The sequence below is a fragment of the Clupea harengus genome, chromosome 23 (assembly GCF_900700415.2).
Source record: "Clupea harengus chromosome 23, Ch_v2.0.2, whole genome shotgun sequence".
NCBI classification, from domain to species: Eukaryota; Metazoa; Chordata; class Actinopteri; order Clupeiformes; family Clupeidae; genus Clupea; species Clupea harengus.
Window position 1 is genome coordinate 12,891,753 of NC_045174.1, and position 121,083 is coordinate 13,012,835.

Here is a 121,083-nt window from a genome sequence, read left to right on the forward strand (position 1 = left end):
TGTTGGCAAGCACAGACGTCAGACTTTTCTTGTAGTTGGTCACCAGGTTAACACACATCTCAGGAGGGATTTTGGTCCACTCCTCTTTGCAGATCCTCTCCAAATCCTTAAGGTTGTGTTTTCAATGGGAGGGAATGAGGTTCAAGCCCAATATTCCACGTTACATGGGCCCATCCATAGTCCCCTCGATGCAGTGGAGTCGTCCTGTACCCTTGGCAGAGAAACAGCCCCAAAACATAATGTTTCCACCTCCATGCTTGACGGTGGGGATGGTGTTCTTGGGGTCATATTCAGCATTCTTCCCCCTCCAAACGCGGCAAGTCGAGTTGATGCCAAAGAGCTTGATTTTGGTCTCATCTGACCACATCCTGTCTTCCAATCCTCCTTAGAATCATTCAAGTGTTCATTGGCAAACTTCAGACGGCCCTGTACATGTGCTTCCTTGAGCAGGGGGACCTTGCAAGTGCTGCAGTACTTCAAACCACTATGGCGTAGTGTGTTGCCAATGGTTTTCTTGGTGACTGTGGTCCCAGCTGCCTTGAGATCATTCACAAGCTCCCCCTGTGTAGTTCTGGGGTTATTCTGCACCTTTCGGATGATCACCGATACCGCACGAGGGGATATCTTGCATGGAGCCCCAGACCTAGAGTGATTGACAGTTGTTTGGTGTTGTTTTCATTTACGAATAATCGCACCAATAGTTGTCTGCTTCTCACCAAGCTGCTTGCCGATGGTTTTGTAACCCATTACAGCCTTGTGCAGGTCTACAATCTTATCGCTGACGTCCTTGGTCAACTCTTTGGTCTTGCCCATGGTGGTGAGGTTAAAGGTGTGAAGTATGATTCTTTGGACAGGTTTCTTTTATACACGTCACCAGTTGACATCAGGTGTACCTTGTTAGGCCTAATGAGGACTGATCTGTGTGCTTCTTGGGCACATAACTGGTCTTTGGGAGCCAGAATTCTTGCTGTTTGCTTGGGGGTTCAAATACTTATTTTCTGCATCAAATACAAATAAAGTCATAAATGTTATAAAATGCAGTTTTCTGGATTTGTTTGTTGATATTCTATTTCTCACTGTTAAAATACACCTACCATTACAATTATAGATCACACATTTCTTTGCAAGTGGCCAAACTTGCGAAATCGGCAGGGGTTCAAATACTTATTTTCCCTACTGTATATGTAAATATTAAAATAAATGAATACAAATTTGAATAAAAAATACAAATACAAATAAATACAATAAATAAGATACAACTCCACTGGTGTAAATTACATAAAAGTTATGTTCGGTTATGGAGTCTGATGGCTACTGGCACAAAAGACTGGCCAAGGCGCTTTGTGGTGTGCCGAGGAGGGATGAGTCTGTGGCTGAACGTGCTCCCCATCTGCGTTAACTCGTCATAGAGGGGATGGGAGGGGTTCTTCAGGATAGCATCCAGCTTCCTCCTCGTCCTCTCCTCCGCAACTGCCTCCAGATTGTCCGGTTCTATTCCCACCACGGAGCCAGCCTTCCTCACCAGCTTGTTCATTTCTCGGAGAAGTGGTGCATTATCTGACAGAAGTGCAGGGGTGCCAATATTTTTGTCCATGACTGTATAGGCTGTTCTTTACACTTACACTACATTACACAACTTAAAACTTCAGCAAAATGTTAAAGTCAAAGTTTTGGCTGGAACAGTCTTTCAAACAACCATAAAGTAGACTAAGTTATATAAAATAATGTTCAAATCAACCAATTGACACACTGTCCCATGCTCCAGGCACTTGCATTCACTTCTGTTTATGTCAATGGATGATTTCCATGATGGCTTAGGCGAAAGTTATACCAGGAACAGTCTACGTCATTCTTTCATCTATTGCCATTAACCAATAGGAGGCTTACCCTTGTCTTCAAACTGTCACATTTCGAGGTTTTTGAGCCTGTTGCACACCTTCCCCTCACCGGATCAGTTCCACAAGACCTCTGACCGCCAGATGGCTATGGCAAGGTCCTTGAAGAACCGGACGACAGTTGTGGCTCCTTTGAACAGGTCCAGATGGCTATGGCAAGGTCCTTGAAGAACCGGACGACAGTTGTGGCTCCTTTGAACAGGTCCAGATGGCTATGGCAAGGTCCTTGAAGAACCGGACGACAGTTGTGGCTCCTTTGAACAGGTCCAGATGGCTATGGCAAGGTCCTTGAAGAACCGGACGACAGTTGTGGCTCCTTTGAACAGGTCCAGATGGCTATGGCAAGGTCCTTGAAGAACCGGGAGACAGTTGTGGCTCCTTTGAACAGGTCCAGATGGCTATGGCAATGTCCTTGAAGAACCGGACGACAGTTGTGGCTCATTTGAACAGGTCCAGATGGCTATGGCAAGGTCCTTGAAGAACCGGACGACAGTTGTGGCTCCTTTGAACAGGTCCAGATGGCTATGGCAAGGTCCTTGAAGAACCGGGAGACAGTTGTGGCTCCTTTGAACAGGTCCCTGCAGAAATGTAGGCTCCACCCCAATATGGATCTAAGAGAAAATTGCTAGGAAAATTAAGCAATAGTACAAGAGAGACTGTGGTATATAGAAAATATAGTGAGGTGATAACCAGAGGAAATTATGTTTGAAAGGATGAGGATGATAAAAGATTATATAAAAAAAAACATTTATTTCTATCTCTGTCCCACAAGACTCCAATGTCTGCAGGCATCTTCGCTTCAAAGTACCCTCATGCAGCTGTAAGCCACATTTATCTTTTAAAAAGACTAGCAACATCCATTCCATTCACCATCAAGAACGTCAAACTATAGGACCAGATGCATTTGACAAATACACCATCAACAGTGGTGCTAGATAGTTTATGAACCTCTTAGAGATTCCTGAAAATCTGCATAAATATTGAGTAAAATGTGATCAGATCTTTGTCATCAAAATTGATAAAACTGAAGCAATATTTATTCACAAAAACATCTATAAAGGGGTTAACAAACTTTCTAGCATCACTGTTTATCTAGAAGAAACATGTGCTCTGTAACTTTGGGTGCCCTACTGACCAGCTGATGTGACAGTTTTCCCATATTTGTGAAGATGCTTTTGTCTGCATCGGTCTGGCAGGCTCTCTTCATCTCCTCTATACACAACAACACAAGAGAGTTTTGGTCTAATGCTACCAAGCTAACTATCGAATAATTATGCAAATGATCTGTCTTTTCTTCTGGGCTCTGACGTAGCAAACTATTCAATGCCTGTAGTCAATTACTTCTTTGGTAAACTTTAGACTACAGGCACTGAATGGAGTGCTACGTCAGAGACCAGAACTTGAGTAAGAAGAAATAAACATTCTCTACAGTTTCTTTACAGTTATTGAGGTAAACAGACACAGGTCTATCTCTGTAGGGTTCCTTTTCATGTTGCCAGACCCTTTTAACAACATTTATGAGCCTGCCACTGACAAAAACAAGCTGTCATTTTTACATATATCTTTCAGTCCTCTTTGGAACAGCAAAAGGTATCCAGACTGTGGAAGGAATCTACTGCGGTTCAAGTGCAGACCTGCCAACCTTGAAGAAAGTTTTTGAGTACCAGGGGAGTTTCAGTTTGGCAGGGGGCTTTGCATACGGTCAATTCCCCACTCACCGCCATATCATCCAGTTATTCAACATAATAAATCAGCGGCGAAGAAAACAATACAATCATATTTTCTTGACAAGAATTCCATAAATGAAAAGAGATCTTTACATTTTGCATTTTTTAAAGCTCCTATTAAAGTATCCATCTATCTACTTCCAATGGCACTTGCTCTTGACTGCTTTGCCTCATAGCTTGGCGACTTGGCCTTTTTGAGCAGAGCATCACTGAAGCCTTCCATGTGACAGACAGTACCCTTTGCATTCATGCTCACCTTTCTTGTCACCAAAGCGCTTATCATGTCAGTGCTCAGGGTGTCTCTGGTCTTGTTTTTGGTAACGAGACTGAAAATCGTCATCTGACGTCATGATTATTTTATACCTGAAAGGCTGGTCGGTTGACTGGCTGCAATAGTAGGAATTATTTGTTACGTTAGCAGTCAAACACCTTTGCAATGGTCACTTTGCCCCAAAAGAGCGATTCAAAGTTAGAACAGTCTCCGTGGCGTTTGGGTTAACGTTACTGCAGCTAAATTAGCCTACTCCATCAGTTATTCACACCGTAGCCGCCTCGTAACCAAGCGAATCACATCGTATGCTAGCTACTACGGCTAACTTTTTATACAAATTTATCTGAAGGATATACCCCTTGAAATGCATCATCTCGTTAAGTTACCGAACACATGTTTTAACGTTTTATATGCTAACATTACGGTCACATTTATGTGCTTGATTATTACTCCCCCACTTCCCATTGTACCTTAGCAATGCATTACGCCTCGGTGTGGATAATAAAGTAGCAGTGTAGGCTAGTAGTATCAGTGGATGTTGAGTGAGTGAGAGTATTATTGCGGGTCGTGGAGGGTTACAGAACCACAGGCACAAGGTCGTAGCATCTTGTCCAATCTGAGGGATGTAGTTCATATAAATGTACGGTATAGGTTTGTATTGATTGATTTTTTTTGCGTAGTTTCAGCTGGCATTTCGTACTTGCGTATTTTGACTAAGAATTGCGTGGTTGGTACACAAAATGCGTGCAGGTTGGCAAGCCTGCAAGTGGCCAAACTCACATCACCATTAAATTACTATCAACTCATAGTCCAGGCAAAGTAACCCATTTTTGAGCCAAAAATAGAATTAATTGTAAAAGATTTTTTTTCAGCATAGATCATTTCTATGAGGTGTCCAGAACAACATACTAAAAGTCCTAAGAAATCCTAGTTGAGGAAATATGTTTAATTCTCATCAATCCGAGATGTGTGCTAATAATGCCAGACGAACTTAGCCACGCCCACAAAAATTTAGGTCGGGAAGTTCGGTCTGGTGTCGCTCCGTTGGGGAGAAACTATCTCCTCACAAAAATCTGTGAGGAGATAGATAGACCAATCAAATTGTCAGGGCGGGCTATATACGATGATGGACAGATGATCAACCCTAACGTAATCAACCACGTCACCAAAGAGCTTTTGGGGTGAATTCGTTTTCAACAAACATGGCTGCCGTTGGAGAGCTGAAATGTGGAAATTCGAGTCTGTTTTAGAAGACATTGACCGCACATTCATTTTGAAAGAGGAACAGATAAACGCGATCAAGGCATTTGTCGATCGAAAAGATGTTTTTGCCGTCCTTCCTACGGGATCCGGTAAAAGTTTAATGTATCAGCTGGCCCCATGGTCTACGTTATGGTCATACTACATTGCTCTGATTGGTTCTAGATATATCAATTGAGCGAAGAGGCATTTTTTTTCCTGGTTCGGTTGAAACACGCCCCATAATCACAGCCCAACGGAGCGGTATCAGACTCATATTCTGACTAGAATTATGAGTATGACATCGTCAGGCTACCAGGCAACAATACACCCCAAAAATGTCATTTTTTTCCTTTACTCCTATCAAAATAAAACTTTAGGCCGCGTTCACATTTTACTTCTTTTTTTAGAAAAAAGCGCTGCCTTCAGCGCCTTTTGAGCGCCTTTTGGGCGCTTCAGAATTCATGGATACCATGTGACGTCACTGTGTTTAAGCGCCGCCATATTTGTGTCCGACACAGACACATTACGGTCACAACCTATGGTCACAACCCTCAGAAAGTTCAAAACGCTAGGGGATATGTTGTGCTGTTGAATGCGCCAACCCAGATATACAATTGTATTCTATTCCTAAAGATTTAGGGAATGACTGACCTGTTAAGTGAAATGCAGCACGTTGATACAATCGTGAATAATTGCTGTGTCTTAGCACTCTACTGAGCAAGCTAGAGTGCTAATAGCTAGCGAGCTGTTTAGCCCTTTAGCTAGGGCTTTAGCTACAACGCGTTAGCCCATATTGGCACTCTTGCCTGCTCAGGAGTTTCTGTACTCTTGAAATCTCCGGTTTATGGGGATGGATTATGTACAAGATAAATGTAAATGTCGGGAAAAGAAAGTTGGGGCAGATGCTTTGCAAAAACACAGAGGAATTGCTAATCACTAACGGCTAGTAGCATGCTAACATTAGCTAGGTAGCTCAGACACCTCGCAAATCCTCTTACACTTAGTTTTCAGTTACAATAATGTGGTTTTTATATTGTACGGTGTCTATTTCTCGGTAACTTTCTAAAAATCTAAGCAAAAAAAAGTAAAACTAAAAACTTCTAGGTACAAATACGATGAACTACGGAGTTTGGTCCGCCATTTTTTTTTTAACTAAGGCAGTAGGTTACTAGGGAAGGTACGCTGGTACCTACTCTCCTCGTCCTGATTGGTCAGCTGTCAAAAAGGCGCTTGACGTCACCCAGCGCTTTTCTGAAAAGTTGAGAAAATTGATCTCAAAAAGGCGTCGGGAGTTGCGCTTTTTTAGAAGTTTTTAAAAGGCGGCCGCTTTTTAAAAAGGTGTCCGCCTTTTGCCTTTTCCCATAGGGTTGCATGTAAAAAAGGCGTTGGCAGCTGAAAAAAGAAGTCAAGTGTGAACGCGGCCTTACACAATGAAAGTACCAATGAAAAGTAAAACATTTTGTATTACAAGTTTCTTTGAAAATGAATTTTAATATGCAAACGAGCTATACACTAATGGAATCTGCCCAAAATACACCCAAATAGGCCTATGTCCCAAAATGTCCTAATTTGCATAGGCAGAAGCACCATACCCCTGGCAGGTACTACCAAGCCAGGCAGTTTTCAGGTTAGAGGCCAGTCTAAAAGCATTGTCATACATATGAATGGTGTTTCTGCCTATGCAAAGTAGGACATATTCAATAAGTGTGGAGCTCATGTGCATATTACATAGCTCATTTGCATATTCAAATTAATTTTCAAAGAAACTTGTAATACAAAAAATTGTACTTTTCATGGGTACTTTCATTGTGTAAAGTTTCATTTTGATTGGAGAAAAGGGAAAAAAATACATTTTTGGGGTGTATTGTTTGATTGATGAGAATTAAACATATCTCCTCAACAAGGATTTCTTAGGACTTTTAGTATGTTGTTCTGGACACCTCATAGAAATGATCTATGCTGAAAAAAATTATTTTACAATTAGTCTGTCGTAAAACGCTACTTTGCCTGGACTATCATGGCTTTTTAAATGTTAGACATGATACACTAGACCCCCTACAGTTTGCTTATAAGGCAAGGAGGGGTTGAATATGCTATTGCAACCCTGTTATTCTTGTTTGGGGGCATCTGGAAGGGAACATAAAACACAGAACATCCATTGATTTCTCTTCAGCTTTTAATTGTATTAATTTTAAGGGAGCTTGTAACTAGTCCAGCAGTACACATACTTAGGAACCATCCTGGATGATAAACTTACCCACGATGCCAACACTGATTTTATTTGTAAAAAGGCAAAGCTCAGACGTTTTAAAGTGGCATTATGTAGGAATTGCTAATCGCTACCGAGATGCTAGCGGCTAAATCTAGCGAAACCTCTTGAAATTTGCTTACTTTGACACTATGACAAACTAGTGAGTCAACAACTTTCCTAACACAGTCAAACATCAAGCAAGTGTAACACAGAACAAAGCAAGACGGCAAATAAGCTACTTACTAGTTCGGCAGACAGTAGTAACCGGGCGGCTTCAGTCAATCCTACATAACGCAGTAATATACGGACCCTGGTATGGCAATGGCACGGAGGCGATTCTCCATATTAAATGTCATTGTAGCGGCCCAATTTTTTTAAGCTGTTATTTTAGGGTAAAACTGCTAATCCTAACCCTGAAGTACAATTCCTACATACTGCCACTTTAATGTTGACAAGTTGTTGTTGAAAGTCTTCTATACTTTGTGTATGGAGTCAGTTTTAACTTTTGCTATGATCTGTTGGTTTGGTAATCTCAGTGTGCCGTCACTGGTGTAAATGTAAATTATCTTTTGCCACCTGTACCAAGTCAGAGCAACACAGAAAACTCAGGTCATCTTATTGGACTCCCAACACCCTTTACACAGTGAGTTTAATTTCCTCCCATCAAGGAGGTTTAACCACCCAAGATGAAATACTAACAGATATATGAGGTGTTTTATACCATCAGCTTTTGGCTTTTTAATTGGGATTCAAATTAAACACTGGTGAGATCAATTCAAAACACTTCCGTAAAAACCTGTTTCTGCAATGATTAATGGCTCTTATGCTTTTCTGCCAACACAACCTCTTTTATATGATGAATACAATTTAAAGACACAGCACATGTATACATTTTTTCAAAAAATGTAATTCCTCAATGTACTGCAGTAAAATAAACTGAAATTCAGTGAAAAAGTAAAAATATACAACTGATACGTAAAGAATATAAAATACAGTAAAATAATTTCCATGTATTTACTTATATAAACAGTTTGTACATAAAGAAAGGCCTGATTGGTGTGTGACTTATTTTGACTATTTGTGTTTCCACCTGGGTAATTGTGTGTTAGTTGAGTTTGAGCTGTGGTGACTTTACTTAATGATATTGGATGACAGTGCTTACCAAATAAGCACATGGTGCAGCCAGTGATGTATAAAGGGATTTGTGTGCAGAGTTGCGCACAAAAGGTTCAACAAATCTGAATCAGGTGTGTAAACAGGGGAAAGGTGTTCTTAGTTTTAGGAAATGGGTTTGTCTTTTGGTAGACAGCGTCATGGTTTGAGATGTTTAGTTAATAGGCCCAGTTATAATGTGTTAGCGATCAAGAAAAATTGTAATGATAGCAGATTATAATAAAAATAACAAATATCACAACAGCAGCAACAATAATTCTAACAGTAAGTTATAAATCCCTGAAATGAACATAATGGGGTGTGTCATCCCACTGAGAAACCACAAATAAAAAGCATAGCATCAAATATCATAAGCATCATCAACCACACCATCAGGAGTGTACAATTGACTTGTGCTACAGATCCTAAGTGGCATTAGTCGGATAATCAGTGTCAACAGGACAAAAGCCCATGAAATCGGATTTCCATATGCAATCAATGTCATACTCATATTTGAGGTTACCCATACAGTGTAATGATGGGCGGTATTGGACAAGGTGAGCATCATCCCTCATTTGTACTCTGTTTGCCAAAACCTCCAGTCAAGAACCTTAAGAGCCACTTCATTGAGCATGTAGTAACGTTTCCTAGTTATGTCAGTGAAGCCTGGATACCCATAGTGAACAAAATGTTTATGTGTGCTGGGCAAACTGTAAATCATTTTATTCAATCTATGATGCAAATGCACATGCAAAAACCTACAGAATATCTATATTTACATATCTGACTTTACATTGTATTTTAGTCACATTGAATATACGTAGATTTCATGACGGTCCCAGAGTGAATATCATGATTTTCCCATATGTGGAAAAAGACAGTCAGTCAGGCATGGTGTGCTGAATAACTTATTAGACATTAAAGAATTTTACCTCAATGATTTTCAACAAATCAGTAAAGCATGAGGGCAAGTGACTTGGCACTGCTCCACAGGGGACTCCTTTCATTCCTTCACTGGTTGCAGGGCTGCTGGATGATTTCTTTCAGTTCTCCATCAAATCTGACCACTGTATGACCCACAGCTCTCTCAATATCCATGGACTCGTCAGGACTGATGGCGAAGCCACGGTGAAGATCCTTACGCAGGTCTTGGAGCAGTCGGGTTTTAGACTTGTTTAATTCCTTAGCTAATGATTGCAGGGTTTCTGGAGAGATACTTTTTTCTGTAGGTTAAAAAAGACAAAGAATTCTGTAGGTGCTTTGGACTAAGATCACACAGTAGACGAGATGATAATGATCCTTATAGAGGGAACCTGGGCTTACCTCTAGCAGTCAGCATGGCTTGGGACACTAAGCGCCTGCAGGCCTGATCAGCCTGGTGCACCACACTATTGGCACAACTCTGTCGGTCCATATCCTACAGAAGTACACAATATGAAGTCCATTATTAGGACACTTTATTTACCATGCCATTCAGTCAATGAGAAATAATTGTTTCAAATTAATGTAAATATTTGAACAACTACATACCCTCTTTTCAGTATCATCTTGGAAAGGACTCAAAGGGTTGTCAAATGCAGAAGCAATCAAGGTGGTCAGACTCTGACTGAGAAAGACTGGCATTAATTGTGAAGCATTAAAATGAAAGGTATGTTAAGCCACAACCCAAAAACAGATTTAATACCACTGCAACAGGGTGTTCCAGCAAAACGAATTGTCTGGCAATCGAAGGAATTGTCTTACAGATCTTGATTTGTGAGCTCCTTGCAGCTGTTGAGTGTTAGACTGTTCTGTTCCCATGAATTCTTCAAAGGGTTTGGTGGTTCCATGCGCTTAACCATATCCAGAATGACCTCTTCAGACAATGGCACTGTCCTGCTTCTGTTTCCTGCTGACACACAACTCTGTTGGACACTGGAGATAAACTTGACAGAACCCAACAGCATCTGAAAAAACATAACAAAACCACTGCGTAGGTAAATGCCGTTTTGAACAGACATATTTCTAGAATATCATGTTAGATGGAACATCTAAATTGTTCAATTGCTTTCAAACTGATCTACTGTTCCATGAAGACACAAGAAAAGACCCAAAGCTCCCAACCCCTAATAAAGAAGTGTTCATATTTAGTTGACATGTCATCTACATTTCATTCTCCTAGTTAATGGTCATACCACCCTTCGTATCTAAACAAAATGTACACCATCACTTGTATCTTTTCTACTTTTCCACAGCTCCAAATTGGAATATATTTATAAAAAAAATCTTTGGGAAGGAGCACTTCCTGGACTCAAATCGAGTTTGTTTGAGATGCACTTGGGATGGTTTATGTATAGACATTCAAATCTAAAAACTTCCAAGGCAAGAAAATAGGGGAAATGGTTTACAGATTATGCTTGGCTTCATTCCAGCCCTCCTTAAGGGGGTCCTTTGTTTCTATTGCCCCAAATTCTTTTCAACACAAAAGTCTAAACTTTAGCGGATTCAGCTCTTGCCACGACTGGCTTCTGAAACGGGAAGAAAGCACTGGAGACATTTAGTGCATAAAGACAGCCAGCATCACAAATTAGATGCGACTTGGACTCAGGAGCCAAAACTTGTTAATGTGCAACTTTCACGTGTAACTAATTAAATAGAATAAAGTTACATTTTGTGACACTGAAATACACACTTATTACAATACAAAAGGGCAGTCAAATGATGGGGCATTTTGTGCCTTGATTCAGCAGAATGTATGTAATGTACTGTGCAACATTATTTGGTACAACAGCTTTAGGTTACTCCGTGATCACTCATAATGTTGCACAGTACAGTACATACATTCTACTGCTGAATAAAGGCACAAAATACTGTTTTCTTCGACTAGGCTTTTTAGCAGTTTTAGATCAATAGAAAATCTACAACTTGCTGTAATTTCGTAAAAACAGTTACTAATATTTTTTGAGAATGAGGGAGTATTGAGCTGACCAAAACTTTTGGTCACCTGTCACCACCTCTCAAAAGGACAGACTACCTACAGCAACAATTGGCACTGAAATCACGTACACTTCCTTGCAAGTTGGTAGACTTCATATCTCATGCTTTGATAGTAGAAGTTGTCATCAAGCAGGAAGAGAAGTTTTGTCTGGGCATGGGAAGGGGAGGATCGCAGTGTTGTTGGTAAATGCTGCTTCTGAAATGTCATGCAGAGCTGAGACCAGACTTCTGGGTCACTCCTGCAGGAACTGGGATCCTGTGAAGGATTCTGCAGGAACTGTGCCAGCCAGGACAGAATGGCTTGTCTGCTGTTCTTCCATTTGGTTTGCTGAGTAACAGGGAATAAAGTGTTGAAGTAAACCCACAACGGAAAGATATCAGGGTTGACGCAAAATAATCATACCAACAGGGTTTCTAACAAACAAACAGCAAAACCATCCTGAGAGTTCTGCAAATACGTATCTTCGATTGAAAAATGGATGACAAAATTACCGTTTGAAGTGGTTGACTGTCACTTTCCATATAAACTTTACTAAAAGCCTCCTGTGGTATCAATTCGTCGTAAATCAACGACAATGTTTTCCATCCTCTCAGCGCTGTGTGGTTCGACAGCGCCTGTACAAGTGTCGTCTTTCCAGCGGCAGGTAAACCGCAGAGAAGACACAGGCATATTCGTCGACAAGGTGGCGCTTCATCCCGCTCGGCATGCATTTAACCCACAATAAACGAACATCAATTGGAATTTGCATTGGCAGGGCGAAATTATACTGACGGTACTTTAGCAGCGTGTAGCCAGCGAAAATAACGAACATTCCAATATGGCCGTCATTCGTGATTTTTTTCAAAATAAAAGTGGAAATGTATTTATAATTTAAAATTATACAAGGTCGAAATGCTCATTTAACAAACTGTATGTGCTATCAAAGGTAAAATAAACGTGAAGGTGGGAACGAAACTTGAAATGCCTTTTTTACATACTACAGAGCCTACTAGTGTTGTTCAGCTGGAAAAAGTCATCCCAGAATTGTCTGTAACCATGGATATCACTAGAGTCCCTCCTGTTGCCCGAGGCAAGTGACAAGATGTATTCCAATTTTTTTCTGCTTTAGCAATTGGTAGCAAAATCTTTTTTTTTAAGAGATAAGACCGATACGTCTTTACAAAAGACAGACTGATAACTACATTTTAACTCGCCAAACAGTTTGCCTTGGTTTTCTCCTACTGTCGTTTCACTCACACCTTATTTTCGCAGATATTGCGAAAAGCCATTAATTTTCCTTATGGATTTTTTCTCTGGAACCAGGAAGTATTGCTAACACTAAAAACTACAAACTTCTGGTCAACTCCCATACTCCAGCTCAATAGGTGGCGGTATGCACAACGCTGGTTCGCCAAATGTCTTGCAAAACAAGTAAACAGGTTCACAATGGCATCTCCCTTGACAAGGATCTCTGGGAAGGTAAAGTGTTTATGTTGTCAGGATTAAGAGATAACTTTTGGGGAAATACATTGGCTTAAGGTTTAACTGATTATGTGATGCTTTAAGGAAAATATAACGTTGTTCTTTAGGCAATATAGTAGTTATTCTGGTCATAGCCGTAACATGATGTAACTACTAGCTAGCGAGCTAAAGCCCGTGACACACCAACTATCAAGCCCTATTTAATATTGCCTGCGTTGCGTGTGCCTGGCTTCTCGGTTGCGTGTGGGTCTTCATATCACCAACGTTTCTCCTGTGTCGCTGCTACTGCTAACCCCATCTTTCTGCATTGACCTTGATAATGGCCATCAATACACGATCAGTGTGGCATCATCCATCCCTAATGAGTGCTCCTAAAAGTGAAGACCAGAAAGTTGAGTAGTTGTAACCACGCTGGCAGTCGCAGCTCTGTCTGTATCTGTGCATCTCTATGATCCTTCAATTCAGGAGCATAGGGATTCCCAGATGGCACAGAGGTAGATTACTACAACAGTTGTATAAACGTGTGTGGTTAACTAACGTTACTTGCCTGATGGAGACCTGTTTTTGACTGTGCCAAAACGTTTTTTTCCTGGTGAAAGAACACTGTACCATAATGCAGTTGACACCGTCTTGTCTTACCAGTGTATGGAGGAAGATGCAGTGATAAATTCAGGGTTTGTCATCAAAGATGTCCTCTAAAACTACCAACAAGGAAGACTACACTAGATGCATTGCCAGTGTATGTGTCCACATTGAACTGTTCACATGTCAGAATAATTTATCAGTCCCAATTGACCTTTCCCCTTATTTTGAGAAGATTCTGAGAGTTTGTGCAGCCCTGTATAACCCTCCTGGTGATCTAATTCATGACTCAGATTATGAACAGCAAGGCCCTGCTGGTGAGCAAAGTCAAAGTCAAAGTAGCTTTATTGTCAATTTCTTTGCATGTCAAGACATACAAAGGAATCGATAGGACGTTTCCCATTCTCCCACGGTGAAACATAAAGTGCACAGGCACAACAATAGATAAGACAAGACATGTCCTACATATAGATATACATACAGATACACGTACAGCAGCATACGTTTTCTTTAAAGTGAGGTTATGGTAGTGCAAAAAAGGCAATTTGGTAATGGCAGCAAAAAGACATCCTGTAAGATGTATTTGTTACATTAGCAGTGCAAGTATAACAGTAAGTGGTTATGGTAAACGTAAGTGATAAAAGTGCAAGAGACAGTTTTGTTGCAGAGTCCTGAGTTATTTTAGGGGGGGGGGGGATTTCTGCCTCATGTCAGACTGACGGATATGGCTGGGGGGAGTGAGGGGAGAGAATTTAGCTTCCTGACAGCTTGGTGTATGAAGCTATTTCTGAGTCTGGTGGTGCGGCAACGGAGGCTCCTATACCTTCTTCCAGAGGGTAGGAGGCTGAACACTTGTTGCACTTCAAATTTCCATTATCAATAGTTCTTTCAATTAGTCCAACTAGTTTCAGTCAGTATGTACATGTTCTGGTCTTATTGTTCATTCTTAAAAATCTGTACAGGACCATTCATTTTCAGTCTCTACTTGTAGATATTTGTATCTATCTGAAACTTTGAACTGATATATATATATATATATTGTTTGTTTTAGCCTCCATTTTCTACAAATGTATAGGGTCTATTGTTCATTTTTACAAATATATACAACTAGTATATATAGTTTAAAAGTTCACATATTTGGGTCATATCAATTCTGTGGATATCGTATTGATACATAGAAAAAAAAACACAATTTCAACATGTTCAAAAACAAATAATTCTTTGTTTAAGCAATATAGTACGAGTGCGAGTGGGGTAGGTAAGGGATATTCCCGCAGGCAACAACACCCGTGGGAATATCCCTTACCTACCCCACTCGCACGAGTACTATATTGCTTTTATAAAACAATTTTATAGTCAACCACGTTGTCAACACGAAGTTATTGATTAAAAAATGTTTTATTTCGCCATTGTTTCTCGGCAACAATTTTTTTTTTTCCATTGTCAACGTTTTTTGGAATTATAAGAACTTTGAATTAACGGTTATCGCTTAATTGTATCAACGTGCTATAGAATGTTTCATCGCGGAGTGATTTATTATTAGCTGTGAAAAGTCCGAGTTGGGATATCCTGGGATATTTCAACTCATGGAACGTCTCTCGTCCAATCAGAAACAGCTAAATAATTCAATAGAACCCAATTGTTTTATAATTTATTTTATACAACAATAACAAATGATTGTTCAAAAGTTGCTGATTGGCAATTTCATATTCTGGGGAACATACATAAAACATGCAAAACCAATTGTGTGATTTCTGTTCTGTGTTCTTGCAAATATCAAAGTGCTATTTGGCTACTGATTAAGTAGCCTGTTTCCTTACAGAAAAAAAAACAAATGCAAATAAACAATAAACAATTATAAACAACAGGTGGCCACAAATATTCAATAAAACAGCTGAGTGTATCTATCACAAAGCAACAGGCGGCCTGCGTGATACTCATCTGACACATGAGGAAGCGTATACTCAAAGTAAAAGGCTCCAAGTTTAGCCATAGTCTTGGCACAGAATGCCTCATCGTATGGGACATGGAGCAAAGCTTGTGATGAGCACATATGAGCAGCTTACATGCCCGATGCAGAACATTCAATGCACTACATTTCCTAGGCCGACCACTGCGTCTACGATCCTCAACGTTGCCCATTTCTTTGTGCTTCTTCAAAAGAGCTTGAACAGCACATCTGGAAACCCCTGTCTTCTTTGAAATCTTTGTCTGGGAGAGACCTTGCTGATGCAGTATAACTACCATATGTCTTGATTTGATTTAGACTTTTCTTTTGTTCGCTCACTTTGCATTTTGTAAATTGATAAAAAATAAACAAAATTTACAGCATTTTTTCACACCTGCCTAAAACGTTTGCACAGTACTGTATATTTATTTACTGAATGGTTATTGATTATTCAAATTCAACTGTAAACTTACTGTACTTCAGCAACAGATTCGTCAGGAATTGAAATTCTAGTATAAAACAATACAACAAAATGTAAACATTAAATCACAATTAAATCACAAACTAGTGCACAGAAACTTAACAATTCACACAAATAATATAAACAAGTAACTTGGTTAAAAACAAAACATTCAAAATAAACAGATCAAAATTCAACAAATAGGAATTTAAATTCCAATATCAAATAACACAGCTTCATATCCATAAGAGAGTGTACGAGCGACCTGTTGTTGCTCAGAATTCTCACTTCAGCTGCAATGGCAGGTTCTTTCTCATGTAAACAAGCAGTTCCATGTTATGATCCACAACACTGTTGGCTCAAATTAACACAATATGTATGGATGTTTAATTACCGTCAAATTCAGATTGGAAGGAACAAAATGTTAGCCCACACAAGTCACTGCTGTCTGAGCCATGTTATGAATAACCTCTCATCAACATTTTCTATTTCTATTTTCTCTTGATCAATGAATTGTTAATGAATTTGCTCAACTACTACCAATTATAATTCATGGTTAGAAATTAAGCTTGCACCGTATTACAAACATGAAGCAGATATATGCTATAAAAAGGGTGCGATTATAACAGTGTGTAATATATTTATATTATATATATATATATATTTTTTAAACGTATTCGGTTGTAGGTAATAGGTGCGTGGCATTATTACTTATTGCATGATATCTCAATTTGATCTTCCCACTGACTTGTGAAATGGGTGGATTGATGATGTTTAACCAAATGGCATGTTATGGGCGGGTTTTAGGGCAATGCTGCGTGGCCCGATAGTGGAAACGTAAATGTTTTTTGTTCTTAGGCCTTAGGCCATTAGTCTCGGTTGGCCACAATATAGCCCTAGCTCACACTGGCCCGATAGTGGAATCAAAGCTAATGCAGGGGGACAAGAGAAAAAAACGAGAAGATAGATTATCATGCTTAAAATATGACACCATTACAAGAATATTATATTTGAAGACAGTCTTATTAATAAATGTGATCTGGAAGACATCTGACATCTGTTGGTGTTTTATATAAATAATGTTGTGGGACCAGCAGGCCCACAAACAACCTGTGTATAACAAAAATATTAACACCACAGGTGGGATAAATCATATCTGTAACCTCGGAAGTTCTTTTCTTACAGTTTTGTAGACACCTGTCCCGACCATGGAGCATATTTCAACTGGGCTTGCGAAACCAGTCTTCGCCGTCCGCTTTTGAGCAGTCTAGTGAAAATGAGGCTGGCTCTGGGCCCATGTGCCCTCCACTGCAGTCCTACTCTGAAGAAGAGACTATGATGAAGGAAGCAGGTAAGTCCAATCATCCAAGCTTTGCGAATACATATCAAATGCACGCTTTAAGTTATCATCTGTGAATGTTAAAGATATCCTAAGTAGCTTTTGTCCACGCAGTGTAATGCTGTTTGGAAACAGAAATATTTTGCTCTGTTGTGTTGGTACTGATGTTGATGATGACACCTATACAGTAAAGCTCAGTTGATATGATGCTTTTTATGTTATTTATAAAAGAAGGTGACGTAGTCTGTACACTGCAAACATTTTAAAAACAAGAAAAAAAAGTAATTAAATGGGGGATGTTAGGGATGCACCGATACCACTTTTTTACGAACCGATACGAGTACGAGTATTTTTATTTGTGTACTTGCCGATACCGAGTACCGATACCGATACTTCTTAGATTTGGTCTCCATGAAAGTGCAATTAATTTGGAGGCAGATTTTATTTTATCCTCTGCAGATTATGTCAAGCCTATAGTACAAAATTAACAGAAGGCTATCCCAAGCCAAAAATAAACAGAGCTTTCTGGTTTTAACACACAAAAAAGCCTTCAAACAGACAATATCATCACATGAGACAAAATGCAAATATAACCAGATAAAGGCAATTCAATTTGCTGCATAGTTAACAACACAGTCTGCTTAACAAAAAGTGAACAGAACTATTACTAGATTAGCACAAGAGCACATTTCAGTTAAAAAAGGATCAGAATAATCTCCTGCTCAAGTACACAAACAATCACTTAACCTATGTGGCACAGTCTTTCTCTCTACCTCTCTCTCTGTGTGTGCGTGCGCGTTTTTTTCTTTTGCAAGACGTCAGTTAAGATTGGTTGCTTCGGTCTTGTGCCACTAGCATCAGTGAACGCTGTGTACTAAGCACTATGGTGTGTCTTCAGATGTTTAATCAAATTGCTTGTGTTAAACAAAGTACTTTCCTTTCCGCCCCTCCACACCGTAGCAGTAGCAGTGCAGATATTACACTGTGCCTTACTCCTGTCGTCTTCATTTATCGTAAAATGAGCCCAAATCGCCGTTAAGGCAGCTCAACGGAATTGCTAATCGCTAACGAGATGCTAGCAGCTAAATTTAGCGAAACCTGACAAATGACACACTATGACAAACTTTCCTAACACAGTCAAACATCAAGCAAATGCAACACAAGACGGCAAATAAGCTACTTACTAGTCTGGCAGAGAGTGGTAGGACAGGTAGGACAATAAATCACATTTTGTGTCAGCATAGCCCAGCCAGTTTGATGCAGTGAAATACTGATGAGTGGTATCGGTGCTTGGTATCGGCCATTCAAAACGAGTACGAGTACGAGTACGAGTATTTTAACGAAGTATCGGCACCGATACCGATACTGGTATCGGTATCGGTGCATCCCTAGGGGATGTATTACTTAAAATAAGCAAAATGATCTGCCAACAAAATAGGAAAATTTGAATTACCAAGATAAAACAAATAAAAAAGAACCCAAATATATCTTAAAACTAGTGTAGCCAGACTAAAAACAAGTACATTTGTCTTGATTCTGACTTTGACAAAGCAATTTTGTACTTGTCAGTGGTGATCAAACTAGTTTCACGCATTAACCAGTAATAAAATCTCAGTAACAAGTTATTAAACCTTATTAAGATAATTAAGGACTAAAACGCTAAAAGAAACATAAAAAAATGCCTGGCAAGAAGAAATATCTTGCCAGACAGAAAACAAGCATATATTGTCTTGTTACGCCCCAACTTTAGTGGCCCTATGGGGCGAACAAACATTCCACCACTGACCCAAAACAACTACGAAAAACACCTTTTAAAAGTACCAAATCCATAGGATTTATTAATACCAGTGATGGGCAGTAGCGTCGCTACTTGTAGCGACGCTACTAGCTTAACTACATTTGCCAGTAGCTTGACTGTAACGTCGCTATTTACAAAACCAAGTAACTTTTCAGTAGCTAAGCTCTTTTATTGATCAAGTAGCGCAGTAGCGTCCTCGAAAGCTAATTTCTCCTGGACATTTCTGATGTTTTTTGTCATTTGGTGGATTATTGTGTTGACAAAGCACTGAAAAAGCATCTCACATATCCCTTTCTGCAGTTCACGTTACAACCGATCTCACGAGAGCTGAGTACAGCGAGGGCTGTCATCGTCTCATCTCCACTCACACTTCGCGGCCAGTCTGACTAGATAACAGCAAAATATTAAAACTTTGTATTTGCGGGCAAAATATCAGAACTTTGTATTCGCGCACAAATGTTACCTCTCTCAGAATTGCATATTGTGCGTCATGCGTCATCTAACGACTTCTGGCGATTTTTGGGAGAGCTAGTTTCCTCACAGAGGAGTTGGCAACACGGACACACACACACACACACATAAGGCTGTATGATGGTAGTGGTAGTCACGATTGTTTTCCTAAACAGAGGTCGGAGACAGTTCTTAGCAAAGTCTAATTTGTAAACTCATGTGATGTTAATTTGTAAACTCATGCATTTGTTTTTTGTGTATTGGGCTATTGTTCAATACATAAATCTAAACATATTTTAGCCTTTATCTGACTGACAGTTGTGTTGATCACTAAAATTGCATTGACTTGGCATGCAGTTTGTTTAACTGAAAGTAGCTACTAATGTATCAAGCTACTTTTGACAGGTTTTTGTAACTTAGCTTGCTACATTTTTATGAGTGGTAGCTTCTGTGTAGTGAAGCTGAATTTATTGTAGAGTAGCTTGTAGCTTAGCTCACTACACATATCAAGTAGCTTGCCCATCACTGATTAATACAACAACTACATGACAACCACATCAAAACATAGCTGTACAGCAAAATCCCAGGTTGCGAGGCAGCAAGACCAGCAGTCCCCTAGTTAGAAGCCTTTCTCTGCAGCAGGAAACTGGAGTCTTTTAGTGCTGCTTGATCACCTGGCCAGGTGCAACTCATCTGGCAATCAGGGGGAACACAACCTGGGCGGAGCTACAGAAAAGGGAAGGAAAGTGACAAAGAACACAACACATGTGGTCGTAACAGTCTTGATTTTAAGATATATCATCTTACTAAGATTTACATTTTTGCAGTGTAACCTTATCAGTGTCATCCCTGTCTCACGCCAAATAAGCCTTGGAAGTTTGCAATCTCGAAAACCTACCTCAGTTACCTTGTAATATATTACACCAAGGGTGCCCAATGCGTCGGTCGATCGCGATCGACCAGTCGATCGCAAAGCTTATGGTGGTAGATCGTGTCATTAAAAAAAAAAAATAAATACAAAAAATACAAAAAAAAAATTAAATAAAGTTTTTTTTAAAAAAATTTTTATATAAATCGCCAGATCACAACGGAAGTCATTTAAGGTTACCTTTCTTATAGAACAGATAAAGCTTTTTTGTGTATTAAACAAAATAAAAAGCCTTATGTTATTTAGCTGTGAATAATGAAGGAAGCAATAAATCCGATTATTATCCAAACCCTTGAGAGCTGTTGCCATGGAGATTTAACGTTACTTTCTGTTTGAAGATAAGGTAGCAGCGAGTGTTGAAGAATGGATGACTTGAAATTGGATGACTTGAAATAATATATGAAATTGAACAACATCAACAACTTTACGGATAAAATAAATAAACAAGGATAGCAAAACAGATTGATAGGCATAGAATGAGAACGGCAGAAACGCAGGCAGGACGTCAGATGACGAGACAGATCACAGTGACACAGGCTGTTTTTTTCCCCTCATATGTGAAGGCTGAGACATTCATAACATTGTATTCAGTCTTACTGATGGTCCTTCTGTAATGCCAACAGGTGCACTGTGTTGTGGATAAGTTTTGTAGTCCTGGTAATCTTTTGTTTAGCATATTGGCAAGGTTATTTATTTTTGTTCTTGATGAATGAATGTTTGTTTATTATTTTTCAACAAATAACTCAATTATGATTACAAAGAGGAACAAACACCTAAAAACACAGCAACTTTCATCTGAACTTTTTGGATAGCTCCCTCAAAATCAAGAATTTTAGGCCGCAACTATCTCAAATAATGTCACCCCCCCCCAATCCCATAGTCTATTTATGAACATGTTTTGTGGTAGATCATTTTTAGTTGGTCATTTTAAAAGTAGATCACAAGCCAAAAAAGTGTGGGCACCCCTGTATTACACTGTCCAATGTATATTATGCACAATATCATGTTGCATCAACAATATTTTATTAGATTACACAAACTCCACATTCAAACGCTTAGAAAACAATGTATATAGGCTGTAAATGTGAGCAGTATTTCAGCAAAACTAAAATGATACGGTTTTTGTTTTGTTATTCTTTTGGTTATGTTCGTGTTAATCTCCGATGACACAATAAATAAAACTATGCAGTCATATTTGTGTAAAATCTTATAATGCTCTACCTTGTCAGTCGACATGCTTCTTTGGCTTCTACCATTGTCTTTGCTGGTTCCATATCCTTCAGCTTGTCAACAAATACACGTGTACCACTGTCCATTAGGGGGTCTCAAAGTGTGATTTGTATTTATGACAGTGGTGTAAAAGTGAATTACACTCATAATGGAAGGGCCGCAGAGGTGTGTCAGCTTAGACTAAATGAATGTTCCATATAAATATCAGTTGATCATATAAATGCTTTTGTGCATGTAGCCTTCAGCCTCCCTCACATTGGCCAAACGTTTTGTTTACTTCTGCAAAGGGAGAGGCGGTAGGGGTGTACAAACATGGTGTTACACTGCCCCCAACCTGCTTGAAGTGGGAAGTATGAAATCCTTTAGCTAGCTAGCCGATAGATAGTTAATCTTACATATAGCCCCTTTAAGGATTGTTTTGTCGTCAACAGTTGTATGACAATATGGATGTTATTACAAGCAACATTTATTTAACATTTTTTTTTCAATATTTCCAGAAGAACATTAAATGCAGTGTTCCCAATTATTATGCAGAATGCAGTTTTAAAACATTCTGAATGAACTGAAAACTGAATTCTGTTGTAGTCATTGAATTAATAAAAGCAATATATTACAAAAAACTATTTACAAATAGCTAAATATTTATATTTACATCAGATACATATTCTTGTATGAGCTCTTCTTGGGTATTACATTTACAACTCCCTCTTCCAACTTGTGCGTTCATGTATGGTTTTGGCCTGTAGCTCATCTAAGTGTGCCAGTTTGGACACCCACATCTGCTGGTATACTAGGTATACTGCCTCTCACTTTTATAGATCTTACTTTTAAGGTTGCTTAAGGAAGTTTCTTAATGGGGTTTGCAAAGGGGATGGTTGTGGCCATCCCATGATTTTTAGCTACCAAAGACTGAATGGTGTTTTTGCATGGCATGAAGTGTTGCCCTGCAATGAGATTTGATGAGGGTTTGGACAGAAGCCATGTATGTATGTTGAGTATGAAAGTAAATTAATTTGATGAAAGATAACCAGTGTTTTGTGGTAGTGGTGAAAATGTAAATATGTACATTGTGACAAACTCTTAATTTCATTGTTCGCTTATTTCATGTTCACACACATCAGTGAAGAAGTTTGCCCAAGAACAGATTGCACCGTTTGTGTCCGAAATGGATGAAAACAACAAAATGGATGAGAGGGTCATCAAAGGTCTCTTTGAGCAAGGGGTTTGTGCTGTGTATTCTTTTAAATACCTGACAAAAATGTGAACAATCAAATATATCCTACTTGCTTGGATGAATAAATGATTTTGTACATGTCTTTCATTGAATCACAGTTGATGGGCATTGAAATTGACCCCCAGTATGGTGGTACTGGATCCAGCTTTTTTGCATCCATCCTGGTGATTGAAGAATTAGCCAAAGTGGACCCATCTGTTGCAGTTCTATGTGACATCCAGAACACACTTATTAACAGATTGCTATCCAAACTGGGGAATGAAGCGCAAAAAGAGCATTATCTCACTCGTCTCTCCACAGATATGGTAAGATTGAAACATTTGTTGTTTTTCCCTTCCCATGTTTTCTGTATCAGCAAGCCATGACGAGTCCTACACTATAAGTAGATAGTCCGAAACTCCGTACTGCATGTTGCTCGTATATTGACTGATGGAAAAGTAGAAGTATGCGGTACATGAAAAATAAAATGTTTGCAGTACTTGACCGTTACCTAGATGATGTGATACTGATATTTCCAGTATACAGCCAGAGCACACTCTGTTGGTTACTGCATCCCATGATGCAACGGGTGATTTTCAAATAACCCCCCCCCCCCCAAAAAAAAAAACACATTAGTGGCTTACTTTAGCTCCAGCAAAACATTTAAATGTAAGTATATGTAGCATAATTGTTGCATAATATGTTTTCATTGGAATGTTGTAGAGATATATTTGACAAATGTTTCTTATTGTGGGTTGTTCCCTTGTAACAGAACAAATTGCTCTAGTGGCGTTGGCGAGGTAGTTAGCTAGCATTCGCTATTCTTTCATAACTATAAGCGGAGTTCTAAGCTGTCATGCCAAGCAATAGATGTGTTTTCCAGCATTTAGCTCCATCTAGTTCAAAGAGGGCAACACCAGCTAGCTACATTGTTAAATTATTCAGACAACTTTTACAAAATGCAGACCTGAGGAGAGGAGTGTTATTAGTATGACCTAGCTGCCAAGCAACTGTCAAGCTTTGTGATATGCACCATATATTATAACTTGCAGTGATATTAGAGGGAGCAATAAATGCACCAAGACCCAGGACTGGTTGTGGCGTCACGTTATTTATCATCAAAACACAACTCAGAGAGGGAGAGTACACTCTCGTTACATGGTGAGCAAGTCAACACCAAGAATCAAGTCTTTTGTGTTCTCTATTTAAGCAGTTGGAGAAATAATGTTCATACCGTTTGTTAGTTTAAATGTGGGTTCACGTGTACTTTTAATGTCTGTTTGACCATCCTATGTGGAGTTATGGAGTTATGGGTCTCTCCCCATTCATTTAGATAGGTGCCTGATCTCTCCTCATTAATTTAGATAGGTGCCTGATCTCTCCCCATTCATTTAGATAAGGTGCCTGGAAACATTGCCAAGATGGCAGTGGTGATACTTGCTTCTGAGGAGTTTGCTAGTGTTCAGTACACAGTGTATTCTGGACCGGTATATAGTACACCAGTATAGGATTTTGAATAGCCAGTGAAACTGGTCAGCTGCGATTTGAATTGCGACCTTTTGAAAAACAGTGTCCAGTGACCATTTTTTTCACACTGTGCCCTTTTGATGTGGAGCGATCATGAATGTTTTGGGCTGTAGTTGGATGTTAGGTCTCTATGGAGCTAAAACAGAACATTGGCATTGAAAAACTGAAATTAAAGCAACACTATGCAACAATTTGACACTTTTTGAGGTATGGTTTTATAGGCAACTAGTTTGGTACCATCCTCAAATTAATTTTGATCGCATATGGTCATGTGAAGGACAGATAAAACACCTGTGTCTTTCCTACTAGCCACTACCACTATGTAGTTCTAGTCCAAAAGACACCAGTTAGGGTGTTGGCAAGATTCTATCAGTGCCAACTGGGCTGTTGGTGTTTGCAAGGTTTATACATGCCTTTTAGGTAGTTAGCTTGCTAGTTTTGGAACAGAACTACTTATTGCTGAGTACAAACGGGTTAATTAACATTCATTTAAGGACTTTCCATCTCTATTGGCTAGAAAAACACCATGCGCCGTTGACTTCCTTGTTTGGGTTTTCGGCGCTCAACGCTGTATTTTTTAAATAGAGGAAATAGAGGAAAGGCTAGCGGAGCTAGTGAGAAAATATCCCCACCTGTACAACGCCTCCCTGCCGTATTATAAAGATGCCCAAATCATACAAAGTTCATGGGGGGAAATTGCAGAGAGTATCGGCTTGACTGTAGTTGAGTGCAAAGCTCGATGGTAACGTTAAATTCCTCCTGGTGGCTATTGAACGTCAGTATGTCGAGTGTCACGTTACCGTTGAGCGGAGGAGACTGTTCACTGAAGCATAAATGCAGCAACATGAGCGACACTCTCTTTTTTTGTCCTCGACCATATGCTGAGTGACACTTTCCAATAAGTATAAATGAAGCTTTACTGTCTCTGTTTTGGCATGGAAGGGGATGAGTTTGAAGGGAGGGACATTATTTGTATAGATCCAGTCACCCCTCCATCCAGCTAGCTAATCTAATGATAGCAGACTGACGTTACATTTTTAGAGACTGGCTTTAGAGACTAGTTTACAAGGTAACACTAGCCTTGTTTACTGGAGTGTTTCTGATATGGTGCCTGGTGAGCTGCAACAGTATCTTCTGCTTAATTTCACATGAAATTTGGTGAAATCTACATGGCTATGAATCAGATATCCTCGCCATTACAGTTGGCAACAATAGAGATGCCTGAGTTTAGAACAGGCAGCGCCCACTGGCAGTGTCTGACATGCGTTGACACCATAACACAGTTCTATTTCTTGAGTATCAGGCCCATAGAAGTGGCTTGGTTTTCAATTAAAACCACATATTTTTACTATGCTCAATGATTTGAGCCAACTTCTATGTCACTGTGGGTTAAGAGCATGACTTATTTCCTTAGCAACAGTTGCCATGAGTAAACTATCTAAAGTTAGCTAATAAAGATGATGACTTAATGGTGTAGTTATATCGATCTAGCCATTGCAAATTAAAGGGCACTGAAACATTGTGTTTCTGTCATTGATATGCTTTAAACTATCGCTAGACTGCATGTTTGTGATTTGACTGCATATATGTATTAACCACATTTGTTTTACATTTTATTTATGTGCATTACCATCACCTTCTGCTGGTACCGGGTTACTTAATATCGCCTTAAAAACATGGAGAAATATAAAACATATTTAATGACTGCTTGAAAATTTAGGAAATTTTGACCCATCCCTGGTATGAAGTGAATAAAAGTGTTATTAAGCTGTGTCTGATCTGTGTGTGTGTGTGTGTGTGTGTTTGTGTGTGTGTGTGTTTTTTTGTTATTAAGCTGTTAACCTTTTTTCATTATATCATTTCTTCTCACATTTGAATGCTTCATGAAGTTAAAGTGCAAAATAATAGTTTTTTAACTGCTTTATTGAAGCCAACAAATATAGTTACAAATGAAAGACCAGATAACTATTACTATTTCTTTCAACTCAGTTTGATGAAAAGAATATTTTATATTGAGTGGTAGCCTAATAGGAAAACTTGAAAAGTTAAAACAAAAAGGCAAGTTGCAACTCTTAATTAACCTAGTAACCACTATATTTTTAATATAAGTCCTTACAGGCTGTCACACTCTAAAAATCCTTCAAATTCTGATGTCTCGGTCTAAGTGGAAAAGACTAAGCATATCCTTGTTAGACAACTTGTTGTCTCCTGCTTCCTCTTGTTCACACACATCAGTGTCATCGTTGTCAGCTTTATTACTTCCAGGGGCAAACAGCGTCTCCTTAAAACTGTTGACTATGGTATATTTTGTTATTTTGCCCCAAGCAGTCCCCTGGTATTATTGCGAAGTTTGTTTGTTCGTTTTTTTAAGTGTTCTTTCACTCCAGATGTCAGATGGGCAGACATACTGTCCATAACAAGGGCTCCATCTGGATTAAAAAAGGCACTGGGACGGCCTCGCCACTCAATCATGAGTCTTCTGTCATCCAACCCTTTTTGTTACATTGTACAACAATCCCTCGATCAAAAAATAGCCACTGTTTGTGTTTTGTTTGTTTGTTTTTGTCCGTGTAGCCTACAATGTTTTTTATAGCTTGCAGAAATCCAAATGGCTAAATCCAAACTATTTTTAAAGATGTAACTGAACACACTCCTCTTCATAGTGGTCAGTGATGTTGTGGCATTGTAGGCGAAATATTTCAAACACCAATACTCAAAGCAGATACATAATGCTGTACACAAACAAGACCTCATAAAGTTTCAGTGTTAATGTTTGTTGAACCCACTGTCCGTAATATCAGCGACTACATCTCTTAGGCTAGTGCTGCTGCAAGTGAGAAATGTCCTGTCATCTTTAATAGAAAGAAGTTGTTTTGAAAATAGTTCCACACAAACACAGCAGACACACTTTTTCTGTCCCAAACTCAACTTGGACACTTTCTTCCCTTTCTGCACCTGCCTTTTCTTTTTCTACCCACATTAGAGGAATTTCCAAATACTGTGCCACTGTGCGATGAACTAAATAAAGGTCTGCTGACCTAGTGATGTACCTTACCAGTGGCATCTCCAATTCAGAGGAGGAATTCTGCCAGGGCTTTGAATAGTCAACATGTGACAACTGGCCTTATGGTCACTGTGACACCTCTAATCAAAGTTAAGAATGTAAATACCCATTGTTAAAAAATTGTACATGAAAGTACATGAAACGTTGCCATAGTATTACTTTATGAGAAAAGTTTTTTCACCTCAGATTAGGGTGACCTTGACTGCGGCAGTCTGGCCTGCTGTCCCCTACCTCTCCTAGTCACGATATGACTGATTGGAGCATATCTTTGTACCTTTGTTTGGAATTAGAACTCTGCCCTAGTTTATTTATTCTTATTAGCCACCCCCTCTAATTATCTTGAATCCCTTCCATGTTGAGCTTGAGTGTGTGCCCCCCATGCCTGCAGCTGTTTTGTTCTCTAAACAGACTCCCACATCACGCTAATGAATTTCTGACACAAACTTACTTTGGGAAACTGCAAGTAGTTTAAAAGGACGATGGAATTTTGAGCAACGAGAATTGGAGAATGTTGTCCTTGTAAATAAATCATGACTCAAATGGTTCTTTAAACTTCCTGTCAATTAAATGTCTGTGTAACTGACAGCATTCTTGTCCCGTTGGAATCACTTTTCATGCACTGTATGATTGTGATGCTTTTTTTCTTTAATCAGTTATTCCTTTAACTAATTAATTCGTATTTGGTGTTTATGTCAATTCTGTCATCAAAGTTTCCAGCAGATACTGTTTGTGTATAAGATGATTACATTAGAGCTTTGTTTAAGGCATGTTTTTTCATGTTTCACATATCATAACATCAGAACAGACAAACCAATGTAAATACTGTTAACAAATACAGCCTTCTAACCTGCAGGTGGGTAGCTTCTGTTTATCAGAAGCAGAATCTGGAAGTGATGCTTTCTCCCTCAAGACTCGTGCAGAAAAGCACAAAGACTATTACATTATTAATGGCTCAAAGATGTGGATCAGTAATGCAGAGCACGCTGGGGTGTTTCTGGTGATGGCCAATGTAGATCCCTCTGTTGTAAGTATCTTTATCTTTTCTGAAAGTAGAAACTAACTGAATTATCCATCTAAGAGGATACAGGAGCAATAAATTATAACACTAAATCTAATGAAAAAAAGTCTTTCCAAGCATCTGTCAGAAACCTTGAGGTAAAATAATTGCTTGGTTTTGAGCAGCAGAGTTACAAATGGATAATAAACAAAATTGTGCTTTGAGTGTGCTTTGATCATGTTAGTGTGGCCTATCGTTATCACAGTTCTAAGTTACACAAGTAATGTAATAACTAATCAGACCAGATATGCCAGAGAAGCTGTTTTATGTACCCATCAGACCTTTCTGTGATCTACAGGGTTATAAGGGCATTACTTGTTTCATAGTGGACCGGGACACAGAGGGGCTTCACATCGGCAAGAAGGAGAACAAGCTTGGTCTACGTGCCTCCTCCACATGCCCACTAAACTTTGATAATGTCAAGGTAGGTCTGCAATTGTATGCGTACGCTTGGTTAGCAGCATTGTTTAATGTTACTTTCAGGAGGAAAAAAGTAACTAGTTAATTTCAAGGTTTCAAATTGGATTTTTTTTTTATGAATTGTTAGGAGCAAAACTACTATTTTGTACATGTGTACATGAGCGAGAGAGAAACGGTATGGAGTGTGAGACTGGTAAGGTGATAAGGTGAGACAGGGTGTGAAAGAGCAAGAGAGGATATACAGTTTAGATACAAATAAACTTAAGAGATGGTTAAGTTTGATACAAACATAGAGAGAAAGAAAAAGTGAGATCCTCTTGATAGGTCTTGAAAGGGTAGTTGATGTTGTTATAAGAGTGATTGCTAGGATGTCACTATGGTAGTCAATGTGGTTGCTGTGGTATTGCTATCATAGTTGGGGTTGTTGCTATGGTGGTTGCTAGGGTGGTTGGTTGGGGTTGTTGCTATGGTGGTTGCTATGGTGTCACTAGGATAGTTCCGGTTGTTGCTATAGTGCTGCTATGGTGGTTGGTGGATTAGGTGGTTACTAGGTTGGGGCTATGGTAATCAGGATGGTTGCTAATGTCTTCGTATTGTAGTTGAGTAGAGCTGTTACAACTCCCTCTCATCATTTGTTAAATTCTTAAACCATTCTTTCACAGCTTTTAGATCTGTCATCTTTGTGTAGGCTAAACCGAGTGAGAAGAGAGACCCGTCATAAAAGTGTTACAATGTCGCATGTTCTCCCCTCATAGTAGTAGCCTACAGTGATCCAATGATTGAACAGAAAAAAAAAAACATATTTTCTCGTTTTGTCAGGTAAAGTGAACATTCTCGAATGGCCCAGTCAAAGCCCTGATCAAAATCCTACTGAGAATCTGTGGTACAACATTCCATGACACATTATCACGTCAACCTTTCTACGTAATTATACCAGGAAGAATGGGGGAAAACACTGCAGAACAATATGCAAGACTGGTACTGTTTCAACTTCAAAAGACTTGAATGGGTTCTCTACCAAGTATTAGTGTGTAGGTGTTGAATACTTATGCAAGGATGTTTTAAATGTGCATAAAAAAAAGCTGCTGTACTTTTTCGCATTTCCCCCCTTCTTTGGTCTAATCACCTCTCACAAAAACTTAAAGAAAAGAGAAAAACTTATTACAGGTTATTCGGTGATGTGGTCTCCAGTACTCATTGTCAATCACTATAATGTAAATATAGTAATACACCTGTATTGGTTGATATGTTCTGTGTGTGTAGGTTCCTGAGAAGAACATACTGGGACACGTTGGCCATGGTTATAAGTATGCCATTGGAATGCTTAATGAAGGGAGGATTGGCATTGCTGCTCAGGTAGAGTGATGCATTTACTTCCAATACAGGCTGTTCTTTGAGCTGTCAGTGTTTCACAATCACTCACTTATTTCTTTTCCTAATTCATGTATAACGCTCTAGAAAAACTATGTCACTTTTATCCAATAGAGTGCAGTATTACACAAGATATAATGTGTGTGTAAATATTTGCCCTTGTGTATTTGTGTCTGTACTGGTATCCTTGCAAGTTAAGGTAAGAGTGTAGGTAACTACTAGCTAACTACCTACCTGTTATACATTTTTAGTAGCTCTAAAAAACACCCATAGTAAATTGAAGCTAACAAATCTTTATTTACATGCAGGTGTCAACACCAAAATGACAGAATTCTTCCTTTGTGCTACAGTAGGAATAATTAAAGAGGCAGAATTCCATCAGAGGTCATTGTGCCACTAACAAAAGTTGAATTCGGTTTTAGATGCTGGGATTGGCTCAAGGCTGCTTTGATCAGGCTGTGCCCTACACCAGACAAAGGATACAATTCCAGAAGCGCATCTTTGACTTCCAGGTAAATGTCCTCCATTTCTTACAATGTGCTGGTCAGCAAATTGGGCATGCCTTGGTATCTTGAAGTTTACATGTACGTGCATGTCCATAGCCGTACACATGGAAGCATAACATTGGCAGATGAAAACAACCTGGTGAAGATATTGCCATTCCCATTCCTTTTTGGGACTTTCGCAGATGTAGTGTGTTCATACATCACCGTATGTTCCTGAACAAATACTGAGTGCAAACTCCAGTCAGGCATGTACAATGTGTGAGACAGCCAGCGAGGACTTTTCATGACCAAAATGAACAGTGAACTCGGGACAGTTGAAGGTCCTGTCCGTAATTCTAATCCAGTACAAATTTTGTCAAATTCAGCCAATTGCTCTAAATTCTAGCTGTCCATTCAGTGTCCCGGCTTTGAAAATCGGAAACGAAACAGACCAACTCGTTGCACAGAAGGGAAGGGGAGAGTTGTAACTTGATTAGCTGTTGATCTCAAATATAAGCAAACTTTTCACCAGGATCGTGGACTCTAGCTTTATGTGTTAAGACAAGCTTGGAGATGATTTAGTCAGTGTCTAAGGATCCAGTGGTCAACAACACTGCTCTGATGGTAAAAACACGGAAGAGGTGGAATCCACGAGAAGCAGTTCAACATGCACAAGGCACATTACAGCATAGGGATATCATTGAGCAGGTATAGAGTGGAAGAGCAGGGTTTGGTTTAGTTGTCAGTTGGAAGGAATGGGTATGATGGGTATTGCTGGAGACAAGGCAGATGGTAAACAGCAGCAGCTTCTCAAGCGAAGGAAGGGCAATGTATAAACTGGCATAATGTTGAGAAGAGGAAGATCAGCTGGAGAGAATTCTGGGCTGTGGATGCTTGAACCTCAGTGGGTGGGTGAAGACCGTGTTGGATCATTAAAACATATTCTGTCTGGCTTCACCCATGTTTGTTAGATGTGGATGATCAAGTTTAAAAATAAATCAAATCCAGTATGGCTGCCACATCAATTAGGTTGACATGACAAGTTGCCATATCTCTGCTTTAGGACCTCCCACAGTATTACCAAATGAGAATAATTTAAACTAACACATCAACAGTAATTAGCCAAAACACAGTATTGCTCAATGCACCCCTAGTGGTTAAATTATGCATTTGTTCTTCTGCTTTCGTAAAATTGGTCCATGTACCAAGTTTGGTTTGGATACATCAAAGCGTTGCTGTGATATGACCTCATGTACTGTTTGGCTATGACGGGTGAACGTTTTTGAAAATCTGTGCCAGTTTTAGTGATGGTTGAAATTTTTTTAGCCTTTCATGAAATCCAATATGGCAGATAATCCAGTATGGTGGAAATTGTGTCCCCAGTCAGTTAGCCAAATCAAAAAAACGTTTACCGTATGTTTCTCTGGGCTGCCATAGACGCCAATGGCAGAGGAGAAAGAGGAGGAAAAGGTAGAAACACAAAGGCATCAGGCAGCATAAATACCCACCCTTTCATTTACAGTTCTAGTCACATGTTGTTACCCGTGAGGCCGTAACATAAAAGTGGAGATGGACAACAATTCAATGTGGGAACAAAGAAAGTAGAAAGGAGCACTTTTTGAGTTTGATTGAGGTGCTCTTTGGAAAGGATACAACAACAATTGAAGATGACTCCTCAGTATTCTGTTTAAGCAGAAGTAAGGAGTTTTTGTTTAAAACTAGCGAGCTAGCTACCTAAATGGCAGGCAAAAACATACATTCCAAACCATTGTGACAAGTGCTGTTTGCTGCTTGCTGCATAGACGTATAGACATTTATATGATGATAATAATAATAACAACACTGTATTTGTATAGCACTTTTCATACATAGGATGCAGAAGTGCTTTTACATCAGAAGTCAAAACAAAACAAAACAAAAACAGTGTAAAAACAAATTTATGACAATTTAAAGAATTAAAAGATAAAACGCTTAGATAAAGAGAATAAAAAAACAAATTCTAAGTGTTAATTAGGTACATTTTCAATTGTTGTTTAAAACTGTCCACAGAGTCCACCTCAACCCTAACCAAACAGCTCTTTGGTACAAGGCTGCAAGATTAAACTTGGCTAAGGAACAGGAAAGAAGCCTGATGAATATTGGGAGCACAGATGGGACATCTTCTACTCGCCAAATGCTATCGCGCTATGTTACACATTATCAAATATGTTCTAGGTGTGTATTTGTATTTATGATGGTTGGTCTAAATGTGAACTACACCCCAAAACGCTAAGTTCTGGTAACTGTACTATGTTATTGATTTATTTTTCAAAATATTCCAATTTTTCTCAGATCTTTGAATCATGACCGTTCTAGTGTTTGAGTTTTACAGTTCTGTTTTATTCTCAAACATTTAAAAATTATTACCTCTGCAAAGAAAGTGGAATGCCATACATCAGTGTATTCCGTGCAGAATAGCTAATCTCTCACAGGTCTATCTCTGTAGGGATCCTGTCCATGTTGTCAGACACTTATAATAACACTATAGCAGTTTACTTTGACGCAGATGCTTGCACTCAATACTAGACCAATTTTTATCGTTAATTGTCCTTGATTAAAGTTTGGACCCAAAAATACCTCAAAATAAGTTTCTTTTAAGTTAGTAAATCTGTCTCTGATATTTTCCACATATCTCCACATGTACGTAGCCCATACTTTCAATCAGTGCCATTAAGTCTGTATTGGTAGCGCACAACTTTCCCTCTGTATCTTCCCATCTGTGGAAGTTGGTTGAAACATGATTCAAGGTACCCCCACTGTTTCTCTAGCACAGACTCTGCGATGGCTTCCACTTGCACAGTCCATTTTAGAAAGCACTGTAGCTAACTAGCTAAATGAGAGAGGGAAGAGCTCTCAACATAAATGGTCAACAAAATTAGGAATACTCGGTCAAGAAGATGCTATGCTGCATATCTTGTTCAACTGATCACCAGATGTGTTTTCAAGTAGGCTGACACATGTTTTGTTAATTATCTGATGCTCCTACACCACTTATGCTTCTTACTCACAGTGTGTCACTTGACTTTAGATTTTCTCATTAATAATCTGACATACTCTGACTAATCTGCCTACTCCCATTTTATTTTTTTTAAAGATTTATTTTTGGGCTTTTGTGCCTTTAATCGATAGTGCAGTGAAGAGTGGGACAGGAAATGAGAGGGAGAAGAGCTGGGGAGTGGACAGGAGAAATGACATCGGGCCGGATTTGAACCCGTGTCCTCCATGGGCCTCATAGTCCATGGGCCAGACTACATATTGGTACCATCTGAGGGGGCAAAACTTCACCTATACTAAGTTGTTTGTAGGACTGATATAAGTATTTTAATATATGATAACCCTTGCACAAAAGCAGCTTTTCATATTTTTGGGCTATATTACCGTTTTCACTGATAATCGCTTTAGCGAAATTTCCCCAAATCGCACATGTGCTAATATCATCTTAACAGTGATGTAATTTTGGTCATCAACTAAATTATTTGTAAATGATTTGTATAGGTCAAATGTTGCAACTATTGGAAATAATAAAGTTTGATTTTGCCTTAGGTTAAACTGTACAGCCATTTAAGCCTTTGTCCAGCGTCACACATATTAGGATAATGTCCCGCTTTTTCATCGGTCATTGAAAAACACGAATGCAATCTACTTCATTTGCCTGGTACGTACACTCTTAGAAAAAAGGGTTCATGGGGGTGCTATATAGAACCATGGGGGTTCTTTGCCAAGTAGATAGACCTTTTCCCTAAAAGGTAAAACGACTTGCCACCTCTTTTGGTAGTGACTTGGTCTTTCCCGTCACTGCTGGCAAGGTAAAAACATTCTTCTTCCGTTCGCCGTAAAATCTCTAATTGGGAACACTGAACTCGTCCACTCCCTCAACCGGCTTGGACATAGCATTTCATACTCACAGGCAGGGACGTGCACAGGAGGGGGCTAAGGTTGCTTGGGCAACTGCCCGTTTGCCCTCCTCGACTGAAGTTGCCCCTCCGAAGGATATATATATTTTTAAATAGTATTACGGCTGCAGAACTTCATGTAGGCCTAGATAAAATAATCTCGGAATAAGCGTCCAGGGGACGGGGGCGTCGCGGCGGAGGTGACAAAAATGAACGTGTTGGCCCTTTTTTCCAGGGCAGAGCAACTGCCCTACAAAATTCCCAGCTCACAGGTCCAAGAGGTTGATACAGCGGTGTGTCTCCAGAAGATGGATCTTGCCAAGGATGACGTCGCACTTCCAGTAAACATTCATCCATGTATGTTGTATTACTGTTCAGAATGCAAAGGCAAATAACCTTGTCTGGCTACTCACTCAATGTCTGCCCCGAGGTACAAATCATCAACAGCTGGACTGGATTCAATATTCAGATCCGCGACAATGTCACAGTGGTCCAGGAGCTACTTGCCAACAATCAATGCTCCCGCTACTGAGTTGGCTACAGTGCACAAAGTGTTAAACCGGACATTTAGCATCAAGGAATCTCTGCAGTTGAACAGCATCATCTGCATGTTCCACCAAGCACTCTACGCCAAGGCTGCAGAGATAGTGTGGAAGCATGAGAAGTTCAAAAACATCATCATTAGGATGGGGATATTTCACACAATCTGCAATTTGCTCTCAATTCTGGGAAAACGATTCCAGGATGCAGGTCTGAAGGATCTCTGTGTGCAGTCAGGTGTGATTGTTAAAGGGTCGGTAACAGGTGTGATGGAAGGACGGAAGTACAACCGTGCAGTCAGACTCTACAAGCTTGTCTATGAAGCAATGATGAGGTTTGCCTGGAAAGCCTTCCTTCCATGGCTAGAAGCCTAATATCCCGAGAGGTTCACCACTTGGAAGCAGCCCTTGAGAGCATTGGCAGCTTCCATGACAATGTGGCTCAGGCATCACTTTCAGAGCTCATGGAGAATGCATTGTGCAACCGCATCATGGAGCTGTTTCAAACCTACCTGGAATCTCTCAGAGGTGGGCACATCTCAATCACCCAGATCTACAGTTGCCTAGTATCAGAAGAGATGAGGCTGATGTCCAGTCCCTTGTTGAGCTCATGGATATCTGTTGGTTGAATCCGTTTAGTCAAGACCACTCAGATGTTGTCAGCTTTTGAACTGCAATTGTTGCACCACCAGATATAGCAGCAGATCTCCTTGGTGCTCATCCCCTGGGCCTTCTGCCATGGGCCCTCGCCACTGACTATGCATCTCTGCCGAGACCAATAAAGCTGCTCTAGCGAGAGAGCTGGAGAAAAGCGTTGCCCCTGCAGAAGTTATCCCAGAACCATCAGCAACCATCATCGATGGGATGAGCTTGGTGCAGCAGATGAAAGGGGATGACAAGACTTTCGCACAGCTGGCAGAATCAGCCCTAGCCAAGGCCTCCATAAAGGAGCCAAGAGCCAACAAATTGATGTTGTCTTTGATGTCTACAAGGAGACGCGGAAAGAGCCAACAGAGGTACAGACCGAGGCATTCAGTTCAAGAACAAGAACCCGGTCACATCATCCAACAATGGAGGAAACTGCTCTGCAGTTCATCCAACAAAGCATTTCTAATCAAATTATTGGTCGATGAATGGAAGGGACCCAAACACAGAGAAAAACTCCAAAACAAGATGTTGTATGTCACATGTGATGAAGTCTGCTACAAACTCGACAAAGAACAATTGGAGGAGGTAACTTATTGGATATGTCCTAATTTGCATAGGCAGAAACACCATTCCCCTGGCAGGTACTACCAAGCCAGGCAGTTTTCAGGTTAGAGGCCAGTCTAAAAGCAGCATTGCCATCACCCATTGGCAGTCGGATGATTGGATGAAGATTGGGCCGATGTATTTGTCATACATATGAATGGTGTTTCTGCCTATGCAAATTAGGACATATTCAATAAGAGTGGAGCTCATGTGCATATTCAAATTAATTATTGAATAATTGAATAATAATTATTGAGTTACTTTTCATGTATACTTTTACTATGTAAAGTTTTATTGTGGTAGGAGTAAAGGAAAAAATTAAGCCCATTTGGGTGTATTTTGGGCATATTCAATTAGTGTATAGCTAATTTGCATATTCAAATTCATTTTCAAAGAAACTTGTAATACAACTAATTTTACTTTTCATGGGTACTTTCATTGTGTAAAGTTTCATTTTGATAGGAGTAAAGGAAATAAATTAAATTTTTGGGGTGTATTGTTGCCTGGCATTATTAGCACACATCTCAGATTGATGAGAATTAAACATATTTCCTCAACTAGGATTTCTTAGGATGTTTAGTATGTTGTTCTGGACACCTCATAGAAATGATCTATGCTGAAAAAAATTATTTTACAATTCGTCTGTCGTAAAACGCTACTTTGCCTGGACTAATAGGGGTCTCTCTGTTCAAGAGGTGAAAACCACTAATAAGCTGCCACTCTGAAAGGGTTATCACATCAATACATAATCTAGGGATGTATAACAATTGAAAAATGGCAACTACAATTTGCCCACCCATATGGTACCGATATGTGAAATTTCAGGTTCGGGCCCATGGACTATCAAGCCCGAATGTGGTCAGGGCTACTGCTTGCACCACAGTGCCCCCCAACCTACTCCCATTTTTGAGGATAGGTAGGTAACACACTCTGTTTGATTTTCAGAGCATGCAACATCAGATTGCTCATGTGGCCACCCAGCTGGAGGCTGCCAGGCTGCTGACATATAATGCTGCCCGTCTGAAGGAGGCCGGGAGGCCATTCATCAAAGAAGCCTGTATGGCTAAGTACTTCACAGCTGAGGTCAGCCTCTGATTATAATAATATAATATAATAACAGTTGCACTATACAACGTGAATTCAGTTTCAGATTGTCAATACATATTCTCTGAAGATGTTTAGATCCCAATACTTGAAAGCACAGAGAGAAAGTACTTTTGCAATGATGGCAAGGAGAATCACTCTCAACTCAGACACTTTTTTGTAGAACCCAGCTCTGAAAGGGGCGTTGTCTGCTTGGGTGTAGTCTGGGAAGGAGATAGATACCCCCTAAAGCACGCTCTTTCATCTGTTAGGATTTGTTCTGTTTACTCCAGCCCCATCTGATTTTTGATCAACATGTCTTTTACTTATAAACACAAAGCATGTCTGTGTAAAACATTGTTCATTATTGATTGAATGAACAGAATGTAAAGTAATGTAATCTAATCAGTCTTCTACCAGTATCTGTATCTTTTTATTTGTAAAAGGAATATAACTATGGAATGTTTGAGCAATTCCTCTCCACCATGGAATTGTGACCTTACAGGTCACTGACTGTCTTGGTGGATGACTTTTTGTTCTGTAAAGCAAACTCTTGAGCTACTGGCATGAGATTGCTTAGATATATTTTTGCTGAGCTACCGATTATACATTATGGTACAATATGTGTAATAGTGTACTTCATATATCATTTCTGTGTCTTTGTGAAAGACTGAAAGTGAGAGATGCTCAAGTTTACTCTGAACCACCAAACCAATGAGTTGATGTAATAATAATACATTTGATTTGAAAGCACCTTTCATGACACCAAAGGTGTTACAAATACAACAAAAATACAATATGATGAAATGATCACCTTGGTAAACAGTCATTGAGTAATGGATTGATACATGATGTAATACCAGAACAATCTAACTAAATACTTGAACTAATGTTTGTAATAGAATCTTGACATTAAATTGCTCAAACTATTTGATGTATACATCACAGGTTGCAACTCTGACTACATCCAAAAGCATTGAATGGATGGGAGGGGTAGGCTTCACTAAAGACTACCCTGTGGAGAAGTTCTACAGAGACTGTAAGATAGGTAAGTTGTCGTATCAGATGATGTTTGTATTTAAACTACATTCAAATGCTGTTATCCAGCTTGACCGTATCTACTTTGGAAGGGTGTATATACACAGATCCCTGTCCCAATCCCTGTTATACGTTTTCTATTAGCATCATCATCCTCAGTGACTGAGCAGCTTCTGCTGCACTTGTAATTAGAGTGTGCTAACATATTCAATTAATGATTACTTGTGAGGTTGGTATGTCTGCAGGATGACAATGTTATGACATTTTAAATGTGTTCATGTTTCCTTGATCATGCAGGTACGATCTATGAGGGAACAACTAACATCCAGCTCACTACCATAGCCAAGTTTATTGATCAGGAATATGACCAGTGAGACGACTATGCATATACCTTCAAAACAAAGTTTGGGGATTTATTGTGTAGTTGCTACAGTGTCAGTGTTATACTATAATAATATTCATTACTGGGATAGGTGAACAGGTTTTGTTTTGTTTTGTTTTTGTTTCAATTATGTAGCTACAAGTTTTGTATATCGGATTTGCACTTTACTAAATAATGTACGGAGCCTTACTATGTTTGGTGGTCTCAGTTTTGTTGCCTGAAATAAAAAATAAAATAAAACTGATATATTAGCATACTTGAGTGACCTGATTCATGCAACACAAATATTATTTTTAAGTATTCTATTATTCATTTTCAAATCCTCCCCAATTCTCTAGCAACATGTAGCTATGTGTTATTCATGGGACTGTAGTATTAAGACATATATAACATGACATTAAGACATGGCTATAACTTAAGCTTGCTATGTGAAAGCTTTGGTGTAATATACAGCATTCAGTGTGACTGCAAACACCCAAAATGTAATTGTAATTGCAAATCCTGTCTGTTAAATACAATTGTATGTGTTTTAGCCCAAGAAGAATGAAGCTAATTAAGGTAAAACTCCTTAGGCTATAATGAAAGATCCATATTTATGAACAAACTGCAACAATTCAGAACAAGCTTCAGTACTGAGATGTTGTGAATTGGATCTGGTCACGCTCCACTGGGGTTTGTTCCACGTGTTGCACCATGATGGACATTGACCCTGGGTTCATTTTGGAGCAATTGGACCAGCCTTTAACCAGTGGAAGTTTTTACACTTGGATGTGACTCTACATTTCATTTTTGGGAAAGTAAATGAACAGATTCTTCAGCATCAGTTCACAGCTCCATGCTAGGTAGAGCCAGTATTATACTGCCATTCTGCTGCTGCCAAGCAAAGTTGTACCACAGCAAGCCATAAGAAAATTATGCTCTACCTTCTACTTTCAAATATCCCAAGGAGTTCCATGGGAATTCAATTGGATTAAAGCTAGGGGGCATACTTGGGCTGAATATAGTTTTCATTTTTTTTTTCTTCAAAAAACTTGCAGTGTGATTGGGCAAAATTGGAAAAATCTTCTTGGAGGAGTTCAATTATTTGGGTATACAGACTTTCATTCATAGTGCCATCTACATACTGTATGTGATCTCAATACACATTTGGCAATCATGCAGCCCCCACCTCATGGACTCAGTGCTCAGATGCTGCAGGAGGTTGTCTGTGTGCAATGTCTTTTGTGCAGTCTGAATGGTCACTGAAACACCAGTGCTCACGGATACGCCTTGTGTGAAGTCAGAATCATGTACTGATTGTTTTTCAAAGTAAGGTTCTATAAATATTGGATTGTGCATGGTGTCATTTTCATGTACAACCACTGCATCTTCTGTTACTTCTGGTACTATGACTGTAAAGAAAATTAAACTTAAACTACAGAAACTGTCGAAACATTTTCGACAGTTTCTTTACAATTATTTATATTTAACAGACACAGGTCTCTCCCTTGTTGTCAGGTACTTATTTGATACTTTTTATGAGTCAGTGGCGAAAACAAGCAGTTTACTTTGACGCAGATGCTTGCCCTGTGGAATTACTTTGTATTGCCGTCTCTCAGTTGCCAGTTATAGCGTTTATAACTCAATACTTGAACGATTTTGATCGTTTTGTCCTTAGTAAAAAATGTAGACAATAGGGAAAATAAGATAAAGTCAGGTGCAGTATTTTTGAAAAAATGTATGTTACCTTTTAACATGAACTGAACCTTTTATAGATATTACACTTAAACATCTCTTTAAAAATTGCTGTGCGTAAAATTGTATATAAGAGAGATAAATGCAATTCCCAAAATCTTGAAGCTCTGTTCAGTTGTTCAAGGAGAAGAAAATACATTTTAGATGGTGTGAGGAAATCATCCACAGTACCAGTACCACAGTACCAGTAACTATCTCTGATGGAGATAATTTCCAAGCACTGTTAATGACTTAAGAATATATGAATCAAGTGCCTTGTATAAATATATTCCTTGTATAAATCATGTGCTTATGAAAGCAGGACCATGGCTTTTCTGTGTTTCTGTGTGTGTGTGTGTGTGTGTGTGTGTGTGTAACTTAGATTATTAGGTGCCACTTAGTCTGCATATGTACAAGAGCATGTTTAGACCAGAGGTGATAAGAAGGGTCGAACTGTGCTTCTTCCGACCTTGTGCAAAACTTCCATCCTTTCCTCGGACGTCAGAAATCCACCACGTGGTTATCCCTGTTGAACGCTCAACTTCTGTCTATATAAACTTTGTGCAATGTGTTTAATATTGCTTCACTTTCAGCCTTGTGCTGGGAGTGAGCCTGATTGTTGTTGTTGTTTGTCTAATAAATATACTTACCGGTATATGCAGCTCCGGGGTCCTGAGGTAACACGAGGTAACAATCTAATTTGAAATCATCCACAGTACCATACCACAGTACCAGTAACTACCTCATTTGAACCCTAACCATAAGTAAGTTTTATCAAATCAACCAGAACAACCAAATGACACATGTACATGTAATATGAAATCATTTAAATATTGTTTTATATTTTCCATATTTTGTTAAAGGGCTGTACCTCAGTAAGTATTTTGTACCAGCTACCACAGGTGAGACCTAGTCAGTAATTACCTTTTTGTTGATCAAGAGAGACTGCAGTTATTGTGCATGTGACTATTAGTATACACAAGCATAGTTATATTCCATTGATGATTTTGTTTGGAGTGCCTTATTGTAGTTGATATATGTTTTGTCAGAGAGAGCGTTTCTTTTTTTTCTCTTGCCCTTGCCAAAACTCAGCTCTCAGGAAACATCTGTTTAACCTGTCGCTCACTAATGTGCAAATTATAGGCCCGCGGTCACAAAATTGGGGGCCTGAGAAAGTGATGCACATCTTCCCTTAATCTGCTTAATTGATCTTTAATACATATTTTGCCAAGTAGTTTATTTTTAATTCCCACAAGATGTACATTCTGAAGTAATGTGAAAATATACCATACAAATCCACCTAACCTTCCATCAACCTTCTGTCTTTCTCTTTGTAAAGAAACCTACTTGTACTCTATTATACAATTCTACTCTTCTGTGAAACAAAACCATGGACAGAGTAGTTCTAGTTGCCAGCAAGTATGACAAGAAAATGTAATTCATTCAAATTAATTAACTTAATAATTTATAAACTGAATTAATTAATGTCCTTTCCATGTAGTTGATCGAAAATTGCTGTAGTCGATTTCAATACTATGTTGAATGCATTATTTTGAATGTTTGCACCTGCCAATACGTATATCCAAAAGAAAAAGTTTTCTCTCCCTGTATCTATCTTTCTACCTCTCCCCCAATAACTTCTCTCTTTGTCTTTTCTGCCCTCCCTCCTTTTTTATTCTCCCTCCCACTTGTTTTCCCAAGCAAGAATTTGCTTAGACCTTCTGGCTCTGTGGCTTTCGACAGGGACTTGGAACGTCTGGAAGTATGTAGACTTGGTAAAGACAGGACAAACGGGGTAGACTGAGAGAAGTAACAGAACAAAGTGAGAGAGAAAGTGAGCAGTTTTATGGGAAACAGCTTTTGACAGCCCACTAAATGCTGTAGCCTTCTCATTATGTCCGCTTTGTTCCTGAAAGGATGGTGTAACTGGTCCCTGACTTTGTCTATGCTGGCAGTCTTGCGGTCTCTTTCTTATGGCTATCCGGTTGAGGGTAGGGATTACTATCGGGAGGACCAGCTAAATCGTGAGCACGATCTCCACATACCTGAATCCGCCCAGCATGCTCTTGAGAGACACCAGCTGCAGGGCAGCAATCGAAGTGGAAAGTCTGTTTTCAGGAAAGCACCTAAAACCAGCACAGAGAGAAGTAAGCAAGACACAGAGGGATCAGAGACTAAAGCAGGTACATTTCAGTGTTCCTCTGCTTTGCTTCAATTGAGCTTTTTTGTTTTTTTCAAAATATCTATCAGAAAGATGTTCTGGTTTTCAGTAACCCTCACTGGCCATTTTGCCAAAGGTAATCTGAAACATTGTTTTGTAAAACATTGATAGAGCAGCTACATCTCTGAGGCTCCTTGGTAGGACAGATGTAGGGATAATGAATGACAACAGATGTAGGGATAATGAATGACAGCATCCAGAGGGAATGTTCTCCAGCGATGACACCAGGGATAATAGCAGCACATTTTCCCATTTCTATTCTATTTTGAAACCCCATTGTGGGCATGCATGTGTTCTTGTGCAGTTGTGGGTGGGCCACATATATTTTGCCAACAATGTGTGAGTTTAAATACAAACAGGGAAAGGAAAGGAACAGGCTAAAATCACTCTTGACGTCCATACTAAATATTTGTCATAATTTTTTCTACAGCTCTTGCTCATTATTATTCATTTTGTGCTCATATTGTGTTTTTTAATGTGTAGGGTTTTTGCTATTCAAGTTGGAATACAACAGTGGAAATGCTTGAAATACACATAAAATCTTCTGATTCCAATAAGAAAATGAATTCTCTAGAGGGGGGTGTATTAACTCCTGATTTGCATAGGGTAAAATGCGAGTAAGGTTGATGGAAATGGGTTTAATTGTGTCAAATGACCTTTGTTGAGCTTTTATTGCGTGTTTCCATTGAAGTTGCCCTGACCCCCCTCAGGTTCTGAACTCATAGCTGTTCACAACTCCTCCCTGGAATAGGAAGGTGTCCAATTTTGTATTCAAATGCAGCGGATGAACATTCTTTTAGATTAATTTTTATAAATGTACTTAAAGTATGCGAATCGGATGGAAACCAAGCTATAGAGCGTATATCTTATGTCTAACACCTTTTATTGGTAAGTCACATATAGTGCAAGTCCATCATGACAATATAGAGAGCTGTGAAGTTAAGCAAATATTCGTATGCAAAAGTCTGAGGCCAAAACATTTGGTGTGCTGTGTAAACCTGGAAAAGTTTGAGGATTTACAAACATGAAAAAAGGAAAAGTTCTAGGTCACTGATCAAATTGGGCATTAAGTATGTTAACTCCTTTGTACAACAGCTCAGAGTTTTATCCTTTCCATTGAATCACACATGCAGATGACTTGTTTAAGTAGATCAACTTGCAGCCATTGTTCACCTCTCTGGCTCAACTCTCCAATACAACATAGCTTTTTAAGTAGAATTGTGAAGGTGTAAGACATCAGAACTAAGTGAAAGTGTCGGAAGTCAAATTCTTAGCAAAGAGGGGCTTTCTCAGCATCATTCCATGGCTAGACTGAGGGCTTTTAAGGGGGCAGTTCATGTCAGTAACACTTTGCAGTCAGTTGTATGAAGAGTACAATCAGGCAGACCAAAAGAGACACATCACAATATTAGCACATCAAGCTTCACTGAAATACAGTCAAAGTAACTCCCATCACACAGGATATGATTTTCACAATATTTTGCAATATATTGTTTCAATATTAACCAAGGGTACAAAAGTGAGGGTAAATCAACATCAGAGGTCGACATTAATTCAATGAAATGAATGATGACAGCAGAATGTTGATTTACCAGTTTACGTAAATGCTTTGAATGGTTGGTTCTCTGGGAGTAACTGCCTGTAAGGAGGCAGTGACAATTTAGTTGATCAACATCATACCTGGTTGGTGAATTTTGATAGGGTCATCATTTCACAACAATCCGAGAAAACTGCGAGCGGAAGTTGTGCATGCAGTTTGAGTGCGAGGAGGACTCAAATGGAGGCACAGGATATGTGCAAGTAACAGTATATCTGAGTGGAGACAAGAGCAGAGCAAATTTACACATCAGCAGGGGCTATTTGCGAGAGAGGGGGCAGGTTTAGAGGTAAAACATCACACAATCGGAACGTGAAATGATTAAACAATGCTCTCAAATTGAAAGACCACACTCTTGAATAAAGATAAGAAAAAAATCCATATTCTCATAGAAAGGATGTATATTGAGAGCCAGAGTCAGTGCTTCGAAAATACTAAGGAATCTTTAGTACGGGAAATAATCTGGATTAGGTTAGTTTTTCATATCATTTTGTTTTTGTTTTAGTTTTTTTTTACAATGTTGAATGAATAATATTAGCTGTTTTGCTAAACATTTTGGCGTACAACTACAAGCTCACTAAAGACATTATAGATCAGATTAATGTCTGCTAAAGTCAGTGGCACGCCTTTACCGAGGGGAAAAAACATTTGTGAGCTGCGTTTCAGCTGTCACTGACTTGAGGGATGATGACCTCTTTTATGCCTCTCAGGGCCTCATTTACTAACATTGCGACCGCAGCTTAATCTGCGCCTTTGCCAACTCGCATGTAGCGCACAGTATTTTGCATCGTATTTATCAAACAAGAACCTCATCTGAATGTGTCGACGCCTTACTACGCGTAATCAGCGCCTAACCCCGCCCATTAGTGTTATTTAGCGCGCAGCTAAAATAGGGAAGAAAGAGCCTGCGTGTTCTTTCCACCATGGATGATGAGTTAAAATTAGAATTAGAACTTTTGGTATATGAGGTTACAGCAAACTAACCCGGGTAAATATAGAAACTCATAAATATTTCTCCATTTAGCCCTTCCGTCCACACTTAAAGTTGTGATCACTTTGAATTCAAGACTGTCTTTTATTGGTGAGCTGATTTTGGGAAATTAAACTTTTCAGCGAACATTGAGTTTCTGGGTTACTATGGTTACCCCTCAGGGTGCCTGTGCAGCTTCATATTAACGAGTTTATGTTCACAAGTTCATATTCACACATGAGTTAATCACACACAGGCAACTGCAAACTGTTAAGATGGTTCCCTAAGCTAGAGATAGCTAGGATAGTTAATAGCCAGGTTAACTGCCCCATAGCATCCTGTTAAATAGTCTGGTAGGAATACACGACATGAACGTACATGGTTCATGTATCCTAGGCGGATACATTTGAAAACTGGAGTTGTAGCGTGGACAGGGGAAACTGACGTTTTCAGTCGTTCGGTTGCCATGGCTTGCGCTTGAGAGGCTATAACGTCAAAATAAACATGGAAGGTGAAATTAATATGCTGCTGTCTCTCCCGAACAGCTAGCTGGTGGGACAGTTTGTAATTATATTTGTTTGTATGCCTATTAAATGATATATCAAATATAAACATAAAAAAAAAAACACAATATTTCTGATGTTCGTATTTTTCAAATTTCTCGCAGGCACATAGTTTTCATTTAGCAGCTGATATGTCATGCTAAAACACCTCTTGTTTCGTTACTAATACATAATTAGGCGCACTCTACGCATCTCCTCCCATCTCTTTGCGATGAACACCCACATTTCTCACACCCACTTCCCAGCAGCGGTAATCTGCGCTTTTACTCAGGTGCGCCTCCTTTGGAAATACGGTTTTATGTCTTTACACGCTATTTTACGCCTGAAATGGGCGCAATCCTGTTAGTAAATGAGGCCCTCAATGTTTAGTTATGGAAAATATCTTGGCACATCCCCTATCAAAAACGTTCCTCCTGTTGTCTGCCATTACAATTAGGTTGCTAGCTATTCTTACTGTGAAGCAATTCAATCCAATTCAATTAGGGGTGTAAAAAATAACCGATACATATCGATATCCGTTTTCAGCATGTAAGATACGACTACACCAATGCTATTTTTTTCTTTAGATTAGATTCAACTTTATTGTCATTGCACAGAGTACAAGTACTGAGACAACGAAATGCAGTTTAGCATCCAACCAGAAGTGCAAAATAGCAAAAAGTGCAGAGTATGTGCATATGTAAAGTGGTATAAATAAATGTAAGTGAATAAATAAATATATATGTACAGTAAGAAATAGATATGTAATATGAACAGAATTGGGACTAGCAGCAGTTGAGGTAAGAAGTGTAGATATGATAAGTATATAAAAAGTGCAGGTGTAAGTATTAGTGGTGGTAATAAGTGAAATGAAATGAAGTGAATGAGGTAGTAGTAATACAATGTTTAAGAAGTATTGTATGGTGTAAGTACGATTAATACAGTTATTACAGTAATAAGTGGGATGTACAGTAGTAAAAAAAGACATTCTGGTGCAAATGTTCATTGGCTGGAGGGGGGTGTGTGGCAGTCAAGCCAGGGTGGAGGGGGGGGGAGTACAGTGCAAATGTGTGTGGCAGTCAAGCCAGGGGTGAGGTACAGTCACAGGGGGAGGTGTGTGTGTGGGGGTGGGGGGGGGCTATCGGCGTGGTGCAGAGTTCAGTAGGGTGACAGCCGCAGGGATGAAGCTGTTCCTGAACCTGCTGGTCCGGGAACGAAGGACCCTGTAGCGCCTACCAGAGAGGAGGAGGGCAAACAGTCTGTGGCTGGGATGTGAGCTGTCCTTGACGATGCTGCACGCCCTCCGCAGACATCTCTTGCTCTGGACAGCCTCAATGGTGGGGAGTGAGGAACCTGTGATGCGTTGGGCAGTTTTCACCACCCTCTGCAGTCTTTTTCGATCGGCAACAGAGCAGCTGCCATACCATACTGAGATGCAGTTTGTAAGGATGCTCTCGATGGTACAGCGGTAGAAATTCTCCAGAATCTGAGGAGACAGATGGGCCTTCTTCAGTCTCCTCAGGAAAAAGAGACGCTGGTGTGCCTATGCTAGCTACTTCAGTCGTTGTTGATTGCGTGATTCTACAGACATCCTCGGATTTAAATAATTATAATAATAATAAATAGGAGAATATTTGTGTCATTAACAATTATGTTTAACATTTATAGTAATGATTACGAGACCGAGCCATCGTGATGTCCTAACATAAATAAAAGCACTATACGAACACTGCAAATGGCAGTGAATAAATAAATAAGCACTAAACTCAATCGGTGGATATAGCCATAGTGGAATAGAATGGACACACCTACATTCTGCAACAGTACCTCCACCTCTGCACCGGTGAAATTTACCGGTGCTCGCATTGACATGATTTTGATCAGTCTGAAGTTGCTTTCGCATTGCCTGTGGAGTGTGCACACATTGCAATAGCATGCCCTTATAAGGAGCGGGCGGGGCGTTTCTGTATGCAAGTTCAGGTGCATGAGAAAGGGCGTTCAATTAAAGAATCAGTGCACAGCTTCCAGGTGTTCATGAATCCGGCAGAGATCTTTTGTTGTTGGGAAGAAGATATTTAAGAAGACACTTAAGAAAATGTTCGAGAATGAGGTCCATTGTTTTCCTCACAACGCAGTGTTTTCAATTATTGAACTGCATCGAATCGCATCGAATCGCACTGAATCGTACTGAATCGTTTTTTATCAACATGCATCTTTTCTTGTATCGTGCCAATGTATCGAGATACGAATCGGATCGTCTTTTTCATGAGAGATTCACACCCCTAAATTCAATATTAATTATGAGATCAGTTTTATGTGTAAGTCAAGTAGGAGGTCTTGTTTGATAATTACACTGTGATGTTTGGTGCTAGTGTCATTCTCAATTGTTTAAGGCCTACATGCATAACCTCAGTTTTATTTTAGTTAGGAGCAGGAAGTTGTTTGTCATCCAAGCTTTTACATCTTGCAGGCAAGCTTCTATCTTGGGTAGCTGTACAATCTCATCAGGTTTCATGAATAGGTAAAGTTGGGTGTCATCAGCATAGCAATGGACATGAATGCCATGCTTCCTTATGACCGCTCCTAAGGGTAGCATGTACAAGGAGAAGAGCAAGGGTCCAAGCACAGAGCCTTGGGGAACACCATAACTTACTCTGGTGTGATTGGATGACTTATTATCACTGAATTCACTAAAGGATACTAGATTACTAACTAAGAGACTGAGAGAACACCTGTGACTTGCATGTCATAACCTTTACTGTGATATTTCTATCTGTTGACTTATTTCGTGACCCTTCTAAAGTATTTATCAGGCTCTGGTTCAGAGTGGTAAGTTGATAAACTTCCCTTCAAAATGACAAGCATGAACTTCAGAAAAGATCTGCAACACAATGACGGTATTTTCAAAACTTCCTATTTTTCAAAATTCTAAATGTCTCAGTGTAATGTCTCTCAGTATGTCTGTTTGGGGAAAAAATTCAAATAAGATTGACATGTTTTTTTTTTGTTTCAGATGGATGTTGGGAAGGCCTTCACATACCTGACAGACAGGTCGAAGAAGATTCAGCTGACTGCTGATAAGCTTCAGCGGAACATAAGTGGTGGTGAATATAAGTGGTGGTGAATAGAGGGTATTATCTTAGTTGTTCAATCACACTTGTGCAATTACATGACTGTACAATTTCCATACTGTAAATTATTCTGCTGATGTAAGTAGAAGAAGTGATTGTTTTAGACAGAACGTTTATATCTCAGCCTGTTGTGATTTATTGTTATCATAAGTACATGGGATAATTTATGTCAAGTACATCTACAACTCTAAAAAAAATATTCTTCCACATTATGGACATTTTTGTCATCAGTAGTTTATTACTTCAGTACCGTAACGGTAATGCTTAATCTGATGTTTAGCCTAGGTATTCATAATGTATGATTTCCTTATACAATTAAAAAGTGAAGTGAAACTGAAAACGTTTTGGTCCAAGTCTGTCTTGATTTTAAACTTGTTTGCATACTTTTAATTAACACCCATAACTAAATGAGTCATAACTGTTAATAATATACCCATTCTAATTGATAATTAACCAAAATATTTCATACGCTCTACATTTTTCTCCATGTTGTGTCTTATGCAGACAAATGAGATTGCTAATGAAGGAAATTAAATGTTTATGATTTTAGAGACATGCTTTGCAGTAAGACTTAACATATGCATGATAAGTACCTTATAAATGTTCATCAATGTACATTATTTCATAGAACTGGTTCTTCTGATTTAAATTATATGTTTGTTATTTGTGTCCATGTAATCTGTTACATGGACACAAACAACAAACATATAATTTAAATTACTCTCTCTCTGGCGTGTACTTTGGGCTTTGTAACTTTGCAGACCGTTTACGTGCACAAAAAGCTATATAACACACTAAAAGAAAGGGAAAAAGTGGAAAAGCATAATAAGTCCTCTTTAACATATTAGTTATAGTACTAAATTAATTTGTAGAAACATTTAATGAGTCTAATTCTAAAACCCTGTAATAGACAATTTGAAGACAATGTGTTGGTCAAAATGTGTATGACCATTGCTGATCTTAATGCACAGCAATTTTAGTTTTTACTTGCTAGTCAAGTAACAAGAGTGCAGTAGGTTGCATAAATAGACTAATTTCAGTATTCACCTTATTACATATCAAATAAATGTCATCTTTTGTTCTATAGAATGCCCACCAATGGGACTGGAGACCCTTAAAATTGACGACGTTCAGCTCCATGCCTCTACTATGAAACGTTATGGACTAGGACCTCACCGGGGACGTCTAAACATTCAGGTTTGTACATTCCCTGGAGACCCTGGAGAAAAACACAAACCCTGTCTGACAAACACAAATGGATGAGTGCAAAAGTGCTGCACTTACAGGAGGACATCAAAGCAAATCTCAAATGTTTACTTAGAAATAGGGGATTGCTTGTTAAAAATCACTTAGAAAAAAAGATAACAGTCTATACCCTATGTTTTGACAAAGCACAACATTTTGATTTGAAAAATGTTTGGAAAGTAGTCATTAACCCTTAGACACAATGGACAATGTCATTAGCCCTTAGACACAATGGACACAACTTGCATTCAAATTCACATCCCCTCTTCTGAGTTGAATATCTAGCTGCTAACCAGTGCTAAGCTCACACAACCCGTGCTATACTCACACAACCAGTGCTAAGCTCACACAACCCGTGCTATACTCACACAACCAGTGCTAAGCTCACACAACCCGTGCTATACTCACACAACCAGTGCTAAGCTCACACAACCCGTGCTATACTCACACAACCAGTGCTAAGCTCACACAACCCGTGCCACGTGCAGTTTTTGTCCTATATTTCTGGCACACTGGTTGTTGCCGAGGTAGTAAACAGCTGCGGCCCGTTGCTTCTTCGATGTGACTGGAAACGGTATATTAACACATGTTAGCATGGCAGTGTTAGCCTGCTCTACTTGGGATCACTTCACCAGTTGTCTCAAATACTCACTGCCTTGATAACACAGCTACACACGTGTATTGAATGTGAGTACTGTAATGTTGAAATTACTTAATGCCAACCCCTACTAATAGCCATGTTAAATGAATTAAGGTGATCTAACCTTAGCTGAAGTGCAATGCTTACCTTTTCAGGAGAAAATGAGCTAACCCGGCATGTCTTAAAATCCTCCTGGGTTTTTAGCTGTCGCCATCTTTCAAATGCATCTCCAATGTTTTCCATCATTGCTAGTTATGGAGCTTTTTAGAAGGATGCCAAGGCTTTTTTAGTCGGGCAGAATCGAACATCTCTGTTGGTCCAGTTTGTTTGCTGATTTCCATGGTGGTCACATGCTGTGTTTGCACTCTTATCTGGCAACCCGGGGTGTTGAAATGGGCAGTGGGCAAAATCACACAGGCCAAAACAAAAACAGATGTTCTGCTCCGGAACGAACATTTTGAATGGAGAATATACTGACCGTAGCATTGTTGTCGGGGAAGCCAGTATTTTAGAATGTTTCCGTAATCTGGGATGCCATATCATGGTCATGGTAGCTGACATAGCTGGTGACCGGTCAGCTTTACACATATTTGGCTGTTTATCAGAGATTTTCCCAAACCATTTTCTTACATTGCACCTAACATTTTAACCCACTTCAAGTAAAGGAAGAAACCACAAACGCAGTGGATTATTTGCAGCCTACATTCCAGCTGATTTTCTGCTTATGTAACATTAAATTCAAAGTGATGAGGTAATGTCTGAAATAAAGGATTTCTTAAGAAGTAACTTTTTCAATCTAGGCAAAATTGAGAGGATTAATGCATGGGAAATATGCTGGATTGTTTCATAAACTTGCACTCTATTCTTTCTCAATCTTTCAACAAGAGGGGCCTGCACTTTTCCATTTTTTTTCATTGTGTTTAAACATGCTATTTTGTGCAATGTATGCAATTAGTATATACATTAGTACATATTTTAAGAAACAGCCACTAAAAGAAAAGCATGTTATACAGGCCTTTTGCCTAATAAAGACTGGATCTATATATTATAGCTATATATATATCAAAATGGAAACTGCATTATATTTCTGAAACAAGTATAGAGGTCCAGAGGGACAATAGATATTATGATTCATCCTGGAATATGCAAAGCACCAAAGCTAACATTACCATCTGCCAGGAATGGTATTTCCTTTAAATGGTATTTCCTGTAAGGGATGAGAAACAGAGTTTAGTCTGCAATCTGTCTCATTACCAGGGCCCAAGATATTGGCCTTAGTTCCCGAAATGTAATGACTTCAGCATGTCTGCATGTGAACACACACCCACACACACAATGTCTGTTACAGGACCAACCCAAATACTCCAAGAAACATATTAAGACTAAGACAGACTCGTCCCTTCTTTGAGTTAGGAAAGGAAACATACTCAAAACAGTTAAAAATGCAGTAAATGCTAAATACACTAAAGATGAATTTACCTTCTCCTGAATTAGCTTAATCTCACAATGAACTTGTAACAAAATACATTCAATTGAAGATGAACTATTTTTTCAAATAAAAACAACCACGATCAAAAAAGGATTTTTAATGAAGCCACACACCACAATACTTGGCATCCTGAGAAGTCCTGAACAAAATTGACAATTGTATGGAACAGTTTGGCTACCTCTGTGAAAATAAAGAAATTATTATTTTTGAAGTGAAAAGAAGTAAACAGAACCAAATCCGTTGCATCTATGGGGCCTAAGTTTCTCAAGGGGTTGTTTTTTTATCAAATGCTGCTCTTTTATTTCTCCATACCTTTAGTGATTGTGGACAAATTATAGAATTAGGATTTTGCTGGACTTTCTGCCCAGCAGATATGTAGACATCTGAAAAATTCCTTGGTTCCTTATCGCAGTTCACTGCGATATAACAGTATGGTACATGACACTAGTCATGGGCCTAAATCGAAGCATTTATCCATTCACGCCTGAAAGGCCGCGAGATCTGTCAACGCGCACCTCTACGCTACCAAAAGTCAAAGAGTTTTGTGTGCTTTTGCTCTATACAGGTTGGTGAGTTATTCGGGTTCTTTAACCCTCACTAGCTCAGGGCGCTGCAAAATTCGTTGGCTCAACTTAATTTTGGAAGTAGTAGCTGCTATCCTAGCTGCCTAGCTGGCTACATTTCTGACTAGCCTGATAGCTTGCTAACAACGTGTTCGTTGCTGATAGTGTGCTTGTGTATTAATACTTTCTTCTACTTTCAGATTTAAAAGATGTACAGACACTACCCCGACTGCGGGCACACCCGGGTTAAGGTTGACCGCCACCATCGGTGCGTGACCTGCCTCGGCAGGAACCACGCGGAGGTCGCGCTCTCGGGCGCTGACCCTGTCTGTGCCATCTGTGCTAGCCTCACGCTAGTTAAGGCTACCAGGCGCCTTGCGCTATGGGAGCGCAAGGACGCCGAGGGGGCTGCACCGGCTCCATCCGGGGCTAACGCCTCTGTAGGACCGAGTGCGCCTCCAGCCGTGGGCTCTGTGAGTGTGAGCAGCCGCTTTGCAGCCGCAGCTCCACTCTTTGGCCTCTCCCTGTCACCGCCACCTGCTAGCCCAAGGGCCGCGGGCAGCGAGGCGGAGGAGCTACCACTGGGCGGTGTCCTGCCCGAACTGGAGCTGGACATCGGCCTGGATGATGATAGTCTGCTGGACTACTCCGATGAGCACAGCTCAATCGCAGAGGCAATGCAGACTAGCCAGGACGTTAAGCCGCGGGTGGAGACACCCCCGACTACGTCACGGATCCTGGGCCAGCAACTCCACGAGGTTGCACTGAGAGTGTGCGGTCCTCGCTGCTGGACGGGGAGTTTTATGCTGGCCCCGCCGCACCAGTTCCCAGCTGCATCCCCTTCTTCGAGGAGGTGCACGAGGAACTGCAGGCGACATGGGCGACCCCCTACTCGGGCCGTGCCCCGGTGCCGGGGTTCGCTCCCTACATGCAGCTCCACAGGGCTAGCGAGAGTGGCTATCTCTCCTTCCCTCAGGTGGAGGATGCAGTAGCGGGCTACCTCTCGCCCGCCTCCCCCACGATGCGCCTCGGCCAGAAGCCTCTCCTGCCCACGCGGGTGGCCAGGCACCAGGCTCAGCTGGCAGAGAAAGCCTACTTGGCTGCAGGGCAGGCTGCCTGCACAACCAACACGGCTGCGCTACTACAGCGTTATCAGGCGAAGCTCCTGACTGAGCTAGCCTTGTCGCTGGGGGAGGATCACCCGTCGGTGGCAGAGCTCCGTCGCGCGACGGATCTGTCACTCCGACTGACCCGGTGCACCTCACAGGCACTGGGGAGGGTGATGGGTACCGCGGTGGCTACCCAGAGGTCTCTGTGGCTTTCACTGGCTAAGCTCTCAGACAGAGAGAAAGCACCACTCCTCGACGCCCCGGTCTCTGTCCAGGGCGTCTTCGGTGAAGCCGTGGTCACGATGGCTGCCAGGTTCGAGGAGCAACAGAAGAGCAGGGAGGTATTCCAGCACTGGATGCCTCGCTCTAGCGGCCCGGGTGAGACGTCCTCCTCAGGACACACCACACCCACACAGGGCCAGAAACGAAGCGGGTTCCGCTCGCCAGCTCCTCCAGCGAAGGTGCCCACCAGGCGAGGCTGGCAGAGACACCCCTTCCGCCCTCCAGATCAGCCTGCAGCACAGCAGCAGCCAGCTGCGCGCCCTGCCCAGGGTGCAGCCCAGGCCCCGCGACAGCACTCCGCTCGCCGCGGGCGGGGCAGAGGTAAGCCTCAGGCTTCCTGATGCTGACAGTCAGCCAGTGACCACACAGGGGGGAGCGGTGGAGCCCACACCGCCTCCACAGAAATCAGCCCGTCGCTCACATGTGAAAATCATGTCCAGCACGGTAAGCAGGTTCTCACAAGCACCACACTCATATGTCCTAACTCCTGTCCCAGATGGCGCAGTGCCCAGACATGCTTGTGCGACAACCCCCGCGATGCACACAGTGCAATCGCACCCCCCATTTTTTTTTCAAAACCATGAGGGGGCAACCCCAGATCTCGTCCCCCTCCCTAGGCGGAGTGGGTGCAGATCTAGGTTTAGACTCATTGACCATGAGCGGGTTAGTTCCCGACAAATTCAACTCAAAGCACAACCTGGCTGGTTGTGCAGCGAGTTGGCGCGCATGTTAATAGCTGCTCATTCAGAGGCTGCAGCGGTGCAGGTCGGCCATCTAGTGGTGGCGCACCTGTATCGACTGGGCTTTGTGATAAACAGGGAAAAAAGCGTTCTATGCCCAAAGCAAATTACGCATTTCCTAGGCATGGTTCTAGACTCCACCTCCATGGAGGTCAGGCTGTCTCAAGAACGAATAAATGCCATCAAAACATGCGTGCGCCAATTCCGACTGGGACAGTCAGTCTCGTCGCTGTGCTGCCAACACCTGTTAGGAATGATGGCGTCAGCCGCTATCGCACTCCCGCTGGGGATGTTGCGTATGCGGCCGTTCCAAATATGGTACCTGTCTATGAGGCTCAACGCAGTCACAGACAGGCACCGCAGAATAATGGTGTCCTCCAGATGCAGGAAAGCCCTGGCAATCTGGAGAACCCCCTGGTTTCTCGCTGCGTCGGGCACTATGGGCATAGTGTCGCGTCGCGTAGTAGTGCCCACAGGCGCCTCCACCATAGGGTTGGGGGGCGGTCTGTGAGGGGAGAGGCGTGAACGGTCTCTGGTCTGTGACACAGGCCGCGTCTCATATAAATGTGTTAGAACTGCGGACAGTAGTCCTGGCTCTACGACACTTTCTGCCCAGACTGAGTGGTCAGCATGTGTTAGTGAGGACGGACAACACTGCGGCCTTGGCGTATATAAACCGTCAAGGCGGAGTGCACTCCCAGTCACTGCACCATTGGGCGACTCGCCTGCTCCTATGGGCAGCGAGGCACGTCCTTTCCCTCAGGGCAGTTCATATACCAGGTCACCACAACTACGGTGCGGACCTGTTATCGAAGGGCGATCCTCGAGCAGCAGATTGGTGTCTACACCCACAGGTGATAGAACAGATCTGGGTGCGTTTTTTCAGGGCGCAGGTGGACCTGTTCGCAAACAGGCAGAACACCTGCTGTCCGCTCTGGTTCTCGCTAGGGGGCGACAACCCCCCACTGGGCATAGACGCGCTGGGCCACCAGTGGCCAGATCTACACCTATATGCTCTTCCCCCGATCCCGCTCCTCCAGCAAGTGCTGTGCAGAGTAGCGGACGAGGGCAGAGAATTGATATTGATAGCCCCCCACTGGCCCAATCAGCCGTGGGCGGCAGATCTAGTCAATATGTCAGTGCAGCAGCCTTGGGAGCTGCCTCTGCGGAGAGACCTCCTAACGCAGGCGCACAGGACAGTGTGGCACCCCCATCCGGAGTGGTGGCGTCTCAGAGCCTGGCACCTGAGAGGTGCAGGCTCATAGCGTCAGGCTTGTCGGATGCGGTGGTGGCTACAATACAGAGTGCCCGAGCGGTGTCGACACGGGCTCTGTATACGCTGAAGTGGCGCAGTTTTGAACGATGGTGTGCTGCGCGTCAGCATGACCCCATTAACTGCGCGCTGGGCGTTATTCTAGAATTCCTACAGCAGTTGTTTGATGAGGGGAAGGCGGCTTCCACTCTCAAAGTGTACATGGCTGCCATTTCAGCCTGCCACGCAGGCATTAATGGCAGTTCTCCTGGCAGTCACCTGCGCTAGCGTCACGCTTTATGGCGGGGGTGAGATGGCTCAGGGTACCAGAGAGACACCTCATACCCTCTTGGGATCTGCTAGTGGTGTTACGTGCTCTCACAGGGCCTCCGTTCGAGCCCCTGGAGACAGTGGACATAAAGTTTGTCTCTTTAAAGACTGCGCTGCTACTGGCGTTAACGTCAGCAAAGCGCATTGGTGACATGCAAGCCCTGTCAGTCAGCCCATCGTGCCTTCAGTTCTCGATCGCTGGTGACAGAGTGGTTATGCGACCTAATGCTGCTTACACACCTAAAGTGGTGGTAACCCCATTCCGCAATCAGGTGATTGAATTAGCAGTTTTCTCGCCTCCTCCTTTTGCGTCAGCAGTGGAGGAACGTTTGAATAAGCTCTGTCCAGTGCGCGCTCTCCGCTGTTACGTAGAGCGCACTAGAGCTTTCAGACAGTCAGATCAGCTATTTGTGTGCTTTGGTGCACGTGCAAAAGGCAGACCTCTATCAGAACCGAGCCTCTCCCGTTGGATAGTAGAGGCTATCGTGTTGTCTTATAAGAGCTTGTCTTTAGATCCCCCGGAGAAGTTGCATGCGCACTCTACGCGGGGGGTCTCGTCTTCCTGGGCCTTACTAAAGGGCGTTTCAGTGGAAGATATTTGCAAAGCTGCAAGCTGGAGTTCTCGCCACACTTTCATTAGATTCTATATGTTAGATGTGGCTGAACCTAGTTTTCTACATGGCGTTCTGCAGGCGAGCGATCTCTGAATCCCCTGGCCTGAGAAAGATATATATGATAAGTGTGTTCATTGGTGTCTACATGTTATGTTGCACATGAAACATTCCAGGGTGTTTTCCTACAGGCGCAGGATCACGGATCCATGCCGCCTATGATAAAGGTTGCCCTGTTAATATGTTCACCGCCAGCGGCCGTATGAACCTCTATGAGGGCAAAGGCTTCATTAAAGCTGGTGTGTGTGATTGGCTGCCACTGTATTATCAAGCGGGAATGTATAGGGTTCCATACTGTTATATCGCAGTGAACTGCGATAAGGAACGTCTCGTTTACTTACGTAACCTCGGTTCCTTAAGCAGGAACCAGATATAACAAAGTTGGCGTGTACAGTGTTACCTTGGTTTGATATTCTTGCTCAGTTTTCTTTCCAAGACAGAGATCTGGTGCGCGATTCAAGATATAGACTCCTGAGGGGGCGGGCTCAGGAGTGCGCGTTGACAGATCTCGCGGCCTTTCAGGCGTGAATGGATAAATGCTTCGATTTAGGCCCATGACTAGTGTCATGTACCATACTGTTATATCTGGTTCCTGCTTAAGGAACCGAGGTTACGTAAGTAACCGAGACGTTTTCCAAGTTTCATCTTGACTTCTCCTTAACAGTAATTTTGTAATAACATTTTGGTCACTGTAAACCACAAGTTGGAAATGCTATTTAAACCTGCTGCTATGTGGGCATCAAATATCTTCATTCAGATCCTGTCAGGTGCTTAGAGGAGCTCATGTGTGTTGAGTGTCACCACAACATAGTGCTGTGCCCCCAGGACAAGCGAGGCAAGCTTGACCAGTTCAATCTAGAAATAGACGTGAATTAGAGCAATGCAGAAGTGGAAAGCAATATCTCTCACACCCCATAAACTAAATGATCTGATATTGCCTGTTGGCATTCATCTTGTAATTTACTGCCCTCTTATGGCCGCAGTAGGCTATTGGAAGCCTGGTTGATTATCCATAATGTGCATGTGCCAACGTCTGAATAATATTATCTGCTTGATAAGTCCCAGCTGTTTCTATAATTTCAGTTTTTTTCATGGGTGCCGCTGTGACCTTTTGACAAGGGCACAATCCCAAATTCACACTCAGAATACTCACAGAGAATACTTTTGACATCACACAGTGTAAACAATTCTGTAATATGGGCTGGAGGCCAGCGACCCACATTGGCCTTCAGTTCAAGATGGAGTCCTCCTCATTGAACATCAAATCTGCTTGTGCTGTCCCCCACAGGGTAGTCTCTTCCTCTGATTGTAGAACACGTGCATCTGCAAAGCATAAAGGCAAGACAAATATGACCACTAAAAACATCAAATAGGGAAACTGCCTAAGAATTACTGGGGAGAATATCTTAATGCTTTTATAGTAGGTATTGAGAGAGCGAGAGAAACATTTAATTTATTATGCAACCTAAAACAGTAAATTGAACAAAGTATGGTTTAAGTTTAGGACATTAGACCATTCACAAACCAGGATGGACCTGAAACTCAACTTTCATAACTTCAGCATACACTTTCTCAAATGCCATCAACACGCCAACACTCTAACTGCCACTTGAAGATGGCTCAGTCTTGTTTGTGTTAGCAAATAGAGATTACACTCCTCTGGGTAAAGACATACTATAAATGTATATTGTATTTACAGTACCAGTAATACAAAACATTTGATAAACAGTAAATTACTTTATTGTGCCCTGTTTTACTGATATTGAGGGTGCCAATTCTTCAAGTTTGTATGTTTACCTGTTTTATCTACTTTTCAAAGGACATTCATCTTGGTTTAGGATTAAGTTTCTGTACAGTGCCTTAAGATAAAAGAATAGAATTTAGAAATTAATTTAAAAAGATTCCCTGTGTGTTTGTTTGACTGACTGTACCAGGCTGGACTGAATGATGATGAGTTCTATGATGGAGGCTGGTGTGCAGGAAGAAATGATCCTCTGCAGTGGCTTGAGGTGGACGCCCGCAGGCTTACCAAGTTCACCGCTGTTATAACGCAAGGCCGGAGTTCACTTTGGTCGTGAGTCTTCATTCACAATAATCTGACTTGGGCTCCTAATATCATATGAATTGATATAATATTCTTGATTTTGGCTCTACAACACTTTTTAACTTGTTTGACACTTCTGGTTATCTTGTGAAATTTTCAGACTATTTATTTTCCCGACTATTAACTGCACCGTATATAAACTGCATTACAGTATGTTATGTCTTTTTTTTTTAAACAAACCAGTGTATTGACCACACCCGTGTATTAACCACAGTTTATTCAATGTTACCTCATGCCATGTAGTTGTTTTGCGAGCGCTACTAGCCATTCAAAAGTTTCGTGAAGTAGGGATGGGCATTTCAAGCAAAAATGCTACAACTAAACCCCCTACTCACATGCACACATGTGCGCACACACAAAATTCCCACTCACAGTGAAAACATTTCTTGAGTGTTTATTTAGTGTTATGGTGTGTGGGAATGAACGCTAACTACCAGGCGAAAAAAATCATGGCATAATAATGAACTTCACAGCGTTTGGGTAGCAGAACATTATTCGTTTTACTTTGTGTCATGGTCACATTACATCCATTGTCATCCATTATGAACCAATCCAACAATGAATACCATTATGACTACATTGCATGCCCACCAGACATTTACTTTACACTGACAAGGTTAGTACTGTCAACAGTCTCAGTATGTGGTGGATAATGTACTTAGAGTACACACGCATACAAAATGTAAACCAAACAACATTAACTATTTTTATTATTTGACCACAAATCTGACTTTAGGATGAGAGAAGGGCTAATTACACAAAACATAAACCGCTTCAAATGGGGAAAGGGGTGAAGCACTTTAAAATGCAATATTTTCAGAAACCTGAGTACGGCATAACCAACACGCTTCAAATGCAACTTAAAGCCAGTGTAGTCTCATTGGACACAGTAGTGTAAACAAATAATGAACCATCCACTCCATTCAAGTGAACTGACAAAATAGTATCAAGTTAACAGACAACTTAGTCTCAACTCGAAAAAGTTATATGCTTTCAACATCAGGCTCAAAGGCATTGTCTTTCCTACATAAAGAAGGGCACACTTGATTTATCAAAAATAAAAGATTTCAATGGTAGCCAGCAGAGGACATATGTGTGGAGAATGAAGGTCATGAGACAGCCCATAGAGGAGGCAAACCATAAGAGACAAGTGGAATCCCTCCAAAGTCAATCTTAGCCCCGTTAAAATATCACGTTTTAATACATGACTTTTTGTTTGGGTTAACGTTACTCTCCATTTTCTCCAAACTTGATTTTTTTGTTAAGATGATACTTTGAACATTTGTACTATTTTGTCCGGATTGGCTCCACCATATTTAACAAATAACTCCTTATTTTAAAGACAATTAAATGTAGATATATAATGTCCAATTAACATTTCATCTTTTGCAACACCGGACTGATGTGTCTGACATGCCTGAGATACTAACTGAGTTACAGTACTAGAGAAATAAATATTCATTTGAAATTACTGACATAAAAAAAACCACTGCACTGAAAAAGCTGACATGAAGAAACAAAGAAAAGATTATCATTGAAAAAGCGCATCAGAATAAGCAAAAAAACATCAAAACATCTTTTCAAGTCAAGTCAAGTGTTTCAATGCCGATTTAGTTTTTTTAAATACCAAACTTAGTCTCTGTTTGAGCTCCATAAATCAACATCTCTCCAAATTAGTTCAAACAAATAGTGAATGTTGTAACCTTCATGTAGCTAATATTTATTGCAGGACTAGTGCATTAGGGTTAGCTCAGTTTTCCTAATACAAGTGTTACGGGCAAAGTGTTACGGGCAACTGTGGTCTTTTGCTTAGAAGAAGAATGTGTAGGATGCTCCGGCTTCCACGCTTATAGGTCATATATTCATATATATATACAGTGGGGAAAATAAGTATTTGATCCCCTGCCGATTTCGCAAGTTTGGCCACTTGCAAAGAAATGTGTGATCTATAATTATAATATTAGGTGTATTTTAACAGTGAGAAACAGAATATCAACAAAAAAAATCCAGAAAACTGCATTTTATAACATTTATGACTTAATTTGCATTTGATGCCGAAAATAAGTATTTGAACCCCTAGCAAAACATGACTTAATACTTGGTGGAATAACCCTTGTTGGCAAGCACAGACGTCAGACTTTTCTTGTAGTTGGTCACCAGGTTTACACACATCTCAGGAGGGATTTTGGTCCACTCCTCTTTGCAGATCCTCTCTAAATCCTTAAGGTTGCGTTTTCAATGGGAGGGAATGAGGGAATGAGGTTCAAGCCCAATGTTCCACGTTACATGGCCCCATCCATATTCCCCTCGATGCAGTGGAGTCGTCCTGTACCCTTGGCAGAGAAACAGCCCCAAAGCATAATGTTTCCACCTCCATGCTTGACAGTGGAGATGGTGTTCTTGGGGTCATATTCAGCATTCTTCCCCCTCCAAACGCGGCAAGTCGAGTTGATGCCAAAGAGCTTGATTTTGGTCTCATCTGACCACATCCTGTCTCCCAATCCTCCTTAGAATCATTCAAGTGTTCATTGGCAAACTTCAGACGGCCCTGTACATGTGCTTCCTTGAGCAGGGGGACCTTGCGAGTGCTGCAGTACTTCAAACCATTACGGCGTAGTGTGTTGCCAATGGTTTTCTTGGTGACTGTGGTCCCAGCTGCCTTGAGATCATTCACAAGCTCCCCCTGAGTAGTTCTGGGGTTATTCTGCACCTTTCGGAGGATCACCGATACCGCACGAGGTGATATCTTGCATGGAGCCCCAGACCTAGAGCGATTGACCGTTGTTTGGTGTTGCTTCCATTTACGAATAATCGCACCAATAGTTGTCTGCTTCTCACCAAGCTGCTTGCCGATGGTTTTGTAACCCATTCCAGCCTTCTGACGTCCTTGGTCAACTCTTTGGTCTTGCCCATGGTGGTGAGGTTGAAGGTGTGAAGTATGATTCTTTGGACAGGTTTCTTTTATACACGTCACCAGTTGAGATCAGGTGTACTTTGTTAGGCCTAATGAGGACTAATCTGTGTGCTTCTTGGGCACATAACTGGTCATTGGGAGCCAGAATTCTTGCTGTTTGCTTGGGGGTTCAAATACTTATTTTCTGCATCAAATACAAATAAAGTCATAAATGTTATAAAATGCAGTTTTCTGGATTTGTTTGTTGATATTCTATTTCTCACTGTTAAAATACACCTACCATTACAATTATAGATCACACATTTCTTTGCAAGTGGCCAAACTTGCGAAATCGGCAGGGGTTCAAATACTTATTTTCCCCACTGTATATGCTTCCACGCTTATAGGTCATATATTCTTCATTGTTGATTAAACATTCATACAGATTGTCTTCATTTGAGCCAGCAGTGTTGAAATCCGAAATCAATACGATAACTGTCTAGAAGCACTATAGCCAAGATCCCAAGAGAAAAGACACTCTTTCTGTCTAGGAGCACTATAGCCAAGATCCCAAGAGAAAAGACACTCTTTCTGTTGACAGATGATGGCGCTACACCAGAAAGTACTTTGAGCATGTGAATATTATCATAACTATCATTATAACCATAACCTGCACATTTTGAGTTGTATCAAGGGATGCATGGTGAAGTTGTGACACATGTCCTGCTTGCGTGACGGGACATACACATTCATCATTTCACCATTTAAACACCTTGTAAGACATCACAAATCCCTTGCCGATTCAAAATCAGCTACATCTTGACATCATGTACACCACACCTAACATGAATCTGATGAACCGTCTAACCGTCAATATGTAACACATTTGTGTGAAAACACCCAAAATCCAAAATAACTCGTTAGCTGTTGGGCGTAATGCAATTTATATACAAAAGTTGTTCATCTTGGGGAGCCTCACATTCCTATTCGATTTGGTGAGTGTAGGGGAAACTATATGACAGCCACACGACTCTCTGCAAATGGGGGAGCTATTTTGGCCAAGTCTTTAAGAAAAAGAAGAATCCTCCTGACACAATAGGGCCTTGGCCTCCAGGGACACCGTAGGCACCGCACTTTTGGTGCTTGGGCCCTAAAAAAGGAAAAAACTAAAATGGAGCACCCAAGGCAAATACAATAAACATAAAAGATAAAAGGAATAAGAATAATAATTAAAAAGCAAAAACTAAAATGAAAACATATAAGACAAATAAAATGAACATGATAGATGATCAAACAACATCTAGAATAAAGACCAAATGGGTAGGAAGGGAAAGGAATAAAACCACCAATCAACAAACTTGACCAAAAACATAGAACAACCTCAGACTGAACTAAAATGCAACTGAAAGGGACACATAGTTCAAACCCATGGAAAGCCATATATATAGAACTATAAAAGTATGTATACTGTCTGATTTTAGACCAATAATAGAGAAAGCTTTGATTTAATTAGACAGTAAAGTCTTAAAATATATCCTTAACCTCACTGAGAGCCAATGTAATGCAGCTTAAACAGGTGTGATGTGCTCAAACTTCTTGCTGATCATTCATTCATCAAGTCATTCATTCAGAATTTCATCATTCTTGTTTCTCTGCCTTATATTTATTTACTCATTGGTTTGTTTTCAGGAGTGATTGGGTGACATCTTACAAAGTGCTGTTTAGCAATGACAGCCATACATGGGTCACCCTAAAAAATGGATCTCGGGACCTGGTGAGTGGCTAAAGGAATCAATGATCAATTTTTCAAGATCAAGATTTCATTTTATAATGCACCCTAAGCTAGACAAACACAGCGCAGGCTTAATATTTTATTGCCAACAGGAGACACCATACATCTCTGCACCTTTTGAACTGTAAACAAAACTGTCAAAAATAATAATTTACATTTTTTATTTTTTTATTTGTATCATCTTTACTAGAATCCCCCATGAGTCCCACAAATGTAGTTCTACTAAATGTTTGAAGCAATATGACACAAGTGAGAGTGAGGTTAGTAAAGGGTCTCCTTACGGGGTCGATTCGGCTGAGCCCCACAGGAGTGTCATATTGCTTTTATACAACAGTTCTACTAGCTACTAAGTTTGATAACACCAGATTTAGATTTATTTCATTTATTTTGATTTTGATTTAGAGTGTTCAGCATCAAGCTAATATTTATAGCAGGACTAGTGCATTAGGGTTATGGCAATGGCAATGGCAAGGTGCTTGCACTCTCACCTCACAGCAAGAAGGTCATGGGTTCGATTCCCGCATGGGGCGCTGTTGGCTCTGGGGGGCAGGTCCTCCCCAGACCTTCAGAGCTCAGGTGGGCTATCTCCCGGGCCTTTCTGTGTGGAGTTTGCATGTTCTGACCGTGTTCACAAGGGGTTTCCTCCACTAAGAACCCCAACAGAAAAACATGCAAAAGAACAGAACACTTTCCTGTCCATCCAAGACCATCACTTGGTCCCCGGGCGCTTACAAGCTGCCCACTGCTCCTGGGGGGTCCTAGAGGAAGGACGGTCCAGGATCGGAAAAACGCAGAGAATAAATTCACAGCGACTTCAGGCCTGCCTGTGCGTGTGTGTGTGTGTGTCCTGTGTCGCCTCCATATATGCACGTGTGTGTTGCAGTGTGTCGTGTGTGCCAATCAAATCTGACAATTATATTATTATTATTATGTTAGCTCAGTTTTCCTAATACACTGGCAAGCGTTTTAAGTGTTACCGGCGGCAACTGTGGTCTTTTGCACCGCCGTGTCAGTCTCCAGCATCCATATTTCTCCCAAGGTACCCCCTCAACAGTTTCTATGGTAGCTCCAAACAATACTTGGGAGAGCACACCCCATAGATCTATATATGTCTATGGCACACCCCACGGAGGAGGGGGAAGGGGTTATGCCTCCATCGGCATTTAAAGGAACAGGCACTCAAAACAGGTCGCTCTGAGCAGGGCTGTTTTTAGACAGGGTAAAAAGGGTGCTGCTTTAAATTATCCTTGTGGTATTTTGACCAAAGTATGTTACAGACATTTCATTAAGACCCCAAGAAGCCATATCAGCTTGTGGTATAATGGGCATACAACATCTCCTTTAAATATGATTAAAGAGGGCAAGCTTCCTAATTTAGGGGGCTAACACCTTTTCTGAAAGCTCACCTGATGTTACGCATTATCTACGACTCCTTCCAAACTTTAATGAAGTATCCAAACATTTTCACTTTGTTTCACTTTTCACTATGCTGAGATTATGAGATTATGCCTGAGACCTACCAGCAACCGTTTTAGGTCCTGTAAAAAGGAGAATGCACAGATGCACTTAGAGTTTATGAGAGATCTTAAGTGAAACACTTAACCCACTGATCTGCTCAAGGTGTTCAAACTTTTGATGAATTGTCTGATTTGATTGTCCTGGAACCATTTTTAGCAATCGAATAATAACAGTAATTAATGAGAATAAGTTAAAGATGCAGTGTTAATGCATACTGGTAGTTTTGCTGAGTGGCACAGTTCTCATTTAAGTCACATAGCATACAAGGTTTAGCTTAGGTTTTGTGATCTGCCTCCCCAAAAACTAATCATGGCTTTAGATACATTTAGATTTGGCCTGCAATTATTGCAGATTAATTAGGTATTGGAAAAAGGACTGTCCTGCACCGAAACATTAAACAAAACACCATGGTGTCAGTGCGCATGTTATGTCAACCGCTTTAGCCGTGTTGGTTTCAGTTGTTGGTGTTGAGATGCAATTTGAGACTCAAATGAAGTCTACAAGGCTGTATCCTAACGTCATTTAACTTTCATTACAAAATGCTATGTGTCTCTTGTGGGAAAGGACGAGGATGTTCTGATGAGGAGGTATTTGTGGGAGAACCAATTGTCCAAATCCCTGTGCCTACTAAATATCACAAATCTGTATTTCCGGTTTTGGCTAGGTCTCAGTTTATGTCTATTTGATACAGGTGATACAAAGTGGCCAGTGTTCTAATCTCACCTCCCATTTGATTGCGCAAGTTTTAAAGCATACCATGCCCAGAGTCAAGAAGCTCTCAACAGGTTTCATGCTACTTTAAAGTCATTACTGTTTGTGTTCACATTGATCGTGAGTGGGAGGAGGGGTTACCCTGGTTGATGTTAGCACCTCGAGAGGTAGTTTAAGAGATTTATTTCTAATGATTTATATTTTGGTCATCACTAAAGGCCTTTTGGCTGCAATGCGAGATAACGGTGACCCGCTAGAGCCTCCAAAGAAGTTGGTAGCTTATGTAAATGGTTTCAGGCACACTTTTGATCTGTATGATCAGATCCTCATTCTCTATCCTGTAGTTGGATCCAATTTTGAAGGTCTATATACGGTAAAATATTATATTTCAGAGAGAAAAATTATCTGGTTTCCACTGCTTTGCGTAGGAAGTCCACACAGCTTTGTCATGCCAGTTTAATTAAGCCTGATTATCAATCTAAACTTAGTTCAGAGCTATTGAGTGGTAATGCAGGCTTAACTGCTGCCAGTGTTGGGAGGGTTGCTTTTAAAATGCAATCCACTACAGATAACCTGGCCTGGTAACACTTTACTTTAGGGAGCAAATGTTAGCTATTAACTAGGGCTGTTAATAGATTAAAACAAATTACCTAATTAATCACACATTTTGAAATTCATTAATCTAGATTAATCGACCCACTTCAGGTCCTCCCCTTGTAGCTCCTGTTGAACTCGAGATTGTTCAATCCCTCTTCTTTGAGAACAGTTCAATACAAATATACCATTTAACACCATAATCAATATTCAAAAACTGAGTAAACAATTTTCAACATCATTATTGATATTGGTTTCAAGTTAGTCAATGCTGTGCATTGCCCTCTAATCACCATAGCGGCCGCCGACGGCATGTTAGAATTTCACCAAAGCGGCCGCGGCCGACCGCAACTTTTAAAGACACAGTTTTTATACTACAACATTAGTTCATGAAATAATACTCTGCTAGTGGATACATGAACATGTTACTTTTATTTTGAAACCGGAAACTGGGTATGCTGTCATTGACTTTTCTGAAGTATTTGTTAACTAAACTTCGCTACTGACAGATGGCCTGAGGATTAGCTAAAGGCTAGCAATCAGAAGCGTCTGCATCTGTTCTCACTGGATGAGACCGTATTTGTGTGCACCAAAGACGACGACTCATCACGTTTGTATGACAGTGACGACCTTGTTTGAAAAATCAAAATTAAAAAACTTATTAAAAATAGTAATATTAGTATCCTCCTGTTTTTTTCTGACTAGCTAACTCTCCAGTAACGTCTTCGTATGGCGGTCACTGAGAAGTATCATGTTCCGTGCCGCATGAAATGAATACGCAATGGCTAAGCCTTAGAGGCAAATCATTAGCTTTACTAATGGAGTACAGTAGCAACTGATTACCACATGTATATAAACTAGAACAGTGGACCCGAACTTCCTAGTCCAACGTGATTGGCTGTCAGAACACAACACAGCCCAATATACTACAAGAAGTGTTGGTTTACAACTAGCACCAGCCTCATCGTTCTCCAAATTGATAAGACATACTTAGATCAATGGAATTTGAATGGATTGTAAACCCATGACACTTTTATTTGCAGAGATATGTAACATTTAATTATTGGTCATTGAGGGACGTTCAATAAAGCTAATTTCCACGTTACCTCACTTGTGGAAATGACGGTCAATTCGCGACTTTCGCAACCTACGAAGCAAGCACCTGCGTCTGTGGGTGAGAGCTATTTTGTGCACAAATAACGACGACATGGGTAATCGGCTGTGTTTTCTGTTTGTCAGAAGAAAATGTATTTTAAAATTTGGATCGTCATCTCAATTTTTATGACTAGTTTTCCAGCTATTTTGCTAGCTATCTACATTGACTGAGGTAACGTAAGTCTGAGGAGTTCGAGCCAGTCAGGAGTTGGTCGATAGCTAGCTAGTGACTGCATCAGCCTCATTACTTACTAAACTGATCAGATTTAGATAAATAACATGTATTGTAAAAAATAATGGGATAGGGATAGTTTTTTCTTTTATGCGTCAGGACGTCGGGTGTTCCAGCTCATCTGAGAGTAGAGAGGTGAGTGAGGGTGCTGTGGCAGCAGAGAGGAGTGAGGACATGGGGGAGAGGAACAGCGAGAGGCCTGATGAGCGTAAGGAAGCTTCAGTAGGACAGAGTAGGTTTCTCACTAAAGGAATTGAAGGACAAAAGTTGTCCGCATACAGGTGGTGGTGTTTGTATAGGTTGTCTGACATAAGATCCATTGCTACCCTCTATCCCAAACCAAATATCATCTGCCACACACCCCTTGTTGCCTGTTTATACATTGAATGCTAAACAGTATCCTTTCAGGGAGTCACAGAGACACCAGATCTTAATACCCCATCTGACATGTTTCTTAGGCATATACTGTTTCCAAAGTAACATGCCGTCAATTTTAATCATGGCCTCACCTACTGAGAGATTTTTCCATGGTCGAAGAAGTTTTAGGACGTTCTCCTGGAGGACACACATCACAGTTTTTTCCGATCACTTTTAAACTTGTGTCAATACCATGTACACTTTTTCCAAAACTCTTCACACAGTGGGCTTAACAGACACACACCTCAGCATATCAATTAACCTTTGGTGCAAAATGCACTACAACCACCAAAACACTTCATACTTCACCCAAAAGTGAGTCATGCTGCCGTAACTTTAGCAAATGTTCTCTCAGAGTACAATGACCTAAAAAACACTAACAACTTGAAGCATTGCCAATTGCATATATAACATGTTGCTGTATCCTCTAGATTGGCATAGATTACTGTAGGTTTGCATTGCAAAAAGGAGAAAAAACACACAAAGGCAAAAACGTCTTTGGACTACAGTAAATATTGTTATATTACAGTGAACAAACAATTCTAAAATGCTGCAATATGTGTCATTACAGTCATATGCTAAAATTGCACGTGTTACTGCACTATATAGGCTTACTACAGGACAACAAAAAGGCATAAATATGCTAAGTATTTACTGTAGTATTTCCAATATTTACATACATCAACACAAGATACAGTCTACCAAAGTACTGTAATACCACTAGAATTCTACTGTAGCCCTAATGCTGATCCATTCTGTCCTCTGTATTTGGTGTCAAACCAAAACCAAAAATGTTTGAACTTCACATTTACGGTAACATTCTCCTTTGCATTGCATCTTGGAAATACGTTAATCCAAGCTTACTATCTGAAGACAGTGTTCATATGTTAGTGTGCTTCTCACAATAGATGTCACTATTGAGTGGGTACATTTACTGTAATTGCATTCTTCAATCACTGTCTTTCACTGATAGCCTATGACTTACATATAGAGCAGTACTGTAATAGTGGAAACAACTCTTCAGGAACAGCTACATCTATGCTTGCCTTCTGTAGAGATAGTAAGAAGTCTGCAAGCCAAAACAACAAAATAATCTAACTAAACTTTCTGCTAAAATAAGAATACTTTGTCTTATTCCAGCATATACCTTAATTTGTCTGTCCAAATACAGCATCTTTCCATGTACAGTAATCTAAATTACTGTAAGTTAGGTTTTAAACTGAAAGTTAACTGTTTTGAACAGAGTATCTAAACATCGGCAAAAAATGCTGTAGTTGCACAGCGTTTTGCTGGTAGTGAACCTTGACTGAGACAGGTATCCATGAATTTCGGAAGAAGTGGTCATTGACTGCATTTGTATCTAAGCATAGGGGCAAGTATCCACAGTTTGGTTCACATAGTCTACTGGTATGCTCGATGTGTTAAGTGTTTTGGGAATGTGTACATGGTATTGAGACGAGTAAAAATTATTGGAAAAACCGTAAGAACAAACTTTTCTGTTGGTTTGTAGATACCAGTTTTGTGTGGCAAGATTGGCAGGTGTGATACGTGGTACAGTGGTTAGTGTTGTTGGCTAACAAGTAGCTGACCTGGGTTCGATTCCTGGGCAATGAAAAATTATATTGTCAGTCACTTTGGATACATGTTTGTTGTAGTTCCCTTTTTGGGTCACTTTGTCTTGTTGATGGCCCATGAATTTCATATGCAGCCGTAATAGTGGGAAAATGTCTTCAGTGACACTTACATCTATATTTTACACACATGTACATTTCAACACAAATGCTGTACTGCAGGATAGTTGGCAGCAAGGCTGCAAACAAACAAAACAAAGATGGAAACGAAATACATTGATGAATATTAGTAAAAAACAAAATCTGTCTTATTTCAAGTGTATAATTTAATTTGTCTGTGAAAATACAGCATCTTTCCATCTACAGTGATCTAAATTGTGTCTGGTTTTGAACTGAAAGTTAACAGTTTTGAACAGAGTATCTAAATATCTGAAAAAATGGTGTAGTTGCACAGCGTTTTGCTGGTGGTGAACTTTGACTGAGACAGGTATCCATGAATTTTGGAAGAAGTGGTCATTGACTGCATTTTGTATCTAAGCAATGGAAAAGTATGCCATTTAGTTCACATAGTCTACTGATATGCTGGATGTGTTAAGTGTTTTGAGAAAGTGTACATGGTATTGAACCAAGTGTGAAAATACATGTGTATACATGGCGAAATAAAGTTGAATTGAATTGAATTGATTGGAAAAAACTGTAATGGTCTCACTTTCTGAAGTTTGTCACCAGAGTCTGCTATCCCTGGGTTTGAACAGAGTAGGTATCTGCATAACTCCTCATACGTATTTCGTGGCATGGTGTCTGCCACATAGGACACCTGTAAGGCTGGATCAGATGAACAGTAGTCAAGATAAGAGGGTAAATGATGGATACCCATGAGGATGTTTATTCCCACCTCCACCTCCTCCACAAATGTATTGCATTGCAAATGTATTGCACCAGGAAGAGGCATAGAGGTTGGTGTTTTCCACCAAATTAGCAAAAATGTTGGTTATCTATATGGTTTAGTAGTGTTAATATTTAAATATTAAGTTTAATATGTATTTATTTATTTACAAAATATAAAACAAATACTAATTAAATACATTAAGATGATATTAAATTTACTAAATAGGTCTGCAGTACGGTTCAAAACTTATGAATTTGAACTTTAGGGTGTATGTAGAGCTATGTATTTTAATATTTGTAGATGTCACTAATACATATTTGATATCATATTAACAAACTATTTATGCCCTTTCAAACAAAACAATCTTGTAATTGTAATTTTTTTTAATTTTTTTTTTTAAGATTTGTTTTTGGGCTTTTTGCCTTTAATCGGATAGGACAGTGAAGGTTTTTGGACAGGAAATGAGATGGAGAGAAGAGGTGGGGAGTGGGATTGGGAAATGACAGCGGGTCAGAATCAAACCTGTGTCCCCGTGGGCATTCAAGTCCGTATATGGTCGGGGCTACTCCTTGCGCCACAGTGCCCCCCTTTCTTTGGTTTTCTAACTGTAACTGTTTGTTTACAGAATAACAAAAAATACAGGAATTCTCTGGTTTTCGCAGTAATATGCTGCAGTGTTCTAGAATTCTATTGGGGTATAGAGGGTTAAAGTCAATGAATCATACCTTTTGGGTGTGATGATGTAATGTAAGGGCTGCCTTTTTGTAAGCCACAATTCAAATAGGTTCCCTCACCTGCTAAATTAGGACAAGCAATCACAGGAGAAACCAGAGAACTGATCTAAGGTGTGCAGTAAGCAGTGCTTCCACATTGTAACTTTAACTAATGATTACTGTGTGTTAGTCAGTATTGTTTACTAATACCAAATACTACTAATACCTTTCCTTTGTAGATTTTTCCTGGAAACAGAGAGAAGGAGATCCCTGTCCTCAACAGTTTCCGTAAGCCTGTGGTGGCACGTTACATCCGTGTGAACCCTCGGTCATGGCACAACAATGGTGACATCTGCATGAGGATGGAGATCCTGGGATGCCCAATGCCAGGTTAGCTTGTTTATTTTGATCTACCCAATTAGAAATATAATTTGAAATGTTCTGTTCAAATGAGTGCTTTTGGAAGATGTCTGCAACTTCATGCATACAAGGAGAAGCTAATTAGAGGGCTGCTGTAATGGTATTAGATATTTTATTTTAAGAATGAATCGTGCAGACAAAACTTTATATGCAGAGTCTTTCCTTGTTTATCAGCAGTCTTACTGTTTTGATATTTTATTCTCTACTGGAACATTGGGTTAGGATTAGGGTTATGAACTAAAGCTCATTGAATAACTTGGCAGAATCATTTTGCTAATTTAATACCATGAGCAAGATCCTAAACACAAACATGGGTGGGTCAATGCAATGCTCCCACACGATAGCTTTAGTTCATGCGAGATGGACTTCGTTGCCAGTTGCTCGTCAATGAAATTAGAGCCTGTGGTAGCTGGTACAACCTTCACCTAACACCATTCATCCAGTGGTGACTATGCCACACACAACAACATGATATCTGCAACACTAGTTCCTGACAAAATCCCTGCTCCACTTGACACCCCACAGGTCCAAAGACAGTATCCTTTTGCGGTATCCAGTCTGCAGTTGCTCCACTTGACCACACACACCATATTAATAACTTATCTAATATTCTGATTATTCCCACCTGGTTATGACTTTGTTCAGTAATGCAATTTAGTGTATGGTTTACTCAAATAATTTCCCCCAGAATAATTTCACAGTGGCCTACATGTCAAAAGCTCCTTAAAACAAGTATATTTGCATTTCTTATCGTGGTATGGCAATGTTTTTAAGATATTGTATGACAGATATTTATATTTATATTTTCGGCTCATTAAATATATGTCTCCGTCTTGGCAGACCCCAATAATTATTACCACAGGCGAAATGAAATCACAACAACAGACAGTTTGGACTTCAAACACCACAACTACAAAGAAATGAGACAGGTAAGTGACGATTTCTTCCAAAGTAACTAATAAAAAAAAGAAAAAAATAACTCATGTGACTTTCTAGACTTTCTAATGTAAGCATTTCTGGTTGAATATACTTAGGATGGTTTGACCTGAGTGAGGACTGAGGTGTGATAAGTGGTCTCCCTCCCTTCCTCTTGGTCAAATCAAAGTGCCTTGATGGACCAAGGCCTCATGAATAGAGGGTGACACCCCTTATACTCAGTGCATTTAACTGCAATCTTTGAATGGATAATCAGATGAGTCTAAGGTGAAGCTTTGAGTGGAACTTCAGGCTTTGTCTCCCTTGGAATGGCCACCATTGTACAAGATTAAACCTGACTGATCATAAATAAGACTTGGTCTCCAAATATATGGTATAAAATGAATACTATCAGAGCTCACCCAAACATATGCAGAAGGTCTCTCTCCATACGCGTATAACTCTTACTCATATGCGGACTACATGGCGTCAGCACCTAGTAATCTAAGTTACACACAGACACATAGAAAAGCCATGTTCCTGCTTACATAAGCACATGATTCATACAAGGTTATTATTAATACAAGGCACTTGATTAATACATGATTCATCACATACCACACCCTCTGCACCCTGACATTGTTCCCCACATCAACAAAAATGTGGAAAAATATGGATGCATACAGAAATTGCATGAACTTAATGGGCAAATATTGTCAAGGCATATATTTCATGTAGAAATCTGGAGAAACATATTTCACCCGCCATCTACCATTGTCCATTCCTCTACAGCTAATGAAGGTAGTTAATGAGCTTTGCCCAAACATCACCAGAATATATAACATTGGCAAAAGTTATAATGGCCAGAAGCTGTATGCCATTGAAATATCGGACAACCCAGGAGAACATGAATTGGGTGAGTTATTACATTTTGTCTTGCCTTGATGTGCTACAATCTACCTGAATTATTTTAATCATGTAAAAAAATATTTTGTGTGTTTGTTTTATTCCCCAAGGTGAGCCAGAGTTTCGCTATACGGCAGGTTCCCATGGTAATGAAGTTTTGGGACGAGAGCTGCTGCTGCTGCTTATGCAGTTCATATGCCAGGAGTATCTCTCGGGTAATCAGCGGATACAGCATCTGGTGGATGAGACCCGGATACACCTACTGCCTTCAGTTAATCCCGATGGCTGTGATAAAGCTTTTGAAGTGGTGGGTCTTCCTCCTTCAGGGTTTCAAACTAACAGAAGCCCTGAATCTTAGACATTCACATCAATTATTAGTTTGGTGTCAGAAACTACAAGGTTTTGCACCTATAATCATCATTTTGCTGGTAGAATTTTCCAAAGAGGATGTCTGTTTTCTTTAAAAGGCATTCTTGATGTTCCAGATTTGCTACCTCCAAAATGACAATTATTGACAATCAAGCATGCCCTCAGCAGAATAATTAATTATTGCCAAAGTCAAACACAACATGTCTAGGCTATATCAGAGTTTATACTGCCAAACTAAGAGTCCAAGTATCACATAATACATATTTTTTTTATTATGAAAAGGAATTGGGAAAGTTTGGAGTTTAGCATTGAGAATTTATTTTCACTATGAGGCTTTGTGTGACTACACCTTCAAAAGTAATAACCCTAGTGGTCCACCACAGGATAGGGGCCTATAGTTTGAAAACAAAAATGGCTATTACAAAAAAAGAAATGTTCATAGTTCATAGAGTCAGATCGAGATCAATTAGTGAGAGGTTTGGTTAAAGCTGATGTATAACAAGATGGCAATGATGCCAGGACAGTGTTGAATGAACCATAGTGCTTTTTCTGTCCTGTTTAGTTGAGCTTGAGGTCATCTGAAGAGAGTGGGCATATAATATATTCTTTGCATGACACAAAGCTACCGATGACTGCGTGTGTAGATATACTGATGAATAGAAATGACAAGTCATTATTGTGTACTTGACTGCGTGTGTAGATATACTGATGAATAGAAATGACAAGTCATTATTGTGTACTTGGCCTACATCATGGATGACATTTGTTTACTGTTGACTGCACATTTAATTCAAGTGAGATCATTTAATCTTTTAAATGGTTTTCACTGTTAATTGAAATCTTTGTTTTTTAAGGCCTGTCAGGATATCAGGATATGGCCTGTCAGGATATGTTAACTTTGAGGATATCCTGGACAGATTCATTGTAAAATCCCATATTATACCCTGGTGACAAGAAATAATTCCCTCAAGTGGTGTAAACCGCCAGCAGGCTAAATTATTCTGGCTTAGTAACAATGGAATCAATTGTAACCAAGCAAACTAGACAATGTTATCCTTGGGACTGAAAGACTAAATAAAGTAGTACTTTCTTTGGTATAGTATTATTAGTATTAAGTAATAGTATTAGTCTTAGTCTTTTATTGTAAGTAAAGGTCTGTAATTTTCGTGTAACTTGAAGCTGACCAGCCACGACGCAACTGCAAGTTCATGGTCAACTTTGTATCATAAACTGAACATTACCCCACCACCTTACCCCCACCTCCACTTCCAAAATGTAGTTGAGGCCTCCTCAGTTTCAAAAGGGCCGCACCACTACTGCAAGTAATCTCTTTCATAAGTGACAAGCTTTTCCTTCATTGGTGGAAACATACAGTAAAATAGTACATTTCTCCTCACACAGGATTGGGTACAACCTTGAAAAAAAAAAGAATTCCAGCGGGAAACATACATTGTTATCAAACAAGGGAAAAAGGCTTCATGGTAATTGTAGTTACTTCAAGCACACACAACACACAGTTTGAACTTCAACCACATAGCATTATCAATAAAAGAAAAAGCATTAACAAAATTAATCATTTTCTTAAAGGGCCTTACATAAGCACCCATGCTTTTGAGCTAACTGACAGGTGATCCAATCAATTTGAGTTCAATTCATTTATATAGCGCCAAATTAATAAAATTGTCTCAAGGCGCTTTACAATCCCCAGAGCCTGAACCCACCTGGAGCAAGCACAAAGGCGACGGGGGCAAGAAAAAACTCCTTCTTAACAGGAAGAAGCAGGAAGGAGGGGCTCATCTGAGAGATGAGAAACGATGTTTTCACAGCCATAGGCTGCAGGCAAAGGTCGCTCTATAAGTCAGTTAGTTTGGTTAGTAAATTTGGTTAGTAAACATGAATTTCATAAACAGATAAAGAGATACATTTAGGTAAAGTAAATAGGTAATACCATACCAAGAGATGAAGAGGGAAATGGAGAGCATGGTGTGTGGGAATTTTGTTTATGTCTAGTTTTGTTGAGTTATGTTGAGTTATGGTTGGCTGACAAGGTGCATGAGAATTTTTGTTATACAAGGGTGGCAGGATGAAACAGCAGTGCACAACTGACTGGCGAAAGCAGTATTGCTGTACTCAGGATCCGTATAGGCCCTTCTACACAGTACAGCATGCGCTGTCTGTAGTGCACTGCTGCTAAACACAACAACATGGCTGACAAGTTATATGAAATATGTTGTGATAGATGCCGGTTTTTATTCATGACCATAGGATGCACTATTGAGGATTGTCTTTTGTCTCGATTTAAAGAGGGACGCTTCTCGGATGGAGGCAGGAAGATTATTCCACAGGAAGGGGGCTTGATAGCAGAAGGGCCTGCCTCCTATTGTGCTTTTTGATTTTCTTACAAGGAGCCAGTGCAGAGAGGCAAGTACAGGTGAGATATGTTCATATTTTTTAGTTCTAGTGAGTGTGCGACCGGCAGCGTTCTGTATTTGTTGGAGGCTCTTTACTGAGATGTAATTTTGGCAAAGTTGTGTAGATGAAAAAGCTATGTCTTTGACATCTCTTTTATTTGTGAGTCAAGCAGGAGGTCTTGGTTGATAGTTACACCAAGGTTTTTGATGCTAGTGTTGGTAGTTTAATGAGATGCCATAGCGTGTGGGTAGATGGCTAGATAGTGTCATTCTCAATTGTTTGGGGCTTACAAGCATAACCTCAGTTTTATCTGAGTAACCGAGCAGGAAGTTGTTAGCCATCCAATATTTTACATCTTGTTGGCGGGTTTCTATCTTGGGTAGATGTACTATTTCATCGGGTTTCATGGATTGATAAAGTTGGGTGTCATCAGCATAGCAATTGAAGGTTAATGCCTTGTATCCTTATGGCAGCACCTAAGGGTAGCATGTACAAGGATAAAAGCAGTGGTCCAAGGACAGAGCCTTGGGGAACATCGTAGCTTACTCTGGTGTGATTGGATGACTTGTGGACATGAACAAATTGTCGATCAGAAAGCTAAGACCTAAACCAGGATAGGGCACAGCCTTTGATGCCAACATGATGTTCAAGCCTCTGTATCAAAATGATGATCTATAGTGTCTAAGCAGCACTAAGGTCTAGAACAGTGGTTCTCAAAGAACACTCTCCAGGGGGGGCGCAAAGTCACAGACGGAGAAAAAAAACCCCGCCAACCTGTCACTGGTTAGTGAAAGCTCCCTCAGTGGCGAAATGCAAGGGGATGGACTGACTCAAACAAATCAAATACTGTTTCGTTCCTGATCCACCAATCAAAACGCAGTGTTATCATTTGAACGTGAGTTGCACCTAGGCTTCCAAGTATAAAAGTAACCACAGGCATGGTAAGCGCTCACCCTCACTGAGACGACACCCTGCAGAGTTTGTGCGATTGCCTCTATCATTCAGGTATTCATTTCTTTATAAACAGTCTTTTTAAAAAGCTTGTAGCCCCAAGTGCTAGCCTTTTAGCTAGCTAACTTCTTCCAACTGCAGCAAGCCCTTTTCTCCTTAAGCTATCAGTTGAGCTGGTTGTAAAGTGATAGATAATAGTGGAGATAGCTCTAGTTGTGTGTTTTTATCAAAGGTACACATACAGACACTAGAAACATATAAAGAGACCTGTTGCTATTTATGAGACACATTTTATTTGTATAGTAAAAATAAATGAAAAATGCCTGCAATGATTGCAAAACCATTCCAAAGTAATGTCATTATACACTTACATTCATTTCCCAATTTCTACTACCTCTGTCAGTTTTTAGGGAAAGCATTCCTAAAGGGAATGGAGGAAAATCTATGTAATTTAAGGGTTTGTTGTATGGCTGAATTTACTAACCTTTGATTGTGTCTGTCAGTTTTGTAACCAGCAATATGTGTGTATGTGTGTGTGTGTGTTCCTTTGTTCGGTCACCGTAGTTCCGCGCGCATGTGTGTGTGTGTTCCTGAACATACATGTGATATGAACAAAGGACAGGCCTATGTGAAGCAGTAGGTTTGAGTGTGGCTATGTTGAGGCCAATGTATGTGTAATGTGTAATGTATGTGTAATCTTTATGATTAGAGTGCCAAGTTAGAAGAGGGAAATGGTTAGTAATGCATGCAAGACCCTATGTCTCTGGGGACCAATAGTAACAAATAACCCATGTATGGTGTGGCGAAGCCAACTATGAAACTAACCATGAAAAGGATGTCCCAGAAGTCACGTTCAGTGAACACAAGAAATACAATGTACAAATGGCAAAGGTAAAACAGTCGTATGCTTAGCCAGGTAGTGAGTATGCTAGGACAGCTAAATGCCCAGTTATCGAAGTTACCAGTCCTTGGGGGAAAGTTTTTTTCCCCGATGTTTTGGAGTGTGGAGTGTCTGTGGATGAAGTGTAGATCGAAGGACTCGGTTGCTTGGTCCCGTCGCAGAGTTAGCTGGCAGGCTTTCTGTTAGCGTTGTGTTCCTGGATAACGAGTAATCTTAGGCAGCCGTAAAATTACATTGAAGGTGCAAGCGAGTTGTGTTCCTGGGCAATGCTGGTAGGAAGATTAGGAGTGCCCCTCTTGTGCCCCATACACACTGGTGGAGAGGACGCTGACGTTGTTTGTTCGCCGCTTCTTCATCTGTGCCATAATTCAAGTTTGTTTAGTTTCCATCTGCTTCCCAGCATTTTTTTTTCCTGCCACTAACCTTACCTTTCTAGCTATCCTTCAACATCGCACAATTCTCTGTTTTTAATTCTACTGCAACGCTTCTTTTTGGATTTGTTTGCTTACCTGTTGCACCTGCTCTCCACTGCTACCATCTACTCCCTGAACAACTATAGCCTATGGCTAGCTAGCAGTCTCTAGCTAGCAGGCAGCTACCAACGAGCCAGCCGGCTCCCTGCTGGATACTCTCGTCCATGCTCCATACTGCTACTGTGAGGCAAATTCCCTGGATAGCTTCTCAACTGTCCTGGTGTGGTCAGTCTGACCACTGCTTCATCAGCTAGCTGTCAGCTAGCCGCCCTCTAGTCAGCGTGCAGCTAATGTTAGCAGCTGACTTAAATGCCTCCTCTGTGTCCTTGCCTCATTCATCACCACTTTCTTACTCAGCTCCGATCACCTGCCTGCTGTGGATCATCCTGATGTGCCTGTCACTTCTCCAACTCTGGTCATCAAGTCCGTGGCTTGCGACAAATGACTTGCCATTACATCCTCCCCGGCTGGCATGTTTCTGCACCTTGCCTCGCAACTACTCAAACTCAACAACTTATCCGCTCCTCTGTGCATCTCAGCCATCAAAACACTCCTCCGTCAACCCCTTTACATCCACAGAGCCTCCCGCAAAAAGTTTGTTTACTCCTGGCCTGATCACTCCGTTCTTTCCTTCCCTTTCCTCTGGTCAGCCGAGCGCACCGAAACATGGCAAAAACCACAGGAATACTTTTCACTAAACCAAACCACACCACCTGGATACTCATATATGGACAAGCCACGCCACCATGTGCATGGTGGTGGAATAGCCACATTACAAGTGCAATAACCATCCCGGCCCCCTCCTCATTTGAACACCTTATTTTCAAACTGGTCTGGTCCCAAACCTCTGGTTACTGCAGTCATTTACCGCCCCCCAAAGCCTAATCCTGCTTTCGCCTCCGACCTCTCTGAATTTCTCACACAACTCTGCGTCATCTCTCCATCCGTACTGTAAAAACCTGGTCTTGACCCCGACATCCCCAACAACTACCGGCCCATCTCCAACCTCCCCTACCTGTCCAAAGTCCTTGAGAGAGCTGTTGCTTCACAACTCAAGTCCCACCTAGATCTCCATAATCTCTACGAACCCTTCCAATCTGGCTTCTATTCAAAACACAGCACAGAAACTGGGCTACTGAAAATCACAAATTACATACTTCTCTCTGCTGACTCTGGCTTCCTCACCATTCTCATCCTCATCCTCTTTGACCTCAGCGCCACCTTCGACACCATCAACCACTCCATCCTCCTCTCACGTCTCCAACACTCCCTTGGCATAACTGGCCCCGCCCTCTCCTGGTTCACCTCATATCTCTCAGACCGACATCAATTCATCGCCATAAACAAATGTAAATACTCCACCTCCCAAGTCACTCATGGTGTCCCCTAAGGTTCCTGCTTGGTCCCCTCCTCTTCATCATTTACACGCCCTCCCATGCCCTCCCAATCGACATCCGTCAGGGTCCCACCCTACCATCGTTCAAACAAGCCCTCAAAACCCACCTCTACAAACTCGCCTTCACCTGCTAACCCCTGTTCCCTTTCTCTCCCTACCATCCATTCCATGACTTGTTCCGAACAGCTTCTTTAGTTTTCTTAAATGTTTTGTTTGTTTTGTTTGCTCTTTTTGTTTTGTTTATTCTGCCATATGTAAAGAGTCTTTGGGTACTTACAAAAGCACTATACAAGTCTAAGGTATTATTATTATTATTATTATCATTAATAATAATAATAATAATTATAATAATAATAATAATAAGAGGTGTGCACTCTTCAAAGTGCGAGAGACAAGCAGAGAAAGTGTATACGTGTTAGGTGAAAATTCACTCTAGTTACCTCAGGACTCCGGAGCTGCATATAAGTATATTTATTAGACAAACAACAATTGCAATCGGGCTCACTCCCAGCATAAGGCTGAAAGTGAAGCCATGATAAACACATCGCACAAGGTTTATTTAGACAGAAGTTGAGCGTTCAGCAGGGAAAACCAAGTGGTGGATTTCTGACGTCCGAGGCAAGGATGGAAGTGTTGAAAGGTCGGAAGAAGCTTATCACCTCTGGTCTAAACATGCTCTTGAAGATATGCAGACTAAGTGGCACCTAATAATCTAAGTTACACACACGCAGAAACACAGAAAAGCCATGTTCCTGCTTACATAAGTACATGATTATTATATTCTTAAGTCATTAACAGTGTTTGGAAATTATCTCCATCAATATGCAACGTGTTTTCTGTAGTTCACTAGTTAAGGGGGCGTAGTTAAGGTGACATCGGGCTACAGTTGATTGGAGGAGAAACTGATTGTTTATGTAGGTTCCGGAATAACCATACGCAAATTCCTGATTAGAATCAAACACAATGGACGAATTCCAGGTGTACCAACAACAGTCTTGACAATGCTCAAATGTGTTTAGGAGTAGATTAGTATAATTAGGATTACATCACAATATGACACGCACCAAAAATGTAGCTGCACTTTAGAGTTTAACACGGATTTACATGTAGCGGCATTCATAGAAGAAAGGGAAAAATTCTGCATAACAGTTTGGTGGGAATGGGCAGCTGTAAGCAGAGGGTTTCAGCAAAGGGATCAGGTGGAAAGACGGCAGCAGCATCCTACAGTGGAGATAATCTAGAGTAGGAGGGGAAGAAAAGAGACAAAGATAGAAGAAAGATAGAGCTAGTTTTCTTTACATGTGTATGTGTAATCATAGGCTATGGTGATGTGGAACAATGCTATCACAGTCATCGGCATTCGCATGCTAAGGTCCTAGAACAAAATCAGTTTTGTTGTAGCCTAGCCTATAATCTTGTTTGCAAATAAGTATCACAATTAAAAGACAGATTGATCAAGTTATTGACCAATGGACTTTGTTTTTTTATGTTTGTCAACTGACTTGCAAAAATAAACTAGAACATTATTTAATAATTAATGTTTTTTCCTTCAGTCTTCAGAAAATGGTTAGCAGGCCCTGATGGTCTGTCAATGTTATTGGGCAACAAATGCTAAGCAAATTTAGCAAAGAACAGTGGTTGGCCAGAACTGGGTATTTAAACTGACATATGGTGGAATGACTGCTAACACATTGTCTTGTCTCTTAGGGATCAGAGTTGGGGGGCTGGTCTGTGGGACGTTGGAGTCAGGATGGCTTTGACATACATCACAACTTCCCTGATTTGAATTCCATCCTGTGGGAAGCAGAAATCCAGAACTTGGTCCCGCGTAAGGTTCTAAACCACCATGTGCCTATTCCTGAGTGGTACCAGTCTAAAAATGCCACGGTTCGTAATGAGTCAAAGCACATCAACATGATCTAATAAGCTAACAACCATGAGAGTCCCACTAACATTCCTTTTAATGTACCATGAGTATGCCCTACGTTTATGTCCTATTCTATTCTACTGCTATTCTAACGGACCTCTTCTACTCCTCCACCTCCTCTAGTCACTTCCTCCCACATTACCACAAACATTTTAACATAACTCCTAAGCCCAGTACTAGTATGTTGGTTGGAAAGTAACTGTACTGAAATGTTGACAGTCAGAATCTGTTCCCTTTGATTATGTGGAACTCTTATTTCAGTTGTTGTCTATTCATTAACATAAGTAAGTGGGTTGCATTCTAAAATTCTACAAATTGCTCATTTTGTATCGTTGTTTACCATGCAGAGAAACCAAGATAATTCGGGAAAGTTCAGAAAGGACTCACCAAATGTATTAGCCAAAACTGAAAGCATGACTGCACAACCTTGTGTGAAAAAGATGAATCCAATGCAACATTATTTTGCTGTTTGTCATATCAGTCATTATTCATTTTGGTTATGGACAGGTTGCCATGGAAACACGGGCTTTAATTGCCTGGATGGAGAAGATCCCATTTGTGCTAGGTGGCAACCTGCAGGGAGGGGAGCTTGTCGTGACCTATCCCTATGACCGCACACGCTCACATGGGATTACACAAGAGCAAACACCCACACCAGATGACCATATCTTCGGCTGGCTGTCTTTTTCCTATGCGTCCACCCACCGACTCATGACTGATGCCAGCCGCCGCGTGTGCCACACTGAGGACTTTGCTAAGGAAGACAGCACCACCAACGGAGCGGCCTGGCATACTGCAGCAGGGAGTCAGCATCTCTCCACATTCTTTCAATTTATATATTAATTTTGTTCTCACAGAAAGGATCCACAAGTAACAAAGCCACAAATTGCTATAATAATTTTAGAAGTATGATAACAAAATGGGCAAGCTCAAGAGTAAATAATATTCACATATTTAATGACACAACAACAGTATTGTTGGCTTTGCTAAGTTAACTGGAGTAAGTGGTCAACCTCCTAATAGAAGAGCCCTATGGATTTGATTTGCTGAGAGAATGAAGCCATGGGGCTTTTCTATTAGGAGCTTTACCATTTATTCAGGGTTAATTTAGACAGGCTTGTTACTAATCCATGTACATAGAACACCCCCCCGGGTAACAGTCACAACAATACATTGTAGAACTTCACCTTCAGACATCAACCAGCAATGTCCAATCCTGCTTTGCCCTATTTGCCAGTACTGTTTGTACATATCATCACCGGCAAAGTATTAACCTCAACTCGTTTATTCTCAAACAAACATGCCATTGATTTTAAACCTGATTATGTCTCTATGTGTAGCGACCCTCTGTCAAGTTGAGTTTATTATCAGACAGAATGCATTTTAATGAGCCAACACAACTTCCAGCTCCTGTCTTCCTCCACACGCTGACTGAGGTTCTGCAGCGCTGGGAGGGCTTGATGGGAAGTGGCTCCAACAATGAAATGGGCCCAAACTGCAAGCACCCCAATTCTAATTTACTAGGCAAGAAGGTCTTCTCAATGGTAATAATAGCCTTAACAATGAATTTACTAAGCTCTTTAACCGGTCCATGGTCACTCATTGTGGCCTAAACTCTTCACAGGTTTCTCTACAATATAAGGAATCACCTCACCATCAATATAAAAACTTTTTTCCACCAGTTTACCCTTACTGATAGAGTGAGAAAAACAGAAAACATTTGGAGAGAGAGAGAGAGAACTGTTATAGAATTGACAGTTATATAATTAAGTTATAAAGATTCTACCATTCATTTCAGTGGGAAATTACTCGCTTTTAAAAAAGTGTAAAGTGGTAGAAGGATGATAATAACATACAATTCATGCCATATACAAGAAAACACAACAAGAATAATAAGAACTAGATTTGCATTCCTTGAAGGAAATCCCAGTGTTTGCAAAACAAATAAGTTTAAAAAAATGTAGAAGGAAAATATCGATAAATTGAAAGATTGGCACAGAGAAAAATACTTTACTTAATTAAATTATTTCCCTTGATATAACTTTATATGAAATGAGATTATGTAATTAACCAATTATAGGTAAAGGTAAAGGTCAGAGGTTTTCCCCTTAAGTATGACTATTGAGGCTGAGGGATTTACTGAAGGGTGTTGCACAGAATCCCTTAAAAGGTTTACATAGTTAAGGAGAAACGTGAAGGGATTTTCTGCATTGAAACTGCATTCAGATTTCCATGACAATAAAATAATGGGTGTCGTGTATTCCCACCCAACTGTAGGCTATTTAACGGTATGCTACGGCGTGAACCTCTGCGTATACAAAACATGCCAATTATCATGCCAGTTAACCTAGGTAAGAACTATCCTAGCTATCTCTAGCTTAGGGAACCATGTTAACAGTTAGTAGTTGCTAGTGTGTGTAATATGAACTCATGCTGTTTGCAAGTACAATAAAGCACACGGAGTCGTAGTATGAACTACAGCATGGAGTTTACTGAACTGCTGCTTAAAGTCATGTCACTGCATTACACGAGTGTGGTTCCGGTCCCAAAAGCATGGAATACACAAGCCACCGCTAGATGGCGCAGTTAACCCAATAGCATCTCCCCTTTTAACAGTTTCCTTACTAGTTAAGCCCAGCGATAAACTTTTATACGAACCCAGGCACGGAAATAAAACTTATGCTATATGTTCAATCCTCACTGGGGCTTTAACTAGCCCTATAACACATTTGCATAAGCATAACACAAGTGTAGTGTATAGTGTAGTATGTAGTGTAGTGTGTGAAAGTTCACAGTTCACAGGTTGAGTCTCTCTGGGGGTTTGGCGAGCCTGCCACTCCTTGTGTAGCTCACTGGTCGCACCGGAGTCTCTGCGGGATTCAGATGTGCCTGATCAGCGGCCTGAGTGGGTTGAAGAGTTGTTGGGCTCAGCGGCGTGCTATTGGGCACTGGTGTGTCCTCTTGAACGGGTACGCTGTCCCTGCTGGACGTGATGTTGGGGGCCATGCTTTCAGGCTGCACATAGACCTGAGGTGGAACGGGCTCTGCTGGCCGCAGGTCTATTCGATTGCGGCGGTATGTGGTGCCATCTACCTCCACAAGATATGAGCGTGGTGCCACCTGCTGGAGACACATGCCGCGGCGCCACCTTCCCGTTCTATCACCTGGAAGAGGCTTCATTCTGACACTCTGCCCAATCCGTAGCTCTGGGAGGTCTTTGGCAGATCTGTCGTAGTAGAGTTTAGCAACTTGTCTTTTGTACTGAATTTTCTCTTTCACACCTGGAACAACACATGGCTCAAGTAATTCATCAGTCACTGGTAGAGGTGTCTTAAGTCTGCGCGCCATGAGCCGCTGCGCTGGGCTGCTATCCATGCCCACTGTCGGTGTGTTCCTCCAGAGCAGGATGGCTCTCCATGCATCATCTCCGGCTCCCGAAGCACGCTTACAGATGTTTTTTGCAATCTTCACGGCCGATTCGGCCTTGCCATTCGCCTTTGGGTGGCGTGGTGATGAGGTGACGTGCTCGAATCCCCAGTGTTGGGCAAACTGACGGAAAAGGCCACAGTCGAACTGTGGGCCACAGTCTGTGATCACACGATCAGGTTGACCATATCTGGCGAATTGGGCCTTGCACCTTTTGATTGTCGTTTCTGCAGATAGGTCAGGAAGGTGTTCTATTTCCCAAAAGTCTGAGAAATGGTCCACGATAAGCAAGAAATCCTTCCCTGCATAGTTAAACAAGTCCATGCTTACTATTTGCCAAGGGCGCTTAGGAAGTGGGTGTGACATCATTGTCTCTTTTTGCTGGTTGTGAGCAATCTCATTGCATGTAGCACATTGGCCCACAAAGTCCTTGATTTCTCCTTGCATGTTGGGCCAGAAGAGTGTCTGCCGAGCCTGTCTGTAGCAGGCCTCTGCACCTATATGGCTCCAATGAATACGGCGCAGCATTTCTGAACGCAGCTTCTTGGGAATGATGACCCTGTCACTTTTGAAAAGGACCTCATTTTGCACGCTAATTTCATCCCTGAAAGTCCAGTATTCTCTGATAGTGACAGCCGTTTCCCCTCTCTGGTCTGGCCAGCCCTCCAGAACTGCTGACGTCAGAAGTTGAAGGTGCTCATCCGTCTCTGTGTATTGTTTGATTTTGGCCAAGCGCTGGCTTGTAACATTGAGGTATTCAGCTTGGTCTATCAGTTCAGCTTCCTGCTGTGTTACCGAGCATACTGACTGCCGTATGTAAAGCTGGTCTGAGCTGTGTGGGGGTGTCGTGGCTCTGCTCAGTGTGTCACTTAGATACATATCTGGGCCAGGTTTGTATACCACATTCAGGCTGTAGCCCTGAAGAGTGAGCAGCATGCTTTGGAGTCACTTTGGAGCACTGAGGAGGGGCTTGTTAAAGATGGCAATGAGTGGTTTGTGGTCTGTTTCTGCAGTCACATCACCTCTGCCATAGAGGTAATAATGAAATCGTTGACAGGCAAACACTATGCTCAGGCACTCCTTTTCGATTTGAGCGTAGTTGCGCTCTGCTGGTGTATGTGCCCGAGAGGCGAATGCCACTGGTTGTCCATCTTGCAAAAGACAGCATCCCAAACCGTTTTGGCTCGCGTCACTCTGCACTATGACTGGCTTGGTGACATCATAATATTTCAAAACTGGTGCTGCCGACACTAAGCGCTTAATTTCAGCCACTGCCGCATCATGTTTTGGAAGCCAGTGCCATGGTACTTCCTTGTCCATGAGACGACGCAATGGTTCGCACACCTCAGAGAGGCGTGGCATGAATTTGGAAAGGTATGTGACAAACCCTATACACCTCTGCACTACTTTGACGTTACCTGGTGCTGGCATGGCCTGAACTGCCCTCACCTTCTCGGGGTCCGGCCTGAGGCCCTCTGCTGAAAGCACGTGGCCATGGAAGCGCACCTCTTGAATTTTAAATTGCAGCTTCTTTAGACTAAGCTTCAGACTGACTTCCTTGCAGCGCTCCATGAGTGCAAGGAGTTTTGTGTCGTGGTCCCTCGTCGTTCGAGTCACCACAGCCAACAATCAATATGTCGTCTGCAATTGGCTCCACCCCATCTAGGCCAGCCAATAGCTCATGTTGTTTTCTCTGATAGACTTCCGGCGAGACAGAGATGCCAAAAGGAAGTTTAAGCCAGCGTTTGCGACCCCACGGAGTCCAGAACGTGGTGAGTAAGCCGCTCTCCCTGTCAAGCTTGCATTGAAGGAAGGCCTCACGTGCGTCCACTAGTGAGAATATGCGGGCCTTGGGCAGTTTATAGAGGACATCATCCAGTGTAGGCATGATGTAGTGAGATCTTTTGAGCGCTTTGTTTAGTGGCCTTGGGTCAATACATATTCGAATCTTATCGGGCTTCTTAACAATCACCATATTACTAATCCAATCAGTAGGCTCCGTTACCTTGGTTAGGTGGCCCTCTCTTTCATGTCTATCCAATTCTGCTTTCACAGCTGCTTTGAGGGCAATCTGGACATTGCGCGGCGGGCACTGGACAGGTGTGATGGTCTCATCCAACTCAAAGTGGACCTCACCTGGGAGTGACTCAATGGGTGCGGTGAAAACTTCATTATATCTGCTGATAAGATGCTGCTTAGTTAGAGACCCTGGAGGCATGCAATCGACTTTGTGCAGCTCCTCAGGTATAGTGAAGTGCATCAGACCCAGGCGTTCAAGTTGAGCCAGACAACAGAGGGTATTGGTTTGTATCCACAATCTCAAAATCTAACGGGTAAATAAGTCCCTTAATTGTGCAGTGTGTTCTGAACAGTCCGAGTGAAGTCATGACCTCACCTGAGTATAGCTTCAGTCTGGTGTGGCTTGGTGCCATTTTTCCTTTTGGTGCCACCCTCATCTTTTCTTTGAGGCTCATAACATTGCAAGTGGCACCCGAGTCCAACTGGCACTTTTGCCTGACAGCATTCATTTTTAGGTTCACAAACCACTTCTTTCCTTGAGTCCTGTCTGTTGAAGTCGCTGAGGTCATATATAAGTACGCCTCTGCCTCATCATCATCCTGTACTGTTTCTGCAACAGTGTCCACGGCATTTAAGCGAGACTGTCCCGACTGTTTTTATAGACAGACGCTAGCAAAGTGATTGGGTGTCCCACAGAAGCGACATGTCTTACCAGATGCAGGGCACGCATCCCTCCCTGGTTTGTGCTGGTGTCCGCAATACTTGCAGTTTCTTTCACCCTCTCTAACTCGCGGTTTGGTGAACTTGTGTCCATTGCGCATAGGCTGTCTAAAGTCAGTTGCGTGAATTGTATCGTCAGATTTATGGGCCAGAGCCTTCATGCGCACATCTGTGAGTTCGGCAGCACGACACATATCAACAGCTGATGCTAGCGTGAGGTCTTTCTCCCTTAACAGACGGCGGCGTGTGCCTTCATCTGCTATTCCGAGGACTAGCCTGTCCCTTATGAGTTCTTCCTTTAGCTCTCCATAATTGCAAGTAGCAGCCTTTTCTTGCAGCCTAGTCACAAATACATCTATCACTACCCCCTCTTCTTGTTTCTGGCTTCCAAAGACGAAACGCTCGAATATAACATTTTTCGCGGGCTTGAAATACTTCCCTAACGCATCTAGAATGCTCAGAACGTCCTTCTGCTGGTCTACAGTTAAATGCAGATTGTGCTTGTAGATATGCTTACATTCACTGCCCATGACCCTCCTCAGTGTTGCTGCCTTTACCTCTTTATCTTTCATGCCGGACGCCAATATGTAATCCTGGAAATCTTCCTTGAACGTATCCCAGTTGGCTGCTTGGTCGCCGGAGAGTTTCATCTCTGCTGGTGGTGGAATCGTGTTCGTTATGGTCGTCATCTTTGGGTTAGCACTAGCTCGTTTCGTCCGTTTTCTAGCCACCTTGAATCCAGCTCATAAAAACTTTAAAACTCGCGTCAGTAGTGATATAAGTCAAGTCACTAACTGTCCCAAACTGTCCCAAGCTCCCAAGCTAACTGTCCCAAGCTTCTGACACCATGTTTGCAAGTACAATACAATACAATACAATACTCAAAATGAATTAGATGTTAGAAGATCATTGTTTATGGTACCTGGTCACCAGGCAATTACTTAACAATTTTACTTGGTTAGTGTCCATTCCTACACAACACCATAACACTAAATAAACGCTACATAAATGGTTTTCACTGTGAGTGGGAATGAGTGTGTGTGTGTGTGTGTGTGTGTGTGTGTGTGTGTGTGTGTGTGTGTGTGTGTGTGTGTGTGTATGTGTATGCGTGTGTGCATTTATGTGTTTGACATTTGGCTGTAGCAGTGCTAAGATAAATCATTTAAAATCAATGAAAACACGCATCTGACAGTTTCACAATTGGTTGCCAGTCTTTACAGCTGGTGGTTTTCACCGAGTTTTGCCGCATATGACGTCATACCAGCCAGACAAATAGAGTGTTAGAGTGACCATCTGTGAAAAGGTGAAGTCCCGCCCCCTTCTCACTGTGGTCGACAAGGGGAGAAGGGCTGGACTCCCCCACCATAATTGTTGGGTCCGGGGTCCCCTGCAAGTGTGGATGGGTCCAATTGGGACTGATGGACCAAATTAGCCCCTGGACTGCCTTGTTAAAAGGTGCACCTGATTGTTGAGGGAGAGACAGACTGGACAGGCTGGAAGTAAGCTGAGGCAGGTACATAGACAAAACCTGTTGAGTAGTAAAACCTACTGGTAACTTACATTTTGACTCACCAAAAGGTTTGCCTACGTTTTTTCTACTGGCATTGATTCCCTCACACCTTATTTTTACTGATATTTTTCTAAAGACCACAGGATATCAGGACCCCTGCTGCAGCTGAAGTAGGACCTGGCACACTTGCAGATAATGTTGGACCTCATGCAGCTGATTGAACAGCAGGGACAAATCAAGCAGACTAGGAAGGAAACATGCAGTTGACTGAAACCAAAGGTTAGATGGCCAGGGGCTTCTGAGGACAAGGAAAGGGGATTTTGGAAGGATTGAAGGGTACAGACGAGAGTAAATTGAATCGTGTGTGAGGTCATCTACAATTATGGCATTGTGAAATATGAAGTTTGTCAGGAAGAAAGGAGAAGCAAGGTCAATGTCCTTAATGATCCGGTTAGCCTTGTAGCCTGGAAGAGTAAACTGGCTACACTTAGGAGGGAGGAGCTCCTCAGACACAGAAGGAAATAGAAAGAACAAGCCAGGACTGTATTCTACAAGGATCTATTTAAGTTTGTGAAGTCTTTATTCACTCAAGAGAAAATGGAAAGTTTGAGAGTTGAAAGAAAGGAACTAGAGGAATATCTTCAATGGGTACACACTGACAATCAGAGGCAAGTGGAAATTGTGTCACCAGCCAACGTAAGGTGGCAGGGACGTGCACAGGAGGAGGCTAAGGTTCCTCGGGCAACTGCCCGTTTGCCCTCCTCAACTGAAGTTGCCCCTCCGAAGGAAATATACATATTTTTTAAATAGTATTACGGCTACAAAACTTCATATAGGCCTAGATCAAATAATCGCGGATTAAGCATCCAGGGGACGGGGTGTGACGGCGGCGGTTAGTGAGAGTTTCAAGGGATATAGGCAAAATATGCGTCCAGGGGACAGGGGCGTGGCGGCGGCGGTTAGTGGGAGTTTCAAGTGATATAGGCAAAATATGCGTCCAGGGGACGGGGGCGTGGCGGCGGCGGTGACAAAAATGTACTTGTTGCCCCTTTTTTCCAGGGCAGAGCAACTGCCCTTTAAAATTCCTGTGCACGTCCCTGTAAGGTGGCCTTTGGCTGTTGTTACGTCCCATTTTTTATCTAAGGGTTAAGGGAACAATACAAAAAGATTACCTTCTCTCTTTCCCCAGCACTCCACAACACAATGAAGTTAGAAGATATTGATTGTTTTATTCCAAAACTCGGGAAACATAAATTACAAAGACTTCAGGAGGGGAAAAGCCAAAATAATAAACAAACTAAAACTAGCTGTAAGGAGTGGAATCTAAACTGCCTGAAAACAGAAAGTCAAAATCAACTACAGAAACTAACCCCATTGACTAATCAGGACCCTACCCAGCTTCCCAGGCTATTTAAACAGTTATAGATGAAGAAATAGAATAAAAAAAATATGTATATACAAGAAATAAGCCCTATTATAGCCCTACCATGAAGTTGCTATTTTCAGAGGTGGAGAGTCAAGGCAGTTAGGAAATGGCTTTGGGTGCCACACAAGGTGTGTAAGTCCTGTAGCTTTATATCGAAAAGGGAAGTTTGGAGTTACCAATGATCAGCTTGGTGGAGGAGTTCAATGTGCTCCAATAGGGAAAACTGGGAATCCACGTGGAATCAATGATAAGTGATTAAATTGTTGGAGCCACTTGATGATGTCCTCCCAACTCAGTCAGTGGGTGGGTGAAGACGGAAGCTGCAAGCTGTGTTTGGGTATTTGCTCATTAAAACATATTCTGTCTGGGTGTAAAACTAACCTGACCCAGTGTCGCTATATGTGCATAATCAGGTTTTAAAATAATTTACATGTTTGTTTGAGAATAAAAGAGTTGAGGTTAACTCTTTGCCGATTAATGACAGTAGAATTTTATTTGTGTGTGAGGGGCGTAAAAGTAGTCACCAGGCATGAACAAACAGTTCAAAGCAAAGCATGGGATTTTAGATTGCTGGCTGGACTTCAAGTTCCACAGTATATTGTTGTGACTTCCCTCTGAAGATGCGATTGAGGAAGTCTTTGAAAGGAAAAAGCTAAAGTATGTGGAACTGATAGTTGAAGTGAGGGAACAAGGTTGGCAAGCATACACAAGACCAGTGGAGATGGGTGTTAAAGGCTTTGTAGCTCAATCAACCACAACACTTCTGTTGGATTTTAGTTTTCGAGGACAGTCACTCAAAGGAGCTTTAAAGGTGTTGTCTGAGGCTGCTGAAAAAGCAAGGCAGTTGTTATGGCTGAAACACTCACAGACTACTTGGGGACATGTGAATTAACCGTATAACGTGAAGAAACCTGTTGTCACAAGATGTTTGGGTGCCTAAGGTGACAATTCCTACCCTTATCCGGGTTCGTACTCCTGAGGGGGTTACTGTAAATACACAATGAGGTTTCTTGTTATTGCTATTCACATATTGTAGTCTAATTAAACTAAGGCTGAAAAAAAAAACCTGCTATACCAGCTTACTACCAGATCTCCTTTCTTGGCTGCAGCGGAATACAGACGGAGATTGCAACCTCGTTATCTCCCATGTCTTATGCATTCCCCATTCATGTAGGCTACTGCTCACTCCTGCTCTTTCGTTTTTTTGCATCAGTTTCTTTCCCCGTCTTTGGGATATCCCATACTGTCAGTATATCTACATATATAGTCACCAGTAGTCTGGCAAACGAATACCTCTATAACCGATGTCTACTCTCTCCTGTTGATCCAATACTCACCTAAACAGGCTTTTTCTCACCTGTTCGGTTTTGCTGAGGTTCTGGATGCATCGACTGCACCAAATAGCCTACAGTTTGTTCCCAGATTATTAATAATAATAATAATAATAATAATAATAATAATAATAATTATTATACGGCTCTTCAGAATGTTCCAAAAAGTTCCGTTGATTTGAATGGGCCACCCCAACGTTCGCAGGTCTGATATTTCTTGATATTCACCGCTGCGAAAAGATGTTGACCGCAAATTACAATGAGTCTGTTACGCCGTACATCATCAATATCAGCCCGACCAATACAACTCAACCTCTCTCGAAACGGTCACATGTCACTGAGCCTAATGCGATGTTCGACACCTCTAGCCAAACCCACATCCCACTCCTCTAAAGAAAAAACCTTACTCCTCCGACAATTTACTGTATGTGTGAGCCTATTTCCGAAATCACAAAAACCTGGATCAATGCTACTGTCAGTGTAATTACCCCTAAAAAACACTTTGGTCAGAGCATGTTCTAGGCGTTGCAAAAAAATCTGACAATCTCTCCCCTGTATTTTGGCGTAGGGCTCTAAAGGCATAGCATAAGTCTTCCCCAGACTCCGAAGACCCAAAAGCTCTTTCCAGTGCCCCAAGGTAATCTGTGGGCATGGCCTGAGGGTCACTGGACCTAACAGCCTGATCTTTTTCCAGGGCAGGCCCTTTTAAGCTCTCAATGATTCAATTTTGCTTTTGGCTCACAGAGCACTCACACTTGGTTCACCTCCACTAATAGGCCTCGCCTCCAATGGAATGACTGTGGTGTTTACCCGCTCACTACAAGCGCATAACACCACCAGACCCTTTGTTTGAGGATCAAACAGCCGGCCTCACACCTTGACACGACCAAGTCGTTTGATGGTATGTAAGGTTTCCTCTATGGTTTCATCATCCAGGTCTTCAGAGTCATGTCGTACTACTAATGCATGATCGGGATCTACAACCTCCCCCTTGCACCAGTTAAGGAGAAATTACATTTTGAATCTTCTATTTGTATTCCGTTTCTGTGCACTGTTTAGGCCTATTTCCCTTTTTAGGTTATAATATCTAGCTAGAGCTACTCCACTCACTGTAAGTATTAGATATGCAACACTCAGGAAAATAAAGTAAGTTAAGTTTCAAGTTAAGACAAAAATCCCATCCTCGTCACCATTTTATGTTCTCATCACTGTCATGGATGATAGAAGGACCAGAATTGGGTTTGTAAACTTATGAAGTAATAATGTATGTGTCTCCTTATATAACCTAAACTCTAAAACAGTCAGTGGAAAATGGTAAACTGACTTGAATTCACAATAAAGTATTTATTAAACAGAAAATGAAGGGTGTTTATGGCTCCAATATATAATATATATATATAGTAGTTCCTTGCACCCTTACTATTAAACTGAAAATATTTTCCCTGGTTCTAAAACATAAGAAAAACAAAAACCCAACCCAAATCCCTTGATCAAACCGAAAAGCTGCTCTTAAGCTCCAACTGACACTAAGTATTATTACACTAGTGGCCACACTCATTCACACTGTATACCATGCTCTCTGACAGCACATAGAAATTAAAGTACAAGTACACAAGATATATTTTTGTACGCACGGTTCCGTGGTCAACAAACCCGAGAGGGAGAGTGTACTCAACACTCCCTAGTGACTCCAAAGAAAAGATGGTAACTCCAACGACAGGTGTCGGTGCTTCCTCCTAGCCAGAGGAACCACTGGCTTTCCCTTAGTCACCAGTGGCGGTGCCCCCTCGACAGCTACTCAGTGGAACCACAAGTGTGTCCGGAAACCTGTGGTGGCAACTGAGCAGCAGCCAAATTAACTTGACTATCTCGCAACGAAAGGTTTATCACTCGAATAGTTATCTGTTGAATGACTCCTGAATGCTACCACTGTGCTGGCAGAGGGACCATGGAGTAGGCTAGTTTAGTAATATTAATAAAGTGCATGTATTTAAGTTCCACAATGACAATCATATTATGCTGCACAGAACAAAGTATCTTAGACTGAGTGGATACAACAACGATTGCTGCAACTTAGGTGCAAATTTGCATGTATCCATGTTCTCAATCAGTGTTGTTGAAACCCTTGATCATGAGCAGTGTGTGACAAACTGGAGACAGACTTTCAAATTTGAGGGCGAGCATTTGATTATTTGTACACATTAATAACACATCAGACCACAGTTGGATGAAAATTCCATGTGGATTTGTCCTGTTTACACTGGCATGGCACATAATTGATCTGTTCCACTTCCAGCAGTGTAAACTGAGTCATTTTGTTGGTAGTGCTACAGATAGAGATTAAAATGGGAAAAGACATAATGGTCATTTGATTGTATATTTGTATGTTTTCTTTATTATAATTGTAATTGGATGTTTTATCATGAGCTGCTGTCTCTATTTTATTGTAGGTGCATTACATTTTTCATGTTATACATGATGGGCAGCTTCTTTTCCGTGATTGAATGGATATATAAAATCCAGCCTTTGATCCAAATTAAAAATGACACAGTGAATAAGCAAATTAGGCAGTGACCAACCTAAAAATAAATATGTCTGGTAAGTCAGCAATATATAAACATAACAACATATTCCATGGCCAACCTTAATGCTTTGTCATTTATTTTTTTCCATTTGCTCATTGCTTTGTCATCAATGTGCCTGAACAAATGCAGTGCATATTGTTCCTGTATAGAATATCCTGTGTATATGATATACAGTATATATCCTGTGTATATGATATATATACGTGTATATATGTATACAGTATATCCTGTGTATATGATAAATCTGTGTACAAAAAAAGGATGTCCTTATACAGTGTCCGAAATGATAGTGTAGTGATGATAATGTTGATATTTAATCATGTAGAAAATGTTTTTAAATTAAAAAGCTGGCTGAAAATTGTTCTTCTTAATTGGCAGGTATGAATGACTTTAGCTACCTGCATACAAACTGCTTTGAGTTGTCCATGTTTGTGGGCTGCGACAAATTCCCCCATGAGACTGAGCTGCCAGAGGAGTGGGAGAACAACCGTGAATCTCTGTTGGTCTTCATGGAGCAGGTACAGAGGACGTTTATTTGTAGTCACATGTGCACTAACACAGACATACAAACCATCATCATGAATAGCATTACATCACACTCCTCTGCCGTTTTCTTGGGAACCATCATTACCCACCGCCATTTTCAATGGTAGAAGTTAATGAATCCGCTGACACAATCAAACTAGGACCCAGGGTGTTGCAGTGGGAGAACCCCCACATGCATTTAACCCCTGATTTGTAATGTATCTGGCCCTGTTTTCATGTGTCCTCTATCTGTGTCATACACAGGTGCATCGTGGAATTAAGGGAGTGGTGAGAGATGTAAAGGGCAGGGGCATTACCAATGCCATCATTTCTGTGGAAGGCATAAATCATGATGTTCGCACAGGTAAGACATCTGAAAACAAACATATTCAATGTGACCCGCAATGGTAAAACCAGCCATAATGCCCCAAAAATGATGACTGAGATATTTAATTCTGTAGATTCTCCACGACAGAAGCTTTAAATTGTTTTTATTTCACAAAATTGTCTTGAAAATTATGTCAGGAATTCAAGTAAAAGCCCTGTCAAGTTTCTGAAAAATGCCCATTTAAAAGTACATCGAAATTCAACAAGTAGGATTGAGGAACAAGCAAGGCCATTTTTAGCTCAGCACAGATTTAGATTTTATTTCAAGTGTACCAATAAATCAAGTATTTGCTATGCAGTAAAAGTAATTTCCATACAGTCATTACAACTGATGGCAATTAGAGTGTGGATCGGGCTGAATTTTTCTCTCCGAGCCCGGCCCGAGACCGACAGCCATTACAATATTTTGTCCGAACCCGACCCGAGCCCGACAGAGTCAATGTCTCAACTGTGTCCCTCTTTTTGCATGACTAAATTCTCCTACCATCGGATTTCTAATGTCTTTGATCTATCAGGAGGTATGTTCTGTGTAAATTAAATGTAACTAAATGTCCCTAAGGACTCACCTGTTGCAAACTGCAATCGCAAGATTCACAAGGGATGTCACCACAAGGGGGTGTAGGGTTCCCACCCTTGACCCAGAAATACAGTTATCTAGTGGCCAAAGATTGAATGCATGATCTGTTTTATCCAGCGCCCTAGTGAGACTACCGTAGATCCTCAAGTCAAGTCTCAAGTCTTTGGTCACAAGTCCAAGTTAAGTCTCAAGTCTCTTGGTTGTAATAAGCATGTACTATATTATCATTACTCATTACCATTATTATTATTATATTACCAGACAGTATCAGCATAGATTAGTTGTTTGGTACATGAGCACTTTAAACAGTCTATTGCAATGCAATGTGAAAAAAATGCACAATGACAGCTTTCCTTTAAAGTTAGGTACTGTATTTTGCCTTGTAACAGGTACATACAGCTACAGTATAAACCAAGTATCGAGGTCAGCTTACAGTTTTTCTCAGTTGCTTCGGTACATTTCTCAGATAAGAATTTAAATTCTCAAAACTGTCCAAACTTCACATCATATATTCAAAACAGCAATTTCTCATTCTTTTGAACATTTTGGATATGCTTGCAATGCAAAAGGCAAAAGGATTTGTACAATGTTGCTGCTGTTTAGTCTTACCCCAATAAACATCTAGGTATCTAATTCATTGTGTAAGTCATGACATGCACATGGGTTAAACTAGTTATCTAGATTGAGGAGGATTGATTTAATTTGTTGAAAGGGAAACATGAGTATAAAACCTCATAATCCAGGTTGTATTTGTTGCTATACTGTCCAGTCTCAAAAGATTTTCTGCATCCTGCTACAATATTCACAACATTTACTTTGAGTCTTGTTGAATTGAAATTGTTGTCAGTGACATGAATACCATGAGAAAAAAAGCAATAATCTGGTATGGGGTTATATTATTGTGAGTGAGAGACTTTCAGGTTATAATTTCATATTGGCAACATGACTTTTGGTAGGATTGACATCGTCATTAACGATTATTTAGGCATAAACTAAGCATTTTGACATGTAACTTATTTGGGTGCATTTTCAGGTGCCTGATAAAGCAGCATCCTTTATGTTGATACCGCAGACATTACATTTAGGGATTATTTTGTTTGGGCCTTGTGTGAAGTTGTTATAGCCAAACGTTATGACAAATGGGACAGCAGCTGCAGGTGTACTCGCCATGGTGTAGTTGCTGCATTTTACAGTCATTTGTGGCCACGTGCACCAGATGTGTGAAACGGAATTTAAAACTGTGCTCTATTTGGCACCTGACCTCTTCTTCTCGAATGAATACTGGTGATACAGTTAACTGTCATGGATATTCCCCTGGACTCTAATTAGGCACATTTTACTTTCGAGTGATGTAGATGGTATTTTTCTCGGCTGCGATACCTATAGTTTAGAAGAAAATTGCAGCGATTCACCTGTGCACCAAGCACAAAAGTTTTTGCACTGTATTGACGTCACAGTTGGCGTGCGCAATGGCCAATCCTTTAAGCATACCGACCGCTTAAGGTTACGGGTGATAATGATGGGGGGAATGATATTCAGCCCGTCAGGCATCGTTAATGCACCAAAAAAATAAAAATAAAGATTGTATACAAGTCCCAAATCTCGAGTCCGACTCGAGTCTCAGATTTTTTGAGGACGAGTCTCAAGTCAAGTCTCAAGTCACTGTGTGTGCGACTTGAGTCCAAGTCGCAAACTCAAGTCCCCATCTCTGATAAAAGCTGTCTCTTGACCAAACTGACCAATTTATTTTTATTATTAACAACCACGGCTACCTTCCTGGCTTGAAGTTACCAAATAACAATTAATGTTGTAATGTCTCTCTGAGAGTATACTACACGTTCATCAAGAACTTATCTCTGTTCACAAAGGAATCACTTACTGATATCCAGGCTACTCAGCCAGCAGTCTGCTAGCTAGTTCTTGTCACGGTACTACTACAGTTAACAGCCTGACACAGACAGTAATCTGTGTGTGTTTCTATCACACAGTTCTACAGTGATCTAGTACTACTCTGCTCAGTGAGTTCCTGATCACAAACTCTTTGTAACTACTGGAAGTTAGTAACACTAGAAGAGACAATGCTGCAGATTAACAATTAACAATTTATTGTAATGCCAAAACTGAGCACAAGACAAAATTAGAACTAAAGTAAATCAAGAATAGGCCACAAAGCTATAATGCTGATAGTACTAAATAGTAGGCATGCAGCGGTCCAGTGGGCCCACGGTTCAGTGTGTATCACAGTTTTTGGCAGAAGGGAGGGAAGCAGGAGGGAAATAACAGATCCAGTCATAGAAAGATCTGAAAACAATGGTCACTCACTTCAAACTAACTTTAGGAGACAGATGTGCATTATAATAAAAAGGTGACTCTCTTCAGTCAATACCAGATATGTTTCTTATTGCTTGCTCAAGTGAAAGGTTCTCAAGAACAGAGACAAATAAATGTTACATCATTAGCCCTTTCTCTTCTCCAGCAACCAGCATAGGTTCCACATCAATGCAATTAAAGGCTGCATTAAAGGGGTAATGTAATCGGCACACGTGCCGAGGCTAAACAAAAATAAACAAAATATAAATGCATTAAATTGTATATAGAATAGAATATCTTTATTGTCATTGCACAAGTACAACGTAATTGAGGTAGCAGCTCTCAGACTCAGTGTAGTTGAAAAGTATAAAACAAAAACAATAAAAATATAGACTGAACTATACAGATTTACACTATACAAATACTCAGCTTAGATAAAAACAAGTAAAAACACAAGACATATTGCACAACAGAGAGACAAATACACGCCAGTCTGAACCTATCCTTGTCCCCACTCTTGAAAGCCTCCTCCTTCTCCAAAACGAAGCTGTTTGAGTCTTGCAGTGAACCAAGGCTTGTCGTTGTTGTAGATAACCCTGGTGCGTGTTGGAATACAGCTGTCCTCGCAGAAGCTAATGTATGACGTCACAGCCTCTGTATATTCGTCCAGACTGCTGGAAGAAGTTCTAAAAATGTCCCAGTCTGTGTCATCCAGGCAGCCACGCAGCTCCTCCACAGCTTCTCTGTTGTTCCAGTTTTTTGTTCTCCGCACAGCAGGTTTAGAAATTTTAAGTTTTTGTCTGTAAGCCGGGATCAGGTGAATAAGAGCGTGGTCGGATAGCCCCAGAGCAGCGTGTGAAACTGCATGATAAGCCCTGCTGATGGTGCTGTAGCAGTGGTCCAAAGTATTCTCCTCCCTGGTTGGGCATTTGACTAACTGTTTGTATTTCGGGAGTTCGTGAGTGAGGTTGCCCTTATTAAAATCTCCAATGACAATAACAGGAGAATATGTATTATCTCTCCTACTCTCCACTCCCAATATCTGATCAGCGAGTTGACGTTGAGCCTCTCGCACGTCAGCTTGCGGTGGGATGTAAACTCCAGCTAGAATAAAAGAAGTGAATTCACGGGGAGAGTAGAACGGTCTGCAGGTGATGAAAAATGATTCTAAGTCGGGAGAACAGGATTGTAATATCACTTTCACGTCATTGCACCAACACTGGTTTATATAGAAACAAATCCCTCCGCCTTTTGATTTGCCTGAAAGAATCGGATCGCGGTCTGCACGTAACAGCTGAAAGCCGGTCAGCTGTGCTGCAGAGTCCGGTGTGGATTCAGTCAGCCAGGATTCCGTAAAACACAAGACAGAAGAAAGAGAAAAGTCCTTGTTAGTCCTGATGAGAAGGCGTAGTTCATCAATTTTGTTGCACAATGAGCGGACGTTGGAGAGGAGAATACTCGGTAGAGGCGACCGCACACCTCTCTTCCTAAATCGCACCAGGGCTCCTGCGCGTTTTCCTCTCTGTCTCCTTCTCACTGTGTGGCCAAGGCCTTGGATTAGTAGGTCTAGTAAATCCACGGGAGAGGCGAGAAAATTGGGACATAAATCAGATGGTGTTGAGTCCCTGATGTTAAGTATCTCATCTCTCGTAAAAATAATCAGTGACATCGCCATAGCAACACAATAACAAAATAAGAAAAAAAAAAAAAAAATTGTAATAAACAGAATTAAAGACAAAAAATAACACAGTTTGTGACAATAAGACAAAATAATCCGATTTGATTCGCAATAAACAAAATTAAAGACTAAAAACAAACACAGAAGTGTGCACCAACACACCGAGGCAGCCATACCAGGCGCCATCACCATGACAACAGGCTTTCCAACGTTATAAGAGTTATTGCCAAGAAGCATTGTTACAACAAAGAAATAATCTACCAAACACAAATGTTCTTACTTTTTGTGCTATGTTTACATAAAGCAAGTGGTCATTCCTAGGTTTACATTTTCTCTTCTCTTACAGCTGCAGAGGGTGACTACTGGCGCCTGCTAAATCCTGGAGAGTACAAAGTGACAGCCAGAGCAGATGGATACACCCCGACAAGTAAAATGTGTGAGGTGGGCTATGAGATGGGGGCGACCCAATGTGACTTTGTTATCAGTCGCACCAACCTGTCACGCATCAAAGAAATCATGGAGAGGTTTGGCAAGCAGCCAATCAGCTTTCCAGTAAGACAGCTCCAGAGACGACCCCAACAACAATGGCTGGGACATAGGTTTGGGAGAAGGGGAAGAGAGTGAAGGTTAACAGAAGTGGAAAGAAGAAGAGAAAAAGGGCTGATATTTCTGTGGAAAACATCATCCTCTCCAGCTTCCATTGAAAGAAGGTTGCTTTTTCTGTATGCATGCGGGTTCGGTCTACCAGCTCTGCCACAAAAAACTTGCACAAACAGTAACATTCACTTTTTGGTCTAAAAGCTTTCTTGGTCTTTGTTTTACCATGAACTTCTCTTAAAAAGACATTATAAAGCTTTAAGTAAAGAGCAGAATAACTGTCTTATAAATCCATTGTATGAGACTCATTTTTTAGATCTAAATGAATTGTGCTCGAATAATAGTTGCTGCAAACATATGCATACATATGTTAAATGACCTTTTTATATCCAAGTTGAAAGTTACATTGCAGTTCATATACATTTCAATTATATCTGTTTATGAATTATGGAAACATTAAAGTGTCCTTGCCTAAGGTGACTTTGTTTCAGAATTCCATAGAAATACGAGTTTGACGTTAACGTGCAATATTTAAAGGATCTGAAGAATACCTGAAAATTACTGCTTATACAAGTCACAAATAAAGGTGCCGAAAAGCTATTTGGAAATGAAAGGCAAAATATATATTTTGTGCATAGAAATACAGAGTTACATAATTTGCAATTATGCCGGGTATATACATTAATGAGTCAAAACAATATGACCACTGTCACGTCCCTGTCTAGAGCTTTAGGACATGACAAAGATTTTAAAACACAGGCAGACAACGGAATAAAAATAACCGTGAATTTATTGGACAAAGAAAAAAATAATTTAACTGAGGCTCAAAAATAACGTAACAAGCAAAAAACACAAGGCTTCGCGAACAGGCCTCAACAGCCTGGCACTCTCTCCCGGTCTCTCATTCCGGTGAGTAGCGCACATGATGGTAGTGGCGTGGGCAAGGCCCGAGGCTGGGCCTAACGGCAACAAATGGTGGCAGACAACAGAAAATGCGCGAACCCCAAAGCAAGCCCCGTATGATGGAATCCCGGACGCTTTTAAAGGGCCGGGACTTCTATAGGCCCAATGGGATTAGAGCCCCAATCAACTGCGCACCAACCCACCTGCAAGACACACAAGACAAAACAGAAGCACCGGCAAAAATACATAGGCAGACCCACAGGGTCGTAACAACCACTCACAGATTAAGTGACTTACACTGATTAGCCTGTAACAACATACTTTTTAAGGTATATGATACATTTTAACATCAAACAAAAAGTGCATTTTCATGGTTGGCATGCTGGATGCTGGTGAGATGAGTGAACCTGAGTGACTTTGACATCGGTCAATGGTTGACAGATTGACAGCTCAGAGCACCTTCAAAATGTCTGGTCATGTAGGGTGCTCCTGGTTTGTAGTGGTGAGTATTTACCAAGAGTGGTCTGAGGAAGGACAAACCATATTACGGGAGGATTGTGTCACAACACACAGTACATCAAACCCTGCTGTGTATAGGGCTGTGTAACTGCAGACCAGTCAGATTGCTCATGCAAACCCGTGTCCACCATCAAAAGCACCTACAAGGGGCACACAAGTATCAGAACAGGACCTTGCAGCAAGGGAAGAAGGCCACGTGATTTCATATGTTTTCTTTTACGTATGTACGTTTATGTACTGGCCTGTATGCTTGCATCATTTACAAGGGGAAGTGATGGCACCAGGATGTACTGTATAAAAAACACCAGCTGGTGGGGGGAGTGTAAATGTTTTTTCTTCTTCTGGGAAACTGCATTTGCACAGGCATTTGGGTGTAAATGTAAATGTTTTTTTTTCTTCTGGGAAACTGCATTTGCACAGGTATTTGGGTGTTGTGTTTGTAGTGTGGGTGGCACTGAATTGATACAATAATGGTGCACGTGAACTCCCTCGGCCTATAGTATATGGACTCAAGTCATGGCTAATAGTTACTATTATGAAAATAATTCAAGAATAAACAAGATTTTAAAGTCTTTCTAAGGGGCCAACTGATAATCTTTTTCAAGAATCCCTGTAATGATTTGATTGGTTTTTGAAACTTTGAAACTGATTTTCTTTCAAGAATCCCTGTAATAATTTGATAAAAATTGAAGAGGTATTTTTAATACCTCAGAATAGTTACTATAATAGTTTGTATTGCTCAGAATACTCTGAGCTCTGCAAATATAAAAGCAATTTTTGGACATTGCCCCCGTAAACAAAGACTGTCTTGTTTGACCTTAAGGCTGAGGAATTGCCTGAAGCTGCCATGAAAGGGGAAAAACTCCTGGGCCCATTGGAATCCCAATTGAAATATATAAAATTTTTGACAGCGGACCCCTTCCTCCTTCTCTTATTACAGCAGCAATCCAGGGGCGGTGCGTCCCATTGGGCAAGTCGGGCAGTTGCCCAGGGCCTCGGCCACCAGGGGGCCTCGTCGCATTTACAATTTTTTTTCTTTTTTTCAATAATTAATATGAATCACTTGTCATTGCAAACGAATGACAATTTATAATAAAAATGAAAACACAATTCTTTAATTATATTCTTTATAGCTAAATTGTATCTTAAATCCATCAAGGAACATATGATCCCAGGTCATGTGACCAGAGGCGGTGCGTTCCATTGGGCAAAGGCGGGCAGTTGCCATCAGGGGGGCCTCGTCGTACTAGGTTTTTTTTAATACATTTTTTTAAGAATTAAAATAAATTATTTGTCATTGCAAACGAATGATAATTCATAATAAGCATGAAAACACGATTATTTTATTTTATGTATCAGCCTAAAATGTATCTTAAATCCATCATGGAAAAATATTCACAAACAAAGGCAGGAAGTAAACAAAAAGCACATGCAGACACAACAGGCAAAGATTCTTTTTGGCGGCCTCTAGAGGCCAAAATGTCCCAAATCATGACACCAACATTACGCGACCCACCAATGTTTGCATTTAGATTCTTGTTCATGTTATGAAATTAGCAAAAGGATTATGCCAAATTATTAAATTAGCTTCAAGTCATGCATGGCAGACCCATCAATGAAATTAGAGCCCATTTTATTAATGAACTATTCTTTCAGTAACCATTCACTTAACTCCTTGTGTGCCATGCTATTACATCTAACAACTGGTTTATATAATGCTTGGTAATATTGTAGATCATTTAATTATAAATAAACTTGAATTGAATTTTATAATTTAATGGAGTCAAATGAATTGTATTTTTCTACAGCATTTATCACTTTAAAGCATTCTGTGGCACGGTGGCTCAGGTGCTTGCACTGCCGCCTTACAGAAGAAAGGTCCTGGGTTTGATTCCCGCATGGGGTGCTGTTGGTCCTGAGGGGTAGTGTTAAACAGAGCTTGACTGCTAGATATACAGACTCAATCTATATAAACTTTGGGAGGACAAATAACATACCGAGACTGGATGCAAGTTCTGAGAACACTCAATCACTTTATTTTGTGCAGGTGCATCAGCTTATATAGACAGTCACATGACACACACACCTGAAATGCATCAGCAATAATTGGGAGCACAATCACAATTATACAATTAACACCCCCACTTGATCACACATTATTGACAACCATAAATCATACAACAACAAAAAACAAACATGGAAACCAACTGCACTTAACTGGCTATACTCCAATACTTTACACTCATTAACAGTTGATCTCACAAAATGGTATTTTATATCAATGTGCTTACATCACTGTGTGCTGACTGGATTCTTGGCTAATGCAATTGTACCTTGGTCATCTTCAAAAATCTTAGGTACATCATACAGACAGTCATCAAGATGTTCAAGCAGTTGAGATAAATAAAGACACTCTTGTGTGGTGGTGGCCAACGCCATATACTCTGCCTTACAAGTTGACAGTGCTACAGTTGGCTGCTTCTTGGTTACATAGCGGGCCTTGTACTTGTCAGATCCATCAACATTGGTTTTGAGAGTATACACCCATCTACCCCCCACTGCTTTCTTGCCCTCAGGTAAGGTGGTCAGAGTAAATGTGTTATCCCTCAGTGCCTTCATCTCCTCATCCATTGCATCTACCCACTCTCTTGAGTTGGATGAAGTCACAGCATCTCTGAACGTCTGAGGTACATTACAAACCATCCTGTAGCAATAATCAATGTTGATCTGAGCCTGATCACTCTCTATCCCATAGAAGTCTGGCCTCCTCCTCTCTCTAGCAGGGTATCTCCGTGGAGACTGGGATTCTGGCTTGACCTCACCTGTCTGTAGGCCTATCTGGCTTGGACCTGGCCTAGCCTCTGGGATGTCATTCTGCTCGGGTTTGTCAGGGTCAGGTCTGGTTGTGCTAGACTGCACACCACTGTCATTGTCGGACATGTCATCAGTCTGCTGTCCCTCAACACAGGACATGAACCTCACCAGTCTGTGCTTCATCACCTTCCTGCTGTCAGGGTAGTAGACCATATAGGCTGGACTGTTCTTGTCATAACCAACAAAGATGCCTTTGTCAGACCTTGACTCTAGCTTCTTCCTGTCCTGCCTGTAGGCGTAACACACGGTACCAAACTTCTGCAACCTGGAGACATTAGGTCTCCTTCCTGTCAGCATAAAGTAAGGTGTCTCTCTGGTGTGGTTGTTGAAAGATCTATTCCTCACCACTAATGCTGTCTGGACCGCATACGGCCATAGCTCCTTGGCTAACTGGCTCTCCAAGAGCATACATCTAGCCATGTCAAAAAGGGTTCTCCAGTTACGCTCGGCAGTGCCATTCTGGTGTGGTGAGTATGGTGCTGATGTTTCATGTCTGATTCCATTTCTACGCAGTAGGACTTGATAACCCTGCCCTGTGAACTCTGTACCATTGTCAGACCTGATACACTTCACTTTCCCATATGGGGCTGTGTCGGCTAGAAACCTCTCTGTGGCTTCTACAGTGTCACTCTTGTGCTTTAGACAGTACACAAACACTGCACTTGAATCATCAGTAAAGGAAAGTGCATACCTATACCCTTCCTTGGACTCCGGGTCAATGGGGCCTGCCAAGTCAGTGTGAACCAGCTCTAAGGCTGATTTGGCCCTCACATAAGGCTTCCTGTTCCTGCTCTGAGTGAACTTGCCCTGAGTACACACTTCACATAACATGGATTTGGACGCTTTACCCCTGATTGACATGCCGTCCACAACATTCTCTAACTTCATGACATCATCAAAATTACAGTGCCCTAAAATCTCGTGCCACGTCTGAATATCATGACAGCTCATACATTGATCATCAGTGTTATTGTTTACTGGCACAGTAGGCAAATAGAACAGTCTGTTATGCTCATGAATGAGGAAGCGTGTACCGTCTCTGTGCTGCAAGATGTCTTCTCTATCCTTGAAGATCACCGTCGCCCCACTGGAAGTTGCAGCTCTCACGGAGAAGATGTCTTGGGGATACGAGGGGATGTAAAGCGCCTGCTTCAGTGTGGCACTGCGGCGCCGCCCCCTGCTGTCGACCAGACACACCTCGGCGTCTCCTCTGCGTTCGGCGACTCCCGTGCAGCTTGTGCCATCGGCCAGCTCCACGCAGTGCGTCTCGGACTGGAATCGGTCATTGAAGCTCTTGAACTTCGCCAGGTGATGATATGCGAAGTCGCACCGGTGTCCACCATCAGGCCCTTTCTGGTGACACCGCTCTCTGGCTCACTGGTCACAAGCTTGAACACGAAGGTGTTGTCATCCGTCTCCTCGGAAACTCCGCGCGCGTTGTCCTGCTGCCGCTGTCTCCATCCTCCTCGCCGTGCGGTACTCTCGCCCTGGCTGTACCACTGTTGACCACGCTGACAGTCTCTTACCTTGTGACCTCTCTGGCCACAACGGAAACACACAATGTCCCTGCTCTTGGTGCTGCGCGCACTTGCGCCTCCCGGGGCAGCCCTCCTTGGATGCGCACGGGCCCCCATGACATTGTCGTCGGCCGCAGCTGTGCGCCTGCTTTCATTGCTCTCATAACTGCTCAACTTAGTCTTGAACTCCGCAAAAGAGAGAGTCTCATCACTTTGAGTGACAAAAATGGAAAAAGGCTTAAATGATTCTGGCAGCCCCTTCAAAATCATTGCAAGCAATAGTCCATCGGTTAAAACCTCTCCAGCATTACGCAGCGCTGTGATTGAAGTCTCGGCACGTATGACATAATCAGTCACACTCTCACCACTCATCTTTTGCAAAGAAGTCAGTTCTGTATACAGGAATACAATGCGGGGCTTACCCTTGCCTGCATAATAGTCGCGCAAAATCTTGAGCGCTCCACGCCCGTCATCCGCTGCCTCTCGCATGACCAGAGACAAACTTTTGTCATCAAGGAATTGGATCAGTTCCGCGTACGCTTCCGCGTTCTTCGCCGCATCCTCAGCCAGTGCGTTTTCTTCCGCGCCATCGGCGGGCTGATTCAAAATTGTGTCCTTCAATTTCTGCAACAGCAGATGGCCCAAAAACTTAGTCTCCCACAGTTCATAGTTCCTTTCGTCTCCGTTAAACACAAGACGAGACCAACGTGAACTTGTACGTTCGCTCATGGTGCTGGCACTCCAATCCGTGAGACACGCATTCAAACGCGCATATAAACAAATGTCTCTCGGTGGCTACTCACGCCGGATATCTCTGCGCACAAACGTCAAACGCATCTGGGCCCATAACCTGTTAAACAGAGCTTGACTGCTAGATATACAGACTCAATCTATATAAACTTTGGGAGGACAAATAACATACCGAGACTGGATGCAAGTTCTGAGAACACTCAATCACTTTATTTTGTGCAGGTGCATCAGCTTATATAGACAGTCACATGACACACACACCTGAAATGCATCAGCAATAATTGGGAGCACAATCACTTGTCAATTATACAATTAACAGGTAGGTTCTCCCCAGTCCTCCAGTGCTCATGTGGGCTATCTCCCGGGCCTTTCTGTGTGGAGCTTGCATGTTCTCCCCGTGTTCACTAGGGGTTTCCTCCACTAAGAACCCCAACAGAAAAACATCCAGAAGAACTGAACTGTCCGTCCCTGACCAAGACGGATCACTTGACTTGGTCCCCGGGCGCCTAAAGGCTGCCCACTGCTCCTGGGGTCCTGGAGGAAGGACAGTCCAGGATGGGAGAAATGCAGAGAGTAAATTCACAGCGACCTCAGGCCTGCGTGTGCGTGTGTCCTGTGTCACCACTATATACGTGTGTGTTGCAGTGTGTCGTTTGTGCGAATAAAATCTGACAATTATTATTATCAACAATTATTATTATTCTACTGTTCCATAATATTCAGACATTATATATACCCCTTCCAACCTAGTGTTTTCTGTTCTGTTGGTAACATTTTGGCTGCCTTTACAGCATGCTTCTAAAGAATGTGTTGATGACATTACATCACAAAACATTTAATAAATGATATATTTGATTTATCAAGAAAAGATAAAAAAGACGGGTAATTTACAGGTGGATCAGCTTTGAATCTCGGCTCGAGTCCACAAGAAATTGATGACCTGCATGAAGTATCTGTGGGCACTCTGTTAGCTGCAGAAGAGCAGCTAGTGTCCATAAGGTGATGTGGTATGAGTCTTGATTGGCTAGAAGAGCAGGGAATCATTCAAGAACACATGACGTCCAGCTTCAATGGGCACCTTGGGCTCAGAATAACAAACCCCCTACCATAAAGTTGTCCCCCCCAACAGTCATTGTAAATACAATTCTACCTGGACATGTCCTCTTTTCGAGACCTAAAAAAAAGCGTCCGGCAGGGATTCCAAAATCTGGTTTTGCCTTGCCGGACATTTGTGTTCCTCTGTGTATTTTAAAAATTAGTTATTACTAGTGCTGTCAAACGATTAAAATATTTAATCGCGATTAATCGCATTTATGTCATAGTTAACTCAAAATTAATCGCGATTAATCGCAAATTTGTATCTATTCTAAATGTCCCTTCGTTTATTTATTTTTTCCATCATTTTATTTTTATTTTAATGCCCTTATCAACATGGAAAAGTGGATTGGCTTGCTTTATGCAAAGTTTTATTTGATTGAAAACCAACATTGCCAAACAGAGCGGTACAAAATAAAATTAACCATGGCTTAATATTTTCTTTTTTTCAAGTTTGCTGGGAACATAGCAGTCAGGCCTCTTATTTCAGAAACATTGAACCGTAACAGTTAGGTTACCAATAAAAGGTAAGCCTACTACTTCTTTGCTTTCAGCCAGCTGCCTGACATTTTCAGACAACAGTGAAGCTCGCTTCTTTTGCACAACACAACTTTTAAAAGTAAACTTTCCATTCAGAAGCTTTTTATCATCCATTTCGCCGTATCGCGCTCACATTCACTCAAACCGTAACGTTAGGCCAAAAAGAACGTTAATCTTAAAAAAAAAAATATTAAAAAAAAAAATCGCGTTAATCGCGCAATAAAAAGATGAACGGCGTTAAAATTGGTTTGCGTTAACGCCGTTAATAACGCGTTAAACTGACAGCACTAGTTATTACGTCCATGCATGTGAAAAAGATGGCAAAACTTCGTCGCGGGGGGAGGGGCGGGGTCATCCGCGTGTGAAAAATATGGCAAAACTCGCGTCGCGGGGGCGGGGTCATCTGCAATTTTCCTGTGTCCCCCCCCCCCCCCCCAGGAATTACTCTCTGAAATGTTACCGTGTATTGTCCCCCCCTACGAAATGGGATCTCCGCCCCTGAGTGTAATCTGTTGTTTTGTCTGGGAGCAACATGGTGGCGTGAAGTTAAATAAAGAAGCACCTAAGCTCAGCACATTTTTTGTACTCTAACTAAATCCCTAGTCAAAGATCTGCATATGTCATGAGGCACAATCAAGAGCGCCTCAACCACAATGCAGACAGAGACAGAGAGCATATTTGCAGCATACAACACACACTCCCTTAACAACTAGAAATTAAAACATTTAAATATTGTTTTACATTATAATTTATGGAGGAATCATTAACTTAAAAGAGCTGTGACTTTCCCTTTTTTACTGCCTATCTCTTCTTCTCATAAGACTCACCCCCACCTCACCTCCTGCCTGGTGAGTGGTGATGAGTTATCATGAGTTATCCCCATAACTGTAGGGATCCTTGCTGTCACCTTGCACCCAACTGATCTCTTGGTCCATAGAGGTTTGACAGAGAGTCACATATGTCATCCCTCAGTTCCTCAGTTATTGGGGGAATATTCTGCAACACACATTCACTGAAATTTGAATAGTAATGTTACCGTGGTCTATGTGCAAATTAGTGTTCCACGGCCCATCATAAGTACCTTCTCATCATTAGTGTTCCATTGCATTATGACATCATAAGTACCTTTATCTTCATTAAGTGTTAGTGATAGTTTCCTTTTCCATCTGTATTCTTCATTTGACACGCTGACATTCTCTTGAGGTATGAGCACCCTCTGCATATTTAGTGTAGAAAGGGCATTAGTCCTCTTGAAGTCAAAACAACAGGGTCATAAATGTTAGAAAGTCAAATTGTCCATATGGATGGAATAGCGTAAACCTTTTGTTTTTAAGACTTTAGAGAATCACTGCAAGTGACCAAAACTGTCACTGTAGTTTCACAGTGAGAACCCGGTAACAGGCAGATGATGAACAGAGAGAAGGTATGAGTGTACTGCAGGCAGAGGTAAAAAGTAATGTGAAAAAGTAGACTGGCTATGTTAAGGAGGGGTGAGCTCCTCAGGCGAAGAAGAAAGAACAAGCTAGGATTGCATTCTGCAGGTTAAGTTAAAGAAGTCTTTATTCACTCAAGAGAAAAATGGGAAGTTTGAGAGTTGAAAGAAAGGACTTTGAGGAGTATCTTCAACAGTTCCATACAGACATGAGGCATGTGGATCTTGTGTTAACGGCAGACATTCAACAATGGACTATGGCCCGTCGGCTGGAGAGAGGTGCAAGAGGTTGTGTATTGTGCAAGGGCACACGTCACCCCGCTACTCATTGACCTCCACTGGCTGCCTGTAGCTGCTCGCTCAAGTTCAAGTCACTTATGCTTGCCTACAGAGTGCTTGATGGTTCTGCTCCCACCTACCTAAATGCTCTTGTAAGGGCAAATGTTACACCCAGGATACTGCGCTCCTCTAGTGAGCGTCGTTTGGCACTGCCGTCTGTGCAAGTACGGCAGTCCAGACTATTCTCATTTGTAGTTCCACGTTGGTGGAATGAACTACCTAGCACTACCAGAGCAGGGGCGTCCCTCTCTACCTTTAAGAAGCTTTTGAAGACCCAACTCTTCAGAGAGCACTTCCCGTCCTAACTGGCACTTCGACTAGTGCGTAACTTGCAATTACAGCAGTTACATTTCGCCACTTCTTTTTCTTTTTTATTTCATTTTGTTATATTTCTTATGTAAAGTGGTATTTCTTGTTACACCAGGTTCTATTGCTAGTAGCTTGACTATTCTCTCCCTTGTACGTCGCTTTGGACAAAAGCGTCTGCTAAATGACTAAATGTAATGTAATGTAATGCAAGGGCTATTGAAACCATCAACCATCTGTTGCAAACAGCAAACCACAGAAATAAACTTAACGTTAGTTTCCCTCTTGTTTAATCCTCTTTGGAGCAGACACCTCTTGTACCTTGTATTCGATCCAATCACTATAATATGCTGTTCAGTTTAGCAGGGCTACCAGCTGTTTGTTTTCATTCGGATTTTCAACATCATTATTGTTATTACTGTTATTATTGTTATTGGTGTGCTGTTTTACACAAACTGTCATTAAAAACACCAGTTTTGTTTGGTCATGGAAAAAAGAAGCAAAGACACACTTTTGAAAGATTTAATCAAAAAAAAAGAATTGTGGAAATGTTGATTTTACACACTACAGGAAACACAGAATAATGAATCATTACTTTAATAAATAATATTTTAAACTATTTACATTGCTATTGCTCAGGGACGTGCACAGAAATTTTGAAGGGCCATTGCTCTGACCTGAAAAAAGGGCACCCCCCTCGGCAAAAAAAAATCACACTGACTGAATGGAGAACTGAGAAGAACAGGGTCTTTATTAATAGTAATACATTAAACGATAAAATACAGCAATTTATTTGAGCATGGCATCATTCTGTGGAGAACATTCCAGCCAGGGGTCATCATCATTACCAGTGGGCTTGAGAAGAGCACCCTTCTGCATTTTTTGGGAACTTCATAATAGGACGGCAAGGCCTGACTGAATGTGAAAATTTGATAAAGGCCTGATTGTATTTAAGATTATTGCTCTGTACATGAAATGGATCTGTTGGATTACTCAATCTCAGCAAAAAATCTAAATCTGTATTCATGGATTCTGCCTCACTCTCCATCTCAATATCCTCCCTTGTTGGCATCCTGTCCTGACTTTCTGTGTCGTCTGTCCTTTCCCTGTTTTCCAAGTCTGTTCTGTTCTCATCTGGGTCTGGCTCTTTGTCTTTGTCTGCAGTTGATGTACTTGGCTCATCATCTGTCCAATTTTATATTATTGTTATTACCATTATCATTACTATTATAAGGCCCACTAGAAGCAGTGGTATGTTATTTCTGTTCTGCTCAGGCTAGATCTTTGAAAGGATCTCTAAAATAGCCTATACTTTTTTTAGATTACAATTATTTAGCATACGGCTCTTTATCCCTGTAGCATGGTCCTTTCATTTCATATTTGGTGATCAGCACATAGGTCTACCTGTCCTTTGTGTCTCCTGGTCCACATTTTTCTCTGGTCTGGAGGCTTGTGGTTGCTCCTCATCTTAAATGTAATGTAATTATAATAATTGCCAAGTAGGCTTATAATATTAGTCTGAGCCTATTTCACACATGAGCCTGTTTCACATTAATGAATTAGCCTACACATTGTCATCTTTATCACAATGCAATGTCTCTGTCTCACCTGCTGGTTTGCTTTTTTGTAACCAACTCGAAGATGTGCTCCCCTTTGCTGTCTCCTTTAGCTGCTTCTCTCTCTGAATCCTTCTCTTTTCCGTAGGCATTATAGCTTCTACCGCACTCTACACCTAACAACACCCAAATCAGTGATAGGATTTAGGCATTTATCCATTTTGAATGAAATAATTCAGGTGATGCATTACTTCCATCATTTATTCTTCTTATTAAAACGAAATGTTAGAAACTAACCATCAGCAGACATGTAGCTTAGCTTTCCTACCAAAAAATGTACATGTGATAACGTGCTGGTTGTCTGACAGGCAAGCTAGCTGCCTGATTCTTTAGGCTAAACGTGTCAAACTGAGCCTTGCATTTCATATAACTTGATGATGATTGTTCGTTTGTTATTCATTAAGGACCACCTTAAATCGGCCCTCTTGCCTTTTACTTCTTGGGCTTGGTTAAACATTGCAAAGTCTTATGAAAATGTTTTACACCAACCGACAGCAGTCAGGCCAGTGGGCACTACTCGCACCTAACATGCAACAGCTGCGGCTCTTCTGAGTGTCAATAACTGTCCAAATACCAATGACAAATTCAACGTTGGATGTTTATGGCCCACCGATGCCAGCACTTGTCCCAGTGCTGCACTCTGCTGCCCTATAGTCCTTTGGACAGGACTCACAGCTGGTCTTTGTTGCCCCGTGGTGCCTTGGATGGGACCCACTGCTCCAGTCAGTTGGCCTGCAGGCCCCAGGGCAGTACTTGCTCCAGTTGGCTGGTATGGTTGTTCCGTAAAAGAGTAGATACATCACAAATTATTTTGTGTACTGACATGACCTGGTCTCTACAACCTGAATCAAATGACGGATATCTTGAAGTACCTCACAAACACCTATATGAGACACTATGCATTGTATAAATACATCAAATTAACATTAATACTTTGCAATGCATTAAATTAAAACATTAAAACAGGCTGATTACACTTTACACTGGACTCACACATACGTGTTGGAATGTGTTGATCCAACAGATGGAGGAGGAGGAGTCTGGCACATGGGGTTGTGTTGATAACAGAGACATTATAGTGAGATTGACAGGTCAACAAACCAATCACGCCACTAGCAAGCTGTTTACCTTGTGAGTAGTAGCATGCTAACATTAGATAGGTGGCTTAGACACCTCGCAAATCATATCAGACGCATTTTTCAGTTACAATAAATGGGTTTTACATCGTACAGTGTCTATTTCTCGGTAACTTAAAAAAAATCTAAGCAAAAAAAAGTCAAACAAACAACTTTTAGTTACAAACACGGAGTTTGCTCCGCCATTTTTTTTTTGAGCTTCCCGCTCTTGAGACGTTAGCATAAACGCGATCTGATTGGCTAGCGCCTGTGCTGTCAGTTATGCATGAAAGGTAATTTGATTGGCTGACGCATGCGTTGCCTCTCGAAAAGTTGAACATTTTTCAACTCTTGCCGCAAGCAACGCATGAAACGCAATGCAACCCAACGGAGCCACAATTCAGTTCGCCAAAGGATGAGGTCACCCCATTCAAAGTGAATGGGGATTCGTCAACCTTGACGGATCAACGCATTCCAACACGTACGTGTGAGTCCAGTATCATAGGAGCTGCTTTCGTGACCTGTGTCTTGCTCGCAAACCACACCATTGACTGTTCCGCTGTCCTTTTGGAGAACAATTAATTAATAAATATCCTTGATTGACCACAATTCGCTTGCCTCTGCCTCCCTTATTGTTTCGGCAGCCCTAGGCCTTAACAATATGGGGGCTCGTCAAACTAACGTTTTTGTTTCGCTTTTGCGGCGATTTATTTGCACGTGAGTAACTTTTTACACTGATTTGGAAATTGAGTCAAGATTGTTCGTCTTTTTTTTTGTTGGGGGCGAGAGGCATGAGATTGAATTTCAAATTGAATTAGTGTTTTTGTAAACTTGCAAGTGTTTGCTTGCTTCTCCAGTGTTTGCTTTACTTGCTTCTCCAGTGTTTGTCTAAAGCCAGCCTTGATGTACGCATACTTCTTTCGCAGACAGATAGGAGTGCCCTGCTGAACTGTTTTCAGTTTCTTCCATCGGACACTCGTTTATTGTTTTTTGTAAAATCCTGGTGGTGGGGAGACTACTTCGGGGGAGACTAGGTTCTTCGTGGGGGGTAGCTGCAAAGTTGCCTCCGAAAACAGACTAGGATAATTGTGGTGTAGGTCTGGGGAAGTTGTATGGCTGTGCTGTGCTTTTGTTTATGATCTGGAGAGTTTGACCTGTTGAAGTGGATAGTGTAGCCTAATCTGGGTAGTCTATGATCTGGAGAGTATGACCTGTTTGAGAGGATAGTGTAGCCTAATCTGGGTAGTAACGATGTCTGTATTAGATGATTTCGTGAAATCTCCCTCGTGGGAGGTCTTCAATTCGTTCACTAAAGACCAGTTACGGTCACTAGTTGATAATTTTGAAATTGCTCTGACTACCGCCGATAAAAGGGCTAAAGGTTTAATGAGGATTGTTAAAGCTGCCCCAGTGGAGAGAGAGGTGTTGCCTGCAGTTGCAGAACCTCCAGGAGACCTTCATCCTGCTGGCTTATTAACCTTCGAGCAACAGAAGGTTGCCAGCCCCTAAAGTGACCGATTTAGAGAGCTTTCAATTAAAGCAGTGATGTAAGAACACTTTGTAACATATATTAATGTGTGATCTCATTTTAAAGCTAATAGTAAGGAGTACAACACAGCACACAGTTTTTTCATTTTTCAAAGATTTTTCTTTATTAAACATATATATTTATGCAAATTTGTATTAATTATGCGCATAAATTATCTACAATTTCTCATCTGAAGAGCTAAGTATACATATTTATTAAAAAATTTCAACTACAAATCAAAACATACTCAATCAGCCATATCTTCCTAAAATTTCAGCTTGATCTGAGCAAAACCTCAAATATTACAGCCCAATATCTGGCGTCCTCCACATTATGTACATTTCAAAATTCCAGTAAAATTCAGTGTGATAAAATATGTCCAGTTTGTAGCGAAGGGAGAGCGTGGTCACCCCACATGGATTTGAACCTGGGTCTACAGGGTACCAAACATGCACTCTGACTGCCATACCAATGAGCCAGAATTCGTCAATATATAAAAAGGTCCAACTCTCCTGGCTTGTAGGCCTCTTGGGGCCCTTTCCCTCTTGGTCTCACACCTCTCCCTCTCCCTGGTCTTGGGTTGGCTGCCAGATTTTCAGGAGCACCCTCACCGCTGCTCTCCTCGTGGCTAATATTGCCATTACCTAAGCTGAAAATCAATTGATCAGAAAAAGCAACAGTTAATTTTCTATTCTTCTTTTACACTCATATATATATATATATACATACACACACACACATATATATATATATTATTGTACAGGCGTGAAATTACAAGCACACAAAACCTTGAAGTCTCAAATCAACAACGAAATATTGACAGAACTACACTAACTAACTACACTAAAACCATAAGTTACTGTCAAAATTGTTCAAGAATTAGGTTAGAAAATTATCTTGAAAGAAAAATAAATACTCCTTTATCTTTTCTTCTAAATGTCTTGTAAGTCCCTGCTTGCTTATGCCTTTCAAACGCCAAAATGAAAACCCAGTAACATGTTGCTTGCTATTAGTACAAGGTGCGTACTACAGCTTTGCGGTAAACGAAACACATGTGAATGTTCGCCCTCAAATGTCTTATAAATCTACAAATCTAGCCAAGTTGATAGCCGAACACAAAACTAAATACAAAGGTTTGATAAAGTTTATTATTTACTCCGAGAAACAAATGTGGAAAGCATGCTTTGCAGTGACTCCTTGTTGGGTGTGTGTATTTACGATGAAACGTACCTTGTGATAGAAACGGAGTCGGAGAGTACTTTTCTCCGGCGCTTTCTCCTTCCAATCCTTGGTGAAATTCAAACTTTTCTCCACTAGAAATCCATCCAATACCACTGTGTACATTGCTTTCTTGGTCACTCATCATTCATTAGAAATGCTGCCTCTGCTTGTCCTGAAAATCGCTGTTACTCACTGAGGTGTCGCTTACTTGCGGACGCCATGTTTATTTTTCTAACCTCAATGTCACGTAACTCGCGTAGCTTGATTTGACAAGCTCTGTGGGACTAACCAATCAATAAAATGGATTTAAAAAGCATGCAATCTGATTGGATAGGTCTTGAGGCTTTTGTAAAAAAAAAAAATTCAAAAATATGTTATTTTCCGTTGTCATGGCACCAAAACGTCATCGTTCCAAAAGGAACGATATTAACACGGGGCGGCACCAAAGGGTTAAAGCTGATGGAAGAAGGGAAATTGGGTACTTCTGGCCCTTTTGGCCATGACAATGTCGATGTGACTAGGAATGTGAGACTTCTACCTAATGTTGAAACGTTTTTCAATTTGTTTGAGCGTGTGGCTGACTTTTACAATTTGCCTGACACCACCCGCATCTTGATGCTCCAGTGTACACTCACTGGCCGTGCGCAAGAGGCTAGTGAGTGTACATATTCGTGAGTGTACATATTCGTGCATAAAGAAAGCAGTATTAAGAGCATACAAACTTGTGCCAGAGGCTTATAGACAAAAGTTTCGTGGGATGCGGAAACGTTCGGATCAAAATAACACGGAGTTTGTGCAAAAGCTATCTATTCAATTTAACCGCTGGTGCTCTGCCTCAGAAGTTGAATCACAAGAAGCTTTGCGTCAGTTAATCTTGATTGAACAATTTAAAAATGGTCTCCCGGAACAAATTGCCACTTACATCAGTGAATCATCATCAGGTCGCAACAGTGTCTGAAGCCGCCACGTTGGCTGATGACTATGCTTTAATACACAAAGCAGGGTTCTATGGGACACAGTCTTTTCGGTATGAACGTGGTGACCATGGGTCTCAGAGTGCTCCGCCAGAACGCTACGTTAAATCTGAAGGGGCCTCTAGGCCTGCAAACAAGTTCGAGCCCCATGCGCAGAGCAAATGGGACCGGAATAGAATCTGCCATTATTGTTTAGGGATAGGCCATTGGAAATATGAGTGTCCGGTACTATAAGGTAAGGAAAAGCCCCGGGTTGGTGCGAAGGGCATAGCCTTGGCGGTGTGTCTCTCGCTAGTCACCATGTTGATGCGACCCAACCCCGCTTAGATGCGAGTTTTGCTCCATTTATTTGTGATGGGTTCGTGTCACTAACCGATTAAAATACTCCGAGACACTGGTTCGATTGAATCGGTCATTCTCGAGTCCGTTTTGCCCTTCTCTACTGCGTCCGATTCTGGGCAGACAGTGTTTGTTCGAGGAATAAACCTGAACATTTTGTCCGTACCTCTGCATAACGTGCACTTAGATTCGAAGTTGGTCAGCGGAGAAGTGTTGTTGGGTGTACGCCCTGCGCTCCCAATAGGGAATGGATTGGCCGGGGGCTGTGTGTGGGCTAACATAGCGTAGCATAGCAGGATCACAGGGAAATGTACCCGGAAGCATAGTCATTCACACTACTCACTGCTCACCCTGGATCACCCTGGATCTCAAAGAACTCTGCGACAGTTTTGGTGGCCAGTTAGGAGAAAATAATTTGTGTGGCCTGCTCAGTGTGCATCCGGGGTAAGAATCCAAACCAACAACCCCAAGGGTTGCTGCATCCTCTGCCTATTCCATGTAGCCCCTGGTCCCATACATCCATAGACTTCATCATTGACCTGCCTGAGTCTGAATGTAATACAGTCATTGTAGTTGTAGTTGACATAATTTCTAAGGCCAGTCAATTTATTCTGTTACCTTATCTCCCCTGTACATTTTTTTATCACGTCCACGCGGAGCCGTGTCAAGAAATATCTGCGTCAACACAGAAGCGCTGGAGCGGAGCGGAGTGTTTGAATCTGCTGTAAAGACATCGTGCAGCATGCGCATAAAGTGAGATAAGACAGAAGTCGAGATCCAACTAGCAATCTTCCGATTGCTGAACAACTTCTCTACCACCTAAAATCACTGTTACCACAGGACTTAAACAGGACTAGTTAGAATTGCGCACTTCGCCATAACCCTTGTTTGTGTTAAGTTACCGTTTTGAAACTTCCATCTATAATAAAAATCTTTTCACGTCAGATTTGCAGGTGGACCATGGATCACAGACTACCTCACCAGCAGACCACAGTACTTGAGACTGCAGGCCAGCCTGTCGGATTTGGAGCACAGGGATATATGTCTTTGCTACTCGCAGCGGCACCATGGCAACCAATTAAGTTATTAAATAATGCCGGTTGTGTATGTTGTTCTGGCTGGTATCAAAAATTACGTCCAACTGGCTAAGTAAGGGCACGAAAAACTATCCACATGTAGGTAGAGCAGCGCACTATCCCAATACGAACAACTAAGCACAATAGACAATTTTAAGTCACGAAAAAGTCGCGAAAAGAGGGGGAATAAAGTAGAAAAACAGAGAGCTGCTAAAACAGGCTGCCACTCGCAGCAGCGCCACGTCATATACATTTAGTTTATGTTGTTGCTGTTATAAAGTGACACAGCAGGGTTAATAAGAGTTTAGGTTGAGGTTGCGAGGCGGGGCTTGGGGCTTTCACGTGGGGCAATTAGGTCATTGGGTTAGAAAGTGTGCGGATCGGCGTCCACATGAACACTGATTCACTAGCGGGTTCGAATCTACCCACTCTGGAGACCGGATTCACAAGGTTGCAGTCACCCAATCCGCCGGGTTCGTGTGGACGCAAGGCCGATCCGGCAACATTTCTTTCCGGATTCAGGCAATCCAGGCTCCGTGTGGACGGGCCCTCAGACACATCTATGAGCTCATTGTAAATAGAATTCCTGTGACCACCAGAAGTCAGGAAATGGACCACAGAGGTGGTGTTAAAAATGTCTTTGAGATTGTGTGGGACAAGAATTTACAAATTTTTTCTATGTACAATGTGAAGGATGAATGACGTGTGTGTAGTTTTACATTTGAAGAGTTCAAGTTTTTTTTTAAATTATGTATTCCAGGTAATAATGAGGGTTATTTTAAGTTAAAAATAATTAATGAAATACAATGTTTTTACAAATGCACTTTTCATTTATAAACATATACATTTTTGTATACATTTTATACATATTTCCTTTGCAATCCTACATATTCAGCATGTCACATGAGTGACAGGTGACAGTGAGACATAGATACTTTATTTATCCTGAGGGAAATGTAGGATAGTGGTACTTATTTATTGTAAAATAACACATACTGACTGTTTGTGACAGACTCTAAGC

General features: G+C 41.1%; 3 protein-coding genes across 3 annotated transcripts; 2 read left to right on the forward strand and 1 right to left on the reverse strand.

Annotated features, from left to right (window-relative positions):
- Positions 1 to 8,632: 8,632 nt before the first annotated feature.
- LOC105905408 (L-seryl-tRNA(Sec) kinase) lies at positions 8,633 to 12,554 on the reverse strand. The gene is given in 7 exon segments (XM_012833407.3): positions 8,633 to 9,761; positions 9,862 to 9,955; positions 10,069 to 10,144; positions 10,282 to 10,424; positions 10,426 to 10,484; positions 11,584 to 11,842; positions 12,007 to 12,554. Coding segments are annotated over 7 exon segments (1,062 nt in total). The 5' UTR covers positions 12,226 to 12,554; the 3' UTR covers positions 8,633 to 9,549.
- A 320-nt stretch (positions 12,555 to 12,874) lies between these two features.
- On the forward strand, positions 12,875 to 39,324 carry acadsb (acyl-CoA dehydrogenase short/branched chain). The gene is made up of 11 exons (XM_012833437.3): positions 12,875 to 12,973; positions 17,152 to 17,317; positions 22,833 to 22,933; positions 23,044 to 23,250; positions 28,369 to 28,539; positions 28,871 to 28,996; positions 30,256 to 30,348; positions 30,786 to 30,875; positions 37,516 to 37,653; positions 38,602 to 38,701; positions 38,989 to 39,324. The coding sequence occupies exons 1-11, from the start codon at positions 12,941 to 12,943 to the stop codon at positions 39,063 to 39,065; spliced, it is 1,302 nt and encodes a 433-aa protein (XP_012688891.1). The 5' UTR covers positions 12,875 to 12,940; the 3' UTR covers positions 39,066 to 39,324.
- Positions 39,325 to 41,597: 2,273 nt separating this feature from the next.
- On the forward strand, positions 41,598 to 102,389 carry LOC105905399 (inactive carboxypeptidase-like protein X2). The gene is made up of 13 exons (XM_031561021.2): positions 41,598 to 42,969; positions 50,335 to 50,444; positions 59,503 to 59,642; positions 64,255 to 64,339; positions 72,397 to 72,547; positions 73,418 to 73,506; positions 74,285 to 74,408; positions 74,509 to 74,705; positions 82,608 to 82,787; positions 83,335 to 83,632; positions 96,223 to 96,362; positions 96,634 to 96,733; positions 101,668 to 102,389. Exons 1-13 carry the CDS (start codon positions 42,681 to 42,683, stop codon positions 101,943 to 101,945), a joined length of 2,181 nt encoding a protein of 726 aa, XP_031416881.1. The 5' UTR covers positions 41,598 to 42,680; the 3' UTR covers positions 101,946 to 102,389.
- Positions 102,390 to 121,083: the final 18,694 nt, after the last annotated feature.

Excerpts from the sequence above, each read along its gene's own strand:
- acadsb (XM_012833437.3), top strand. The coding sequence starts at position 12,941 with ATGGCATCTCCCTTGACAAGGATCTCTGGGAAG. Across the intron at positions 17,318-22,832 it reads GACTATGATGAAGGAAGCAG|TGAAGAAGTTTGCCCAAGAA; the intron begins GTAAGTCCAATC and ends CACACACATCAG. Across the intron at positions 23,251-28,368 it reads CTCGTCTCTCCACAGATATG|GTGGGTAGCTTCTGTTTATC; the intron begins GTAAGATTGAAA and ends TCTAACCTGCAG.
- LOC105905399 (XM_031561021.2), top strand. The coding sequence starts at position 42,681 with ATGTCCGCTTTGTTCCTGAAAGGATGGTGTAACTGGTCCCTGACTTTG. Across the intron at positions 83,633-96,222 it reads CTGGCATACTGCAGCAGGGA|GTATGAATGACTTTAGCTAC; the intron begins GTCAGCATCTCT and ends CTTAATTGGCAG. Across the intron at positions 96,734-101,667 it reads AAATCATGATGTTCGCACAG|CTGCAGAGGGTGACTACTGG; the intron begins GTAAGACATCTG and ends CTTCTCTTACAG.